Here is a 144,179-nt window from a genome sequence, read left to right on the forward strand (position 1 = left end):
AAGTATCGTGTTCTTGTCTTTTTGTTTGTTTTAGTGTTGTTTTATAATTGTTCCTTTTGAAGGGGGAACTATGTAACGATCAGATTTATCTTTATTGGTTTTTGTGTTATATTGATTAATTGCAGGCAATCTACTACGTAAAATAGATAATTAATATACGTAGTTTAGACTGCTTTGTACGTAACTCAGTTCTGCATAATTCTGTTTCAAATCAAATCTGAATCAAACTTTTAGATTAGTAAATTTACCACTTTATGACAGAAATACTTGTATTAGGTAATATCTTATTCCTCAAAATATATACAATTACTGTATTTTAATAATGATATGACATGGTATCTAAATCTGATTTGTAAGTATTTCTCAGCTATACGTATTATTTTCTCTTCACCTTGACACCTACGTTTAACTCAGGTTCAACTATATAATTTTATATGTAATTGCATGTACTTATTTGATTATGATTCACTGGACATTAGATTCCCCTATGCTTAGCTATCCAGTTGAAGAGCTTGATTTGATTGATTTGATTTAGTTTATTTTACTTCGCGTTTTGTGCCTCTTGGCTAATTTGCGAAGATGGGGATGAGTGATGAAATGATGAAATTGATGAATGGACATTCACAAACAACCAAGCCCGACCGGGATTCGAACCCGGGACCCTTGGCGTCGCAGCGCGATGTGCTAACAGTTGAAGAGCTGTCGTTCAAAAAGAGCCGTTGGAGTGGAAAATTCCGGGTCTGAAGGGAGAACTTCCCTTCCCTATAAAAGCGCCGTTTGAGTAACTACGAAGACTTAAAACTCACAATGGGCTACAGCCCCCTCCCGATTTTTCTAAAAATAAAATTAAAGCTGTAAACAAGTTCGAAAAAACCCTTGAAATTACCTCCGATAAGCATTTTTGTCTCTGAACAACTTTTAAAACGAAGGTTAAAAATGATAATTCCAGCTTATATCTAATGCAAAATAAAATAAACAACGGGGTATTACCGAAATGATCCAAGAATGGGCGTATTTAAGGGGAGGTTCAATGGGTACAACCCCCTTCCCCCCTTAGGTACAGTAAAATTACCAGATTACCTGTTCTATCAGCTATGCGCAGAGATTTGTTCATAAAAATTTCTTCAGACTTATTTTGTTCTCATAAATTACAAGCGTATAGAACGGGATACGGATGGGAAGGAAATTAATTCCACACACCAGATGGGACAGCAAAGCAAAAGTCTGCAATTTCCTCATAGTTTCGGAATTTCTCTGGAAAATACTCAGACAACTCCTTACATTTCACAAAATCTATAATGCCACATGTAATTTCTGCCCAAAGCAGCTGCTTGTGAACTTATAGTGCGAACATTATAATTTCATTAGAAGTTCCCGATGTGGTTTGTTACCATTCAAGTTTTAAGTATTCCCCAAGTTCTAATTTTTTGATAATTTGAAATTTCCTAACTGTTTGATAATCCCGAAAGTCGAGAAACCATTTTCCAAACTCTAGATCGGAATGGGAAACGTGTCCCTATTGGAGATTGTAACTGCATCTGGGTTAGCTTCAGCTATTACCTTTACTCTATCTAGGTTGTGTGAGGTAATGGGTGGTAGAATTAAGGTGTGAGATAGATAGATTTCTGCGATATTGAGACTGTCAAATCAGTTATATAATTTTTTGTACATTGTTCAGCTAATATTTAAACCCTGGCTATTGCCCATTTCTGTGGAATTTCTGCGATATTGAGACTGTGAAATCAGTTATATTTTCCCCCTCGAGTCTTCTCAAAGGAGCAGCCCCCCGTGGTTACCACATCGTGGGTCCCGGGTTTGAAACCCGGAATGGGCATGGCCGTTTGTGGGTGTCCATTCATCAATTTCATCATGTGGATTTTCTTTGTAAATGCGAAAATCTTCAGTGACGCACAGATGCTTTCACTTACATTAAAGTTCACCGGACATATCACCATAAAACACATGTTGACACTCATATATAAATGCCATATATGTGCATTTAATAGGACTACATGAGAAAAGAAACCTTAGTGTTCAAACCGGTTATTCATATTATCTACCAAAGATTGAAAAAATAGCTTCCGAACGTATGGTTTTTCTCCAACTCCTTAATACCGTCTTTCTGCAAGGTGAATTCAATGTTTCAAGAGAAGCCATGCAACTTTCTTGCTTTGCTCTAAGAACTGAAGGATTTCGATTTTGCACATGCAATGACAGTACTTCCAGTACTTGTAGAGCTTCGTAAAATATAGCAAATTTCATTATAAATAACTTTGTCAAATATTTTAACAATTCATTAAACTTGGGCATCTCACGAGTCGATCGGGGACCATCTCGATTTAATTTTTAAAACAAAACGCTATAGATCTCAATAAGCGCTCGAACCGACCCAGCATACATAAAACACAGCCCAGTTTTAGCATTCTATAGAAATGTACTGTGAAACACCAGAAGTCTGAGAAAATACGGAATACACGGCATCTGAAAGAGACTCATCAAGGGGAGCCAACTTTTAAAAAACATTGAGTAAGGTAAAACACTTGAATTATAACTTGACAAAAAATCTCATAAATCCTTACATGTATGCATCCTAACTTTTTTTTTTAAAAAAATCTGTTATTTATCAAACATTCCACCACGAATCACAACAAATATAATAATAATAATAGCATCACAAATTATTGGGTGGGTTTGGGCCCCGTGGGCACAGCCGCCATAAATTGCGTAACGAAATTTTTGTACATATATAGCTGTAAACTTCATTGAACTGAACTGTAACACTATAAGTACCACATATTGAATAATAGAGTTTATATATCCAGTGAGTGCGAAATAATTATCCCTCTTTCTCGTTGGGATGTGTCATTCGTAACCAGAGGCCTGATTGTTCGAGACAGGAGGAGGAAGGAATCCCTCATATCCCCACTCCTCTTCAATCGCTTCCTGCATTATCATGAATAGATGCATGTTTGTTCGCTACTTACATGTACCAAAGGTCTGATTTTCCGTTCCAGTGCATTAGAAATGATTGCAGAAAGATGTATAGGGCTTTATTTGTTTCGGAATTATTTGATTTTAAAATAACCATAAAATCTAATAATAATAATAATAATAATAATAATAATAATAAAATTTGTTTATGTAAACTTTCCATTAAAAAAACAGGAAATCCGTGTGTGATCTTCTAAAATCAAAGTACCCATGCACCTAGTATATGTGTGTGTATTGAGGTTGAATTTTGTACCCCAAATGAAAAACGTTCCTGCGTCACTGAACACAGCTATGCAGAATTCAGTATAAAAATAATAAAATCATGTGCGCGCCAGTGAGTGTTTGGCTAGATAAACCATGCCATAACCTAAGTTACACAACCTGAGGACGCCACCCCTGCTTCCAATGTATGTCTTCGTACTCGGACTGCAAAGGCCACGGAGAACAGCTAGCGAGAAAGGAGAAAGCGCGAGGTGATTGCGCAGAAAGAAATTTAAAAAAAAACGTTCCCTCCCAAGGAGTGAAACCTGCTCCTGCAAGTCAATTGTTCGCCCTCACGTGGCTCAGCTGTTAGCTTTTTTATTGCGGAGCAATTGTGATATCTGAACGAACACTGCTAGAGTGCAAGGAGTATTTTTTTCAGCTGTCTGCATAACGACGGCGGTGGTTTCTCTGGTGACACAGGTACGTTCAGAAATTCCATTTATAGATTGATCGTTCCATATGGTGCTGCAAAATATAGCGCCAATTCAGACTTGGGTAAGAATAAATCCAGATATAATAGCCTACGTGTGCACAATGCGAGGTGTTTCCATACAAATACAGTATCGAAGAATGTGAAAATGCAGTATTGTTTTCATTCTAAGATGTTTTTATTTGTGGTTAAGTGTAGAACATGATAGTGTTTTAAACTAATCGCCCATCGTTAATCGAGATTAATCCTGAGAAACTTGCTGTTCCAACACACGTGATCCTTTCTCAGGACACCCAAATGTCAACCTCGCTTCCACGTAGTACACTCTGGAAGGCTAACGAGGTTTTGGCGCCTGGACCTGCAGCCAGTAAAATCCTCTGTGGGAGTTGTGTCATCCATGTGTGTTCGTTACTGTTCGTCCCTTCATCCGTATCATCCTCAGCTTCGCAATTAACTAAAAGTGGCAGAAAAGCGAAGTAAAAATAAACTAAATCAATCAATGAACTACGACACGTTCAGGACTTTCTCGATAGGACAATGGCTAACCTTGTCGAAGCGTAATCAAGGGATCCCGGGCTTAATTCCCGGTGGCGGCATTACTGGTTCGCGTTCCACTCTCAATTGTAGGCACATTTCCAATTTGCCTGTATGTGAATAAAGTGGTCTTGAAACTATACAAGTAGTATATATATGTATATATATATATATATATATTATATATATATATATATATATATATATATATATATATATATATATATATACTAGGAGCACGAAACTGGCTAAGTAACAGGTCTAGGAGGACTGAAAACTCTTGATTTATGAGAAAGAAGAGGAGGAGGAGGGGGGGCTGCGGTCAAAGACCAGACACCAATGTTGTGACTATCATACTCGTGAGATGAAATTTGTTTAGGCGTTAAAATCTCGGAGTACTATCAGGACTTCTCGGCATTGCATAACAACAAATTTCAAGATGGTGAATGAAAAACTCACTTTTCTTACGTTACGTACGCTTTATATGCGGTAGGTAGTGCTCGATGTGAAGGAGGATGAGCTCCTCCAGCTAGCAACATTTTCACAAAGCATTCACCTAACTGTCTCAATGTCACCAAGTTAAACCATAGGAGCTCCCCCAGCTAGCAATTTGCACTTCAAGCGTTGGCGGTAAGTGGAGAGATTTTCAGCTAAAATCTCTGTAACTTCCCTGGACTATTGATTCAGACTTAAATTTGAACGAAATAGATACATTTGAATGTAGTGAACTTTCAACCAACCAGAACTACCTTTGGCACACTTCGTGCGGTTGATGCAAGGAGCGAGTTTCTTTGCTATCTTTATGTATAAATTGCTGGTTTGCAGGCCCTGTAACAAGTTGTTTTTTTAATAATAATAATAATAATAATATTATAATAATAATAATAAAGGGATATGGCAATAATCTACTCGTCAGTCGCACGTGCCTTGTAAGGGGTGTGCGCAGCCAAATAGCTGACGCGCCCATTACACTCTAAGTCCAATAAGAACAAGATGGAAATAAAAGTTCATATTCGGGTAATCGCTTATTCAGGATCTGTGACTGGCCTTCCGTTACTCAAAGTAGTGGAACATTTTTCGCGATTTCCGTTTATTCCTTTGGAGAGGAAATATTAAAAAGTGAAACTCTTGTTTTTACGGAAGAAATTCTTTTAGGTATGTAAAGAGTGCTCATGTGGCTTCTATTCAAGGCCGTAGGCACTTTATAGCTGTCAAGCTCGAATTATATAATATCGAAAGTAAAGGTTTGGTGTAACAATTACCAACTGTGGAAGGAAACTGAACACTCACTTGATTTGGTGTTTTGAGTCCACTTTATGCACAGTAAGGCTAATCGGGACCGGACATATAGTTTAAAGTGGAATCCGAACCACTGTGCCATATGCCTCCACCAGGTATCAAACTCGGGACCCCTTGATTACAGGCGACGACGCGACCACTGGGAAATAAGGTTCGGAAGTTGATAAAGAATCATGTTTTTATTTTCTGGGCTTTGTAAACAGTGCTAAACCTGATAGTAGTAGTTCGTTTCACTTCAGTTAGAACCAGAAAACACTGTTTTCATTTTGCATTTCTTTGCATTCTTCGCCTATTTTGGTTTTTAGGTAATTTTTCAGTATTGTTTTGCTGTTTTTGTTGCATTTTATAAGTTTCTTTTTGCTTCTTCCCTGTTCTTCAGTGAATTTTAAATACATTTGCTAACAGAACTTACATATTTAAATTCCCTAACACGGTGTATTTTACCAAGTACGTCGTTAATCGTAAATATGGTCAAGCAAAAGCGCAACATTATTTTAACTAAGATCTTTAGCAATGGATTAAATAGTTAATTGTGGTAAATTTACTTTTCCTCCAGCAAACTTAAAATACAAAGGAAGCCTACTGTGAGATTCCCTTGCTGGCCACTATTATTGCTCTGTGTTTTTTAAAGTGAAATTAACCACAATATTAAAAAAAAATATGATCTGATGCAGACGAAACACAACTGTATTTTCAGATGCTGACCGAGTACTGTATCTTCGAAGGCTCACTCTGAAAGGGGGTGAATGACTTATACAGAAAAACCTTGAGGTTTATCACTTAAATGCTATTTTCCGTTTTCTTCGGTAGTTTAAAACACCAAACAACAGATTTTATTCAATTATTGATGTAGTCTGTTGTAATTTATGAAAAAAATCAAGCTTTCATTTAAAGAGCAAAAATGATTTTTTGGATATTTTTTGAAATTTTTAGGTCATTTTTTCAATAATTTTAATGTTATTCAATGTGTAATTAAAGAAAATGTTTGGGTCATCAACTTCCGAACTTACTCATAACCAAGGTGCGAATTAATCAGGGAGAGGGGATTCCCCTACCAGACCCCAGTCACAGAGCACAGCCGACCCCCGTGACGGAGGGGTTAGCACATCGCGCTATGACGCCAGGGATCCTAGTGTGGCCATGGATGTTTGTGAGTGTCCATTCATCAATTTCATCATATCATCACTCATCCCCATCCTCGCAAATTAGCCAAAAGTGGCAGAAGAAGCGATGTTGATTGATTGATTGATTGATTTAGTTTATTTTACTTCGCGTTTTGTGCCTCTTGGCTAATTTGCGAAGATGGGGATGAGTGATGAAATGATGAAATTGATGAATGGACATTCACAAACAACCAAGCCCGACCGGGATTCGAACCCGGGACCCTTGGCGTCGCAGCGCGATGTGCTAACCACTCGGCCACAGGGTCGGGCAGAAGAAGCGATGTAAAATAAAGCAAATCAATCAATCAATCAATCGAGGAGCACATTTGGGAACCACTGCGGTAGAGAAATAGGAGGGCTAAAGACAGAAAGAGAGAGAGAGAGAGAGAGAGAGAGAGAGAGGGGAGGAGAGAAGAGGTAAGGTAGTGACTCTTTCTAAAGACATCCAAACGTCAGCCTCACTTCCACGTAGTACATACACCGTGGAAAGTGCAATGTTAGTCTGGTTATAACCCTTTTATCGGACTTCTCAAAGGCTTCTGTGGTGCAGGATTTATTTTTTCTTATCACCTACGTAGGTTTGAAATGAAAGATCATTAAGATCTTTTACTCGAAGATTTATTTATACTCGTACTTCCGATGATATACAAAACACTTTTCAAACAGACAATTCACCCGATACAACTTGTAGGCCTAAACCTATTAGTTTTACCGAAGTTTATAACCCTGGTCTTTTTGATGATGCAGTAGAACGCCTTATTCAGAGTTTGGTTTGTGGAATATCTGCCAAATGGAGTACAAGTACACCAGCCAATCCGAAGATTGAAGCAAGATATTACCCAACGTCCCCTGAACCATCAGCCTTTCGGCAACCAGGAGAATGTCCCCTAGGCTTACAAAAGTCTAGCTCTTTTATATCATAATTTTGTTTACAATTTACCAAGGTTACTACATAGTTGTTTTATATTTCCATAGTTTCAACATTTTTTCCTGATTTAAGTTAAACAATTGTAACATTAACAATAACACATTTTTAAAGAAAAGATTGCAACATAGGTTAATATAATACAGATTGAACAGTTTTGTGCTTGAAAAAGCATGTGTTGACAGGGGCGACACAACTAAAACCTTGAAATAAAACTAAATAAATTGTCGTTAATCGTTACGTTATGCACCAGATCAACATGTTTATCATTTTTTAAATAAAAATATGTGAAAGAGCGGTTTTATTTTTAAAAATCTGTTATTGATGGTGAGGGCGTGAGGTGGCTGTATAAACAATATTCAGAAAATAACGATTTTGTGCTGAAATATGTAAGAAAATTAAAGTTTAAAATGTAATGTAATTAGTGTTTATGTTAATAATTTACAAAAGATAATTAGTTTTTTACATGTGCGTAAGAAACTGGCTTTCTACGCCTTGTAACCGATTCATGATTTCTTTTTTCGTGAGCTAGAGATATTCAGAGATATTGACGAGGGAATGTCTGCGCGAAGCTGATCTAAGAAGCTTGTATTCGAATACACATATCTGGTTTATGTTGCACTGTAGGTAATAGTGCTAAGATAACAATATGAAAGTGTACTGTTGTGATAGTTTTTCGTAGTTATCCCGTAAAGATTCTACGTTCTAGTAACTACAGTGAAGCGAGAAAAACTCAATATGCTGACCAAGGTAGAAATTTATTTTATTATAAAACATAAACTAAACGTAACGTTTCAACCTTCTAGCAAGGTCTTCTTCAGACTCTGCACCAAGTACTGAAGAAGGTCTGAAGAAGACCTTGCTAGAAGGTTAAAACGTTACGTTTAGTTTATATTTTATAATAAAATAAATTTCTGCCTTGGTCAGCATATTGAGTTTTTCATATCATGGAAACAAGGCTTAAGGGTGTTATAAGTGAAGCGAGACCTAGCAAGGGAGCTGGACGCAAGTTGAATATTATCTACTGTTTAGTGTTATAGTTTTACGAGGAATTTTAAAAGGAATTCCTAACAGAAATGGCATATTACTAGGAAGACCGACAGTTGTAACGCCCAGTGTGCAGAATATTAAGGAAGCAAGGAGGAAGCTACTGCATTACTGGGATCCCCCCTATATTCCACCCCCTCAGTGTGTGTTAGTGCCTTAGCACTAAGTGCTTTAGTAGGTTGATCGAGTCTGCAGACGGTGCTATAGTTGCTAAAGTTTATTGCGAAATTAAATAACATATAATTAGACATAATAATACCAAAGAAAAGAAAGAGAAACAAACATTAAGCAAGGTTAAGTAGTTACTTACCAAGTGGTCAATGTATAAGTTGTTCTAAAAATAATTTGAGTGGTTTTATGAATCGTCACTATATTTTCTTTTATTTCTCATCAAATGTCAACCAGAAGCTGAGCACTCAACGTAACGTATTGTGGATGCACCTGTAAACCGTTGACGTCAGAAACCAGGACCTTTATGCTTTGCAATAGCAATCATTGCTATTTTTTAATGATACAGGCTTTGAAAACAAGCTTTGTGAATTAAGGTTAAGGACGGGATCTTACGTACTATGGGATTAAAGTAGTGTATAGACAGATATACATGCACGCTCTCTCTACCATACACATGAACACCGAGACAATATCCGAATATGAATTTACACACGCAAAAACTGTAAATATGACTGACTTGTCTCGTAACTCTCCTTAAATCCATTGCATTGGTGCTGGCTCTGGCGCAAGGAAAATAGGGTGTCACATTTTGAACTACAACCTTTCCTCGCAAGTGATAATGTTTTGAAACAAAATAAACAACAAATCGTATGAATTAGATCAAAAGTTATCGCTTTGCCACCGAGCTTAAAGTTAAATGGAAAATCACCTAACTACCAAGTAATTTCATGATGCGTCTTTGTTATTCTGTGCTCACAGTGTGGAAAACTGTTCCTTCCAGTGCTTCGACGAGCCAGGAGTGTTTCCGCGAATGTAGCATGCAAACAAGAAGAAGGAAATTGCATGGTGCGATGCACAGAGGACAACTCTATTTTCTGCTTTTGTGAGAATATTATTCAATTTATGGTAATACATTTTTTTTGCTTGTCATGTATGTCAAACTTGTTCGTATTATTCCAACCCTATTCCCAAATTAGGTCTATTGGAAGTCAGTGGCACTACTTCTTCCAATCTGAGACTGTATAGGTCTCACCTTCTTATGGACAAAATTGTGAAGTGAAAGTAGAAAACAATCGTTTTATATCAGGGTGGCCACTCACCGGGAATTCCTTGAATTCCGGAGTTATGCGTGCATTCTGCGTGGATTTTTCTCCGTAAACGTGAAAATTGCAACTTTTATTAATCCAAATCCCATTGAATTTATACATATTTATAAATGCGCTGAGGCACGTTTTTCACAGTTTAGCTTTTATTTTTATCAAATGAAAGAAAAGAAACCTTCGTGGAAAATTGAATAGAATTCTCTGAATCCGTTTACTTTGTTAGAGTCCTTTGCAGAACAATCTATCTGACAGACAGAAGATTATTGCAAGATAAGATATCTTAAAGTTGATAAGTTAAATTTGAGTTTGAAATTACAGTAAATCCTCGTTAACACGAATCCCAAGGGACCGAAAAATCAAGAGTTCGGGTTAAAAAAAAACGTGCTAACAGGGGACTCAAATTTTATTGTTGCAATACAGTTCTTTCTACACATTAACCATTTACAATACGTATTATGTATGTCATCATAGAAGACACTGCTACAGTACTATGGTAATTAACTTTTTAAAAAAAGTACTCACAGACCATTTTCTGGTGAAAAACAGTTCAGTATGTGTTGTGATGACACAGATTCTCAGGATGTGGCCATAGCTTTTACTGTACCAAGCACACTCCTACTTGGGGTTTCAGTCTTCTGCGTTTTAAAGAATCGAAAAACACATATGAACACACAGCTGAATTTGTTGGTTAAATACGTATAAGCTATTGTTGACGCAATGATGGCGATTGTCGAGCAATTGCACCCAAGTTTAAATCTTTATGTTACTCGTACTGGCTATGTTTTAAAGAATAAAAAAACACATTTGAACACATTGTGATCTGAATCTGTTGGTTAAAATACTGTATACGTTGATTATTGACAAGATGATAGAGATTGTTGAGCAATTTCTTACATACCTAGCAGAGGAACGACAGAGGAACAACAGAAAAAAAAATGAAAGCTTTGAAAGTTCGTGTTAAATGAGATCTAATGACACAACGGACTAAAAAACACTTCGTAATTCGTGGTAACCGAAATTCGCGTTAACTGATAAAACTTTCTATAAGATATAGTAATACTTCCCTGCCGGGACCAACATTTTGTTCATGTTAACCGAGTCTTAGTCTTAAGCGAGTTTGTGTTAAGGAGGGTTTACTGTATCATACAATTAACAATTTTTCGAATAGATTAGTATATCCCACAACATTTGTGACTTGAGTTTGCAGGTGCATTTCGAGCCTGAGTATACAAATGTAAACCCCGCAACCTAAATTAAATATTTTAAATATGTACCGTTTAATTGAATGGAATTAGAATTTTTGGATACATTGGAATCACACAGTCTCTTTATATTGTTAATATATTTGTGTGTGTAGCCTATGTGTGTGGGTGATGAATGGCGATAGTAATACGTAAGATTGAAATAAAGAAAACATTTCCATGTACCCTTCAATTTTTGGAAAATTCGCCTTGAAAACCGGGAATTATATTTGAATTTTATCATGGTCCTAGAGTAGCCACTCTGTATATGCATACGTGTTTGAATTGTATATAAGTAAGGGAGCCAATGGAACATTTAGAAATTTATTGATGCTCTTATTTGAATAAGGGCAAAGTATAGTTGAAGTTCTATTTGCCTTTACGACGATTTAAAATTAAACTAAACTTTTGATTCCTATGCTTGTTTTCGAGCAGCTTCATTGACGTTTTCCAACGAAAAACTGTTTCATTTTTTTTTAACAACTCCAGTTTTCAAACCGATGATGGTTCAGATTGAGAATCTGATTTTCCCAGACTTCATAAATTCATGTTATCAATTTTGACTCGCACTTCAACGACCAATTTTGTTCGCGATGTTTTCCCCGTATATTTGTAAGTAAAGGCAAAATAATACCCGGAAATATGCTGTTTGAATGTAAGGACGTATTATGCTGTGTGTTAGGTGCTTAGTAATTAGTCAGACAAAAGACTCGCATGTGTGAGGATAACGCGTTTAAGAGGTATTGAAGTTTATCTTCTTTATCTACCTATACAATAGTGTTTCCTTCTTCCCTCATTTGAGACCACAGTGAATTAACCAGTGCATGTTGCTCATTTTCCGCTGGAGACACAAATTTGTCCGGATGATATAATATTCACTGCATAAGTAATTTCAGGGCTACCGGTTTGTCCCAACATATACTGCAATTGATTTGAAAATATTTTTTCTTACCTATTACAATTCTTTTAAATTTTCTTTACTGTAGCACTTGGTTAACAAATATCGAATAGATATTGATGGCAATTCAAGAAATGGACACACACAATACTGAACATAAATTATAATTATGACTCTAAATTCCAAAGGGGCTAGTGGCATTTTTTGAACATTCTGGCTATGTCAGGTTCTCAAACTGTGGTACGTGTACCCCCAGGTGTACATGAATGACTTGAACGCGGTACGCGATCAGCTAGGAAGAGAAATGTCAGAATACCTACACGATTTCATACTTATGTGAGAGCAATTTTTCATCCATGGTGTACCTAAAAATCAAGTAGCGAAATAGAATAAATTTTGAGCCGAATGTCCGCTTCAAAGTTTCAAGTGCAAAACCACACGTTAAGGATCTGTGTCAGGCTATGCAGGCACATCCTTCTGACTAGAAACTCCGAGGATTTACAATAAAAACTGCAAAATTATGCTTGACAGTTTCTTTTACAAATTTATGTTTGTTCTTTATATTTTTCAATACCTTTGGAAAAAATATATGAAAATTAAAGTTTTTTTATATTCTTCTTAGCATACGTGTATTTCACATTTTTATTTTTCTAACTAATCATGAAGATTGTAAAATAATAAACAATAAACTCTAATGTTTATTTGTTTACCATCTTTCCACATACAGCCCTAATGCAATTTTGCTCTATTGCAGACACACGACGCCAACATATAACCCCACTAATCAGGCAAAAAAAAAAAAATCAAAAGAAAATCTCCAAAACCCACTATTCGAAGAAAACCTTAGTTACGACGAAAGGTTACAATGAGAAAAAAGTTTGAGGACCGCTGATCTATGTGATTCATGTAGCCGTGTCCTCCCGTTTCGCCTTATTGCGTTTTCATCTCCCCCAATACAATTTCAAATGATTTATATGACACGAACTTTCTATGGCGAAACGGGACATCCCATTTTGCCTTATCCTGTTTCGCCTTACACACAAACAATTTCCCAGCTGGGAATATTATCGACTTGAACGGTAATTCATAATGGGAGCGCAGAGCTTCTGATGTTGCCTACCTTGGCTCCCCACCACGATCCCCAGGAGCACCGACCTCGGCCAATCTCCCTCCGTGCGGTTCTCAGTCGGACCAAGGTTAGGTTAGGTTAGGTTAGTTTCATAGTATCAGTCCAAAAAACACGCGATAAATTCACGTTATATTAATGTAGCATGATGTTTTATTACATTAATAATAATGACCCTTGATGTCGATAATATTGCCTGGTGGGAAATTTTTTGTGTGTAAGGCGAAACAGCATAAGGCGAAATGGGATGTCCCATTTCGCCTTAGAAAGTTAGTGTCGCATGAAGCACGCGAAATTGTATTGGGGGGTGAAAACGCAATAAGGAGAAACGGGATAAGGCGAAACGGGCCGTAATCCATGTAGCAGACTAATCTCCTACTAAAGATTTCTCCTTCCTCCATTAGTACGTTGGGACTGTAAAGCACAGTCCCGGGTTCGATCTCCGCTTACGGTGAATTACACAGTCGTTCGGGTCAACATTCCACTGTACGGTCAATCCCGATAGTCCTATCCGAGCATAAAACAAATTTGACATTCGTACAGCATACTATGGGAGACAGGAAGCTCCTTTTTAATCTGACGAGCCTTGGGTATATGACTCATATATGCATCAAAATGTGATGTTTCACAAATATGACTTAGTTCCTTTTGACTTTCTAGTTTTCAATTGATAAATTACATCATTTATTTTATTATGCTTAGGACTGCGAAGCTCTCTTGAATTCATCTGAACTTTCTGATTATTGGTTCTACTCACATTATTTGCCCAAAGGCCCCGTCGTGAGGACAGGGAGCTCTCGTGCGATCCTGGAGCCTTAAGCCTGGTTTACATTGGTCGAGTAAACGGAAGAGTAGCTGGAACGAGTATAGAGTAAAGTGAGCTACTCTCCTCGTGTAAACAACTGGGAAGAGTACTGGAGCCAGCACTCACTGCAGTATCAGGACAGTCGAGTGGCTGTCCACGGAGGACAGCGACTGGACCGAGTAGCTTCCTCCCCCATCACACGACAGACCACTCGATCAATGTAAACGCCTTTTGAGGAGAGTTCAGAGTCTGTGCTGTCGTAGAGTGTTGTGAGTTTGCATATTGTTAATTGTAATTGTATTAAATAAAAGTCTACCGTGATCCAAGTCCGACAGGCGACAACATAAACTTTGCAGAACTGTACCGTGAATATGAATGTCCAAACAAAAGAAACTACGGGCGTATGAGGCCATAAGTGCAGGAGATGATACTTGATGTATTTGGCGTAGGAGAAGTAAAATTGAAAATAAAGAATTTACGTACTACGTAGAACCAAAAACAATTGAAAATAGAAGAACAAGGACATTAGTTTTCTTTCTAGACATGTCCTCGTGCATTATTGTACTCCCTCTGTCCCATAATTATAGTCCGGTATGCCAAAATGGTAACTTTTTATTTAGGTGTTTTTGGATACTTGATCGGCCAATTTGTACTGATCCTTGAGTAATAACGTTGTATGACACATTCCCGTGTTTCATTTACTTCTTCTGTATACACCAATGTCACAGTTTGAATATCGTACAATTATTATGGGACAACAAACAAAAGTGTACCGGACAATAATTATGGGACAGAGGGAGTATTCATTTCTCGTAAAAAAAAGAAGTGTGTAAACCGTTTCAGAGCTTTTTTAAATCGCCAACGACGTCGAAGGGTTCATTCTGTCAAAAGAGCACCAAACAGCTACAGCCACTTTGTTAGAGTCGAGTAGAAAGTGTGTAAACAGCTACTCGCCATAGAATACACGAGCAGACAGGCCAGTAACTCGTTCCAGTAACTCTCCCGCTCACTCGACCAATGTAAACCAGCCTTTATTCTGATTTCAGGACTGATTTAAGTACCGTGATAAATAAACTAAATAAGACGCGGGTCCAAATCCAAAATGCATAATTACCGAAATGAAAACGTCTTCATGACCAGTGTCGACGGTAAGGGAAGGTCAGGGGTATCGCTGCTCTCAGAAATCCGACTCCCTCTCAGTCTTAGAGACGAAATAATTTTAAACATTGCCACACCCGTGCTCTGTATTAACAGGTGAATTTCCATAATATATAAACATTTTTGCTTTGATTTATTTCTGACACTAGAAGCCGACTTAGTTTGTTCCCTTGACCTTTGGTACGTAGGGAGTGACGATAGCGAGGGAATTGCATTTACAGTACAAGGAGTAGAAGCAGATGCCGTGTTGGAATAAGTCGATATTGCCAGTGAAGAGTGACTCACCGATGGTGGAAAAAAACTTCAGGCTTCCTACGAATCAACATGTAGTGTCTGGCCACAAATCGCCGGGACTAAAACCCGGGAACTTCCATGGCGAGACTAGAAGTGGCCAATCTGAATCCGTTTTTGCAGGAACTGGATCCGGATTTGAAGTCACGATTTCCAAGCAAGTGTGCCAGTGCCGTGTCAAGATTGGAGCGGGAAGGAAGAAGAACAAAAAAGCCCACTAATTTGGAAAAAGGAAATTATACAGTTTCATGTGATATTTATGGATATTGTAAAAGTGACTGCACTCCAAAAGATACTCATCACATTCCAAACAGATTATTAATTGTTTCATTCCATATTGAAGGCACCAAGTTTTCGGACCATTGACGCCGCCAGAAATTTTGGCAGGAGGCGGGCAAACTCAGGTAAAAGCCGGCATGTTTCGTTTACGAAATACTAAATACAAATATATGAACACACATTGGCGGCGATTGGGTTCCAAAACAGGGTGGGGACAAGGATAGTTTATTTTCACGTGGTAGATAAGGTTTAACATAGCGTGAAGGTAAAAGTGTCAAAATGTAGGGGGCAGCTGCCCTCCCACACGCAATTGGGACTCTGATACTTTTTCGAACTGCCCGGTTTTTCTATGTTCCAGCTGCCAAAATATCAATCGCTCTTTATTTCTGGCTATTGTAGCCTAGCATATTTGTGTGTCGTTTAAAAATGAACGAACGTACTCGCCTCGGATTTGTCCCTATATATTGGTGCAATTATTGAATATCTTAGTAGATAAGTTTTTTGCCGCTCCTGCCCCCGGTACTTTGCCACCATTAAAATATTCTAGCGCATCCACTGTTCGTGATCGAAACTTCTGATACAAAAACTAGAAAGACGTTGCTGATAAACGTGCTTAGAGCACAGTCCAATCTAGCGACACAGCACGGCGAGCATTCACTCACGATCTTGCTCTACTTCCACGTTTGCGAACGTTTGGTCAGCACCGTGAAAGTATAGCAGTAAGCACGTGACGTCTCAAGGTCGAACACGAAGTAACGGGACGCGAGCGCAGGTGAGTTTTTCAACAGCTGTTCATGTTTTGACTTGTGCACATGTAAAGAGCAATGTTATTGTCAGTATTTGGTTTTGTATATTGATTAGTAGGGAACGGAACTTTAGGCAAATAAATGTTTTTTTCTGCGATAAGATAGAGACCCTCATTTTTACCAAAATTCTGATCATAGCCTTATATGTCAACACAGCAAATTTTATTTGACATAAAAACACATATTTTCCAGTTTTCCGTATGTAAATACATATTTTGCGAATTTTCATTTTAAATACATAAAATCGCTCATTTACTTCAGCTACCTCGAAATCCTCGAAGGAATAATGTTTATTCTCCGCACCTCTTTCATATCGAGAGTGCTAGGTTTGTTTTGTCTTTGAGCACGCTCGCTGGCAGACTTCTGGCGCCTCGCCTATTTGGGGGAAAATATTACCCCCACTGGATCTAATGCACAAGTGCCAATGTCTAAATGTACGGAAATTTTTGGGGAAAACGAAGGTTTTCAAACTTTGTGCCAAATTGCACGTGTTTTGGAAAGTGAAGTAGAGGAAGCTTTGGAAAACTTCAGCGTAAGTGACATTTCGTGCTTCAAATATGCAAGACTTGTTCCTTGTGACGTGCAGCGATTACAATATAAGATGCTTTTTTGAGATAATCGTCACAGATTTACAATGGAGAATTTGGGATAAACTATGGTGATCCACTGCAACTCTTCCAAAAAATAGCTCACTAAGAGGTAAATATTTAGAAACTCATTTCAGGTGTTTAAAATGCATGTAATATTTTGTTTTTGTTACCAAATGTTTTTTTATTTTTGTCACATATTGTCCTGTTTTTATCACATATTTTCAACATTTATGACACACAAAAAATAAATATTTCTGAGTTTCTTAGCACATAAAGTTCCGTTCCCTATTGATTATTAAACTTACCGCCTCCCAACGTGTAGTCTTGTTCTTAATTCAACGGTGCAGCTCGGAGAATGTATGTCGCAAGTTCTTGAATACGATAGCAAATTACAGCAATGTTTGGATTCGTAGATACCGAGCATGTTGATTGTTTGTCGCACAGGAGGGGGCTTAACAGTATTCGTACAGTTAGCTCTGCGGCTTGTTTCCTCTTTTTGTGGTGCTAAAATGGGTATCTGTAATTCACGTCGCGGACAGTTGGAAGGTGAGTGTCAAAACTGTTATGTCTTGTTTAATTCTAATCGGAAGCAGACATGTTCTCCTACCGGGAATCGAACCAGGGATCCCTTGATTAGAAATCCACAGCGATGACCCTTACGCGAACGGGGAGGTCCTCAAGAACTGTAAGCAATGTGTGTATTTCTAAACCAGTTGCCACGAAATGCAAATCTGAGCTTCCCTGCGCACGCTCTCTGCCTGCGCGGTGTTGTACTTAGTTCAAGGCACTGGGTGAGGTCAACAGCTCAAAGCTCCTTGCACTTTTTGACTGTTTGAACTCTCGTGTCTAGTTGCAACACCGAGTTATCTTTCATTATTTGGTGCCTGTACCGTTTGCACTAATTTTTGAAGTTATATGTACTTACAGTGTGGTGAGTTACACCCAAGGAAGAGCCACTTGGTACAACTTGGCCCTCAAAGGGGTTTAGAGGTCTGAGATGGCCAGTGGCGTGCCCAGGATTTTCGAAAGGGTGTGTGTGTGTTATTGAATTGTTTCGTTACCAAATTGAGTAAATAGCTCTGAGATATATAAAAATCCTGTTAAACCTAAAAAAAAATTATAAAAACCTAAATAAAAGGTTTAATTTAGACACACACATTTAAAATAGGTTCTAACAAGCAAAATAGGTTATTTTAGGCACTATAAAACTTCGTCAGTTGGTGCGTTTTTTAATGAAACACTGACTTGTTATTTCTTATTTACCTGCAAAGGAAAAAAATAGGTTAAGAACCTTAAATCCGAGGTCTACTTACAACACAGGTTAGTACTCGTTATGCAATATAAATATAATTGTCTGCACGCTAAAGATATGCGAGTAAGAATAAGCGGGATGTTACGGGATGAAAATGCTGGGCATCTGCACCATGCCTCGCCGTCTACAGTCAGGTGCTATCTCGGACCCGAGCCAAAATGAACGCGCTGTATATATTTTTAGATATACTGGGCCAAAGAGGGTTATGTTCCCCACCACGTTATTTTTTCCGAGGTGTTTAAGTGTCAAGCACAATAATTGAATCGAGTTCACGAGCGTATATAAGTTGGCGTTACTATAGAGCATGCCCTGACATTTCTCTACGAGACTCGGCAGCAAGCTGCCCGGCATCAGCGCTTGTCTTTCCCGGTGAACGGGTCAGCGTCAGTCGCTAGAGTCGGCTATTAAATTTACAGTTTTCATATTGTGTACTAACCTTGACTATAGAAGGTGTTGAAAATGATGTCCCTCTGCTGCTACACATTCCTGGCATCTCCGAAGGAAATTGGCATTTACACGTACTACAAGTTCGTCTACTGTAATTCTCCCGATTTTTCGTACAATACTCTCTTTTACTTCACGGATGGTGTGCGGATTGTCTTTGTATACTTTATTTCCACATTTTTCTTTCCACTTTTATTCAGAACTGATCCTGTTACTCTAAACTTCTTTACGAGGTTTAATATAGGTATAAGAGACTGTCGCGGACCCGTTCACCGGTATAGACAAGCGCTGATGCCGGGCCGCTTGCCACCGAGTCTCGTAGCGAATGTCAGGGAATGCTCTGTAGCAATGCTCCTTGCTTCTTGCTGAAGTTCAAGGCGGAAATCGTTGTTGAGGAAAACCTTGGGAAATAACAGCTTTCATAGGATTCCTGTACACAAGTTTATTGAGTGCTGTCATGCGCGGTGGAGTCCCTTTTAAGCACTGGGTCAAGTGAAGGTCTTCGTACACACGGGTCCCGGGTTAGAATCCCGATCTGGTGGATGGGTGTTATTTGTTAGTGTCCCGTCCGATTGGTGGCGCCAGTATCGTCCGTATTAATTACTCAGACGTAATTAATGTACTCTATTATAAAATCTAGCGTGTGTTCACGAAACGATTGATTACATTGACACTTAACCCAAGATATATTAAAGCGCATCGGATAAAATGTCAAAAGCTAGTTTGAGATGCAGCAACATAAACACGAAGATTAATCTGAAGCCACTGCGTTTCGAGGTCTGTTAGATTAGAGCAGCCTGATTGAGCAATGACACATTCAAGTAGCGAAACGACGCGGAAATAATTATTATGCAATTCTCAATCTTCCTGGGAATAAATCTCATTGCGAGTTGTCAAACGTAAGCATATTACATCCAATGACTACATACTATTTTTCTTCTAGGAATCCCTCTCAAATCTAGGATGAAGCACAATGGGTCCGTGGCGGTTGGCGTGGATGTAGCGCTGGCAAACAGACCGGAATCAGAAAGGTAAACCAAATAACTGACCATTATGAATGTTCAAAAATCTTATGAATAAATTCATCACACGCCTGGGTTTAACATTACCAAGACTTCGATAACGTAAGGTAAATTCGTAATAAAGATATGTTGATTGAAGATGGAAGGGTTACAGAACAAATCCTGTGAAACATAGTCACGAAGTTAAAGATTGATTGATTGATTGATTTTTTGTATTAAGTCCACTTTATGCACAGTATGGCTAATCGAGACTGGACCTACAGTTTAAAATGGGATCCGAACCACTATGTGCGTCTACCGGGAATCGAACCCGGGACCCCTTGATTACAAGGCGACGACGGGAGGCTCAAAGATTGATTGATTAATTAAGTTTGTTTATTTTACTTCGCTTTTCTGCCAATTTTTGTTGATCGCGAAGTTGAGGATGAGTGATGATATGATGAAATTGATGAAGAGACATTCGCAAGGAATACCCATGTAAAGGCCCAGGATTCGAACCCGGGACCGAAAGTTAGAGATAGTTATGGTCTTATTTGACTTCTTTCCTAATTTCCTTTGCGTTTACTTCTCAAAGTAAGTTTCTTTGGACAAAGCCTGCATTTTGAAAAAAGTAGAGACATGACAAATATTGCCACACACACACATTAATTTCAACGCTTAAGTAACTTTCAATAATTGCATCTAATTTTAAGCAATTGCCGCAGTGGTTTAGCTCATGGTCGACGCGTGGGGTCCTTTCAACCACTTCGTGATGCTCACAAATCCGTTCTCATCAGAGATGAGCCAAGGGGGAGAGAAAGTAAGGGAGAATCTAACATTTGTTCAACCGTTGTTTGTTACAGGCGTAAAGGATGCTGGTCGCCTCCACGCAGATACGTAGTGGCTTTCCTGGCCTTCCTTGGGTTCTGGAACGTTTACGCTTTGCGGGTGAACCTGAGCGTCGCCATCGTTGCCATGACGACTAACTACACCATCGTGGAGAATGGCACCGAGGTTTATGTAAGTAAATATATCCAACTTCTACTACTATTCGTAAATTAGAATTACGTATTTATTAATTAAACTTTGCTGATCGAGTAAGCCTGGTTGGATTCCCGGAGTAGGTGATCTCAGGAAATTACATCTGGAGCTCACGCAATCTCTCCTCATGTTATATATTTTTGGGTGAAGACTACAGGGGAAAAAGGAGGCAAGTCAGTAATGGTCGAAAATGAGTTAACAGCATATTCATGTAGCTTGAATGATGTAGTTTATGTGGACTCAATGTCAGAGCAATAGGGAGGTTAGTCACTGAGAAATTTAATCTTGAAGATTTCACCTGCAGGGGAAGAAGGAGGTAAGTCAGTTGAATACAGGGGAACAAGGAGGCAAGTTATTTTACGAAAGTAACTTCACCACTGTCGTAATCGCGCTGCATAAAGAAATGGGTAACGACATGCGAGGCAAGCATAGTAATGGACACAATAAATTGTCCTCAGAAACTGAAAAGCTTGTTATGGATCACATATCCTCATTTAAAGGCCGTGAAAGCCATTACAGTAGAAAGAGAACAGAGAAGATATATTTACCAGAAGAGCTAAACATTTCTAAAATGTTTAATATGTACGCAGAAAAGAATCCTCACAACATGGTGTAATATGAAACATACCGTACCATCTTTAATACAAAGTTTAACCACAGATAAGTGGTTCTGTGGTTTAACATTTCCTTTGGTTACCCAAGAAGCGATTCATGTAGTACCTGTGATGAATTTTCTGCACATAAGAAATCACTCACGGCCCAATTAGCTTCTGCAGACGAAGGGTTGAAGCATGACTTAGAGAAGATAATCAAATGTATGGAAACTCAGCATCAGGTTCATATTAGGAAAGCAGAAACTTTGTATGAGTGCAAAAGACAGGCAAGAATAAGAAGTATGAAGGTTGAAGGATCATCGGATGGAATCAATTTCCATGGATTTTCAAAAAATCTCCCTTGTCCAAACATTACTACCAACATCGTTTACTACAAACGACAATTAAGTGTTTTTTTTCTTTCAACATCCACCAATTGTCTGACAACAAGGCAATTTTCTACGTTTATCCTGAAAAAATTGGCAGAAAAGGGCCAACTGAGGTAACATCGTTTTTGAATGAGTAGCTACATTACAAACATTCTTAGCTCAGACGTTCAGCATTTTCATATTTTCTGTGATTCTGCAGGAGGCCAAAATAAAAATTACACTGTTCTCCGATATTTACAGTATGTTGTTTACGAGAAGAAACGTCTGGAGTCAGTTATAGTCACATTTCCATTACGAGGACAATCATACATGGAATGCAACAAGGATATGGGATTAATGAAAACAAAGACTGTAACTGAAGTCCCTGGGTTGCAGTGTTCCAAAGTGCACGAGTTAAACCAGAACCGTTCAGAGTTGTAGAAGTGGATAATTGGATGATCAGAGACTGGAGTGAATCAATTTCTTTCATATTTCATTTTCATACAAAGAAATATACACTTGCTTCATAATGCATGTGATAAAGAACATTCATCAATAAGAATAAATATTATTTGGTTTCAAACTTTAAATTTGCTATTCTGTCCAATTATGAATAACTGACTTGCCTCCCTTTTCCCCTGTAGTCTTCATGTGTCATGTATGGGTCATCAATGGGAAGGGATAGACAAAACTTAAAATAATTTAGGCGCCAGCACCTTTTTCTCAAGAGTCAGCCTACTTTTTTCAAAGGCGGTCTAAGAAACCCATGAATATAAGTTAAGCTACCACATGTGATCTTAAAACATTTAAGTTCTTAATTAATACAAGACTGGATTAAAAATAATGAATCCTTGCACCGGAGTGGAAGCCTAAAGAAGGCTCAACTGGTAACAGTACGAATAACTGTGCAACACATTCTAATATATGGCTGGCCATACCATATTTACGGCGGATTTTGAAATTCGGTCAGCAACATTGTGAAAATGAATAATGGCATGCTTATTATTCTTTTAATGATACGTGATACAGAAAACACCAAACATTAAAAACGCACACTGAACTCGTTGTTAAAAAAAGTAATTGGAATTTCTGTAAGCAAATTGGTCTGATTGGTCTGATTTGGTGTATTAAGTCCACTTTATGCACAGTAAGGCTAATCGGGACTGGGCCTAGAGCTTAAAGTGGGATCCGAACCACTATGTGCCTCCACCGGGTATCGAACCCGGGACCCCTTCATTACAAGGCGATGACGCTACCACTGCGCCATCGTGGAGGCCCCCTAAGCAAATTGTATATATATATAGGATAAAAGGAAGGAAGGCAACAAGGGCTAAATAAAAAGTGAAAGAAGAGAGAGGAAACATTCCCCGGACGCAGAAAAACTTCAAACTTTCACGGTAGCTACCGTATCATCAGGAGTATAAAGTTTGAAGTTTTTCTGCGTCTGGTGAGTGTTTACATACACACACACAATAGAATTTGATTTAAAAATTCAGTCGCTAAGTGAATATTTTTTGCGAACTGTATTTTTCTACCCCTGTCAGTGGTGCAGTCAAACATCCACACACCGCATGTTACTTCATGGTGTGGTGCAGAGCATAGGGACAGGTTAACCCCTTTTTAACCTAATCTTTATTAATTTATAAATGCATTTTTATACCTTTCTACCTTTGTTACTGATATTTGTCTCAGCGTAGGATTTCTCGTTCTATCAAGCACATGATGAACTCTTGGAGCCAAAAATACGACTCTTTTTTGCATTATTCATCTGCACTTTAAATTATGCAAGGAACATTCTGTCATGACGATTTAAGATCTAGCAGAAAAACCAAGCCATCTTCCCTTTCCAACAAACGTTCCATACACTTTTGGATGTTAAACCAAATCAGTATCGATATATTTAAATTTCATCGTCTCACATAGGCTAACTTAATGCAAGACGTAATTGCTTTGTGCTGCCTGTAGTCCTCTTGCGAGAGTTATAAGCATTTCATCCTAAAACTAGTCATGTCGACTGAGTGAATTGTCAATGTGGCCTAATGGTGCCATATGGGTAGGCATTTACTCCCGCCACCTCTCCTCCCAACTATCCTCAACATTCCCTAAAATTTTGCACAGAGGCTCAATTTTTTATCATTTGATGCTAAATTTAGTTTGCATTACTCCTTTAAGTTGTTTATACCAGCAGCTTCAAATTCTGGATGTACCTTCTTAAATCTAAGAAACTAAAAGTTAAAATATACAAAACAGTAATTTTGCCTGTAGTATTATATGGGTGTGAAACTTGGTCCCTTACATTGAAAGAGGAACATAAATTGAGAGTATTTGAAAATAAGATCCTTAGGAAAATACACTGGCTGACAAAAAAAGTGAAGCACCCAGAAGGAGTGGTCGAAGATTACCCCATTTCGGTATACCTGCATACCATTGATGTGTGAGTAAATGATTAGATGTACAAGGATCTGTAATGTGTAGAACGCCCACCAGAGGGCATTTGTGACGTCACCTCCTGTTGCTGATAAGGTGGGACCAGTCACCTGCTGTGAGTCAGACAGTGCAGCACGAAGTTCAGAGAGGAAAACGAAGCACCGGCGATGCCTCGCAGACGCGTTAGACAGCCGATCCAGCAATTGACAGCATTTGACAGAGGCCGCATTGTGGGACTGCATGAGGCGGGTTGGTCGTATCGGGCAATTGCCAGGCATGTGGGCCATTCAGATGTCACAGTGGCCCGATGTTGGAATCAATGGGTACATGAGGGCACCCATGCACGTCGTGCAGGTTCAGGTCGACCAAGAAACACCACCCCGAGGGAGGACCGTCGTATGGCGCTCCAAGCAGTGCGGGATACCACAACTTCGGCACCCGTCATCCGAGAACATGTACTGGACACTCTACAACATCCTGTGAGTTCCCGCACAGTGTCTCGACGACTCGCATCCGCGGATTCGGGTCCTACCGCCCCATGCGCCGGTTGCCGTTGACACCACATCACCGACACCTGAGGTTGGTGTGGTGCCGTGCTCGGGAGGCATGGACAGAAGATGAATGGCGTCGCATCATGTTCAGTGATGAGTCCCGCTTCTCCATGACCTCCGATGACCATCGTGTGCGGGTGTGGCGGCGTCGAGGGCAGAGGGCACATCCTGCCTACATTGTGGAGAGACACACAGGTGTGACTCCTGGCATCATGGTGTGGGGAGCCATTGGATATGCGTTCAGGTCACCTCTAATAGTGCTTCGGCAGACTTTGACGGCACAGCGATACGTCACAGACATTCTGCGTCCACACGTCCTACCCCTTATGGCACAGCACACTGGGACAGTGTTCCAACAAGATAATGCACGCCCACACACAGCCCATGTGTCTATGGACTGCCTAGAGCATGTTGAGGTCCTCCCGTGGCCAGCACGATCCCCGGACCTCTCCATCATTGAACATGTGTGGGAAGACATTGGACGGGGACTCCGTCCTAGTGCCAACCTGCGGGATCTGGAGGGACAGCTGCAACACCTGTGGACGAACGTACCTCAGGAGAGGATCCAAAGGCTGTTTGACACAATTCCGAACCGCATAAGGGCATGCATTGCGGCCAGAGGGGGTGCGACACCCTACTGACCTGGCGCCACCATTCCACCTGTAACTGCCAACGGGCTTGACTCTTGCATCCTATATTGTAATCAGTTCAATAAAGGTACATGGACTTTCAGCATATGTAGTTTCATTCACGTCCAACCACTCCTTCTGGGTGCTTAACTTTTTTTGTCAGGCAGTGTATTTGGACCTAAAATGGATGAGGAGACAGGTGAGTGGAGAAGGTTACATAATTAGAACTACATAATTTGTATTCATGTCCAGATATTATTAGAATAATTAAATCAAGAAGACTTATTTGGGGAGGCCATGTGGCACGAATGGGAGAGGAAAGAGGAGTTTACAGGATTCTTGTTGGGAAACCTGATGGTAAGAGACCTGTAGGAAGACCAAGACGAAGATGGAGGGACAACGTTGAGATGGACCTAAAGGAAATCGGTAGGGATGGAAAAGAGTATATGGATCTTGCTCAAGATAGGGACAGACGGAAGGCCTGTGTTGCTGCAGCCATGAACCTTCGGGTTTAAGAAGGCTAGAGAGTTAGTTAGTTAGTTAGATCTACAGAACGAGTCGGACACTTTTTGATCATACCTCCTTTGTATTAACAATATCTACTGTTACTAACATAAACAAAGACATGCATCAACTTGTGATTCTTTACTGTTGTGACCAAAGGTTCATAAAGAAAATAATTCTTTGCAGACGAGGTATAACTTTCTATAACTTCAGGGTACTCGAAACATGAAGAATGTTTACTCACGTAAAAAGGTAATATAAGGAACACTATTTCCTCACATGATAATGTTGAGAGCGGACAAAAGGTTGATGAGAACGACCGGTTCTGGTAAGTGGCTTTTGACTAGCTTATCGGCGAAAAATAAGCCAATTTAGATACCAGGTAGTGTTACTAAGCTGTTACTAAACACCGTGGCGCAACACCTCTTTGGGAGAAAAGGGCTCCCAAGTGGCTTGATTTTGCGTGACACGTGGTCAGCGCATCGAGTCCCATCGCCGCTGTTTTAAAACTCTTTGGGCCGGAGTAGCTTCCAATTTGTAGTTACGATGCTGGGACAACACAGACATTTTTGGAGCCCCATCAGGGATTGAACTCAGGACCGCTCGTACCAAAGGTAAAAGTGATGTCCATTCGGATACGCGGGGATTGCACCGGTTATTGCCAACCTATTATGTAGTAAAGCTGTGTACGGTGACACCTTGTTCTTGAACAAACCGGGTTTTAATCTCCATCCGGCCTGGCTCTGTGTGTTTGTAAGTGTCCCTTCATCAATCTCATCTAATCATATTTATCCTCATCTTCGTTATTAGCCAAAAGTTGCAGAAAAGCAAAGTAATACATTTAATGGGCGCGTCAAAGCGTGGATTGTTTGCTCCGTTAAAGTCGTACTTGGAAACGTTGCTTATCAACACGAAACATAGGGCATGACCCTCGAATCAAACCAAGAAATATGAGCCATGTGGAGATGGACTCCTTATCAAGGCCGAAAGCTACAAAAGTATCAAGACAAAAAATCTCAATATTTATAATGTATGTGAGGTGGTATAGTGGTTCTCAGCACACAGGATATAACAAAGGACAACACAGAGAATTATCCTGATAATGGGTCCAGACACCAGTGACGACCAGGAAGAATGCAGCTTCCAGATTTGTATTTCGGTTCCAACTTTTTTTTCTTCTTTTGTCTAAAGAAATGGAGACAGAGAATAATACAAAAAGAAGCAAGTAAGACCACAAAAGCTCTTCTTGGTGTTGGAACTTCGACAATGACTATGGGAAAACTTAGTGTTGTAGATAAACAAATAATAATAATAATCCGTGGCTCGACAGCCCTTGAAGGGCCTAGGCCGATCTCCCGACTGCCAGTCTCCCTCCCACAACCCTACCTAGAATCGTTTTCACGTTCAGAAGACACAACGGCGCTTATGGAGAAACCGCACAGTGTTGCCAATACAGCGCTAGCTCATGTCGCCGGGAAATGATGACCTTCCTTCACAATGAAGGTGTTACATATTTTGTATATATAATGATAATTATATGTAATTATTAATATTAATATTATACTGTGAACGTTACAGTTACCCTTTTTACTATGATCCATTGCGATCACTACACACGCGAGTGTAATGCACGAATATGACACTTCAGAAATCACTTAAAAAAGTAAAAATCACTGAGCGATCACACAACTGAAAACACTTTTTCGGGAGAGGGAAAAAGTCTAAACAGACCAAAGCAGATCTCTCACTCAAGTAAGGGGAACCTGGCACATGGGTTAGATTAAGTTGCAACCCAAACAAGCAAATGAGTTATGGCCCACGTGAACTGATAAGACGTGAATGACTCAAGCAAGGCATGTCATATTTCTATCTTGAAGCCCCATACTTTGTCACGTGTTGGAAAGCCTTTCAAGGGTTAATATTGTGTCTATGAATTTATGTGTACATTGGAAACTGAAAGGTGATCTTCATTTCAGTATTAATGTCGACAGTAATGTAAACGAAAACAACGTGTATTTGCGACAGCACTAATGTTGATCACAACAGCAGCATTGGAAATAATTGTCAATTATTAAATTTAAGTAATTTCAATTCTATTATAACAAACAGCATGGAGTTCATATTTTTACTGAATGGAAATAAAATAACTCGAAAACTTGGTGGTGATTAGCCGGAATGCTGCGGTGAGTCAGCTCAAGATGGCCAGACAACGTCTCCTTACTTCGCGCGCGGTTCGGATTAAAAAGAAACTCCAAATGCATGGAAGTAATATTTCTGGGAACCTTTGAGTGGTTATAAAAAATAATTTCATTATTTTCTCCACAACTTTGTCGCTGGAAGTTTTTACTTGGAATTACAGAACAAAAAATGGCCAGAGACGACATTTTCTACTGCACGAATATAAAAAATCTCCACATACTTTATTTGAATATTTTTTAATGCAAATATGCTTTAAAGTATTGATAAATTCTGAGTACCATCGTCACCTATGACAATTAAAAAACAGTGTCAATTTTTTTCATAATGAAAGCTTCAATTTTACGGCATGTTTCAACGTTAGGAATGAAAACAATGTAAAAATTGTGTTTTCACAGAAAATTTGCGTTTTTAATTTATCTAAAATTATGTAAGCAAGGTACCAGTTTTTTGTGTTCACCATCGTATTCTCTACAAAATTCCCTGCAAAACTGCAGGTACCGATTTTACTTAAGCTAAATTTGTAAATCCAGAAATTTGACAACAGCGCGCTAGTATTTCCCATAAGAAAAGCATTGCCCATAAGAGCCCATTGTGTCTTGTGGACGTCTTCAACCGATGAGGTAACGTGGAGTCAGAACGTCGAACCCGCAGCCATTATTGGAGATATCCGACACCGGGTTATGCTACTCACTCGTAGCTCCTCAATTTCCTCGGTTGCCACCGGCCCTTACACAAGCCGAAAACCCAGAGACTGAACCCACGCGGACTCGAACCCATGTCGTCCCGCAGTCGGATTCCAAAGCACAGCGCCTTAGACTGCACGGCAACGGAGGAGGACAGAAAAACGTATTTTACATTTGACATCATACTGTAATATACTGTTTTTTAGTTAGCATGTCCTGTTGTGAGACCAGATAGGGATGGTTGCCCAAATTTTTGCAACAACTGTTTGGTTATTATCTTATCGGCCTTGCGCGATAAGACCAAGAACGAAAGAACTAACATTCAAATTTTCAGTCGTATCGAACTTGTTACATAAGAATAGCAAACGTTATATTGAGAGAGGATTTGCGCATATCGCATTCCTGTAGAGTCGAACGGTTAGCTCATTCTCCCTTGGTGCGAGCAATGCTGGTTCAATCCCCTGTGGGAATCTCTTGAATTTGTTGTTGAACTAGCATAGTGAGGACAATTGGAAATCTATTTGAAAAGAAGAACTATGGAAAACGAGATAACAGCATCGATCGCACTATTGCACTGACCACACAATGAAACAAAACCATTTGGTAAGCTTTGACCCTCGAAGAGCTGTCACGCCACGAACAGAATATCATCGCCATCATAATGGCAATCTAGACAATGTTAAAAAAAAGTGAAGCACGAGTTGAATCTTTCCTGAAGGCGAATGGCCAAGACTAAAAGGTTCTCTCGCTGCTGACGTGGTGAGTTTGGAGAATATTTCAAGCTCTTTGAGATATAAAAAAAAAACCTGAAGATGAAAGTGAACCATGCTGCAGAGCTCACTGGCCTAGTCGGTAACTGGACAGAAATTCTTCAACAATATGAAAAGTGTGTTAATACAAGTTGTTTTTTTCCAGAAAACTTGTATTAACAAAACACTTGTAATATTATTACGGGGAAGGTGCATGTTTCTGTGCGTAATTAAAAGTGTGTGACATAAAGGTAACACATTACTTCGTTAGTGTGTTACCGTAACTAAAGATAAGTAACAATGACAAGTAACTTTTACTTCAGTGATTTAGCTAAGAAAAAGGAATTATAGAGAGGAAGGTTGAAGGAGGCCATGGCCGAAGGTGAGCTGTAGCGTCATGTATGATGATGAGATGATATATATATATATATATATATATATATATATATATATATATATATATATATATCCAAGAACGTTAGTGTCTATGTCCTCATTTCTTACCGTCAATTTCCTGACAAAATAGAATTCATAGCCTACCAGACAAGAAACCAATCGGTGTAGGCACATTGACCAGTGGTTCGGATCCCACTTTAAACTGTAGATCCAGTCCCGATTAGCCTATCTGTGCATAAGGTGGACTTAAAACAACAATTCAAATTCAACAAATGGCCAATCAGTTTTAGTTACTCATTGTTGACTATGAGGAGCTTTTCCTTGGGACTCTTCTTAATGGAGTGGAATCTTGGGTTTTATCTTGCGGACTATATGAATGAAATAAAAGTTCCAAATAATAACACACGAAGTGCTGGATATAAGCATAAATCGTCTTCTGACTACTTTTCCCCCTCGTCTCTATGCCTGCCACGACTTGAACATGTCGTTAACCTCAACAGTCAATTGTTGGCTCTTCCCCTTGACATTGCTATTGCAGAAAGAAAATACGGAAAGAAGAATTAAGTGGCGAAAGTCCTAGAGCAGAGTAAACACGGAAAGATTGCAGCGCGACTGATTCATTTACAGAAAGCAAACACGTTTTGCATTGCAGGTTGTTGGTGTGGTGCGGAGTCGAAAGCTTCAACCAAGGGGGAGAAGATGTTCGACCTAAAAGTGGATTTTTTCCATTCATCTTGCTTCATTTCCTTATGGAAAAACGTGATTTTGGATCAACTTTCAAACGATATATAAATCTCAGTATTTCCGAGTGCCTAAATTACTATTTTGCTAAGTCAATTCCACCCCTCTCCATCTCTCTATGGCCTTTTTCATCATCTTTATCTCTCTCGATCTACGTGGCGGAGTGGTTAGCATAGCGTGCTACGGCTCCAGGGATTCTGGATTCGAATCCCGACCTGGACATTGGTCTTCTTTATGAGTGTTCCTTCATCAGTTGCAGCAATCATCCTCATACGAGTCGCGCTTAGCCAAAATTGAAAGAAAAGAGAAATAAAATGAACCAAATCAATCAATCTCTCTATCTCGAATATTTTCTCGCTATCTCTTTTTCTCTCTTTGTTTGTTTGTATTTTTTTAAAAAAAATTGCGTGGTTTCTCTGCATCTTTAAGCTAAACACGACGATAATGATCGACGACAATTTAAAAAGGAAACACTTAATGTCGAGGCCGGAATAGACTTTTCTCTCTGTATCTCTATGTAGCAAGGCCGCCAGCATGTTTTTCCTCAGGGTGGGCAGCAGTGCTTAAATGGTGGAAAAGCATTCCTAGCACTAGGATAATTTGCATAGATACTAAATCTGCTGTCTTTCCCGGCACCCATCGTCCATGTTTTTACACTACAGTTTCAAAATTTGAATTATATGAAGTCTTTCTAAATATCTCGGGGGGGGGGCAAGTGTCCCTCCTCGTCTCCCTCTCTTCAGGCGCCCTTGCTATGTAGTGGGTAAAGCAAGCACTTAGGGAACATTGTTTGTCACATTCTGTCGACAGCCCCCCCCCCGATGGTGTAGTGGTAACGCTGTCGCCTTCTAAGCAAGGAGTTCTGGGTTCGATCCCCAGTGGAGACACATTGCAGAGTGGTTCGGATCCCACTTTAAATTGTAGGCTCAGCCCCGACTAACTTATCTCAACATACTCGTCAAGTGGACATAACATTCTGTCAACAGTTTCATGAACTAAATGAACTTCCACCACGGAACCTTGGGAACACCAAGTAACCGACAAATAGCAAGTAACTAGCTAACTAACTCTCTGGCCTTCTTAAACCCGAAGGTTAATGGCTGCAGCAACACAAGCCTTCCGTCTGTCCCTATCCTGGGCAAGATCAATCCAACCTTTTCCATCCTTATCGATTTCCTTTAGGTCCATCTCAACGATATCCCTCCATCTTCGTCTTAGCCTTCCTACAGGTCTCTTACCATCAGGTTTCCCAACAAGGATGCTGTAAACTGTTCTTTCCTCTCTCATTCGTGCCACATAGCCTGTCCATCTAAGTCTTCTTAATTTAATTATTCTAATATTATCTGACATGAATATAAATTAAATTATGGTCTAAATTATGTAACCTTCTCCACTGGCTTGTAAATAGCAAGTAACATACGATGAAACTCTTATATTACAGAAACAAGATTTCGACTGGGACTCTACAACGAAGGGATTGGTTCTCAGTTCCTTCTTCTACGGGTACATAGTGACGCAGATACCTGGAGGATGGCTGGGTGCTCGCTACGGCGGCAACTGGGTGTTTGCCTCTGGGATTGCTGCCACATCGGTCCTCACCCTCATCACTCCGCCCCTAGCCAACATCAGCATCTATCTGCTTCTGGCGCTCAGGATCGTCGAGGGACTGTTCGAGGTGAGTTTCTACGTCCTATATTGTATAACTTATATAAATAGTAGTTGGCCCATGCGCTGTCAACAATCTTAAAGGAGAGACTGCAGAGCAAAAAAAAAATTATCTTGCTGATAAAATGCACTTATACATACACTTCATTGTTTACAACAAATTTGAGCTCTGTTTACAATTGTAATTTATTTATTGGTGCAACCCGGAATTTTAAGCAGTGAAGTGTTCTCAAATAGGTAGGCAAAAACAGGCAGTACAAATTTGAAGAAAAGGTCAAATCATCAATAGCAAAAATCTTGCAACATTATGGATAAATTAACTCAAACCAGGTTGTTGAAGATTCCAGGAATCTATACATTCTAATGAGTTTTATTGGGTTCCGCAATTTTTCTAGCACAATTTAAATTCGGTCCAAGTTGTGTATTGTTTCGTTTCAATACGGAACTTGGACCCTATTTAAACTGATCCGGCAAAAGGCTCCTGAACCATATTTAAATTCATCCGAAAAAAAGAAAAAAACAGTTTCCTGGCCACTATTTAAATTGATGAGGAAAAAAAGGTTCCTGGACCGAATTGAAATGCTTTACAGATAAAAAGTTCTTTACGGTCCAGAACCCATTTACGCGTGCTGATTTTCTTCCTGAACCGGAATTGAATTTATTTGAGCAGAGTAAAAGCTCAAAGCAAGTCATTGCCTAGTTGAATGGACATTTCCACTAATTTTTTTTATAGCAATTGAAAAAAACTACACCCTGGAAAAATGACCCCTGCAATTGCTCGCGTTCCTCTGCGTTCAGTTAAAGGCAAAAACGAGACTTCCAACGTTGCGAGGCTAGCGTTGCGCTCAAAGCACGCCCCGCCATGTTGATACGTCACTACTTAGAGCTCGTTCGTCGTCTGCTCTTCGAACGTAGCGCACGGAGAGCCAACGTGTGCAGCAGTTTTACAGATCTGTACCGAATTAAATAATGGAAGAAGGAGCGATAGTTTCGAAACCATACCACTAGGAATCCTAATCCTATCGAGATGAGATGAGGTGGCAGTCTTGGTGTCCTTATCGTTGAGAGTTGTAAATGCCTGTCTCCTATTTATTTGTAAATGTCTCGTTGGCGGTCTCGATTTATAAACACCCGTCTCCTTCTCATCTCGGTTTCGGAGGGAAATTCTCGTTCTCGTCTCAAGTTTCGAAAAATATAGAATTAACAACGTATGCAAATGCTTGTCGTACAAACTTTCACAGTGCATAGAGATTACAAAGTCAAAAGACTTTCCATAATGATGTTTTTATTTTTTTTATTGTTTGACTCCTCGTTTCAACGATACGAGCCCTCGAAACCTGGATATTATCCTAATTATAAATGCAAACTATACCGTCGATTTAGAATTTTCACGAAGGAACTGCTGTAATTTTTATACAGAAAATTCATGATTATCTGACGATGTCACATGTTCCAGGTTTGACTCTCGACCTGGGAATGACTGTTCCTTTGTGAATGTTCTTACATTGAAGTGGAAATTGTTACGTGGGGGGATGTTTGCTCGAGACTTTGGGGAACAACTACGGGGATGCTTGTATTGTTGTCGTTAGTGTTGGTCCCGTCTGACCTCTTAAAAGGAGACAGGACAAGCTAATATTTTCGAAATGAGACCAAAGTTTCGTCTCGTTTCATGGGTAGGTTGGGTGATATTTAGATTGTGCTGGTTGGTGGTGGTGATAGTGGGGGGGGGATTCTTCTGCACCCCAACTTCGAATACTGCTTGTAGTCATTTATCTTCATTGTCACGATTAGCCAAAAGTGGAAAGAAATGCGACGTCTGAGAAGATACATACTAAATTAACCATGCGTTCTCATCATTGCTGTTCGACAAAGTGACGGAAAAGCGACATAAAAGTAGAATAAATACATAAATTTGTAATATATATATTAACTGAAGAAAACTGTTGTTTACTGCAGGAAATTAAAAAAACTCCGTGTATCTTTTTTGTACCATATCGTTCCTTATATTGAAGAAATTTGCGTGTAATCCCGAGTGTTCTAAACGTATTGTTATTTTTAAATTTGCGAAGAAAATATTATGACGAAAATAATTGCAATTCCAGAAAAGGAATTCTTGTAACATTTAATTTCTTGCCAGTCAGAAACTATGTATTGGCAATGAACAAGGCTGTTCACGTGTTCAGCCATTGACTGTTACCAGTATTGCTTTGTCAGCCTAATGGAAACACCCTCTACAGAGTGGCTGAATTATAGTAAATATTGCTATACTGTTAGGGCGTAATTAATCTCCCAAGAAATGGAGCACACATTTTTGCACTGGAAGTTATAAGATACTTGTTTTACACGGTAACAAATCGCTTTTTGCTATCGCTTTCACTGCCCATGCTAAGTTTACGAGACGAGCAGAGGCCCTGCCTGCACGCATTTCTTCTAAGTGATGACGTCAGGTCAATCAGAGAACGTTTTCAAATCTGTGAAGTAGGAGGTGAATTTCAGCAGTGTTTGAAAGCGTGTTTCTCGAGAACCAAAACAAATATCGCCAAGATATCTTGCACGTCTCAATTTTGTGTCATTATTCGTAATATGAATGGATTTAAAACGTTTTTCATGTCATAGTGGAAATGTCTAATACCCAAAGTTTACCTAACCTTTTACGTAGCCGAACGCGTTTTGTGATCGACTCATTATGTTGCTATCGAAGGTCCGTGGTTCGAGCCCTTCTTTGTGAATGTCCCTCTCCTAATCAAATTTATCTAATGATCACTTAACCTCATCGTCTTGAGTAACAAATACAAAATCATCAGCATGTATTTACGGGTGAGATTGCAGCAGCCTATTATACTTAGTTCAATAAGAACTGTTGGTATAAGTCACATAATGGAAAGTAGGGTTTTATGCAGTACATGTTTCTCCCCCTTACACCTTACTGCTTTTCTTGTGTTCTCCAACAACTGATATAAAAGGACTGGCCAGTGTACACAAGAAATGCACCAAACACTTTTCCTTAATTTGCCTGCAACTGATTACACTGTGTTTCAGGGCGTTACCTACCCATGCATCCATGCAGTATGGGCGCGATGGGCTCCCCCTCTGGAACGCAGCAAGTTGGCAACCCTGGCATTTTCCGGAAGCTATGTCGGAACAGTGGTGTCGATGCCTTTGTCTGGAATTTTGGCAAAGTACTTAGGATGGCCGTCCATATTTTACATATTTGGTAAGCTGTCACGAACAAGTTATATGCGCAGTACGAAACGATAGTTAAGGTTAGCATATGTATAATTGCAAGTAATTATTTCATTTCTAAGAAATGTTTCCATTTTAGCTATTTTACGTCGCATAGGGATGTAGAAATTGATTTGAAAGTAACGAACATTTCATCAAACACGTCTACTTCAGAAGCAGATGATTTGCATGTGCGATTCCCTGTTAATAATAACAACCAATCTGTGTTAGACGATTACGCCAAATGTCTGCAATAAAAATTGACCGATCACGTCCATTGGTCTGCAACAATTACGTCATCTATTACACTGGTGATCAAGAAGAAAACGCGGGACGATGCTATCGCCGCAGTTAAGAAAATTTTCGTAACGATCGCCCCAGGTAAGATAATTTGTGTAAGCATAAACTCACCGGGTTTGCTGTCTCCACGTTGAATCATACATGTACATATCCCCATCCCCCCTCATCTGCCTCTAAACTCAATCAAGCATCCCCCACATCCTCACATTGTGTAAAATATGACATATTATCTTATATTTCGAACAAAACAAAGGCTATACTCAATATTATAATTTTGATATTCGAGAAAAAAATTAATGAAAAATACAATATATAAAATTCAATTAAACATAATTGCTGCAAGCGTCTCCTTAATTATTTTCCTGTGGTCTCCATCTGATGTTCTGCACAATGTTCAACAGTAATCTTCAATCATAGTTACACTCGTATGCCCCTGCCATAATTGTTTCATGTTAAACATTTCTCCTTCCCAAAGGTTTTCAAGGAAGTAAACAAGGTAAGAATGTTGAAACTGTAATTTAAGATTCATAGAATATTCTATGGTCTATATGTTGGGTGGAGGGAAAGGAAGAAGAGAATAATCGCTTTCGTAATGGTCAATTTTATATCGCACCTCTCTGACACTGTTTTCACCGTCAAATTACTTAACTCAGGATTTCTACACGTATAATTACATTCATACATATGTTTTGTATATACCTTTGTTAAACTCTAATAAAGACAAAGAACCTTTATATAAAAGAGCGTTTTTAAAAGTTATGGCTAAACCAGAATAGATTAATCTTGGACTCACAGAAAACCAGTATCGACGCCAGAAAAAAAATCAAAGAAGGGGAGTAACAGATGTAAGGACACAAAAATTCTAATAAGTTCTAAAGTTAATACAGGATATTGTACATGGTAATAATGATACCACAGTTAGATAATATTTTTTTAAAAAAAAGAAAAAAGAACACAGAAGGGCAGGAGGAGGACGAGGGGGGGGGGTGGAACTCTATCGCAGACAACTGTGGCAAGGACAAAGAGACCGTGAATAGCAAATTAGAATAACTGGCTATTTCAGTACTACACCACTACATACATGCATCATTTCATTAAGTCTCATCAATTTTCTTTCTTGTAGGTGTCATCGGTATTTTGTGGAGCATTGCGTGGTTCGTGATTGTGAAAGAATCTCCTGACAAAGATCCACACATTTCCCCTGAAGAGCTTAAGTATATCCAGGATTCTCTAGGCTCATCCGATCAGAAGTGTGTAAGTACAATAGTGTTTAAACATGTTGCTATTTTCCACAGACGCAGAATCCATCCCAATATACAGATTTCATATAAACTAACTATTTAGTTTTGCTTTTCGTTTATTAATCTCATGCACGAATACATCTCAGCGAATATATGTCAATACATATGCATCAATATAGAGCTGTAGAAACCTTTTCAGCTTATTGCTTATTATCATATCACAGTTACATGGATGGCGGCGACAAGGGGGCAGGAAGGTACCCCGGGCGCCGAGGCAAATGGGGCGCCGAACAAATAAAAATAGAAAAGGTTGGAAAATAATAAACGTAGCGGTGTCCTGTGTGTATTGGCGCCATTAAATGAATGTTATTGCCAATTTGAAAATGAATCGATAGGAATTTTTTTTCTAGGGTAAACTAAAGAAAAGCAACATTTACCTCAAACAGAGTAGGTGACGTGTTCGTTGTAGGGAGCGTGAACTCGCCCCGGGTGCGGGAAATCTCTAACTACGGCATGTTCTCTGAATCAAAGTTACCAATATTACATGTTTTTGTATGGAAATCAAGACCTAAATTTTGTGCTATAAAATTATTGCCTACACTGTCCCAGGAGTTTGTAGAGTAAGCTAACAAAAACAAGTTCTCTGCGCAAGTATTGACTCGAGGGTGCTCGACCGATGAAGGCATGAGAGGGAAGGGGATTGCATGGAGAGGGCAGTTTGCAGCAGAGCGCACTGCATTGATCCGTCCACTCGCTTTCTCTCCTTTTCTACTGTTATATGTGCCGTTACTCGGCAGACTCCCGAGACAGGCTGTTGGCGAATTAAGTGTTTTCTGGAGACATTATTTCAGAATATTATGTTGCAATGAAACATGAAAAAGTAGTATTCATGGTTTTACTTTTCCAATTGCAGAGCGGCAAGCAACCATGGAAGAAGTTTCTGACATCACTTCCTGTTTGGGCAATAGTGATGGCACATTTTAGCGAAAACTGGGGATTTTATACTCTGCTCACACAACTTCCAACATTCATGAAAGGTAAGTGCTGGGAATATGGCAAGCGACGAGTCAAAAACAGATTGTAACTCAAGCGTGGAGATGAAGTTTTGGAATCAGATGGACAGACCTTGATTGAAATTTCTTTTTCAGACATCCTCCATTTCCAACTGGACAAAACGGGATTCATGTCAGCTCTGCCTTACTTGGCGATGGCCATTATCCTTCAGTTTTCTGGCCACTTGGCAGACTGGCTGCGAGCTAAAGAGATCCTCACAACAACTTTGGTAAGTAGCACAATAAAACAACAGTGCGTGTACAGCATTGAAGAAAAAATCGATACAATATAGTGCTTCTTAGCAACAAAGTATATGGCATTGAGTGGAAGAATCTCACTTACGGAAGATTACGCTTGTTGTCTGACAAAAGTATATAGTAGAACTGAGCCGATACCACTATTTGCCGATACCCATACCGATACCATGACCGATTCCTACCGATACTTGTATAATTCCAGTATAAAATAACAAAGGCTAGTTACCGAGTCATACTAACTCGTCACATCACTAAGCACACATCTAGAAATATATATGTGGAGCCAGTCCGAGCCAAGTGTGTCAGAAATATTGTAACACAAGTGTTTCTATTTAATACGTTAATTATAGGTCGATTCGTAATAATACGTAAATTAATTAATTAGTACTTAATTTCTCTGATGCATATGGAGTATTGTTATATGTAACCACAGACTAAGAAACGGAGGAAAGACAACGTTAATACCTATTTTGTTCTTTGTTTCTGGACTAAAAAATATTGCTATTACATAAATAGTAAAAAGACGCTATAAAATCATAAGACAGTAAATATTCATCGTCTAGCTTACGCTAAAATATGTGTAAAAACAACTGTCATGACAAGGAAATTAATGTCCAAGAAGTAAAAAATTGAATAACAAAATGAATGATGGTACGTCCATTTGATGAAAAGTAAAGTTCCTGATAAATATTTTATGTAAATTATTGTAAGTAGTGGTGTACATAAATCATTAGAGGGGCCTCGCCGATGGTGTAGTGGTACCGCCGTCGCCTTGTAATCAATAGATCCCGGGTTCGATACTCAGTGGACGCATATAGTGGTTCGGGTCCCACTTTAAAATGTAGATCCAGTCCCGATTAACCTATCTGTGCACAAAGTGGACTTGAAACAAAAACTCTATCTTCCTTAGTAGTGTCATTCAAAGCCGTATGTTCCCAATCTAATCTCGGCGGAAATAAATAAACCTTATTGGCCGATACCGGCAGTCACACAAAAGACTGACACAGAAGGAAAAAGGACAAGAAGAAATTGCTGAATCCCCTTTCCGCTTCAATGTAGATAAAACAAAGCTAATTTCACAGTAACCTTCATCTCTCTTTTCCAAGAACTCCGAACCGGCATTAGCGCGGCGGGTGGTTTAAAAACATGCACGTATCTTACCACCAGGAGCTTCAAGCAAGTATTGGCAATGAATTTCCCACGGAAGCAGTGACATGTAGTTATGGGCATTAGTCGATTATTAAAACCATCGAAAAAAACATCGACTAATGAAAATTAGTCGACTGAAAAAAATAGTCGACTAATATTAGTCAAATTAGTTGAACGACTAATATTAGTCGAATTAGTCGTTTGACTAATATCAGTCGAAGTAATCTTACGACTAATTTCAGTCGAACCATCAGTTGACTACATTTCCGACTGATTCAGTCGAAACCGAACAAGACTAATTCAGATTCCACACGAACCATCGGCCAGAGAGCTTATTGTTAAGAAGTGAGCAGGAGAGCATTTCGTGGAAAGGTCAGCTTGTGAAAAATTCCATCACATGGTACCGCGCCACAGAAAAGGACATCTCCTCCTACCTCAAGGAGGTGATGGCTGTTGTCATTCATGTCGCTATTTTTGTTTGGTGTACTTTCTCAAGGAATATGCAGACTTCGAGAGTTTCTTGGAACTTACAGGCAAGTGACCTTCCCTATGGTGGTTGGTGCAAGATAGACATCACAAAGCTCTCATTTCTGACCTTCAGATTGTGTAATGTTAAAGGCATTGTACTGTATTCAAAGATATTCTTAGAAAAAACGGTCAAATGTAAGAACATAGTATAAAATGCATTAAATAAAAATAAACACTCTTTATGTTTATGGCATAAATACTAAAATTTAAGCTGTGCAGTACGATCTCACACTTGATCAGTCGCTCTATTATGTTGATTTTCACTCGGTGGCTGAATCCATTCACATTCTTGCCGCTGACGACTCCGGTTCGAATCCTGGCGTGCACATGGGTGTTCCTTTGTAAGTTTTCACTCATCAATTTTCTCTAATCTCCATTTATTCTCATTGCCCTGGTTAGTCTAAAGAGGCAGGAAAGCGACGTAAAATGAGGGCATATTTACATTATGATGTTGCATATAACCCTTGTTTTCGCACCTCGAAAAGGCTATCTTGAAGCCCCCGTTAATTGAATTTGTATTTTTACTATTTAGCGTCTCTTTTTTGACGCTTTTAGATAATCAATAGGATGAGGATAATCGTCGATTATGAAATTGGTGAATAGACACTCAGAAGGAACACCCACATCCAGTCACGGACTCAAGGGCTGGGCATGGCCCATTTCCTCCCTTCGAACTATGAAATGTTTTAATGTGAAGCTATAAAAAACTACGAAAGGTTTTGCAAGAAATTTGATTTTGAACTTGCGTAAATGAGTGGGTTGTTCGCGGAGAGAGACAAGCTCCAGGACTCTGCAGTCTGTAATATTTGGTAATTTTAGTTTTATCACTATTGATGCAAGTTTACCTAAGGTCCCGATTTAGCTGGGACAGTCTTCTCTTTTTAGTGCCTGGTTAACTCACATTCAGACATGTTCACTATAAGAATCATTGCTAATATATAGTATTTGTACCTTTGAGCACAGCTTTGATTTCTTGACCAAACGACCACAAAAAGTTGAAAAACTCACTTTCTCTCCACGTTCCGCGCCTTATTTATTGCGCTGAGGATGTTTCACGGGCGCAGAAAAGCAGTGATGAGTGAAAGATGAGCTCTCATCCTCTCATCTTCTCATCTTCTCATCTTCTCATCTTCTCATCTTCTCATCCTCCAAAATGTTTGTAGATCGTGACCTTTGTAAACCTCTCTCTCGAGAACGATGTGCCACACACACACACACACACACACACACACACACACACACACACACATACATACATACATACACACATACACTCATTTTCTCTCCACGTTCCGTGCCTTATTTATTACGCTGGCGATGTTTCAGGGCGCAGAAAAGCAGTGATGAGTGAAAGATGAGCTCTCATCTTCTCATCTTCTTATTCTCTTATTTTTGAAGGACCAAATGTTTGTAGATCGTGACCTTTGTAAACCTCTCTCTCGGGAACGATGTGGCACACACATACACACGCGCGCGCGTGTATCATTTTCTCTCCCTGTTCCGCGCCTCATTTATTGCGCTGACGATGTTTCACGGGCGCAGAAAAGCAGTGATGAGTGAAAGATGAGCTCTCATCCTCTCATCCTCTCATCCTCTCATCTTCTCATCCTCTCATCCTCTCATCTTCTTATTCTCTCCACCTTCAGAACATTGTCGTCAACATTAGAGATGAAGTTGGAGTGCTGGAATCAACGGGAACAAATATTTATATATCGTGACCTTCGTAAACCTCTCTCTTGGGGGAAGGATGTGGCATATACACACGCGCGCGCGTGCGCGTATGCCTTTTATTATTTCCGTATTGTAACACAAACAAACAAACAAAATAATAATTGTTGTTTTTTAGGATACCTGGCCCCTATAACCTCGCCAGGGTGCGTGGTGCCCAACCAAAAAGTAAAAAAGGTTCTCTAACGGCTGCGGTTATAGATTACCGCACCTCTGTAGAGTTTCACGTGTTTTTTTTTTTCCCCAAACTTCCATGAAACCCTACAGAGGACCTCCGTAATGCATGCAACGTGTACTAACGACTCTAGTGTTATTTGATATAGAGTTTTATTGTGAGATATAGATAAAAATAATTATGTTTATTATTAATATTTTCTTGATGAAGATGGAGAATGTATGTGTCTGTGTTACAAATAAAGTTGCATGCTTTTTTCTAGTGTGTGTGTATGTGTTTTTCATGTTTCGACAGCATCTGAAACGATAAAAAAAGAAATTTTATTGTTAATTTTCACGTGTAAAAACAACAACAAATTTTGTGCAAATTCTGATTGTCTCGTGCTATAGTGCAAAAAAGATATTGTAACTGATAACTAATGAAATTGACATTTGTAACTGATCTGAACTAGTGAAATTCGTATTGTGCCATTGTAACTGATTGTGCTAGTACAAAAAATTTCTTATTGTGCAAGAAAAGATGTTAAAAAACTTGTTAAAACTGCTCTGTGACCCTCTCGTTCTTCAGGTCGTAGGCGAAGGACTTCTCTGCAATCAGGATGACACTGCATAGGGTATCCTCGGGCAAGGCATCGTGGAACTCGCAGACGACCTTGATGTTGGTTCGATCGTTGACCACAACCTTCTTCCTCTTAGATGTGTTGATGACGGTCATGGGTCTCCGTGCTTTGAACTCGCTGGGCGTGTAGTACATGTCCACGCTCCCCTCGGTCACGCGTTTGTAAGCCGAAAACGCTTCGTAAAGTTTGAGGTAATCGTTTTTGGTCACGTCGAGGTTGTAATTCTCGCGCGGGAACACTTCGTTGCGTCCATTCTTCAGATAAACGTTCTTGATCTTGCAGTCGTCGAACTTGCTGGAATCTTTTTCCTGATTCTTGTCCCTCCCGGTCTGAAAGAGCACTACGACGAAATCTGGCATGTCGAACTGTATGTTGTTGAACTGCGTCGTCACGTCGAATTCCATGTGACTTCCGGACGCTATTTTTTGCACGCACTGGTAACCGTGAAAGTGAATCGGTACCTGCGGACTTTTCAAGATCTCCGCTTTGTACTTGAGGGCGTAGTTCGTTTCGTATTCCACCACCGGCATTCTCAATTCCATGCTCCGGATGACGCACTTGGCTGCTTCGGGTAGAGTGTTGGCTATCGGCGTGGTGCCGTCCGGACCCAAAGTAGCGTATCGCATCAGTGCGTCGTTGTCGTTGGCCGCTCTTCGAAACGTGACCCTCAGTCCTCCCTTCCACATGATCTCCTTGTAGTCCGAGAAGAAACCCGGCAGCAGACGCATGGGAAAAAGCACCGTGTGACTTCTCGTCGATATTTTGGTCCCGGCTTCGAATCCCCCGGCCTGGTAGTACGCTGCGTCCGTTTTGGATAATTTCAACGTTCCCACTGCCGTCGACGTGATGCCTGGATAATCTATTCTGTCGATGACGGTGTTGTGTTTCCTCACCTCCACCTGCGAGAACAGGTGAGGCACGAAGTTGTCCACGAGTATCAAGTTTGCTGCTGCGGGAAACGCGTCTCCGCTTTCCTTCTTCACCACCTCGAATTGAAGGTAGAGGTCCGCTCTGTGAGGATGAACGAACCCGTCGCCTACGTCCACGTCGTATTCGATCTCCCTGTTCGCTTCGTTCAGATTGGCGAACGTGCGACGGTTGGGAGGGAAAGATTGCAATTCGTAACTCTCGATTTGCTCCATTTTACATGTATGGTTATTTATTATACGTTGATCTCCACGATGGCCGTCGTAGTGGCACCTGCGAAATCCACCACGTCTCCTTTCTCGTTCGTCACCACCAACTCTATGTCGTCTATGCGGTTGCGACATACTGGAAAATAGATCGGCGAAGAGGGCGTGTAGATGATCGGTTCCATGAACTCGGAACTTGGTTTGAAAGTGGCTATGATTCCCGTCTGCTTGTGACTTCCTAACAATCCGTCCGAAGATTTCGTGATCATGCCTTCCGCCACGTTACAGTGTACGTTCAGAGTCTCTATGGCCAAGAATTTAGGAATGTTGGTTGCCACGTGCTTGATGCCAGCTTCGAGTTTGGTGTCGTTCTCGAAACCTAAAAGTTCTCCCATGGTGCCCAGGTCCACGGTCTCCGTCGCGGATAGGATTTCCACTCTGTGCGTGACCGAATTTTGAGAAAGGTACGTGCCTTTGGGTAACTGAGCTTGCAAAGTGGAAAGATTGTATTGTCCTGGCGTGACGACGATGTGTTCGCTTCCGACGCTAATTTTGTTGTTGTGATGCGTAACATTGGGTATGAGGTACATGCTGTAGAATGCACGCAGAGCCACGGATTTAGGATAGACGATGTCGTCGTGCAGCGTGAGTTTCAAGATTGAAGATTCGCTCGTGAGATGGAACACACCCATCCTAGTGATGCTGTTTGAGGTTCCACAATGCTTTCTGGAAATCCTCGATCGTAGGGTTATTTATTTTAGAGAGAAACGCGAGCACGGAGAGGCAGAGATGACCGCAGTTCACGTCTCCGAAATTTTGAATGCGTTCGTCGTTGTAGTATATGGAGGTTTTGTTCGTTTTCAGATAATAGACTAAATTTGTAGGTGGAACGCCTCCGAAAGAATCGAAAACGAACGCTTTATCATCGTTTTTGTGGTAACATATCCAATGCGTGCCTGGATTTTCTTGACCGTCCAAGTTGACTACGCCGCATTCTTCTTTTTTAACGCTTGAAGGTAACGAGTCGGACATGAAAACTCCTCTGAAGTGTTTGATTTGTAACGGTTCGATCAGAGATTCAATGTCTCGGTTGGTGAGTGCTTCTGTTTCTTTTTTTTAAACTTTTTCATCACGCCCTTCCCCTTCTTCTCCATGGCCAGGTTGTGACGTTTCTGTTCTTCCAATTCCGCCTTGTTCTTCTTCGAGTCGATGACGGTTTTCGCGATGGCGGCACTTCCGCCGGCCAAACTTCCAACGGCCCCCAATGCTGCCAGGATGGCCGGGATGCTGAATATGAAACCTCCGATCTTTTGCTGTTTCCGCGAACGCTGCAATCTTTTCAATTGAGGTGTGCTGAGCAGCAATTTCATTCCGTGTCCTTTCGACAAGCAAGAACGTTTCTTCTCGCGTTGTTTCTTGGTGAGTAACCCATCGAGGGTACCTAGATTTTTTAGATTCGAATATGGTATCTGGTACACGACACCCTTGGGCTTCATGTTGATGCTCTATGTGTTATTTTCAGGGTATGTTATTTATATATATATTCTGAGATTTTTTCTTGTGTAGTTTTTTACGGTATGTTATTTATATATTTTCAAGGCCTCGCAGTCGTTACACAAATTCTATTACGTGCTTTGTTTTCTTGCCAAGAAGTTCCTTTGTCCCCTTGTACACGATTCGAGTTTTGTTCTCGATTAAAATAGATAGCTTCTCGTCGGATAACATGTTAGCGTATAGATCTGGTAAAAATAGACTGTATTGTGCGTTGAGCAACAGGCGTACCTTGGGACCATACTGGGTAGAAACGATTGAACCGGAAGTTATCGTGTAAGGTTTGTCGACTTCCAATTCCTGAATTTTTACATACTCAACTGACAAATTTAGCATTTGTTTTAATGCTTGGAGATCACTTATTTTTTCAGTAGTCATATCAAAAAAAATTCAGTGTTAGAGAGAAATTTAATTGTTTTTCACGATGTGTGTTATTTATATATACCGAAGATTATTTTTTTCACGATGTGTGTTATTTATATATCAAGTTTTTTTGACACGTATATATATTATTATTTTTTAACAGAGGAAGAAAGTCCGTGCTTCGGAAAACGCAATGATGTGCGTAATGATATCTTCCGTCTCCTGCATAGACTTATACCAATCTACCGTGTACCATCTTCTTCCCTGCCTCGCCTCGTCCAGTTCGTCCAACCTCTCGTTCAATTTTTCCCCTGCAGCCGAAAGCAGAATGTTGAGATCACCGCACCTCAGGCCGCTGATCTCCCGAAGACGGTCCTTGAGAACTATTTCACAAGGGATGCGAAATGCCGGCGTTGTTTTAGCTATGATCACAAGTTTATTAACATCTCCGTTAACTACCTTTTTGAATATTTTATATAGTAGTTCGTGCGGCAAATCAGTTATGCAAGCCATGTTGTTTTTTTTACTGTATGTTATTTATATACCCCACCCCAATTTTTGTTTCGTGTTCATGGCGATGGTGGTACCCAGTGCGGCGACCCGTTCACCCAGCGATGCGTCTCTGCTCACGAACCTTTCGAAAGCTGCGTGCTCTAACTTTCTGTCTGCTTCGTGACGTGCATCCAGATCCGTCTGCGTGGTGTTGTAGGCGATGTCGTGATCTTTGCATGCGGCGTCCAACGGATTCACATCCTTGTCTCCTCTCTCCAATCTTTTCTCGAGTTTGGTACCCGGTCCGCAGTACTGGTAGCCAGGTAAATGCATCTCGAAAGGTAACTTGTTGATGATGTCGTTCACGAGTCCCTTTCCTTCGGCCACGTTCCAGAATTTCGGAGGCAGCGTGTTGATGATTTTGATCAGGTAACCTATGCCCTTGTCGTCGTTCACGATGAAGTTGGAAAGTTTCGTGCTGATCATGTCCACGATGCCAACCTTCTCGTTGTAGAAATTACGGTTGCCTGCATTCTCTTCGCCGGCTATCACCAACAATCGGTCCACGAGCTTCCTCACGTCGTCCACCCAAACGAATTCTTTGGGTAACGTATTGTAGCGTTTGACGCCGCTGCCTGTTTTGACCTGGTTCCAAATCGGTTTGATGAGATTCCTGTACTTCTCGCCGCTGCTTGATTTCACCCTATTCTGCGAGGCGTCGTTGTTCTGGTACAAGGCATCCGTCATGATTAGAATTTCCTTGTAACTTTGGTAATCTTCGTCGGTGTAATCTTTCGGCTGCTTTTTGGCAACGAGTTCCCACAGTCCCACCGTACCCGGATACCTGTTCCAACTATCCTTGTCGCCTAAATTGACTTTAATGTCGTTGCCTTCGAAGGTCACCTTCGATTTCCCAATCTTCCACACCACACCGCCGCCTTCGCTGGTTTCCATGCTGGGATACAATCCGAACACTTCATCCTTGTCGAATTTCCCTGTACTTAGGTAGTCTCGTGCCAAAGGTCCCAACTCGATTTTATCCGAAGACGACGACGTGCTGCCTATGGCTCGACGTCGTGCCGGTGCATCTTTCAGTTCGAACGGCGTCGAAGGAATGCTCGAAATAGGCGTGGGTACAGCGTAACTTTTAGCTGCGAGCGGTACGAGTTCATTAATCAAATTTTTATTTTGTTCCGTGACACTTTTAATTTCTTTACCTAGACCGCTGATGGCATCGATCACAGGTTGATCCTGACGTTTCTTCTCTTCGTAGAATCCACGATTCTCGGATTTCCAACCTTTAAAGCGTTTCGCGAGGTAATCGCGAAGCTTGAGATTTTCGTCTTCAATTTTTCGTTTCGTCATGACGTTATTTATACACGTCGTTTCTCACAACGTTGCAACGTTTAGAAAGTCGTTGATTTTGTTTCTGTATTTTCCGTTGTTGGGTTTCCTCGTCATGTCGATCGTCGCGAATCCGAAATCGTCACCGTTCCAGCAAGTAGAGCAGCAGCATTCCAAAATTGATTGTAGTTCATGTCTCCGCCTACGTAGTCATCGTACGCGTGCTTGAGGTTGGTGTGATCTTGACGAAACAAACATATGAAATTAGCGTTGTCGCGTACTAACTGTTTTGGAATTTTGGAAAACGTTTGAGCTAGGTAAAAGCAATCCATTCCTTTGTGACGACCTTGCGTGAAAAAGTTGCGAATTTCATTTTGATTTTCCAGGATGACATCGTCGAACACAACGACCGAATTTTCACGACAATCGTCGAGTGGTTTTATTTCCGAGGCGAACGTTGCAATGTCCAGACCATCGTACAGTTTCATCAGTTGCTGGTATTTGGATTGCTCCAAACTTTTCGAGAACACGTACAGGTGCCTGTTCTTCCAATCTAGCCAATTTGGTGCGAGGAGAAAATTGTCCACGAGCAGTGTCGTTTTCCCACACCCCGAAGGACCTACGATCAGACAGCGGATGTTGTCGGGGAGCAACTCGCCGTTCTTTTTTTTTTCTCGTTTGACTTTCCGAATCAGGTAAACGTTTCACCACGTTCCACGTACTCATAGAATCACTTCGTTCGCGTCGATCCAACTTGTTTCCGGAAGTCCCAGCCATTTCACCAAAAGTTTGTTGCCTCTCTTGCGCAAAACTTTTTCGATAAGGTACGTGTCGGGGTATTTAGTTTTAGAGAGTTCCTCCTCGTAGAAGCGCCCCAATAAAATTTCACCGCCACTGTCCTTTATTATATACGTGTGACGGTTCCCGGGTAGAACTCGAACCACGGTAAAAAGTTCAGTGCTCCAGTTTCGTGTGAAACCCCTGTCGAACGTTCGCTTCAATTTACTAACCCTCACTTGTTCTCCAATTTTGTATTTAGCTTTTTTTGTCGTGGGCGTGTACTTTGGACAGTAAACGCTAGAAATTAAACGTTGCTCGTCAGACTTGGTAACGTCAGCTGGCTTCATGCCTATCGTTCCGTGCCGTGTGTGATTATAGTCGTTAACAAGTTCCGGAAGAATAGTGACCCACTTGTAGCTTCCCTGAAGCGTGAAGCGTGACCACATGCGCGATTTCAGAGTGCGATTGAATCTTTCCACAATGCTGGCCTTGACGTCACTGAAGGTCGAGTAATGTTGAACGTTGTGTTTCCGAATAAACTTTTGGAATACGGCATTGTAAAATTCCTTCCCTTTGTCCGTGTGCAGAAACCGAGGTCGTCTACCGCCGCTTTCGCAAAAAATTGTCTTGAATGCTTCCGTGACGCACGTCCCCGTTTTCGCCTTCAAAGGTAGAGCCCATGCGAATTTCGAAAATGTGTCTATGACGGTGAGGAGGTACTTGTTGCCCTTGTTCAATTTATGTACGTTTTTTAACTTGCCGCTACTCATCTCCACGAGGTCACTTTCCCAGAGGTCGTCGATTCCCTTGGTTACCACAGCCAAACGTTTGTAGTTGCGGCGTGCAGGTTTATGCAATTCTTGGACGATGGCTTGCCTAGACATTTTTATTATTTTTAGAGATTACGTTTGAAGAGAAGCACCAGCGTGATGGGATTCAAAGAGGGTGGCACTTCGCTCGTGTTTTGAATGATCAGCTTATCGCCGGCACTCACGTCGAAAACGGTGAGATCTTCGTCTTCGTGTATTTCATATATGTTGCGCGTTTCGTTCCAACGTGCCAGAGGAATGTTTCCTGCTTTCTGGACGCCACGATTCGATATCAAAGTCATGGTGGGAACGCTAGCTTTTCTGCCGTGAGACCAGTACGAAAATTCGTTTATCTGAATTGTGCCATTGAGGAGAAACTTGTAGTACGGATGATAAGGATGTAGCATGTACAGTTTGTTACCTTCGACGAATGTGGAGATTCTCTGTTGATTGGGTACGCTGTTGATTTCGATGGCTTGCAGAGAATGCAGTTTAGCGAATTTAGTATCGACGCTAACGAGGTTGCTGTGAAGCTGACCCAGTGTGTTTTGTACGGGCAACAAATGTTCGACTATGGTATCCGTTACGGTAGAAAATGACGGTTTGATTTTCACTTCCACGTTCAACTGCTTGTAGCTTTCGTTGAGTTCTTGCAACTTGGCACCGAAAGAGGTTAGCGTCGATTCCTGCGTTGATTCCAGCACTCCAACTTGATCTCTGATGTTGACGACAATGTTCTGAAGGTTCTCGATTTGATTCAATTTCGAGCTCTTCTCGGTAAGATCGTTCACGATGATTCGCATCTCTGTAAACTGCGTGTGAAGGTCGGCGACGCTCTGCGAAGTGGGCAGCGTCGACACCAGCGAAGCAAGTTCGTCTCGAATCTGTTCCACGTTCGCTGTTTCCGTTTCTAGTCGTTTCAGCATACGTGATATGTTCCTTTTCAAAGCGTGTAATTCTTTGGAGGTGGGGAGATTGGCCACTTTACTCTCGAGATCGCTCAACGAACTTTTGATGTCACTCGAATCGGATAGTGCCGTCACCGCCGTTTTCAATTTTTCCAAATCTTCGCTTGAAGGCACGCTCGTTCGTAACGATTCCAAGTCACCCTGTATGTTGTCCAGTACGTGATGAAAATGAGTAAGATTGGATTCGACGTTCAAATTTTCCAAATATTGGATCTTCTGCTGAACCGTGCTTAACGTGTCCTGAATACTCGTCAACACACTTGCTTCAGCGTGAATATTTTTAATTTCTTCGTTGATCAACTCCAGAGACGCCTGAAGCGTAGCGATGGTGGTTTGAATGTGTTCGAAATCTTGATAAGCCTCCAGTTGAATTTTTATGTTCGCGACGCTTTTACCGATGACCTGCAGTTCGTCCGACGATGGTAGGTTCGTCATTGTATCTTCCAAAGTCTGCAACTTGGATTTGATTTCTTCCAACGTGCCGGTGAATTCTTCTTGTAATTTAGAAACAACGACCTGCAAGCGTTCTACATCAATATCATTCACGACGGTTTGAAGTTCAGAGAAATTCTTTTCTATTGCGGAAGTTCGCTCTTCGATTTCGAGTTTCAATTTTTCCAAATCTTCATTTTTCGCTTGAAATTGCTGTAATTTGGCCAAATCATTTTGAAGCGAATCCATGCTCAACTGTATATTTTGAATGCTGTCGTAAGAAGGTACGTCGACATAATTTTTTATCAGCGTCTTCAGTTCGGAATCGATTTTCAGAATGGGGTCGAGACATTGCGTTTGGAGCGTAGCGATTTCCGACTCTAAACTTTTGTTTAAGGTTTCCTGCAAAGCGATCAAATCGGTCCTCAACTTCTTAACACGAATATCCAACATGAGAATCTCTTCTGCATGGTCTACACGCTTGGTGTTGCCGAAAATGTCGTTAGGCATTTTTGGTTAACGGTTATTTATAATAGAATAGACGATTCGTAATTCTACGAAGAGAGGAATAAGTTTGTCGTAATCTCCGAGGAGTTCCACGTACAGGTAATCTCCTGCAGACACATCGTACGTAATATTAGAAAGCATCTCGTCGTGCTTGATTCGAAAAATGTTCTTACCGGTAGAAATTTTGATTTCGCCTGCGTTTTCCGGATTCACGGTGATTTGAAGTTTCCCGTCGATCGGAATCTCGTAGAAATATAAATTGTTATTGAAGACGTAAAACATCTTGCCCACATCGTCATTTAGTTTCGTCCATATACTATTAAGATGTACAATTAGTAGACCATTGAGTTTAGATAACACGGAAGGTAAGAGGTTATTGAAATTTGGTGATGTAGTGTCCATGATGCCTTGTTTACGGAAACCAAAAAGATTCATTGTCCCTGTTATTTAAATTAAATTTCTACATGAGGTGTTTTTTGTCATTCTTCAAAAAGCAGACGGAGGAAAAGACACAGCGGACTTCATGGCTATGGGGTTACAGTTAACACACGTCACATTTATCGCTTCCATTGCAGTGGCCCCACTCTCTCGTGTGGATTTTACAATCGAGAACACGTAACTTATTGTCCGTTGCATCCAATGCTACTTTGGTTACGCGCGTCGTGTACAAATCATGCAATTTACTTGCAATGCGATGATCGGTGCTGAGTTGCCTTTTACTATGAAAAAGGCATTCCTTGTAGTCTTGCATGCTAAATTTGCTGGTACTTATTTTTCCCACCCCCTTCGCTTTCTTGATCTCTTTTTCTTCTGCAATCTTTACACAGTACATTTTGGCACGAAGCCCCGCAAATTCGCTGATGTAATTACCAGCCGCTTCATCTTTGAACTTTCCTATGGTCATTTTGTTTTCTGCCGAATGTAAGTGATGGCCTGATGGTAAGTTGCTAAAATCAAACAGATACTTCATCTTAGTCAGATCACGTTCGAGGTTTGGTGTGTTTTGGATTAGAAAAATGAAGCTATCCGTGTCAATGTAACATATTTGGATGTTATCTCCATAAAAAGGTTGAAACTGATCGTAGTACGATTGGTACATGTGCAATTTTGATAGTTCAAGGACGGTGGCACCTATGGCAATCGGCTTGTTGAGCATCACTTGCTTCTTGTTCTTCTCGACGAATACTAGATTCTCGTCGAAAATAGTGAAGTTTTTGAAGTAGGGGGACGCGACGATCTTCTCAAATTTCTTTTCGTCCGTGACCAACGTTGCGTCGATGTAATTACGCACGTTTTCCATCGTCTTGCCGTAGATGGCGTTGTTAAACAGTTTGTACAGATCCTTGTCTGCAGGCGATGTCGATTGCGCTCTGCGGCGCGTGTTCTCGGTTATGTAGGGTTCCAGCCACTTGCTCTGTCGGAACTTCAATCCTCTATGAACTTTCTTCAACTGCAAGCCGTGACTTATGTAAAATTGGAGGAGTCGATAGTGCAGAATATAATTCCGCTTGTTCTCCATACTTAGTATTAGTTTTGGCTCCGATGATCCTCCAGGTGGCTTCTTTTTGGTGGGGGCCAGGGCCAATCCGTGATGTTTCTCGTGAAGCCTTTCGGGATAATCGAGATCGACTTCCAAGAAACAGCCCCATTCATTATCTTCGCTCCAGTTGAGAAAATCTTCGCAGGAGAGTTCCTCTTCGGTCATCCACGCGTAGTCGCTGATGGGAAGACACTGGGACATGGAGTGGCCGTACAGGTTGTTGACATCCCAGTAGACAATATAGGTGTTGGGCTTCGATGCATCGTAACCAGGCGTATGAGGATTGTTTGCCTGAGCATGGCGTCGGGGACATTGGACGATGCCACCGCGTATCGCACTCTCCATGAAAGCATACTGTTCCTTCTCTGCGATGAGTCCCAGTTCCACGTTGGTGTATTTCATCATCGAAGCCCAAGTCAACCCCGGCGTCGTGAAGAAATACGCAGGATCCAACTTGTATATCGCGATGCATCTCTTACGAAACGATTCGAAAATGTCCATGAGGAGAGTCACGTCCAATTTCAGATAGAGATCGTGATAATCGCGAAAAGTTTGGCAATTAAATGCCGTCCATACACTACGAGCGTGTTCGTAGTCCTCTTCGGAACAGACGTCCTCCGTGAGATGAGAATAAAATGTCTCCCGGGGTGGAAGTTCCGTCTCGTCAAATTTCTCGAAATCGTTGACGTACTCGTAGGGGTAGACGCCCTTGCGACGCAACAGATTCAAATTCTCATCTCTCCCCGAAAAACATTTTTGCTTGGTGGCCACAAGATCTTCGTCGCCAAGTTGAGATGCAAGGCTTGCGAGGCTGGAGGACAGGAAATTGTAAGAGTCCAGGATTCGCACTTCCACACTTCCTCCTTCTTGGAGAGGGATCCACACTCTCACCGCGATGTACTTCTCACTCGTTCTCGGAATGATGCTGATTCGAGAAGTTATGTTGTAGAGCTCTTTAACGAAGAGATGCGTATCGTACTTCTCCGTGTAGTGCAGAAACACGGCAACAAAATGCGACTCCTTAATCTTGAGATTGCACAAATTACAGATGGTGCTCAGAAATAATCCATTCTGGTGGTTATGGTGGACAACCTTGTAATTTTCGGCGGTGAAAACCTGGTTACACTCCGCGCATCTTGTTGCCGCGTCATGTCCCCGTTGTTGTTCCGTCGTGAGAGCAGGTGGAGAAACGTAAGAGCCTTTCAGGCTGGGTGCAAGTTCTCTCGCGCATTCCGCCATCTTCTTAACAAAATGTTTTGCCGCATCGGGTCCGCAATACAGGATGACATCATTCAATTTTTCTCCGTAGATGGAGAAACTGCAAGGCTCGTGGTGAAAAATTTGGATTGTGCTTGAGGTAGAGGGATCAGGGTTGCAAGACGTCATGGGAACTTGGAAGCTTTCAAAGTCGGCATAAAGAACAGCGGGATGGTGGAGAAGAGCCTGGTGTTTCTGAAATTTCATCTTGGTTCCGGGTTCCGGCATGACATCTTCGGGTTCTGCATTCACGGAGCCAAAACACTTATGCTGTTTTTTCATCTTCTTTCCCTCGCGAAAAATTCTCAAGCATCGATCGCAAATTTCGATCTTATCGTGATGCTTGCTGATCTGTCTTCCTACTAATCGTGAGAAATTCCGTATCAAACTGTAACGGCCATCTACAAGCAAGAGTCGAATTACATTATTCCGGCTTCTAGCAGGTCTTAACACACGAATGTTGTCGCAATCGTCAACCCCAAACACAGAAATATTGATATCTTCTCTTTTTTCCTCTCTATAGTTTTTTTCAAATTGATTGATCTTATTCAGAGGCACAGGATAGGAAATTCCTCTCATCATATTCTCGTATCTTCCCTCATATCCTCTGTAATTGGACAGGCGTTGGGGGTTATTATTTGCTGGGTGTAATGCGGCGATGACAGACCACAGGAAACTCTTCGCATCGTTACTTTGTATGTTCAACACTGCATTTTGCTTTTTTTTTTGCTTGTTTTTTTGAGCGCTGCGTAATGGTTTGAAATTGCAGACTCGAAGTTCTAACGCGTGATTCTCACCGCAAAGAGTCCACCCACTTCCTCTACCTTCAAAGTCTTCTTGTTTTTCTCCCAAGTGCTCGAATAGCCGTGTCACAATTTCCTCCAGATCCTCGTTATTGTCATCGTGTAAGCATTCGCACCCTACGTAAAAACTAAAAGTGCTTGACTCGGACGAGACAACTTTCTCATACAGCAGGGTCAAGACGAGATGAATTTTAATTGCAACATTGACGAGGCAATCACGTAATTGATCAACTACCCGCGATTTCACTTTGTCGAGGAAGATGCTCGAGTCACACTTTTCACTTCCAGATTTATAGGTCATGATGCGTGCACTTTTATTCAAAGCACCGCCTTCATGCCCATCAATGCGAGATTTCTTTGCCGGCGGGACTACGACATCATGATCCAGTAGACGACATTTTTTCAAATGCCTAGCAATGTTAGGTTTAGAAATTAATGTTCCACAGTTGCGACATGCCACTTTTTCGCAAAGACCGGAGGGACCTGGTTGCGATTCCATTTTTTCCCTCTGTTATTTATATATATATATACAGAGAAATTTTTTGGGGGGTTGTGGTGATGGTGGTGGTGGTAGGGGAAAGCGCACTGAAACAGAAGGAAAAAAGTTGAAAAATATTAAACATTTTTTTTCCTTCCACAAGTACATATATATATGAGACGCGAACAGTGCACACACTGTTGTAGGAGGTGTGTGTGTCAATTTTTATGATTCCTCTGAATATGTGTGTGTGTGTGTGTGTCAGACGCAAAACAAAATAAATATATATATATCATGAAAAAAAACTTACCTTTCAAGAGAGATAGAGAGACTTCAAAAACTTGTAGCTCACTAAAACTTCCACGATGATATATATGTATACTACCAGACAAACAATTAAGAAATACTGAACTGCCACAATTGACGTTCACCTTTCAAGAAAAATAGAGAGACTTCAAAATAAAACTTGTAGCTCACTAAAACTTCCACGATGATATATATGTATACTATCAGACAAACAATTAAGAATACTAAACTGCCACGATTGAGGTTCACTATGATAATGATGTACAAAAAGAGAAACTGGTGCGTTATATAGGAACCGCGACCCCCTTGGTGAAAACACAATGAGGGCTATAGTCAATGTCCTAGCAATGAACCCCGTTGACACTTCCACCTCATGCGTGTTTATCATGGTATTCGATCGGAAAGTTTGTTGCCGTTTGTGGTTGCCGAGGGTGGAGTCGTCCACTGCGGAAGCGGATGGCAATGAACCCCGTTGACACTTCCACCTCATGCGTGTTTATCATGGTATTCGATCATTTTTTTCCTCGCATCCTCTTACAGATTCGCTTCGGGCAGAAGCGGATGCGAGATAATTAGGTTCGGGGAGTTTGTTGCCGTTTGTGGTTGCCGAGGGTGGAGTCGTCCACTGCGGAAGCGGATAGCAATGAACCCGTTGACACTTCCACCTCATGCGTGTTTATCATGGTATTCGATCATTTTTTTCCTCGCATCCTCTTACAGATTCGCTTCGAGCAGAAGCGCGTGCGAGATAATTAGGTTCGGGGAGTTTGTTGCCGTTTGTGGTTGCCGAGGGTGGAGTCGTCCACTGCGGAAGCGGATAGCAATGAACCCGTTGACAGTTCCACCTCATGCGTGTTTATGTGTGTGCACCACATTGTTCCCGAAAAAGAGAGGTTTACAAAGGTCACGATATACAAACATTTTGACCGGGATTTGGAAAATTACAATAAGGTGCATTCATCCTTCAAGAATGAGAGGATGAGAGGATGAGAGGATGAGAGCTCATCTTTCACTCATCACTGCTTTTCTGCGCCCGTGAAACATCGTCAGCGCAATAAATGAGGCGCGGAACAGGGAGAGAAAATGATACACGCGCGCGCGTGTGTATGTGTGTGCCACATCGTTCCCGAGAGAGAGGTTTACAAAGGTCACGATCTACAAACATTTGGTCCTTCAAAAATAAGAGAATAAGAAGATGAGAAGATGAGAGCTCATCTTTCACTCATCACTGCTTTTCTGCGCCCTGAAACATCGCCAGCGTAATAAATAAGGCACGGAACGTGGAGAGAAAATGAGTGTATGTGTGTATGTGTGTATGTATGTATGTGTGTGTGTGTGTGTGTGTGTGTGTGGCACATCGTTCTCGAGAGAGAGGTTTACAAAGGTCACGATCTACAAACATTTTGGAGGATGAGAAGATGAGAAGATGAGAAGATGAGAAGATGAGAAGATGAGAAGATGAGAGGATGAGAGGATGAGAGGATGAGAGCTCATCTTTCACTCATCACTGCTTTTCTGCGCCCGTGAAACATCCTCAGCGCAATAAATAAGGCGCGGAACGTGGAGAGAAAGTGAGTTTTTCAACTTTTTGTGGTCGTTTGGTCAAGAAATCAAAGCTGTGCTCAAAGGTACAAATACTATCTACTCATATAATTTATTTTTAAAAAATATATTATTTTCCATTCATAGAATTATCATTGTTGGTTAGTGATATTGGTACACAGTAGCGGCGATTGGCTGCCAAAATGGTGGGGGAGGAGCGTAAAGACAGTTTCCTTTTTTTGGTGTTGAAGGATTAGCATTAAGAAAACATATCGTATTTAATCGCATGATCATAACACCCTGTTTTTTCAGTCCAAAAATTGGTTTATAACCATACATCTCGCATTGGCGCGTCAGATAACGAAACCAATTATGGCAGCGCATGATCTTTGGATCAGAGCATTAAATACTTTTGAGTCGCTATTTCGCAACACTCTAGTAAATTTTCTCAGGTGAAAACATTGTTAATTTACGGAATCAGTAATGTTAGAATATTTCTAAAAATTGATGGTAAACAGTAAGCACCAAGTGTGTACGGCGTGTGTAAGCGACTGTTTTGCGTATTCTTTGGGTGTATATCGGCGAGTTGAATTTCTTCCTATATTTTGAATCATAATATAGCAATTCTATAATTATACCTCTAGCTGCAATAACACCATAACGTTGGCGGCCACATCTAATACTTAAACAGCATTCAGCATCTTCTCTTGTTTCTACATTTTCCGATTTTTCTCCGCCCCCACTAAATACACATGCTTAAAAATCCTGTGTATGGGCCTGCCATGTCTAGTCTGGTATTTGAAGTCGGAACCTTTAATGGTCCACAACTCAACGTGTCGGCCCTTTGAGACGTCTTTCATGCATTAACTATAATATAGTTGACTTTATACATGAATGGCTTATTGCAGAAAGGGACCTGAGTCACTTTTGCACAATTCTGAGAAAAACAAGAAAAATCGTATAATATTGATAGTGTAAGAAAGAAACGTGCCGTTGTTGGCTCAAATATTCAGCACAATGAATAGTTAATTTTGCAACCCTCAATGCACTCCCTTGCAGTATGCTGCTAGAGACAGTGGAGATGAAAAAGTTGTGACTCCGGTACCTTTCTGCAATGAAAGTGGAAACTTTGAGAAATAGGACGAGAAATATCCTACAAACGTCCGTTTGTCGTTGCCACATAAGCTAGGTTAGGTTAAGTTATGTTATATATGCAACAGAAAATTATAGATTCGGAAAAAAATTACAGTGCATTGCACTTTCTGGACTTTATTGTCGGTGTTTGAAGTACAATAATGTACGAGCTCATACATGCGTGTGTTATTCTACATCTGGGTCTGTTTTATTGCCATGTGTAGTAGGCCACTGAAGAATATCTTCATAAAATCCTTTGACGTCGTCTGTACATACGACAAGGCAGTTCATATGTCCTTCAATTTAGTAAGCTTGATCGTCATACGTGCAACTGGGAAAGTACGTGGCTTAGGAATTACAATTCTTGCACCTTTGGACAGATAGAAGATGTAAGACGTGAAAGCTTTAATGAATTTGGAAACCTTGACAGTATCCTTATGTTTAACGCAGTATTCAAAGTAATGATAGTTGGAAATCTGAAAAAAAATGCCTATTCTTGTAGGAACACATGGTAGTTTTCACAGTTGCCACATTTTTTTGTAGACATGAGGCCGCCACGTTGCGAAATCAATAATGTTACTGGTGTCAATAAGTTTGACAGTATTTTTACCGCCCCGAGCTGCATTACAGATTACCGTACACAGCTCGTACAACGTATAAATATGGGTAAGTTTATTGCAGAAAAGGACCTGAGTCAGTGACTCAGGTACCTTTCTGCATTAAAGTACACTTTTCACTGTGCATTTTCTTGGCTACAGTCTCGTGTGACTGACGTCTTTTCTGCACTAAAAGATGTGTCTGTAACTGGGAAAATAAAAAATACCATTAACTCCGATACCTCAAAAATGTGACTCAGGTCCCTTTCTGCAATAAGCCATTCACATATATTCTAGAGTAGTTTGTATCTTAGAACTTTAGATTCAGTCCCATTTAGCCTACCTCAGTATAATTTCAAAATAATAAAAAAAGTAAATATTTCGACTTACATTAGTCTCAAAAAAAGTAAATTAAAAGTTCCACTAATATTAGTCAAACGACTAATTAGACTAATATTAGTCGTTTCCGATTATTGGACTAATATTAGTCGAATGACTAATTCGACTAATATTAGTCGAACGACTAATACGACTAATTTTAGTCGAAAAAGTAGTCGACTAATTTCTTGACTAATTTGTCGATATTTTGTTTCGACTAACGACTAATTAGTCGATGGTGCCCATCACTAGTTACATGCCTTCATGGTTACGTTTGGGTTCAGTTTTCACTTACCCATGCCTTTGATCTTGCAATCTGACTCCAAGGAGGATGGAGTTTTATCCAGTTTCTAGGAAAGTCTATGGAACTTCCTGTGCTGGTCTCCCAATCTGTCACAAGGAAGGGTGAATGAACTTTTAAAAAGGACAAATGTTGAGACGAGCTGTTGCGTTTGCTTTTCTAGCCACTGAAAATCTTTGGTATAGGATGGTGTAGGTAAAAGAAAATCAACCGATACTCACCGATGCCGCCGGTATCGGCCGATATCAATACATCGGAATCGGTATCGGCTCAGCCCTAGTATAGTCTATATAACATCCAAATTTTAAAATGTAGTTACTAATTCCACATGGCACAATTGAGTTAACTTCAATAAATATTCGAGATCTTACTTCCATTATACGTGATACACCATTTACCATCTTCATTTCTTTAAGCAACATTATGTTGATAATATATTTTAAGGTGTTCTCAACAGCAAAATGTTCTCCATTGGCTTCTATCTTTTATTTTTCATTCTAAATTATGCCCAAGCCATCTTAGTTACAAACATTCACAAATTTTCTAATTTAGTTCCTCTTTGAATGCAAATAAGCATTTTTTGCACTTATACTACATAATTTCCAGAATTAATGCATTCAGTATTGTAATTTTCAAATATCCTAATACTAAATGAGAGGTGTAGATTTTCAGGAGAGAAATATGCTTTTTATCTCAATTTCTTACACTCTATGACTTCTTTATTAACGTTATTTTCTATGCTTTTATTCTGATTATTTCACGGTGAAGATGAGTAATGTGAGTGAATAAATATCTTAGGCTTCGTAACATGTTTACACGCCTTTCATATGAGAGCTATTGATATTTGCTAAAATATCTTGAGATCAGTTACCATTCCTAATTTATTATTATGTCAATAATTTGCTAACAGCAATTATTCAATGGATTTGTTGCAAGAATCAAATCTTTTATATCCACTTTTATATGTACTTTTACTATCCTACAGTACTCCAAGCACCATTATATTAGAGGAGCAAAATTAAAGTCATGAAAGAAGATAACTGTTATATTTCTTCGCGGGTCAATGAGGAACTGAAATAAAAAAAAAACATATTCAGGCTTGAACTCTGGGACCTTCGTTTGTATCCAATGTTGCGTGGATGTTGTATAACGCGTCCTTGAACGAAATTTTCATATCTCTTCTTCCGCCCTACTAGCAAGAAATAAACAAATCATGGTTTCAACAGTTATGAAATTATTTACACTTACACTTGACCTTCTCTCGTTTCATTCATCTGAGTTGATTTGACCTATTGGCTTCAGTACGTTACAAATGTTCCATCTGTTAAAGGAGTTCTCTGAATATACTTTATCTTTCACTGTAAATCATACGTTCTTTGACCACGGTTCCGTGTACAGTGCGAACGTGGAATTTGCGCAGAAGAAATGGCGGACTTCACCAACACTGGGAAATCATGAGCGGTGGGGATAAAGTATGCCTTTCTGAGAAATTCAAGCACTGTCCGAATTAAGCTCTTTGCTTTGGTGGAGGATGCCCAGTCAATGGCGTATTTGTGATTTCATTTTGGGGGTAGGTTAATTTGGTGTTAAACTTTGTGTATGTTACCAGTGCAAACTAAAGTACTGTCTGCGGTTCTACTCAGTGAGCACCTTAGAACATTGGTTCTAACCGAGTTCAATAAATCTTATGATAACATTTACACGTAGTTTTGAAACACAGTACATTCTAAGATAACCAACCCAGACTTATACAGAAAAAAGAGCTATCGAACTATCAACTCCGAAATCGTGACCAAATTTCTATTGCCAAGCTCAAACTTATCGTCAATCTAACCTCCATACAAGTTTCTTGTGAACACTTTAATACATGAAAAATATGAGCAGTATGCCATGAAAACGTAAGTGGAAAAAGTGTTGTCTCGGCTTGGTGAGGTTGTTCAGCTGCAGAAAGGTGTCTTTTTCAATCCACAAGGCTGCATACTTTTCGCTATGGAAATCTTTGATGACTGAACCATTAATGGACAAGAATAATTTTTCAATTGTGTTTGGTACATAGTTACGAGATGGTATACTATATACTTTCAACTCCATTTTTATCGAGGGGGATAAAAGCATTCCTGGCAGAAATAAAAGTAATTATCTTTTGCCGGTGATAATTTTTTCTGTTTGGGGGGGAATACCCGGCATCCCCTCCTCCCGTTAATTCACACACTGGGTGCAGGTTGTCCCAAATCCACTCCATAACACTGCAGTTATTTGTCGGATTTTTGTACTCGTGAACAGGAAGATGCAAGAGGACCTAATGAAAAGATCCTCTAACACAAGTAGACATCGAGACGAGACGAGGCTTGACAGAGTCTTGTATCATATCGTTCCTGAGCAGATATCATGAGTGTTGAAATACATAGTGTGAGTTTATTGTGTTATTTCACAAACTTTCACAGCGCATGGAGGTCATTAAAGTAAAAAACTTTTCTCTATAACGTTTTTTGTTTGACTGTTTGTATCTCAGCATGTCGTAGACAGTCACGAAAACAGTATGGCGGTTAATAAACCATAGAGACGAAAGGTATGGATACTTAGAATTTATTTTTCAGTTTCCATTGTATCTTTGACTTGCGTCTTTTACATTTAATTACGAAGCCCATGTTGATATCAAACTTTATAATTTTATCTATGTAAGTGGACATCGTAAATCATATCTCTAACTTACTTTTAGGACCTTACACAGCACTCTTAAATATTTTCTGTAATTTTTTCGTATGCTGCTTTTCGTATGCTACGGGTGAGTGCATCTGTAAAACTGTAACCTCCTCCCCTTTCCCTAGGGCCTGCTTTTTTAAGAGGTGAGAAATTGCTGATAAATGTGATACATGAAGATCAAACCAAACTAATTTTCATGTTCTTCTCGCTAATTAATAAAAGTTACTGCGAGCATTTGAGTATAAATTTTATTAAAAATTATGAAACGAAATAAAAGTTTTGCGTAGCAACGTTCCAACTTTACTTATGATTTTACAATGATGCGATTTATACTCACGATAATAGTGCTTAAGTAGTTATAATTAGTTATTTTTAGTGATAGTAACAAGCACTGTGCACCATCGAGATGAATTAATGTAGTGAACATGTAAATACGTCTACGAGATGGGAAAGTCACAGGTGATGATTGAAATATGGAAGAGTATATAAATTTGCAATGAATTTGAACTTTTAAAGACTTTAAATTACCGTAACAACATTTGTAAATAACAACAGAAAGATTAAAAAACCGCTTTCCAGCGAGTTAAACCTGTTTCAAAATTAATAATAACTTTCTATTTGAATGAAATCACGTAAGCTTAATATTGTATGAGAATATAATGAGAGAAGCTACAGTTACTATAATCATCTATAGTGTTTCAAATTTTCCAAATTAGCATTACCCTATACTTTTCAACTTACGTTCTTTTACATAATTTTGAAATTTTCAGTGTCTATAGTTGCATATGAATTTAATATTCACCAAGACTTACATTTATTTGTTATTTTTAAATGCTAATTCCTCTGGCACTAGCACATTTTGACATTATGTTTATTACTAATGCCCTGTAATAGGTAGTTGTGAAAACATTGCAAGCACTACGCAAAGGCAATAATACAAGAACTAAATAAAAAATATATATATCTACTCACCGAAGTTGTCCTCTCTTGCACATACTTCTCAATTCTCTTCCACGAATCCTGTATGTTCTTCACAACAGTATTTCTGAAATGTTGAGATTCCATCCATTATGCACATATTTTATTCGTAAAGCTTACAGAGCAAAGTGCCTAAGCAGTTTGATATCCTTAAATCTCAACACTGAGTTTTACAAGTGAAAACAACAAGCAAAAAAATAAAATGCGACGTGAAATTTCACTGGTGCCAAATTATCAGGTTATTTTATTTAGGTATATATTGACTAAGTTTCTTTTGAAAAGTGTCTACTTCAATTCCTGATTATGAGAGTGAGTTTAATTCTGGAGAGATAGGAAATTTTTCCAGAACTCACCTTGTAGATATCTCGAGAAAATCTCTTCCAGCACAAAATAATTACGACCTTCCTTAATTTTTAATAAATCAATCACAAATGAAGAGCTGGAATTTTCCAAACAAAAACTTTTTATTTAAACCCAAAGTTTACCAGTAACAATATTATATATTGTTACTATAATATATAACATTATACAGTATTATAATCTAGGTCAATTGCAATTTTCTAATTATTTCCAAAGCGATATTTAACATAATTTTTCTTTAAAAAACTGTGCTATTGTTCAGAATAACCACGATATGTAAGCATTATCGCATGTGGAAGCAAATGATTTTACGTGCAAGTCGGAATCAAATTATAAACATATTAACAGAAAATTTTAATCATTTGAAGCATATAACCAAAAAATATGTACAAATGATGAAATTTTGTTTATTAAGAGATTGTTCGGCAGTACAATTTTTTAAGCAACTGTAACCAAATCAGGCAAGTTTGATCAGAATTACAAGCTATTCAATAAAAATTACCACTGATCTTAGTGGCAGAGTAGTTAGCACAGCGTGCTAACAACTGACCTTCTTGGCGTAGTAGTTTGCACAGCGTGCTACGACACCAGTGGTCTCAATGTGGTGCGACCCCAGGGGTCACGGCTTGGGCACGGGTGTTCTTTGCCAGTGTCCCTTCATCAATTTCATCCTCATCTTCGTGATTAACCAAAAGTATTAGAAATGTGAATTAAAGAATCAATCAAAGTAAAAATTACCAAATTCATTACAGGCTACCTACCACACATTTTTTTAAAAAGTTACCAAAATTCTCGAGAAAAATGCTTTTACTTGATGCAAACAAATCGGACCCTCCCCTATACCTGAGTACACTGTCTTCTGAGTGTAAGAATGAAATAGGTTTCATATAGAAACATAATCTTACATAATATAATGCAAGAATAAAAAGCTACAAAAACATTATCATGTATAAACTTTGCATAGTTAGTTTCTTATAAGAAGTGCTTGTACGTATAGTATATAGTAGCATATTCAGTTACAAACACCACATTCATCGTGTTTGCCCTAATACATAAGTTGTGCCAAGCAATTCAATGGTTGAGCTGTCTTGATTAAATTAACAAAATGATAAGTCATTGCTAGAAGAGTGTTAGACACTGACCTCGTGGCTATAACATATACATAAAAACTGGGCAAAAGAAAGAACCGAGGTTACAATTCAATAATATATATTTCTGAAAACGTAAATTTCTATATATTGGATTGATATGTATCATTGTAATACTAACTAACTAACTAACTCTCTAGCCTTCTTAAACCCGAAGGTTCATGGCTGCAGCAACACAGGCCTTCCATGTTTCCCTACCTTGAGCAAGATCTATATACTCTTTTCCATCCCTACCGATTTCCTTTAGGTCCATCTCAACTTTGTCCCTCCATCTTCGTCTTGGCATTCCTACAGGTCTCTTACCATCAGGTTTCCCAACAAGAATCCTGTAAACTCCTCTTTCCTCTCCCATTCGTGCCACATGGCCTGCCCACCTAAGTCTTCTTGATTTAATTATTCTAATAATATCTGGACATGAATACAAATTATGTAGTTCTAAATTATGTAACCTTCTCCACTCACCTGTCTCCTCATCCCTTTTAGGTCCAAAGATTTTCCTAAGGATCTTATTTTCAAATACTCTCAATTTATGTTCCTCTTTCAATGTAAGGGACCAAGTTTCACATCCATATAATACTACAGGCAAAATTACTGTTTTGTAGATTTTAACTTTTAGTTTCTTAGATATTAAACGAGAAGATAAAAGTTTATGAAGAGAGAAGTAACATGCATTTCCTGAATTAAGCCTACTTTTTATTTCCTCTTTAATATAATTTTCATTTGTTAATATTACTCCTAAGTATTTGAATTTGGAAACTGGTTCAAACGAGTTGTTATCAATAATTAGATTTTAATTATTACCTGACACTTGGTTTCGGCCTGTAAGCATATATTTAGTTTTCTCTTTGTTAACTTCCAAACCTATCTCTTTAGCAGTTTTGAAAAATATTTTAGCATTATTCTTAATTGTATTCACATCATCCCCCAGTAAGTCTACATCATCTGCATATGCTAATAACTGTGTCACACCATTTAATTTTAGTCCTTCTTTAGTTTCCTTTACCTTCCTAACAGCATATTCTAAGGCAAAATTAAAGAGCAATGGAGATAATGCATCTCCTTGTTTTAACCCATCATGAATTGTAAATTTGTCAGACATATTAATACCCACACGAATTTTACTTTCTGTTTCACTGGTGCATACTTTTATCATACTAACAAGCTTCTTAGGTATTCCAAACTCTACTAATATATTATATAGTTTATCTCTTTTGACAGAATCATATGCTTTTTTGAAATCAATGAATAGCTGATGGACATTTTGATTATATTCCCACTTTTTTTCAAGTGTCTGTCTGATGTGAAAAATTTGATCTGTAGTTGATCTGTTACGTTTAAATCCACATTGATAATCACCTATAATTTCATTAACATATGGGGTTAGTCTTGTTAAAAGAATGTTAGATAATATTTTATATGTTGTTGAGAGTAGAGAAATTCCACGGTAATTATTGCAGTTCATTTTATCACCTTTTTTAAACACAGGAACAATTATGGATTCTTTCCATTATTAAAGTAGTTCTTCCATCTATTTAGAATATCACTTGGGTCAGCTAGAAAATCACCGTCTTTATCTTTTATCAAGTTTACTTTAGGTTGCCACCCCTTTCTAAACTCATTTACACCTTTATATAAATCTCTGATATTTTTATTTTTGCTGTTTGTTTCAATTTCGTTAATTTTGGTTTTCAAGTAATCTCTTTTTTTACTTCTAAATGTGCGGTTAACTTCTCGCTTTATTATATTATAATTGTTTAGATTTGTATCATCAGAGTTATTTAACCACCTAAGTCTAGCCTGATTTCTTATTTCTATTAGATTATGACATTCATTATCAAACCATGGCTTACTTTTTCTCGGTTTATGGTATCCTATACTTTCTTTAGCTGCTGATTCTATTGCATTACGTATGTGCTCCCAATTCTTATTTACGTCTGTTTCATTTATATTTTCATCATCACTTAAATCCTGCAAAACATCAAATCTATTTGACAGTTTAATTTGGTAATCTTTCTTAATTCTTTCATCAGTAAACTTTCCTGTATCAAATTTTAGAACTTTTAAATTTTGTTGCTTATGATTTATCACTGAGAGTCTTTCTCTTAATTTAGCAATTACTAAATAATGGTCACTGGCACAGTCAGCACCTCTATGCGTACGAACGTCAATTATACTAGTATGCCTTCTCTTATCAATGAGAATATGATCTATCTGATTATGAGTTTTACCATCTGGAGAAGACCAGGTATATTTATGGATATCTTTATGTTTAAAAGTGGTACTTTTCACAATTAAATTCTTTGAGGTTGCAAAAGTAATCAATCTTATACCATTATCGTTACTTAATTCATGAAGACTTTCTTTACCAATCGTGGGTTTAAATGTCTCTTCTTTGCCAATCTGTCCATTACAGTCACCTAACAGAATTTTCATATCATACTGAGAAAATTTATCAAAGACCTGTTCTAACTCTGTATAAAAATCATCTTTAGTATCATTGTAATGTCTATAATAATATTATTTTTATATCAAATATTTATTTGTTCGATTTTTTATTTATAAAAATTATCTATCACTGATCTATATAAAATACATGTATATATAAATATATGTTTGTAAGACTGTGAAGAACTTTATATTACCGAAGTTAAAGAAGCTACAATCTTTTTCTAAAATGTTAATCTTCGGAGTTGCAAATGTATATTCGCCATCAAAATTATTACATATTAACTACAAGTAGAAGAAGCTAAGTTCACCGTGTATACGTGTAATTCATATCCTAAACCATACATACATACAACCTTTCAGATCCCCTTCAAACACTTCGCAGTGTTTCTCCAGTTTCTGTGCTAGTGATTGTTTTATTGTAAAATTAATGTATAATGTTTACTAAATCAACAGAAATGGGTTGAGTCCCTTAAACCGTCCCGTTATATGTATGTATGTCCTCTACCTAAGGCGACGTGTCCAGAGAGACAGACATTCGGGAGGGGTTTTGACCGAGTCATAATAGTGATACAAACATGATACTCGCGGCTCGATCTGTGTGTATGTGTATAAATGTATGTGTGTGTGTGGAGAGAGAGACAGAAAGAGACAGGTGGCGGGGGGGAGATAAAGAGAAATGTACACAGAAAGCTAATTGTTATGCTGTTAAGTAAGTAGCATTCTTGTTTCGAATATTTTCCGGGAGGGTTGAATTCCCAAACTTCCATTTCGACACGTCCTTAGCTTCTACCTAGTTTCCTGTTTATGTTAATTTGTTCCGTTTCAGGTTAGGAAAGTGTTCACCTGCGGTGCTTTCCTGTCTCAAACTGTGTTCATGATGCTCGCAGCATACCTCTTGACTCCCGCAGCTGCAGTCACCTGCCTAACCATCGCCGTTGGACTTGGGGGATTCGCTTGGTCAGGATTCAGGTAATCGTTTTGGATCCGTTTGGGTTTATTCAACAATGCAGAGCTTATTCAGTATTTAATGCACAATAATCGGAATTGCATGTTATGAGAAAATGTTATCTAGTCAAGAAAAGGATCAAGTAATAAGAATGAAATAAGCACACAGTTGTGTCTGACAGCAGTCGATGAAAAGAAAATTGTTTATAATTGTGTGTTCCTTTTATGCACGGTCACGGGTAAAAAAAGGGATACTTTGACACTTCGCTTCTATGCAAGGCGTTATGTGTGTTGTCTAACTCAGTTGCCATTGAAAATTTGTTATTAGAATCCACTTATCGCCGTAGAATTAGGCAACATACATAACGCTTTGCAAGGAAGCGAGAATTTCATGATAAAGGTGTTTCATTTTTATTGCTGATGACTGTACAGACAGACAAGTTAATCAAGAAGAATCCGAAACAGTATGCTGTATTGAAGCTACGACAGTTTTTGTTTTTGTCTTAAATCTGATGATTATTATTTGTTTATTCATATCTAAATCAATAACAGCGACCCCAATATTTCACAGAAAAATGTAGTTACCATACTCCATGGCTATATTCAAATAAAAAAGTACAAGAACCTGACGCTGTAAGATCTAAAGACCTAGTTCATTACACATTGAATCTGCAGAGACTAATCCAAGACTACATTTTCTCTTCGGTATCTCGTTTAAACAGTTAACTTTCTAATTTATGATGTTATTATTCCTGTACGATTTCAACTTAATGCTATAGGATATTGTTCACACTGCCTTTTTCTCAGCGAGGAGACTGTACATTACAAACAGACTTGATAAATATAGAAAAGAGAATAGTTTGGAATTTCTTTTAAAAAATCCTGATTTAACGTCGCTTTTCTGCCATTTCTGGGCCAATTGCGGCATTGTCGATGAATGGAACGCCTATGCCCAATCCAGAACTCGAACCTGAGAACCTTCGGCATCGAATTTATGAGTCGATCATACAACGCCACGGAGGCGGCAGTATTTTTGTTCATGATATAAAATGTTATTAACGACTATAAAGGGTGGTAGAATTTCTGTATTTGTTATATCGCTCTTGCCTAGCCTTACGATGGGCGGCCCTCATGCTGGCAAGGAAGTGGGGAGCGGGGAATACGCAGCAGACCAACCAGACAACAGCGGTGGCTCCGAGAGTTACGACGTCGCGGAAGGAGGTGCTGTACGCACCTCGTTCTACAGGCTGCTACGTTTCTTATCGCGCTGTATTGGTCGCTTCCCCGCTCTCCACTTCCCTTGCCAGCATGTAGAGCACCCACCGTAAGACTGGACAAGAGATATAACAGTTCTTGCTTGAGTTAATTTTTCTAAAGTCAACTTTATGCACAGAAAGGCTAATCGGTACTGGACCTATAGTTTAATTGATTACAAGGCAATGACTTTAGTAACAGTTCTTGCGAAGTATCCGATGACATACATAGTGAACTAACCAAGCCAGAAAAGCTGAAGGGCGCTGCTTTGTTGGCTCCTCAACCTTTTAGAATAGAAATAAATAAAACCACTTCAAACTTTTATCTTAAGTTGTTCTTATGTTAATGTTGAAGAAAATTTATAAATTCTGCATTAAAAAAATATTACGAACTTTTATGGGAATGTCCAAACGTGGGACAGAGTGGATTGATATGTGATAGTAATACTTCCCCCCTCCTTCCCTTTGTATATCTACGTCTAAATGTCAGTGACACTTTCCAAAGCAATTTTGTAGGCTTCCGAGCCCAAATTAAATCCTGGTAGTGTAGCTTCCTTCGCTCTTGACTGAGAGTGACTGAAACATGAAATTTCATATCTACCCTGCTATGATGAATTTGTTTGGTGCTCCTAATATAACCTCACAGTTATTATATAACTAATACAGTATTCATCTTGTTTTTAGTGTGAACCATCTAGACATCGCCCCTCAGTATGCAAGCGTTTTGATGGGTTTGTCGAACACCGTGGCAACACTGCCTGGAATAATCAGCCCCGTAATCACGGGGTACATTGTTCAAAATGAAGTAAGTACTCTTATTTAATTTTTACGATCTATTTCTATTCCAGCCGGCACCCCGCGGCGGAGCAGTTAGCACATCACGATACGACGTCGGGGATACTGGGTTCGATTCCCGGCCTGGGCATGGATGTTTGTGAGTGTCCATTCGTCAATTTCATCATATCATCACTCATCCCCATCTTCGCTAATTAGCCAAAAGTTGCACAAGATGCGAAGTAAAATAAAGGAAATCAATCAAACAACCAATCTATTCCTCTTTTTGTAAAATATAATATTTAATACAGAATCAATTTGAAAATGATATGTACTAGTTAAGTAGTAGATGTTGAATATGACATTGATGGATTGATTGATTTGGTTTATTTTTCTTTGCTTTTCTGTCACTTTTGGCCAATCGCGAAGATGAGGATGATTAATGATATGATAAAAGTTATGAAGGGACATTCACAATGAACACCCATTCCCAGGCCGGAGTCGAACCCGGGTCCCCTGGCGGCGTAGCGCGATGTGCTAACCACTCCGCCTCTGAGGTCGGCGTTTGGGTATGACGCTTTTCTGTGTTACGTATTAAACGCACGTGGCAGAAGTACGCGCTGTTGCCACGTCTGAGCACAACCCCATGTGTTCGGGGTTTAAGAGAATGAAAGATCTCGTTGTAGAGTTGGTCTTTGTAATCCATGTCGTTACCGGCCATACCTGGAAAATCTTATGCTAAGCACGGAGAATCGACTACAGGGCCGCCCATAAACCGAGGGACCCAAGCCGGGACCTGTCCAGAGGCGAGACGCTTCAGGACAGCCAGCATCGAGATAAGTACCTGCCCTTTATGGTGCTATTCCTTTTCCCCCTAACTTCTCCCTTTAGTCAACTGCCATTAGCACAATAAAAGCTCAGTCAGTTAGCCATTTACTTGTGTTTCTTTAATACAGTCCACTTCGGGTATGGCTGCAGTTATGCGCTCACGCAATTCCACCAATGTTGTAGCAAGTAGTGGCACAAAAACTCGATCTTTCATGAAAGCCCATAGGAAAAAACTACATGGGGTGAGATCTGGGGATCGTGGTGGCCATTTCATTAAGTTTTGACGTGGACCCTGACATGCTAGGAAGAGCGTGGCAGGAACTTGGATATAGACTAGATGTGTGTCGTGTAACACGTGGATCGCACATAGAACATTTATAATATGCCAGGAAAAACTTTTTGAGTTTTTCAATCTGTGTGTGTGTAATCTCATTCATTTACATATCATTACAATGAAATAATAGACACTGAAATCGGGAACATCATTTTGACTTACGCTGTATAACTACCCTACCTCTGACTCGTCGCCCGTTGGTCAACGGGTCCTACCCTCCACTACAGAGGGTGAAATCCGGAACGGCTAAGGTTTTAACGCCCCAATTGTGTCTCCAGGGACCAGCCCTCGGACAGAACCTTAGCTCGTAACGGATTTCACCCTCTGTAGTCGAGTGTAGTACCCGTTGACCAATGAGTCAGAGGTAGGGCAGTTATGTTAAAGAAACACATGACCGCGCATTTAGGCATTACTATATACTAAGTTAGAATTCTGATGTTTTGCAGACCTTTGAAATTATAACTACGTGCCTATGAATGACGTATTTGCTGTGAACAAAAGTGTGGAAGTGAGGCAGTCGATGTTTAGGCCTAGGCTCTCAAGGGCTGTTGCGCCACTTGTTATTGATATGAATAACATTGAAGCATGCGTAGTATTGACACGTATTCATAGCAAAATTGTGTGATTATTCTGTGTGCCCTCCTTTTTATTTTGAATATAGCTTGGTCTAAATATGGGCTACCATTTTTTGTTTGCACATATATCACACCTACATTTACATAACAGAATAGTAACTGTGATATGGAAATCTGAGATATGTTTGCTTTATAACGCATGTGCGAAGTATAGTAAAAAATAACATTTCACCTTTTTATTCGCCTTTGTCTAAAAGTATGCAAAATCGATGTTTGTGAAGTTGTGGTCCAAATATAGGCTAGGCTACCTTTAAAATTTCCATTTAGAAAGTAAAAAAAAATTGCACACAGCAAGAGAAAAAAACTTCTAAAAATATCAACAAATAATCATTTAATAGCATCCACACAAAATATGCACAAAATTGAAATGTTTTGAATTTATTTATTTTTGTAAAATTTAGTTCCTTGTAAATAAGGTCCAAATATGGGCTAGTAGCCTATATTAGACCACCTACGGTAGCCCATATTACCACCATCACGCTATGGAGACTTTCAATGTTATGTTGTAAAACATACCGTGTTTAATACTTAAATTAATGTCAACTAAAAGTTTATTTCTTAAACTAAGCACGGATCGGGAATGAAACTTTTTATGCATCTGGAGATTAAGAAATACCAATAAAATACACATACTTTGCAAAAACTTTCTGCACACGACAACTGTAAACACTGACGCTCTCAAGTAACCGCTATGAACAATCACTCTCAACTGACCCATGCGATATTTTATGGCATTAGACAATCAGTGTATGCAACTACCATCAACCTGAAGCGCCAGATAAAGCCAGAACCTTCGTTGCCCGTATTTGTGCCCTAGCTCATATTTCCACCAGTTCCTCTATATATGTGTGTAAAATTATATTGTGTGCTTCTTTTCGCAGACTGCTGAAGAATGGAAGATTGTTTTTTACATAGCCAGTGCCATTTATCTGCTTGGAGCTGTGGTTTACGGAACTTTCGCATCCGGTGAAAGGCAAAGCTGGGCTTCTGAAACGGAAACAACAGAAGCGATAGACAACAAGAACTTTGAAATGAAGAGGAGAGACTATTCTTATTCGAACTGTGCGATGGACCACTAAAACATCGACAATGCAAATCGGTAAGAGTGACGACATCGCCAAAAAGTTGAGGCCTCCCATGTGACATTACAGAGGGTGTCGATGAAATTTTATTTTCGCGGTGACTGCAAATTGTGCATGATATTCGAACTCTGTAATTTTCAGAAATTTGTGGATTTCTACGTGACTTTACAAGCATGTTCCAAAGAGTCAAATTGTGCAAGTGTTCGTTATCTATGAGAATATCTTATTACCTTCCAAGCTTGAATATCACTTTACTCGACGGCCAATTAAGGTTTTCTTCGAATTGTGCAACTTGAATTGTCAAAATTACACTAGGAATGAAATACACATGCTTTCAGCTTATCGTGTTGATGTTAAAATCTTCCTGATGCAGCTTTGTCGCAACTACTACGTTTGTTTCAGTTGCGAGTTTCTCATCATTTACGTAAGCAACATGAAGAATTTAAGCATAAATGCAATGTAAGAATATCTGTAGCCAACAGGTTTGACGATACATAAGCTACTGTTTTCAGTTACATACAATTTGTACGCATATTTTAAACCTGTTTTTGATGTTAATAACAGCTAAATTAGTGTATAATACATGCAGGAGAGTGTAAACTAAGGTAAAGTACACTAACTTGTAAACATCTTAAAGAATTGTTCAAATGTACAAAATAAGAAGAATATACTAAAAGGTTTAAACTTTAAAAAAGTTACTGCATGCTCATTGCGTGTAAAATAAGGAAGTTCTCAGATACAATAAGTCAGATGATATATATCAAACTCTAAACTCATTAATGAAAGATGAAGGAATAAAAATTACGAATTAGGTTCTCGCGCCAATACTCTGCTTATAAATGCTTTTCCTGAGTTAAATGTCAGCATGTGGTTAAGCGAGGCTGTTTTATGTTATCAAAGAATGCCATAAATCAGATCCAAGCACTGTCTACAATATACAATATTTTGATATATGGTATATCGTTCGAGGAATCTATTAGGAAAATCTGTGTTAACTGTGTTCACGCAGTGTATGATATTATTTTCTTGGGATGAGAACAAGAATCTCCCTTTCCATGATAAAATGTAATATTCGAAAATTTGTTCGATTGACATACTATATATAAATTGTATAAGAATTACATTATTCTAAAAAATGGAAACAAATACTGTTACAAATGTCATAATATTTGTATACATCCGTGACATCACAGTTGTAAATTATTTTATAAGTAGACGAACGAATAAAGACATTTTATTTTGTACGTATTGTTTATAAATAATTTGACACTTGAACCTTCCATTCCGCTTGCATTTACAAGATATTGATTCTAAACACACACACACACACATACTTACTATATTTTAATAATATAAAAATTAATCGAACTACTGAACACAATTATTTTTAAAACCATATGAACCTTGCGAATACATTTTGTGCGTTAAATAAATATTAATAACATTTCAGTTTTAGAAATATGTTGGCTACGCATAAATTGTTTTCTGAATACAGCAAATGGTTTTCGCCGACGGACTGGTTAGCACAGCTCGCTACAACGCCAGGGGCCCCGGGTTGGAATCCCGGAATGTATATGGGTGTTTTTTTTGTGTCTCTTCCTTCAACAATTTAATCATATCTTCACTGATCCTCATCTAGATTAGCCAAAAGTGGAAAAAAAGCGAAGTAAAATATATAAATCAATAAATTAATCAATGAATGAAATGGTTCGTGTAGAAAATATTTCACGCACACACGCAAAAGAAAATTAAACTGTGTACCATGAGATAACTGAAAACTGAATAATTGTCACAGAAAAATTAAAAGATATTTGAATCACGAATATGTAGAAAGGCTCTTCTATTATACATTTTGATGATACACAATGTGGAATTAATAGATTTGCTCCAGGACTATTGGAATAAATATTTTGCTCGGTTTGTTGTGCAAAAGTGAGACAAATATCACAAGCATTCTGTAAAGTGCAGATCTCAGTTATTACAAGATAGGAACTATATCCAAAACTCATGGACAGTTCTTAAAACATTTATCTTTCAAATGTTTGAGAAACTGCTCGTTATAGTGGCAAGCCGATCACAACGACCAACGCTGTATGTTGTCACGAAAAATGTTAACATTTTCCCCTTGTGTCTTGTTTCGGCGAGATCCACAACCGAGTGACAAACGACAGTTGCAGTTGTTTTTCCTGCTAGAAATCTCATTTCACAATTGCCCTTGCACACATTCCTTCTGGCCTTGCACACAAACCAACATAATTTTTCAAAGTCCAAAAATGGATTAAGATTCATTTCCTGTATTGTGCACATGAGCATTCTTTTCTAAACTTGTCCATTGTGTACAAAATTTGTCCTTACGGCAATGACCAGCATTTCTACTTAAGATCAGAAAGAGAAAGAATGCATGTTACCTTGAAAAACTAATTGTAGAGCCGTTGATCAAATTTCCAGAAATCAAAACTAAAACTTATTTTGCGTTTGTCATTATTACTTCTATTGAACTAAAGTTACATGCAGAGGAATATCAAGTAACTAAATTTTCACTAACCTGAACAATAGTAAAGTTTTGGTTAATAGCAACCATAGTTTTGTGTTCTTCTGCCTGTATAAGCAATTGCATTCACGAACAAATCAGCCAGCTTGTAGTGTGGAATAAAGATTTAAATACTGTATGTAGGTGATTGACACCGTGCAGTGTTGGTGAATCAGCTAAGAGTTATTATACGAAGGTTATTAATAAATTAATAACATTACTTGTGAAGGTACAGTGAGATGCAGAAATATTACCAGGTAAAATGTCCATTACTATTTCCAAATGTTATTTAATGAATGGAATTGCAGTGATCCTTGTACTGAATGGTCTGCTTTGCTTGCCTATTGTTTCAATTCTTGAATAAATTTATTGCAATGTGTGCTTTCGTATATATTCGTTTATTATTTTTGTCATTATTACTATCAGGATGAAAATTGGGAGCGCGGGAGGGAGTATTGACGTGTAAGTGTGACAAGTATTATGCAAACACCCCTTCGCACTGTCATGTTGCTCCGAATGCTCCTAAAACAGAAAACTTTGTTGGAACACCGTACAGACACATAAACATTTACGAAAAGTAAAGTTTGCAACACTTGCCAAAGTACGTTCGTTTACAATGCACTATACTGTGCCACTCACGCACATGCGGGGGACACAAATCCAGCCGGAATTCAATGTTTTTCTGTCTCCAGGAGAGATGCGATTTTTTCCTTGTTGGCCCCTCTCCCCCTTTCAGAGTTGGCGAAACCGAAAGCAACAAAACCCAGGCGGAGATCAACAAAGGACGCCGCTGCTTGGTCAAAGGCGAACCGCGATCTGCAGATTGATGGAGATCGGGTTGAGAGAGAATCGTCACAACAGCACAAATTGAATCATTTCCCCCAACTCTGGCGAAATGTATTTGTATAAGAGAGAAACAATGGGACGAACATTTCTTTCCACGGGAGGAATTTTAATGAAGATAAAAATTTCTTTTCTTGAGGGAAATTTATATACACGGCGCTGCTACTGACAATGTTCTTATCCCGAGATGTTCCTCTTTTTATTTTCACTTGCAGGAACAGAGGGATTGGTATTTTGTTGCGAGAAGCCAGTGGCGGATTAACGACCTTTTTCCTTGGGGAGGGAGGAGAAGAAAGATCTTCTCCTAGGTTTATTCAAGGTTTAAGGTCCCTTCGTACGGGAACAAAGCGGAAACAAAGTGGAAACTGGGGGCTGTCACTGCGAGTCAGAACAAGCAGTGTTGCCACGTTCCACTAACATCTTTACTGACAATGATAACGGATTTTAAAAACATATTCAAAGGGTTTAAAAAGAAGAAGACCAAGGTCATATTCGTAGGACTACCCAATCCTAAGAAAAAGTTGGTTCACAAATTGAGAAGAACGGTATTTTGACCAATTTTTAAAAACTGAAAATTAAGAATTGTGTTTAAAACCTTTCTGCCCGCATCGTATTAAAATTTCATCACGCTCGGACCACCCGCTTTTTATTTATAAAATTTTAAAAAGGACATTTTTGTTTTCACGACAAAAGAAAATTGAGAAAAAATGTGGTTAGAATAGATAAAGCACAATTGAATAGTCGGATTCCACTTTCAACGTGCAGTCTCGATTAGCCTGTCTTTGCATGAAGTATAATGGAATTGAACATAGAATATTTTATAATAGAAAATGCAGAAGTGACAATTCAAAAGATACCATCTAAAAAAATCCACTTCAAAATTTTATTTCATTTTGTTCCGTTTTCTCCATTAGACCCATATTTGTAACTGAAAGGAGTGAGGCGTTTGTAGAGCGTGAGTGAGCCTCCACAAAAGCTTCACAAGCTTGTCGCTAGGTGGATCTACGAATCGGTGTAAAGAACATAAATTGCTATATTGCTCGTATTATCAAGTTCACCATCACGCGCTTGGCGTCACTTCGGTCCTTCGATCTCTCCCTGAAATTTGGCATCTTTTATTTTCAGTTACCAAAAAAGGAAGAAAGGTTGTTATTTTTATAATTAGTAACATAAATACAGTTCAGTCATAGGCGGAGTTCTGGAGGGGCCAGGAGGGGTCTGGCGCCCCAACTTAAAAAAGACTAAAAAAATAACACATGATTAAGTTCAGGTACTACATTTTTGTTATGAAGCCATACAGCAAATCTTGACGTTTGACATGTTGGCATGTGCGGTAATTGCGCCGCAATAGCGGGACTTAGACGATTTGATTGATGTGTACAGTTTGAAGAAAGAAAAACGTAAAATGACTTTGTGTTACTGCTAAGGCATCAAAAGAACTTTTCAATTTAATTTTTCTAAAATTTCTGAAGCTTACTGTTGTACCGTTGCCTTTTTAAAGTAATACGTATATTGTATCAATAAAAAATTAATGAAATGCAAAATGCAATAGTCGTACTGTTTTGCTTCTTTCAAAACTGACAACCAATATACTAATTAATATTTGTTTACTTAAGCGAGGAAATTTAACATTTTGAAATCTAAAAGGCCTAGATCTCAGTGTTTTTAAGTTGTTGTTTTTTTAATTTCAGAGGGAAGGTCTCCAGACCCCTTATAAGCTAGGTTATATTCAACAACCCTCAGATACATCATATGCTTCTCCCAGAGTCTGCCCCCCCCAAACCAAAAGCTCAAACTCCGCCCATGAGTTCAGTTATTTAATATTCTAATAGAATAAGCAAAAACTGCGTTACAACGAGTGTAAAATGGCGGCATCACATCAGAACTTAATGCATTTAAAAAAAAACAACAAAGAATAAATGCTTCCACAGTTTTAGAATTTCAAAAATAAAAGAGTGTTATGCGAGAAGTCAAACCATATAAACTATATGACTAAGATTTCTCCATAACTTTTAAAGTTTTTCTCAAACGATGTATTTAAAAATTTAATAACAAAATAGAGTTTGAGTTTGTGATTTTAAGTTCACTTTATGCACAGTTTGGCTAACTAGGGCTGGATCTACAGTTTAAAGTGTAATCCGAACCACTATATGCCTCAGCTGGTATCGAACCCGGGACTCATTGATTACAAGGTGACGAGTTTATCACTACGGCATCGGGAGGTCCCAATAACAAAATGGAATATGCCTTTCAGTACACTAACTGTATGGAATGTAAAATGAAAAAAGAGAAACAGTTGTACTGGATAATGACTCAACTGGTGGATCGAGTAGGAAAGTCTCCTCTAGGATATAGCTAATAATAATAATAATAATAATAACAAAAAACAATTAGGAATTATTATTATTATTATTATAAATTGATTTGGAATAAAATATATTTTTTTTAGTTCACAATAATTGTTACTGCATAGAATCATAACCATAATTATTATTATTATTATTGTTTGTCTCTTCTGTCTGCCGTAAAATGTTCATTTGGTCAAGAGGAAGTTGAGCGAAAGTTCTGAGAGAGTATGATGGATGCTCCGGGGGTCAGATGTAGGGATAATTTGCCACCAAAATATATTTAATATTGTAACAATGCAAAATACGTATTTGGAATAAAACTTCATATATTCAACAGATTGTTGATGTTATTATTGCGATGTGAGGCTAGAATGTGAGGTTGCAGATCCATAGAAAGTTGTCAGTCCTTATGCCCTCCGCTAGCCCTGCCATTGTAGCGAAGAAAAACAATCTAAATAAAAACAGGAAAAATAATGTTCATCAATAGTGATTAATATTTGTTTACTTAAGCGAGGAAATTTAACATTTTGAAATCTAAAAGGCCTAGATCTCAGTGTTTTTAAGTTGTTGTTTTTTTTATTTCAGGGGGAAGGTCTCCAGACCCCTTATAAGCTAGGTTATATTCAACAACCCTCAGATACATATGAGTAATTGTAAAGGAAAGAAAGTTGACGGATTCATTCATTCATTCCTTTATTTGGAACCTAACAGCTTTTATGCCGTTTTTTGTCCATAACAATACACATATAAAATGCACACAATTGTTTTACATTAATATTATCAGTCCATCCCCCCTATTTTACAGATATTAGATTTTTTGATTTTTTTTTTTTTAAGAACACTTTGCCTTTTAAAATTGTATGTTACACTTCCTTAAAAATGATAACAAACTATACCCAATTCTCACATCTGGATTAACAACTAAACTTAACAAATTTGTTGGAAATTGAACCTTTAGATTATTTAAAGTTTTATACAAGATATTTCTCTCTCTATTATATTTTGAGCATTCCAGTATTATATGTTGTGCATCTGCACTTTCCCAGCCACATTCACATTTCTTACTGTTCGTTATTCCAATTTTGGATAAATGTTGCCTAGTACACAAATGGCCCGTTCTCAGTCTATTAATTAATACAATTACATTTCTTGTAGCACTTACATGATGAAACCATGGTTTTTGTGTTTTGAATTCAGCAAATGGTCTGTATGATTCTCCAACTGTTGTAAGTTCATTTCGACACCAATCAAACCATTCATTCAGAATTTTCTTCTTTACTCTAGGGAGAAGATCCGTATAGTATAATGATAAGTTCGTAATATTCGGAAGACGCACTGCTTTCTTTGCACATTCATCTACATGAGAATTACCTGTAATATTACTATGAGCTTTAACCCAAGAAAACTCAATGGTTTTTCCAGATTTTTGTATTGTTTGAACTAATTGTATGCAATTTATAATATAAGGGGATAATTTGTAAAGACTCTTGTAAGAAGATTTAAGAGCCTGTAATACACTTTGCGAGTCAGTAAGTATTAAGAACTTTTGTAAATTTAATTTTTGGACATATATTAAAGCTTGGTAAATTGCATAAGATTCTGCTGTAAATATTGAACAGTCTTGTGGAAGACGAAATAATAGGTCTGTTTTATGTTGTGGATCGTACACTGCACATCCAACTCCTGACTCACTTTTAGATCCATCTGTGTATATGAAATAAAAACTTGGCCATTGTGTAAAATATTCCGATATGTGCGAATAACGAGGGAAATGAATATTATCCAGAGACTGTTGAGGATAATCTAATGAAAAAACAGGCCGTGAACGCATCTGTAGAACATCCTGGTATTCTTGACAAAACGAATTATACAATTCTATCCACATAGCAGATTTTCTGTTTGTTATTTTTCCCGTCATATTTGTTAGTACATTGTTGAAAGGATGCTCACAATATGATTTCACTTTGAAGAGCATATTTGCTGCTAACATCTTCTGTCTACATGAAATGGAACATTCACCCGCTTCCATGTATACTACTACGTTTGGAGTGCTGTTCATAACGCCTAAACATCTTCTCAAGAATTTCCTCTGTATGACATCAATGGAATTCAACTTTCCTTCTGTCAAGTTACACATTGCCAGTAGAGAATAATCTATCATAGGCCGAAAATAATTCTTGTAAAATAAAAGCATAACTCGAGGATGACATCCCCACTGAGTATTTGCTATTGCTTTGAACAAATTAAACACTTTTTCTGATTTGACTTGTATTGCTTTAATTTGGTCCTTCCAAGTTAGTTTTTCATCCAAGATGACACCTAAATATTTTACTCTGGATGTAATGGGAATTCTTGTTTTTCGGGACATTGAGTGAACTATTGGAGGTGTTCCCTTTTTACTAAAAATTGTAATATTTGATTTTTCCATTGAAATGGAGAGTTTTTTACTTTCAAGCCACTTTTGCACTTCCAATATTTGTTCCTCTAAAACAGGAAAATCAGTATGAATTTGTGTCGTGGACATATAGATACAGATATCATCTGCATATTGAAGATAATTGACTGTTGGAATTAATTTCCTTTTCATCCCAATCATATATATGTTGAATAACAAAGGACTTAAAGGACTTCCTTGAGGTAACCCTTTGCAGGCTGAATACGGTCCTCTACTTTCACTGAAAAAGTGGAAATATACAGATCTTTTAGTGAGTAACTTCCATAATATCAAAACATAGTTGTGAGGTATTTTTAGCTGTTGTATTGTTTGGATTAGGATATTAATATCTACATTATCATAAGCTGCGCTTACATTTAAGAATGCAGCTAGTACAATTCTGTTTCTTTTCAGTGAGTCGAAAATATACGAGGAAAGAGTGATTAATCCGTCTTGGCATCCTAATCCCTTTCGAAATCCTATTTGTTCGAACTGAAATATATTTTGGCTTTCTAAAAACCATTCTATTCTTTTTTGTATCAGTTTCTCAAATATCTTTCCTATAACTGACGTCAAAGCTATAGGTCTATATGATTTACCTACTTGAGGGTCCTTGCCTGTTTTTAAAATTGGAATAATCAACTGTTTGGACCAATCTTCTGGTACTTTTCCATTATTTAAGAATTTATTAAAAATTGTGCACATCGCCGTTAACGCTACATCTGGAAGGTGATTAATCATCGAATAAGTAATTCCATCCATCCCTGGAGCAGATTCTTTACTGTTGCCGATGATTTCATAGATTTCCTCTTTTGAAATTGGAGTTGCAAAACCTTTCGCCGAACGTAGATTTGATGTGTAACTACATAATTCATTTGGTGTTTCAATTACTCCGTCTGACACTGTAGGTATGAGTTTCTGAATAAATTCAGTCTTCCAATGTGATTTTAAAGGGACCACATTTGCTGTACGAGGATTTTTGAGCGACCTAAACTTATTCCACACATATCCTAATTTCATGCTTGGGTGTAAATTTTCACAAAATAATTTCCATGATTTTCTTTTTGCTTTTATGCATAATCTCTTTGATTTGGCCACAGAGTGCCTGAATGCTATCCAGTTCTCCGGATTTGGTTGACGTGAGTATATTCTTGCTAATTCGACTATATGTAGTTTTGCTTCAGCACACTCCTCTGTCCACCAGTATATCTTTGGGAAGTGTTGCTGACTACTTTTTATCACCCTGGGACAACTCAAGTCCATCGCAGCCGAAATGATTTTTACAAACTCCTCATATGTAATATTATCAGGTTTTAATCCATCATTCTCTGAGAAATAAATATTTAAAAGTTTAGTATAATTAGACCAATTAGCTTTGAATACTTTCCATTTCCGAATAGTTAATATTCTTTCATTTGTTGCATGGCAATAAGCCAGATAAAAATAACATGGATAATGATCGCTTGTTCTCAAGTCCACATCGGCCTCCCATGTAAAGTCTGCACAATACTTTTCTGAAATTAATGTTAAGTCTATAGATGACGGATTACTTCCATTTCTAGGCATATGAGTAGGTGAACCATCATTTATTATAGTTAACTCTTCCGCCTCCATCCATTCAACAAGAGTTCGACCCAATTTATCTGCTGCTTGTCGACCCCACAATGGGTGGTGGCAATTGAAATCTCCAGTTATGATTAATGGAGTCTTGAATGAACTAATCATAGACCTTAAATGTTTCACTGCAATTTTTTGCGATGTATAGGAAGATGGTATATAGATCGAGATAACGGTAAATATTTTATTCAAAATTTGCACTTGTATTCCCACTACTTCCACCCGGTATTCTCGAAGAATCACTAAATTGGGATTAAATGATATGGGTTTGAATGCCAGACTTTCATGTACAAATATACCCACTCCTTTTCCGCGTTTTTCATTAATTACTGCGTGATAATTTTTTATTTCAATTGAAACTCTTCCATCCCCCCATACTTCACATACACATATAATGAGAGGATGATGCTCTTCTATCAGTTTCATGAGTTCAAGTTTTCTTGAAGGAAACGAGCATAAATTCCATTGCACAAACAAAAACATATTTTGCATGTAATAACTTACTGATTATTATATTTAATGTTGAGCATCTTCATATGATTCAAGCTCTTCAATAAGTTTCAATAACTGTGAAGTTATATTTGCACAATCGACTAGAATATTTTTAATTCTCTGAAGATTATCATCCACAGTTATGTTCGACGTTAGTTTTGCCATAACTTGTAACAAACTAATCATTATTTGCTTTTGAGAGTCATATTGTGGGATGCTAGTCCGTAATTTTCGTTTTTCCGTTGTTGTCACTGACGTTGGACTGCTTTGGGAATTTAGTAAAATATAATCTGGTCTTTCTTGTTCGTTTTGGGTTTGAGGATTGTCACACGACTTTAGATTTTGCATACTTTTATTTTTCATAACTTCTTTACTTTTAAATATCTTCCCAAGTCTTCGATCAGCATAACTATTGTTCATGTTGTAAAGATGAGGTTGAGAAGATTTCCACGAATATAAGTTTCTTGATGTCCCTGATTCCTCATCTCTTAGAGTGGCCAGCACCTCATATCTGTTACCTGTTGTAATTGCTGAACTTGGAGCTTGTACAAAGGAAGACTCTGCTTTAGTTGTTTTTAACTCTGGGAAATCTTGTAGTATGTTTGCATAAGAATAATCGTCTCTGTCTGTCATAAATGAACTACTAGAACTAACTTTTCTCTTTGCTTCTTGATATGAACAGCCCTCATATGCTATCACCTTCTGAATTTCTCTTTCCTCTTCCCACTTACTGCACGACCTCTCGGTTGCAAGATGATTTCCTGAGCAATTTATGCATTTAGGTACTGCAGCACATATATCATCATGTTCATAATCATCGCACCTTGGACATATCGCTTTGGACTTACAAACATCCTTTGTGTGAGAGAAACGGAAACAATTCCTGCACTGCATCACAGATTTTATTTTAGGTTGTACCTGAAATATGTTACTGAGTAGCTTTACATGCGAGGGCAACCTTTGTGATTGAAACGTTACGCTGATCAATTTGGTCGGTTTGAACTCAAATTCCCCATTTTCTTGATAAATCTTTTTTTTCATTCTTTCCATTTTGATTATTGGAATATTTCTCTCAGCCTCTGCTTCATCTTGTACTTCTTCTAAGTTTATATGTAACGGTAACCCATATATTAGTCCCATTCTGTGTAAAAGACTCTTCGGGATTTTGACATTTACCTTATATTTCTTCTGAAACTCTTTGTTCAAGTAAAAGTCATTTGCATCATTGGATGTTAAAAAGTAAACCTTTGCACGATTAGGACCCGATGCCTTAACAAAATTCACCTTAATTCTAGCTTCTCTTAAGTGACTACCTAACATAATAGCACTAAAGCTACCAACATTGTGTTCCACGCCTTCAACAAGAACAATATATGGGCCATCGTGCCCAGGATAGAATAAGTCATTTTTATTCACATTGTCCTTTGATTGCATTGTACGCTCTAATACGTTTGCTTTGAAAATTTTTGGAGCATTTATAGATTCCTCCTTTCCACTAACTTTTGCTCGATTTCGTTTTGAGTTCTGACTTTTTGGTTGCTTAGCAACCAATTCAACATCCATATTTTCTCCGTCTTTATTTGAAGACGTATCATTTTTTACTTCCACTACTTCATTCATCTCCATTTGGACGTCCCCTCTGCTTTGATTAATAATTTCCGCGCTAGACATTTTCCCTCACTTGAATGAAATTTGTTGAATTTCTTACAAGCAGGAAACTTTATCTGGATGGCTCAGAGCCTTCCATGCTATCCAGATTTAACACTGATTTATCTTCTAAATCACAAGATTATTTAATATTAACTTACGTTTCAATAAATATACTGTCTTGTAATAACACAGAACACTTTTACAATAAAAACGATGATTAAATCCACAATTTAAGCTTGAATTTGTCTGTAACTATATATATTACGCAACTAGCTAATATTTCACCACAGACTCACGTCAAGTTGACGGAAACAGCCTTTTTCGTTCGTTCTCGGCACTCCCAGCTTTAGAGACATCTATTGGTTGAAGTTTTAACTCCCAAAGAACGTTCCATCTTTGTGCGCCTCTGGTGGAGAATTGAGGAACTATTTGAACGCCTAGCTGATATGGGATTTTAAACGTATTTCCACGTAGTCAAAATACGTAGTAAACTCATGGAATTTTTGGCCATCTGCGAAACTAATTGCATGCAACAGAAATGAAACAAACTGTTTCCGTAGTAGCGTAGCCAGGCATTCTTGGTAAGGGGGGGGGGGCAAAGTCAATCCCAGAAGAGGGCAAATTTTTAATATTGTACTGTGTCGCATTGGCAGATATAGCAAGGTGCACAGAGGCACCCCCCCCCCCAAAAGCTATAAGTAACAGAAAAGGGCTGATATCTTGAAACTCCAAAGAACAAACAAAGTTCGAGCAACATCAAATAACAATATTTCGATAATGACCTTTCCGGACTACCAAAAAACACAAAGATAAAGTATAACTAACCCAAACAGTCTAATGAGGACTGTATCTACTTGATATTTACAGGTCGATATTGTTAATAGACGATTAATATGTACCATCAGCTTTGAGTTTCTCTGCAGAGCTGATTAAGGGAGCCTTTTATAAATCGTGCTTCATAATGTTTCCCTCTATTTTTCAGTACGCACAAAGGAATCTAATGAGAATCCAACAACACCATTGTGTTGTGTTATGCAAGGAAAATTGCATTAATTAAATAATAATGGTTACATATTATCTACATTTTGATGAATTGTGTAAAAAATTGTATTTTTTTTTAACTTGCTAAAACATTGAAACATGGGTCCCTTAGTCCACCACGGATTCTATTTGCTTCAAAGGGGAGACTCTTGAATCACTACAGACAATGTTTACCTACTGGTTACTATTTTGGAAAATATTGTGTGAATTGTATTATTTTATTGTTGAAATACAGTACATGTTCGACACCCGACAAACAAATAGGAATCCCTTAATTGATCAATGATTTCTTGGATGACATTGTCATCATTAATATTTCATATTAAGTTTCATAGAGATAAATTATGTATCCTCTTTACATTATGAATAGTATGGTACGAAACCAAACGATATAAGGGACCTCCTTCGCCATACCCCCATCCCCGCGGCACGAGGTCTGTGGGCCGCTTATCGCAACCATTTTTTGAGCAGAAGCGTACAAACCCCAAATAGCTTAATAAAATTAGGGGAAGCTACTCCACAGCAGGAGAGTTGACAGAATTATTTGTCAAAAAAATAGGTTGTGCCTGAGGTATTTTAACAAACGTCTGTTACAGACACAGTGTAATATTAAAAATATAAGAAAATAATTTGAGAGATTTTCAACCGTATTTATTTCACTGCAGATTATTTTTACTTGTCATTTTCTTGAACCTATATTCATAGGGGGCTGCCTGATAACCCCGCCAACTTTCACAGTGTGTACAGGGCATGAAGGCAAACAACTTTTCTCAGTAACTATTTGCTCGTCAAATTCTTCTTTCGATGTAACAAGCAATCGAAATATGGCGTCGTTAGTTCTGAATGTATGCAATCCCATTGATAGCTTCGCAGTTGCAAATGGCATCTATTTTTACTGCCGTTTAAATTCTAAGAACAATATAGATATAACATGGTATGGAAACGATATCATGCCAACAGTCAAGGTTATCACTCACCTTTTCCTTTACAAAATGCATATCATAAGACACACCTATGTTGTTTATCATATTTAATGTGTTTGCATATGATAAATGTTTTGAAATTGATATTTCCACTCCACAAGATGCCCAGTGTAACCCGTATCAAACTGAAAATTTTGTCGCTTTTTAACCAAAATAATAAATATGAAACACTATCACATTTTCATCATGTTTGATAATATTTTGACCCACTAAGCTGTCCTACATCTTTCACCAGTCGACCTCTACGTAGGGATGGTTACACAACGCACTACGAAGTCAAGGGTCCTAGTTTCGACCCTGGGCATGAGGGTTCTTTGTGAGCAGAGGCGGAACCACAATTATTGTCTGGAGGGGGAGGAGCAGTACCAGGACAACCGTGCGAATAATAATAATAATAATAGTAATAATAGTAGCATCAAATACGTTATTAAAAATCACGCAAGAAAGGGGTAGAAGTTCGGTGCTAAAGCAATTGTGTTGGAACAAAGGATTTGAAAATATTTTCCCATCACGTTCAATTTCACATTCGCTAATAATGGAAAACAAGCACACAAACTGTATTTTTGAAAGTCACAAAATACATGACGAATATAATTCTATTCGTACATATGGCATGTATTACTTTCATGTACAACATATATTTTATTTATACAACATGGAACTAACTAACTAACTCTCTAGCCTTCTTAAACCAGAAGGTTCATGGCTGCAGCAACACAGGCCTTCCATCCGTCCCTATCTTGAGCAAGATAGTAGTATGATTGACTGTACGGACAGCGCCGGAAAGGAAGAGCTCCCCTCATGCAGAATTGGCCACACTTAAAACAAGCTCAACATGCCCATATGAGCTTTTTGCTCAAGTGTAGCACCCTGCCTAACCCAAGGATTTTGGAAAAATTCCCCTCGGGCATTTTTCGGAAAGGAAGAGCCCCCCTCAGATTGATTTGTTTATACTTAAAAAAGTTGCATCAGCCAGATTTTTGTCCATAAACTTGTCAAAAATTGATATTTTTTTGGCTACACCTGAAATTAAGCAAAACACCCACACACACACATATACACCCACACATACCCCCCCCTCCCCCTCTCACACACACACATATATACCCACACACACATACATGTAATGCAAGAGCTCTTGCATCATGCTGTGCAACAAATTATTATCCAATATTATGATGCAAGAGCTATTGCATCATGCTGTGCAACAAATTATTATCCAATGCAACAAATTATTAACCATATATTGTTTTTTAATTGTTTAATTATGACATAATATGATGATGTGTTATATTCTGATTGGTTTATTGTTTCAGAAGTTTTAATCCGTGCTTAGGGTATATAAAGAGATTCTGCATTGCATCAGCCAGTATTGTGAGAGTGGTTGAGGAGAGTAGATGTGTTTTTACAGTGCTTCTCATACTTACAGGCCTGTTTGTTTTAATTTATATTTCTGGTATATTGAACAATATTTTGCCTGACATCCAGCTTGTTTTTTGTAATCCACACATATTTAGAGTCGAGCTTATATCTGTCCTAGCCTGTTATACAAAAAATCAATACATTGCTATTCTAGATATGCATGTCTGTGCAGGTATTTGCGGACGGTCAGTGTGAATCAATATTTATTCTTTTTTTCCACTTGTGGGCTATTGGCCTTACAACCTGTCATAAGATAGGCATAGAGTTTTGATTTAAAACCCAAAAAATTATATAATAAAACCGAGGATAAAAATTAATAATAATATTAATATTATTAATATTAAGTATATACACTAAATATACAAATCACACAGCTGAACCTAACTGTTAAGCACAGGCACGTATCCAGAGGGGGGGCTTAGGGGGCTCGAGCCCCCCCCGAAAGTTTTAGATTTACACTAGATAAAATGAGGTTTTTTGTTTCTTGTGTGAAATAAAATAATGTTACAATCATTTAAGGAGAGAAATTATTATCGAGGCAAGACAGAGAATATTCCGTAACCCTGTTATTGATAATAGCACGTATCCAAGATGGGGCACAGGGGGCTCGACCCTCTCCCAAGGAAATTTTTCAGTTTACGTTAGATAAAATTAGGTTTTTGGCTTCTTAAATAATGTGAAAATAATGTAAGGAGAGAAATAATTATCGAGGCAAGACGGAGCATGTTTTATACCCTTGTTATTGTTAATACCACATATCCAAGGTGGGGATGAGGTGCCTCGAGCCCCCCCCCCCCTCGGGAAATGTTTCAATTTACACTAGATAAAATTAGATTTTTGGCGTCTTGAATAATGTGAAGATAATACATTTATAAATCTGAGAGAAATAATTATCGAGACAAGACGGAGAGTGTTCTATAACACTGTTATTGTCAATAGCATGTATCCAAGGTGGGAATCAGAAGGCTCGAGCCCCCCTTCAGGAATTTTTTTCTGTTTACACTAACTAGATAAAATTAGGATTTTGGCTTCTTGAATAACGTGATGATAATTTGGGAGAAATAATTATCGAGACAAGACGGAGAATGTTCTATAACCCTGTTATTGTTAATAGCACGTATCCAAGCTGGGGTTGAGGTGGCTCGAGCCCCCCTAGGAATTTTTTTTATTTTACACTAGATAAAATTAGGTTTTTGGCTTTTTGAATAATGTGACGATGATTTAAGGAGATATACAATTATCGAGGCAAGACGAAGAATGTTCTATAACCCTGTTGTTGATAATATTGCACATAAACTTTTCTTGCGCTTTCGGTGTTGTCGCAGCGCACTTGAGCACTATGTAGAGACTTGTCAGCATTTGGAAGCTACACAAGAAAGATAGCACCACACGTAGGGCGATTCAATTTCTAATCTCTGGAAGGCGGGAGAGGGTACGTTCTTGAATGAGAGAAGGAGTCAACTACTGGCAATATTAACGAATCGTTTTATCTGTGGAACGTTCTAGAATATAATGAGGATATCAATACCCGGATTCAATTTTTCGGTTGATCTGTACAAAGAATCGGTTAATGAGATTTCAGAGGTAAGTGTGACAATTCATACAGTCGATTGGTGATCAGATCAGTCAGCGTCCTCTGGTTGCTTTATAAGATATAGTGATTCGAAAATGAAGACATTGACGACAGCAGAACTTCCGGGGCCTCAGTGTAATGCTAGTTCGGTTCGAGGGCCGAAGAGATCAAGGCCTCTCTCTCTCTCTCTCTCTCTAAAGTGATTATTTCAGCAATACCGGATATTGGGGTGGTTTATTAAAACAGAAATAAACTGCATAGATCAACTGAAAATCAAAGTTTTGAGTGATGATTTAGTTTTGCCAGAACAAAATTTCGTATATGCAGTCCGAGAATTTCATGGTATAAAGAAATACTTTTGTTTAAGCCTACTGGGTTCGAAACACATTCAAACACTTAACTACCATAAAGAGATTGCCGAAATTTTTATGAATGACGAGAAGAGAAAGCAAGAAGATGTTGCATATGTAGACATTTTAGGTGGAAATTGAAGGCTCTACCAGGACCCAAATCAGGGCTCTACCAACTGAGCCATCCTTGACTTCAACAGATTTTTCGATAAAATGTCTACATAGTACATGTCATGTGTATATCAAATCGTAAGGTGTTGCCTGTATAGTGAACAAGCACATAAAATATAGGAGAGAGAAGAACACTGAGGAGCATTATCACCGGTTGAGGATATTTTTTTCTGTGGTCAACAAGAGCTACTACTTCGAGGTGACCATGACAGTGGCCTAATAAGGGAGATTTCACACCGTGTCGCCTGAAGATTAGGTTTGTGCGGCCTTTTGTGTAGCTATGGTGTGAAATGTTCCTGTTGGTTGGCCCATTCAAATCGACATGTATCACGTGTCCCTTCGGTTTGAAACCTTAAGTCTTGAAAATCCAAGTCACAAGGATGGAAAATTAGGGCCTTGTTAAGGTTAGGTGTGAAGGCAGGGAGACGACAGCATTCTAAAGGATCATATCCAAACCTGCAGGAAGAACGCATCTTACTTCAATCTCCAATACGATGATAAAAACTTCTGGTGAGTTGATTTTAAAAAATGTGTCGATAAAGAGAGGCGTGCCCAGGATTTTCGGAAGGAAGAGGGGTTACGCATACTATTTTTGGTGGTCAGTCCTGATTTTGCCATTTTTTTCCTGACTTCGACGTTCCATTTTTTTTTCTTTTTTTTAAAAAAAAGGAATACTGGGTCAGATGGGGTTATTACCTCACCAACCCTCCCTTGGGCACGTCACTGGAGATAAATGAGGAAGCATTTGATCATACTGGGAGACGAAACATTAGATGTGTTGGGAACGGAAGGGTTTTCACTGTGCATTAATTGTTTCGTGATCCACCTGTATTCGAGAAGACTTCCTTTGTTTCGTGCAGATATATGACAAGACAGCGGAAGCTGTGACAGGCATTATTGAACACATGTGAGTGCTAAGGTCTGAATCTGCACAATTTGGTGGGTTTCGGCTTTTATAAGAGCTGAAAACATGGGAGGACAAGACACGTTAGTGGTGTTCAGGCTCGAATCAGAGAGAAATATTCGAGAGCTGTCTGCGTCCAGTTCGCAGCCCACAATTGGAATCTCGCGTTGTCGAGTGGATTGTCCATCCCATGCATGTGTAACAGCTTCGTAAAAACACTCAAAGACACCATAGATGTTTTTATGCCTGATGAGAAGAAATGGACAAACACACATACTGAGATGGTTCCGGCACACAATGTTAATGCATGGAAACAGAGGAGTCGAGTGGTAAAAAATGTTCCGATTTCACGTTCTGATTAAAATGATAGCCTTACAGTGGCAACGATTTAAGGGATAGTTGCTCCCCATTTTTTATTTTTTTTCCCTCACTCAACATTATGGCCTCTTAATGTTAAGCCTTGGCTACCAAGAGAAAGTAAACTTTCCTTGAAACGCCTTCCGCACCCCCCCCCCCATCGTTTTGGAACACAATTGCCACCACTGGTCTTGAACATACAATTGTGAGGTTCTTACTTTACCCCTTAAAAAAATGGTGTTGAGCCCCCCCCGAAAGGAATTCCTGGATACGTGCCTGGTTAAGCATAAAGTTTTGAATTGAAGCCCAGAAAATCTTATATAATAAACAACAAGAAAAAATGCCAAAGCAAAAATATTGTGACCAATGCAATAAAAATATATTTAGCTCTAATTGGGCCAGACACCAAAAGATTTGTAACCCAGACAAATACAGAACTCCCACAAAAATATGCCCCAAATGCCATAAAAAATATAGCATGCAATACTTCACATATACACATAAAGATACTTGCTCTGCACAGTCATCAACACAACCATCCACATCTGGTCTGAAAAGAAAGCATGAAGCACCTGTTAATGCTGGACCGGCAAAGCAGCCACGCTATGCACCTATCCATAGCAGTTTTAATGCCCAACTTAGGGATTATCGCTTTGTATCAGAGCCAAGATGTGGTATTGAGAATTTTTTGAACAATATAAATCCTGATCTGCAGGCAATTCTTAATGCACAAAATGGCTCTTATAAGCTGTCCCTCAAATTGTTTGCACAATATAAGAAACCAAATGGCACAAAATTTACACAGCCCCACATAACAGAAACTGTACCGGTATATTCAAATGCAAATTCGGACAGAATAATAAGCAGGTTGATAGAACAATTGAATATTAAACACTCTGAATTTGCAGCAAAAGAGTCTGGATGGAGCCTATGCGGCTCTCCACACAAGTTATATGTTAATATTTCTGAATTCAGCCCATTACAAGGTTCCACTTATGTGCCATTACCTGCCAATATCAAAAACAAAAGAGCCGTGGTTAATATAAAAAATAATGATGAGAAATGCTTTTTGTGGTGTATTTTAGCTGCTTTGTATCCAGTTTCAAGGGATCCTCAGAGAATAACTTATTACAAGCAACATGAACATGATTTTGATGAGGCAATGGAGGGTTTAGAATATCCAATGTCTGTTCAGAATATTGATAAATTTGAAAAAAAGGCCAGGCACATCAATGGCAAACAATTATCTATTAATGTATTTATTTGTTCCACTGGCAATTGCCCGATAGAACCTCTCAGAATCAGTACACTTGATGATGAATCTGCTATTCCGATTGATTTGCTCTTAATTGAAGGGGATGGCACACATCATTACATTCTGATACATAATCTTCAAGCTTTAGTGAGAACACAACTAGACAAAACTCATACAATATTCAAGTTGTGCAGAAGATGTTTATCTGTATTTTATGGTCAAAAAATGGTGAAGGGGGTTCGGGAAGAGAGTGCAGAAATTGCTAAAAACAAGTTAATTGAGCATCTGAAATACTGTGGCAATCATAAACCTGTTCATATGGTGATGCCCAATCCAAGTGAAAATTGCAAATTCAAAAAATTTGAAGCCTTGTTGGAACACCCAGCATATATTGTCTGTGATTTTGAATCAAAACTCAAATCTCTTGCATTCTGCAATCCAGATCCTGAAGAATCTTCAATTACACCATACCAGCTACATGAACCTTCCAGTTTTTGTTATATAGTTATACGGGATGGTGTAGCTAGTGAGCCGCGCTTATACTTGGGACCAGATGCCATCAAAATATTTGCACATAGAATAGAAAATTAGTGCCGTGACATAGCATCTAACATCTTATTAAAATCAAAACCCATGTTGCCTTTAACAGAGAAACAGATTGAAGATTTCAACAAAGCAGAAAAATGCCCGGTATGTGATTCTGAATTTTCAGATACAAATATCAAGGTGAAACACTATTCTCATACAGATGGAAAATTCTTAATGGCCCTGTGTAATAGCTGCAATATTAAGATCAAGAGACCAAAATTTGTCCCCATATTTTGCCATGGAGCATCCAATTATGATTTCCATCATCTGATCAGATATGAGGGGTTTGACAAGCAGAATTTAAATATTTTAGCTGAAAATGATGAGAAATATATTGCTATTAGCAAAATAATTAAAGTTAATGGTGTTCCTATTCAATTAAGATTTCTTGATTCCTACAGAATTTTATCAGCTAGCCTGGCTACACTGGCCACTCAATTATCTGATGATCAATTCAAAATCACACGTGCCTTGTTTCCAAATCAAGACCTGAAATTAATTAGGCGGAAGGGTGTATATCCATATGACTATGTTACAGATTTTTCTAAATTTGATGAGTGTTCTCTGCCACCACAAGAAGAGTTTTACAGCAAAATCAGAGGATCTGGAATCACTGATGATGATTATCGCCATGCCCAATTGATGTGGAACAATTTAAAATGCCAGACATTTGGTGATTATCACATGGCATATTTGAAACTTGATGTGACCCTCTTAGCTGATATAATACAGGCATTCAGAAAATCTTCCATGCAAAATTATAGACTGGATCCAATATATTTTTTCAGTGCCCCGGGCCTAGCATGGTCTGCAACGTTTTTGAACACTAACATGCATTTGGATCTGATCCACGATCAAGATAAGTACTTGATTATGGAGAAAGGTATAAGAGGGGGGATGGTGCAATGTTCTCAGAGATATGCCAGAGCAAATAACAAATATATGCGTGATTATGATCCAGCACTGCCATCAAATTATATAGTGTATGTAGATGCAAACAGCCTCTATGGTCATGCCATGATGCAGAAACTGCCATATGCAGGGCTTGAATGGGTTGAAGATTTCAATATTGAAGATCTTCAGGACTTTGATGACAGTGACTATGGCCTCTTCTTAGAAGTTGATCTGACAATTCCTGATGATTTGCACAATAAATTTTCTGATCTGCCCCCAATTCCCGAGGTTCAGTGCTCACCTGGCTCTAAACAGAAGAAGCTCATGATGACACTGGAGCCAAAACAAGGCTATGTCATATATTACAAAAACCTCCAGTTCCTGATGAAACATGGTGTTCAAGTGACCAAAATTGGCAAAGTTTTGAGGTTCAGGCACTCAGAATGGTTGAAACCATATATTGATACAAATACAGAGCTTCGAACATCTGCAAAGAGCCAATTTGATAAGGGCTTGTTTAAATTGATGGTTAATTCTGTATATGGCAAAACTATTGAAAATGTCAGAAAACATACCGATGTTAAAATAATTACTGACCCCAGCCTGAGCAAAAAATTGGTTGCAAAGCCTAATTTCAATTATAGAAGAATTTATGATGAAAATATGGCACTTTTCAACATGAAAAAAACAAAGATTAAGTTTGATAAACCTATTTATGTAGGGGCTGTGATATTGGAATTGGCAAAATTACATATGTTAAAATTGTATTATGATGTGCTGAAACCTTTTTATGGTGATAGTGTAAAACTGATGTACATGGACACGGATAGTTTTATTCTTGATATTAAAACAGAAGATGTTTATAAAGATATGACCCAGCCTGAATTGTTTAAATATTTTGATACCAGTGAACATACATGGATTCAACCCCACAACAAAAAGGTTCCTGGCAAGTTAAAAGATGAGACACTTGGTGATGTTATTGTGGAATTTGCTGGGTTAAGTGCCAAACTGTACAGTTTTGAGACATGTAGTGGCGCTGTTGCCAAAAAGGCCAAGGGCATTGGCAGAGTTACTGTTGAAAAAGAGCTTGAATTTGAGGATTATAAAAATTGTCTCAAATTATGTAGCACAATCAAAACATCAGAATCCAGAATTCAGAGTGTGGATCACTTATTGACTTCAAATGCTGTAAGAAAAGTGGCTCTGGACCCACATGATGATAAGAGATGCATTTTATCATGTGGCATACATACTTTACCTTGGGGGCATTGTGATTTGAAAAGTGGTAATCAATGCCCAATTACAGAGCATGATTTGAAATAAATAAACATGCCTATGAACTTATTTGGGTTCAAAAAACAGGCTATTATGGAGCTGCCAACACCACAACCCTCTTCTGATATGATATCTAAACTGAGTGGCTTGTTAATTATTCATCTGAACAGCATACTTACAGAAGTTGATGATGAAACAGGCAAAACATTGTACATATTTAACAATAATTTAAATTATTACCAATTACCTGTAGGTGGGCAATTGCAATTTATTACAACTCCTGAGGGTGATGTCAATATTTCAGTAGGGAGAAATATTTATAGAATTAAGCACTCAAACATGATTTCTGGCACTGTATATACTGTTTCTGCTGGTGACTGCTTATATATTGAGGTCCCGGGATCATATGACAAGCTTATACCTTTTTTTATAGAATTAAGAATCAGATACTCTATAATAAATAACCACTAAAACAAAAATGCCTAATGATATATTTGGCCATACAAGACATGAAGATCACAGTGACGAGATTTTGATGCTTGATGTCAGAGTCAAGAAATTAAGAAGTGATTTACAAGCTTTACAAACCACACTCAATGCCAGTCTTCAATTAGAAATTACAAATTTACAATCACAATGCATGGACCCTCTTCTTAAAATTGACTCTGAACTCAAATTATTGCTTCAAAAATATACTGATTTGGCCACATTGGATAATTTTCAAAGTTTGGAAGAAGCTGTAGCAGCTCTTCAAGCCAAATTTAAGACTCAGGCCACCAACTCCGAGCAATTGAAACAACAATTGGAAGAGCAGATAAATAATGTCCAGGCACAGCTCCAAACAATTGTCAAAAGCATAAAATCACAAGAAGATTTTGATCTAGTGATTTCCACTCTAAAGGAACAGATTCAATCACTCCAAATACCTAATCTGGACCCTCTGAACAATGCCATAGCCGAGGTTAAAGAAAAAATTGAGACACTTGAAAATTTTATGAACAATTTGCCATCTTCTGATGCTTTGAATGCAATAACTCGGAGTGTTGCAAATATCAAGCTGCAACTTGAAACATATGAAGATTTTGGAAAAATTCAAAGTTCCATAACCCATCTTGAAGGTACAATAGCAGCAGTGCAAAGTGATTTGGCAAATGTACTAGAATCCAGATTGCCTGGGATTGTAGATACACTTGTCAGTGTCCAGCAACAGATCACAAAGCTTGAAAACCTCAACACTGAATCTGAACTATCTCATTTTCATCACTTGATCGATGATATCCAAACAAAACTTGAAATTTTACAACAATCCACACCCACTCAGGCAGATATAGCCCTGCTCCAAGATGCTATGCAAAATGTGGCTGATGCTTCTGAATTAAATAATGTGAAATTGGCACTTGAATTTTTGCAAAATACAGTATCAAATCTGCCTACATCACAGGAACTTAAAAATATTAAGAGAGCTGTGAATAGGATATTGAAATCAGAAGATATCAAGAATATCCAAGCAGAGATCAAACATCTCACACAGACAGTGGCCACTCTACCAACCAATCAACATATTAATGAACTGCATGCCCTGTTTGAGGATATCAGAAGACAGGTCCATGATCTTACTGCTCAAAATTCAAAATTGGCAGTTATTGAAAATTTGCAACAAATTGTAGCTAATATCAAGCAACAGCTAGGGACCATGGAATCCAATCAAGCAAATGCCCTGTCTGTTTTTGCCACCCAGCTACAAGAAATTGTGCAACAATACAAGAAACTTATTGTGGACATAAAAATCAAGCCAGGCCATGACGATGTTGTTAGGACCATCAATGAGCACCTTGAATCTGTTACAAGCAGATTGCTCACAGCAGAAAAGGAAATAACAGGCATAATCGAGAATCCAAAACATTCAGTAATTCTTGAATTGTACAGCATCCCCAACAAAGAATATGATTCTCCATTTACACCAGGTGGCAAAATATATATGCTGTCCCCTGCACAATTTTATTACCAGTTTTTTGTTGGGGCACACTGAGACCAATCAAGATCAAATATTGGCTTCAGCCACAGGCACACCACTACCCTACCTTATCAATAACAAATGCTGATAACAAAGTAAAAATCACCAGTGTAGAGTTAGAGGATTTTACAGATCCCAATACATTAGAAACAGCCTATGCTGAAGATGATGGCTCTCTGGAATTTCATATACAAATAGGAGACAAATTATATTTAGAAAATCCTGCAGTCTCAGCTGCTGAACACCCATTAGTTGCAATATTCTTGTTTTCATATTATGTCTAGACAAATTATTGTTGATGAATTACACAGACAAGCCAGACATAATTATAAGAGACTCCCAGTAGTCACAAAGGGCATAGATGATTTATGGCAAAGCGACTTGATTGAGTTGTCAAGTGGACAGTTGAAAAACTTAGACAAAATCAACAAGGGCTACAAGTATCTACTCACTGTAATAGACACATTTTCAAAATTTGCCTGGGCTGTGCCACTCAAATCCAAGACTGGAAAATGTGTTACAGAAGCCATCAGGACAATCATCAATCAGAGTGGAAGATCCCCGCGCTATTTGCAAACAGATAATGGCAAAGAATTTTATAATTCAGTGTTTCAACAATTTATTAAAAGCCAGTCAATACAACATTATTCGAGTTACAGTGACCTCAAAGCCTCAATTGTAGAGAGATTCAACAGAACCTTAAAAAATCTTATGTATAAACAATTTACCCTCCAAGGTAATTATAAATGGATTAATATTCTTCCAGAACTTCTACATAAATATAACAACTCTGTCCATTCCACAATCAACATGAAACCCTCTGAAGTAACTCCATCTGATGAGCAAAAATTGATCAGGACTGTTTATTATCCTAGATACCAGCCAACAACAAGAAAGGCCAAATACAGGGTGGGTGATCAAGTAAGAATCAGCAAATATAAGCACTTATTCAAAAGAGGCTTTACAAGAAACTGGAGCACTGAATTATTTACAGTGGTTCAAGTTAAACCCGGGACCCTTAACACATATATAATAAAAGATCACCGAGGAGAAATTCTCAAAGGCAGGTTCTATGAACAAGAGCTCAGCAAAACTAAACAGCCTGACACATATCTCATAGAAAAAATCATCCGCAGAAAAGGCAACAAGTTACTTGTCAAATGGCTGGGACTTCCAGAACACAGCTGGATCGATGCAAACAAAGTGATAATATGAGCATCTGGGATGTTATAAAAAGGCTGCCAGAACCTGAACAACAAAATAAGAGAAATGGAAAATTGCTGCCTGAAAATATTAGGTGTCTTATTGTTGGGCCATCGGCTTGTGGTAAAACTACACTAATGGTTGATAATTTTTTATTGGCACCCAACTGGTTAGACTGGAAAAACAGGCACTTGTATGTCTTCTCTAAGAGCTTGGAACAATTAAAATATCAGCAGCTGATGAAGCTATATGATGGATTGGATATTGCCACTTTTGAACCAGATGTTAAGCCACTCCATGAATGTCTCGATAATTCTGTTGTTGTGTTTGATGACATTATACTGGATAATCAAAACAAGGTTAGAAATTTTTTTACACAGGGCCGACACAAAAACATTGATTGCTTCTACCTGGCACAGACTTTTTCTAAAATACCGAAGCAGCTGATCCGAGACAACAGCAATTTTATATGTGTCTTTCATCAAGACCATACCAACCTCAAACACATACATGATGAATATGTAGGTGGGGACTTGAGCTACAATGATTTTTCTAAATTTTGCAGTAGGTGCTGGAACCAGGACAGTTATGGGTTTGTCACAATTGATATGACAAGAACACCTAATACTGGAAAATACAGAAATAAAATCAACAATTTTCTAGACATTGAAATATAAATAAATAAACATGAAAAGGCCAATTATTGATGATCTTAAATTAAGAGATTATCTTGTAAAAAGATTTAAGGGATGGAAATCAGAGAACCGGGGAATTTATGAAAAACACAAACAAACAGAACAGCCTGTAATTGATGCTATTAATAATTTAGGTAAGAATATCAAAACTGTTACAGAGCAAAATCAAAATTTGATCACAGAGCTTGTACCTGTAGCTGCAAGGAACATATTAGATTATCCATTCACCCCACTTTCCAGTATTCATACACCTAGTCCTATTGCTCCTAGAAGAATTGAAGCTACTCAGGATCCTATTGAATTGGGTCTTCTTGCTCAAAAATATTTAAGCACACCTAAAGACAACAAAGATGAGGTATTTGGCTTATATGCTGACACAGAGCGTGATGGTAGCATCATACATAGAATTGGCAATTTCAGAGTAACATTTATGGGAGATGATCTGATTGTATATTCAGAATCTCGTCTCGGAGAAAAAGGTGCTTTTGTTAAGTACCCCGGCACACCTGGATTGTGGGAACTGATGACTAGGAAAAGGCCTGGCAGCTATACAGATCAAGATTATGAACATTACAAAGAAATATTAATAAAATCAGATGCTCTATACCAGAACAATGATCCCACACAAAAAAGAGTCAAGTCTAGCAGTGGAGCAAAATACAACAATTTAATCAAGCCCATATGGTCACAAATCAAGACTGGCAGTGGAATCAAACAATACAACACCCTGCCTAAAGAATTTGTGTGGGTTGATGATGTCAGGAAACTTGTAGATAGGTTATTGGTGATAGCTGGGGAGGAAAATGCTGGGAACCACAATTTTTACAATGAAAAGGTTGGAATTATGGACATGATAAGCACCAAATTGTCTAATTTTATAGTGAATGACACTAAGGGGATTGGATATCTCATAAAAATTATTAATACTCTACCCCCCAAATTTTGGAATATTTCTGAGGGTCGGGGCCTTGTTAATGACATTATAAACAAGTTGCCATTTGAACTACATATTCCAGGTTATCAGTATTGTGGTCCAGGCACAAAACTAGATCATAGATTAAACAGAGGTGATCCTGGTGTAAATCCCCTAGATGCTGCTTGTAGAGACCATGACATAGCATACAACACACATTCTGATCTTGACAAGAGACATGTTGCAGACAAGAAATTAGAAGAGGCTGCATTTGGCAGATTTGTAAGCAAAGATGCTTCTTTGAGTGAAAAAATAGCAGCATTGGGAACCACCATAGCTATGAGCACCAAACAAAAACTGGGGTGGGGGCTGTGAATATGTATATAATAAACCTACAATGAAGGCCAAGGGTGTTATGTATCAAATACCTTATGCAGGTCTCAAATCTCTTGGGCCTATTGACAGTCTTTTGACCAAAAAGCAGCGCAAGAAAAAAAGCTCTTGTATTGCAAAGGGCCATGGTATGAAATTGTTGCTTAGTACCCCCCAATTAAAAAAATTACAGCAATCAAGAAAAAAATCACATGTGGGGGGATTCATATTTACCATCCCTGCCATCTTAGCTGCTCTCGGGGCTGTTGGGAGCTTGGCTGGGGGATCAGCCGCCATAGCAAAAACAGTAATAGATGCCAAGAAAAATAGGGCAGAATTAGATGAGCAGAGGCGCCATAACCTGGCCATGGAGAAACAAGGCAAAGGTGTTAAGAGAGCCATGAATAAGTTTAAAAAAAACAAGAGCCGCTTACAAACCAAGATATTGAAGCTTTAATCAAGCCACTGGGCATCAAACATTTTAGAGGTGTGTACATGTCTGATTCTTTACCAGAACAACCACTCAACAAAGAGTGTGGCATTGTTAATTTGGATAAGTACAAAAATCAGGGCACTCACTGGATTTGTTATCTTAAATATTTAAAAGATGAGGCATTTGTGTTTGATTCATTTGGAGGTGTTCCGCCTGAAAATTTAATAAAATATCTAAATTCAGCTAATCTTTATTACAATAATGCCCGTGTTCAAAACTTCAAAGATGTTAATTGTGGACATTTGTGTTTATCAGTTCTTAGATATATGTCTCAAATAAATAAACCATCAATTGAAAATTTTCAAAAAGCCTTGTGGTATCTGAAACATCATGGGGGTATTTCATCTCACCAGCCAAAATTCAATATTGAAACTCAAATTGCATGATGACATAGTGTATCCCAAAACAATAGCTCTCAGAGCATTTTATGGCATGTACTTAATCCCTAATATTACACACCACAACAACAAAATTGCAGTAGGGGATCAAAAAATTGTCATCACTCCAGGGCAATATAATCTATCCACTCTAAATGCTCAATTACCCAGAGGTGTAGTGTTAAGTCAAAATTCTGTCACTCACAGAGTAGAGATTGTATCTGCTACAGAAACAGTGGATCTGGGTACTATAGGAGAGCTGTTAGGCTTTGAGAACAACACAAAACTTGAAGCGGCCATCAAACACACTGCTATGAATATACCTAAATTCTTAGCCATAGAAACTCTGAATATTCACTGTAATGTGGCTGAGGGTATGATCACCAAATCAAATGGCATAGGCACTCACAAACAAACTGGCATCATTGCAACATTTAAACCTAATTCTGAATTCATGGAGCCAATCATCTACAATCCATCCCCAACATTATATTTTCCTGTATGCCATAATAGAATAGATTATATTGAATTGATGGTCACTAATGAAAAAGAAGAATTAGTTGATTTTGCTGGAGCCACAACAACTGCAATCATAGAGATTAACATTTAAATAAAAATACATACAATGGAAAATATTGAGAGTTATGAGCTACAATCATTCCCCCCAAACAGGAGGACATTTGCAAATTTAAATCAACCCAACACAGAAATTGAGGTTGATCTTGATGTAGGGGACGGCTTTATACACCCCCACAGAGCAGATCTATACATCAAATTTGATGTTGTAAAGCTCGATGGTACAGATTACCCGGCAAATTCAAATATAAGATTGGTAGATAATTTTGTGCCGCATCTGTTCTCTGAAATTGAGATCAGAAAGCATGGCGTTGTTATAAACAGAGTGGATTATCCCGGCATTACCTCCACAGCTTTGGCCACACTAAAATTATCCAAAAGAGAGGCTTCTTACTACAGAATCGGTGGATTTGAGGCTGGTGATAAGATTTTATCTAAGAACCACACAGTGCTGTTCCCCATGCGCCTGTTGCCAGGATTCTTCTCAGATTACAAAGATATTATGTGGAAGGGTGGTTTAAGAATCACATTTAGAAGAGCTGCAAATGATAACAATGCTTTGATGAGGTACAGTGCATTAAACTCTACAGGAGAAGCTCTGCCTAATACCCTACCAGATGCAGGCAAGTGTATTATTCAGACTATGGAGTTAAGAATCCCTGTTGTTGAATATGAGGCCAGTTATGCTCTTAAATACAAAGCTGATATAATAAAAAATCCACAGATTCCTCTGCAATTTTATACATATCAATGCGTACAGAAGCCCGCATCTGGTACATATTATGAATTTGATGCTACAAATTCATTCTCCAGCATACAATATGACATGCCTGATTTTGTGGTGGTACTGTTTCAGACTGGAAGACACAACAATCAGGAAAAAAATTCAAGCAAATTTGATAACTGCAACATCAAGAACATATATCTTAAAAATGGCAGAAATGAGGTCTTTCCTAGAGAAAATTATAATTTAGACATGTCCAAGAATGATTTCCTCAAATTATATGAGGCATTTTCGGCATTCAAACGTGTCACTACAGGCAATACTGACATGTATTACACACCAGATGAATTCAAAGCACAGAGACCCATGTTTGTAATCAACACTTCAAAAAGGAAACAAGTTGTGGTGAATGACAGGACAAACATTAAAATTATCTGTGAATTCCATGAGGCATTACCTGATGACACCATATGTAGTGTTATTCTCATAGGAGAAAAATCATATGTTTATGATGTAAGAAATGAGAGAGTCACGGAGCAATTCTAGAAGATATTATGCTGTTGCACAACACATTTTGCTGTCAGGGAGGCCTATGCACTCTGCCAGGTTTGAAATCTTGATTATAGGCCATAAAATTATGTCTACAACACTTCTGCTTGCAGCAAGAAAACTTTATTACTTACCTAAATTTTATACCACATCTGCCTGTGGCAGGAAAGCTGAAATACAGAAATATATTCTGTAAGTTACAGACTCGGGGCTTATATTATTGCGTCAAGACCAAACCTAAAATACAATTCAGTTTGCATGACTATATGCAAGAAGCCAATATAATTATTACTAGGAATTTCCTCAATATGATGGATAGCAAGTAATTTTCCCTGAAAAGGTGCACAGTGTAGATAAGAATTTTCTCTTTGAGTCCCATGATAAATGACATGTAATTTCCCTCTGAAAAAGCATAGTGCAGGTTATGCCAGCAGATAAAATCTCCCAGGCATACAGAAAGAAGGCAATTACTCTTTGATGATGAATAATATGTTATTTCTCTCTGAAAAGACGCAGTGTAGATTATATCTGTTGGCATAAAAGAAATATAATTTTCCCGGGCAAACATAATTAACTGCTGGCGGAAACATGGGACTGATCAAAAGATTGGAAAAAACATGGAAACAATTAATTATGTTTGTTCGCTTCTATTGTATTGATCAGGCAATTTTGCCCATATTGCTGAGCTGATATTTTCATACCCAGACAACAGCAATAACAAAACTCTGGTGATTCCCAATAGAGAATAATTTTGTTTTGTTGTACAACATTTTTTACCAGGTTTAAGATCTGGGGGCTATCAACAAAACAAAATTATTCTCAAAATCTCACATATGGAATGCCACATATATTTCAATCTCTCAGGACTCAAACCCAAAAGCCTCCTGATTACAAGACAACAATATTAACATTTTGCCATCAGGGGAGGCTTCATATTTTATGAGGACTCAAACCCAAAAACCTCCTGATTACAAGGCAATAAAAACCATGCACCACACTCCACTGGGTCTCAGAACCCAATAGATATCAATTCAAGATTCCTGGGATTTTGACAGAAAAACATACTATAAACAATAAGATGATAAGAGAACTTGGCATAGTTTTAAGTATAGACAAATCAATCTGAGGAGGCTCTTCTTTTCTGAAAAATTCCCGAGGGCATTTTTACAAAAATCTTGGGTTAGGCAGGGTGCTACACTTGAGCAAAAAGCTCATATGGGCATGTTGAGCTTGTTTTAAGTGTGGCCAATTCTGCATGAGGGGAGCTCTTCCTTTCCGGCGCTGTCCGTACAGTCAATCATACTACTCAAGATCTATATACTCTTTTCCATCTCTACCGATTTCCTTTAGGTCTATCTCAACGCTGTCCCTCCATCTTCGTCTTGGCCTACCTACAGGTCTCTTACCATCAGGTTTCCCAACAAGAATCCTGTAAACTCCTCTTTCCTCTCCCATTCGTGCCACATGGTCTGCCCACCTAAGTCTTCTTGATTTAATTATTCTAATAATATCTGGACATGAATACAAATTATGTAGTTCTAAATTATGTAACCTTCTCCACTGACCTGTCTCCTCATCCCTTTTAGGTTCAAATATTTACCTAAGGATTTTATTTTCAAATACTCTCAATTTATGTTCCTCTTTCAATGTAAGGGACAAAGTTTCACACCCATATAATACTACAGGCAAAATTACTGTTTCGTATATTTTAACATTTAGTTTCTTAGATATTAAACGAGAAGACAAAAGTTTATGAAGAGAGAAGTAACATGCATTTCCTGAATTAAGCCTACTTTTTATTTCCTCTTTAATATAATTTTCATTTGTTAATATTACTCCTATGCAACATGGAGCGATGTAAAATAAGAAAATACATATGCAACATATTAACGCTAAATTGTGTATGCATTCAAAGTTTTTTTTATATATAAACGTATAATATTTATGAGAATATATTAAATACATTACATAATCAATTTATCCTCCTCATAAGAAATCAACAGTAAAAATAATACAAATGTTGTCTCTTTTTCTTCAAAAGAATTGTTCGTGCATTTAAGACAAAACTTTTTAGCAGCAACAGTCTGAAGTAGCTACATATTTGGTCTTACTTCTCTCTCTGGTAATTTAGAATGCATTACAGAAAACAATCATACTGGGATCGAAGCGAGCAAGAAAATGTTTAGATCCAAATTTTTGCAAACTTAAAACTTATTGACTTAATAGGGTGCAAATAATTTCACCGTTTTGGCCCCATAGCTATGGATCTGAACGTGGACTATATGAAGAGCAGACATTGCGAACGTAACGAGCAAGAAAAGTTTAGGAAAATTTGAAATCAAGGGGGACAATTGACCCTCTGTGCCCGCCCCTGTAAGTTCCCTTGGCCGTCTGTAAGAAAAATGCAAGAAACACTTGAAAACTAATTTCATCTTTTGTATCCATTTGTCCTACTATTCTTAGATTCTGCTAGTCTTGTTTTTTTTTTACTTAAATGTTTGCCCTCCCCTAGAATGGACTTCCGTTCAAGATTGGGGGGAAAGGAACAATACCCCTAGCTAGCCGCCCTGTGGTTGCGGCACTGTGTGTGAGTGCCTCTTCATCAATTTCACGGCATCACTCATTGTCGCGATTAGCTAGAAGTGGCAGAAAAGCAACGCTAAGTAATATATATATATATATATATATATATATATATATATATATATATATATATATATATATCCATTCCCTCTCTCTACTGCATGAATCACTATTACCAAATGGTAGACTTGGGAAACAAAAGATTAAGCAGTTCAAACTTCATAGCAACACATCCAAGAAAAACATCCAAACACATTAGGCACCTTTAATACAAGACTTCTCCAAATGTCACAACTATTCTAGATACTGTAAATTACAAAATCATTTCCCGAAGTCTGAATCTGGAAGGGATTTTCCCTCCTAATCCTATTACGACATTATTCGGAATCCCACACACCTCAATAAATCACAAAATCAATAAGTGTCTTTGTTATGTTGCTAGAGTAATGAAGGATGTAATTGTAAAGATTAGTGAGAATGCCAGGTAGAAATGTGTTCTGTATTTTTCACGGGGGGGGGGGGGGGGGGCAAAGCAGGCTCTAGCTACGGTCCTCAAAAATGTGAGGAATACTATTTTTGAAGAGTATACAACTCTCTGGCCTGTAGGTTCGACACCATCTTGTATAAATGGCGCCAAAAACTCATCTTGAAAATTAAAAAAATATATATATCATCTCGAAAATGGTGCATTGTACGCAAAAAGTGAAGATAACAAAATGAAAGCAGAAAATTTGCAAAATTATGTTTTTCGTTTGATATGGGTACCGTAAGTCTTAATTGCATTAGAAAGCTTCAAATATAATTAAATAATCTTACTTTATTTTTTCGAATTAGCATAAACATTGGTTTTCGACACAAGTAACAGCAAATATGTAACAAACTATGTAACTTCAATAGAGAGAGAGAAACAATGTATGTTTTTTTATGCAAGCAATGCACGGTTTTGTGTTACCGTATTTTGCTGCAGGAGACCATAGTAACAATATGTCGTTCAGTATACTGGAGCAGGCATTCTGTGTTCTTGAGTTTGCAAGAGGTTCGTCCGCTGTAGCTGTGCAAAGGCTGTTTCGAGTAGAGTTCTAGAAGACCACCTGTCTAGAACAGTATCATGTATGCGAAATTGAAGAATGATGGTTGTCTTTGCACAGTTCCTCGCACAAGCTCTTACCAACAGCGGTACGCTAACTCTTGTCTGGAATTAGATGGCGCGTAGACATTTGCCGCATCACTAAAGGTGAACACAAACGTCATTTGTGACTTCTGTAATTTTAGAAACAAAACTTCGAGAGTTTATATTTATTTTGAATATAAAATGTTTGTTTTTTGTTAAATAGTTCGTGTCTTATGAATTTAATGCTTCACGGACTTATGAGTAACTCTGTATTTTCTATCCTGTATGTGTACAGCGATTCCTCAGAGAGTCATTGTTGCAACCGGCATTTATTTCTCTTTCAAAACATACTAAAAGCGACAACATGCCAAGGAGGCAACATAATGAAGACGCGCCGGTGAATTCATGCCGTTTAACCCCTCCCCTTTAAACTAGTATGTATGCATTATGTTGTACTTTCTATTGGAAGCTGTTGCATTAGAGAAAAATTTCATGCGCTATGTCTACAAGTTTTCAAACTCCATAGATCGGCAATTGACATGTTCGGGCACACAGTTTCTCAGTAGTGTTCCAAAAATTTTCTCGTTTTCACCCAGAGAAAATACACATCAGTGGCTACCATGACTCTGAGCGGCATGGTTGCATACATACAGGAAAGGAAATGCTCTTTTATAGGGGTTGGATCTTTGTAACGAGGAAAACATTACGAAGAAAAGTTGTTCATCCTGATATCTATGACACAATGTGAAATTTGTCTGTGTTGTGCTGCGACACCCTGTATATAGGGTGTCTCATAAGTAATAGTCCAAACTGACACAGGCGAAAGTACACGATAATAGAAGCAAAAAAAAGTTCCAGTAAACATGGGTCTGCAAACGAGCCGTTTTCGAGAAAATCGTGAATGTGTGATTACAATCCGCCACTGAATTCATTGTTTGTAAACATCGTCCTAATTGGTAAAATGCTAATAATGTGTGCGAATGTGTGGATACAAGCCGTCATTGATTGCATTTTGTAAACACCGAGTGCTTTACTCCTTGCGCGATCCGAGGTTTGCTCTTTGTTTACAAAACAGAACATTTCCGAGAGGTGGCGTTGTAATCAAACAGAACATTTCCGAGAGGTGGCGTTGTAATCAAACAGAACATTTCCGAGAGGTGGCGTTGTAATCAAACAGAACATTTCCGAGAGGTGGCGTTGTAATCAAACAGAACATTTCCGAGAGGTGGCGTTGTAATCAAAAAGAACATTTCCGAGAGGTGGCGTTGCAATCAAACAGAACATTCGCACATATTATTAGCATTTTACCAACTAGGACGACGTTTACAAACAATGAAGTCAGTGCCGGCTTGTAATCACACATTCGCGATTATCTCGAAAACGGTTCGTTTGCAGACCCATATTTACTGAGACTTTTTTGCTTCTATTATCGTGTACTTTCAACTGTGTCAGTTTGCGCTATTACGTTTGAGACACCCTGTATATGTAGCGCATTGTTTACCGACAGAGATGAAGTGCAATGTTTAAAATTTTTCCTTGCAAATTTGTGCAACATTTTTAAAGAATAGCTTATATTTTTAAAATACTTCTCTGGAATATGAGTGAATTACCTAGGTAATACTGTTTTGTATTTTTCTTCCACGTTTGGCTAATCGCGACGATGAGGATGTGTGCTGATTAGATGAGACTTATGAATGGACAAAGACACACCCATGGTCAGAGCAGGACCACGTTGAACCGTGTCTCTGAAAGTTATCGATCCGAAAAATAATAATTATTGCTATTTTATGTTGGCTGCAGTGACATCGATTAGGGGGACATGAAGGGCCAGTTCCCCCCCCCCCCTCCAACTATTTGCAACTGTTCTATAGCATCTTAATGTTAAGCCTTGTCTACGAAAAGAAAGTCAACTATCTTTGCCACTCTCCTCTTTCCCAGTTTTGGTACCAAATCGCCACTACTAGTTGACGGTGTTGAGGTTGAGAGTCCCTCCGAAATTTTGAGAAAAATCAACATATTCAAATAAAAAGACCCAGGAAAACCCTGAGTGATAAATGCAAACCCCCCTTAAATGACCCCGGATTGCCATTTTTGAGGGTAGGGAGTTCTAAAAATGCGAACTATTTATAGAACACAACTATGTATTAGCCCCTCCCGAAAAAAAATCCTGCGTACACCAGTGGTTGACTGCAAATCATATCCTGAAACTTGCGACATTTACAAAATAAGAAGTCGAGTTGAACCATTGTATATTTGGGTTTATGTGCTGGTCTTCGTTTATGCTAACCGGAGCTGAAAATTATGCATATGATTTTGTTTCCTTCATTTGCAAAAATTTATCCGCAAAACCTATTACTGCGAATCTAGTGACTCGGTTGCAAAGTGATCCGCGTGGATAGAAGCATGCATCAGCCATTTAGATCCAGAATTAAAAATTTGTCACGCACCAGGAGAATAAGAGCATATAGAGGGGGACATTGTGTAATTAAAACAGAAAGGGAAGGAGGGGGGAGAGCGCAACGGATTATAGAGGACGCCATCATCGACAATGAAACCAGAGAGCGCGCGCGTTGCACAACGTTCCTCTCATCCGTGGCAGTGATCCTGAAAATTACCATCAGGTGGCAGTAGTTTACGGCACATGTGCTTCCATTCGGGTGATCCTTTGTGTCCCGAAAGATTAACGACAGTTTCTGGTGTCGCATCGCACAATCGGAGGGCTCCATGACATTCCGCCCCCTTCCCTCGGTCTTCTTGTACCAGCGATCCGTCCCCCACCTAGCGGCCACCCACCGAAACTTCAGTGGAATGCTCCAAATTGCCGCTGCCCCCGAAATTAACCCCCTCTGCATTAAAACGCCTCTGCCACGCTGCACTGCATTATTATTCGGGATCCGGCGGAACAGCTAATGCATGTCGACGTCAATCGCGTCATATATCATATGGGCCTCAATGGAAATATGAGCACGGTGAGTTGTGGCGGAAGTTATTGCCCCTGGTATCATCGGAACCGCGGTCGGAAAGGAGGGGCGATAAAATTCAGTTCACAGTACCGAACAGCGTGTTCGATGCTGGCAGGAAATATATTGTCTGGTCATGGACGTATGTGCCTTCCCGACCATATGAAATCCCTAGATGGCCCGTGCATCATTCCCTCTAACATGTTATTAAACAATAAACCGGACGTTTCATTTACTGACAGCGATATGGCAGAGGTTTGGGGTGGAAAGAGATATGAGCCGTTTAATCATGGGAAATCACCTCAGTATTCAATAAACCTATTGACCATTCTGTGAATTATGGACTCTGTAAACTAATGAAACGGAATTGTCTTGTTTTGTGCACACATCGCTCACACACACACACACATGTACAGTATAGTTTGTATGGCTCAAAATTATATATTGACTTCTATCTAGGTACATATATAATAATAATAAATACATAATATTCATTACATAATAATATTAACTACACACAAATACAATTTCATGCCATATTACGTTTTCATTAACATAGAGCAGTCGTTTCTTATTATCATCATTATATCTATATCCCAACAAGTACGGCTTTTAAAAGGATGAAACTTACTTGCGATCTCCATGCAAAGTTTCCTAAAATATAAAATATAATTTGGAGAGTTTCCTTTTTAAAATTTCAAGCGAAATTTATTTTAAGTTACGGAAATTTATCCGAGGCCACGGAGATGATTCGGGGAAGGGGAGCCATTGCCCCCCATTTAACGACGTCCCTGCGTGAGTGAGTGCCATAGAGCAGTTCGACCGACGTGATACGATTTTTAAGTAGCATTTTCTATTACTTTGTGTAATTAGTCCGTAATTCTTCTCAGCGAAAGTGAAAACTTTTCTAATTGAATTCACAAGAAGCGTTAAAGTGTGTGATTGACAATTGCACTGTATAACTTTCACAGTACGATGACTGTACAATCAATTGTGTTCGGAAACGGTAGTGTCAGGGAGAGGCCCTGCCCCCCATAAAAAGTGCGTGTCAAGAGAAAATTGTATATTTCATACGATCAATTTTATTTCAATATTAGCACAACAATTGGAAGTAAATCCAATGACATCCCTTTGAGGACAAGACAATCAAATGATTTCTTCACTGGGTGACACGTGGTCAGGGCATGAAGTCCCATCGCCGCTGTTATCTGTCTTTCCAGCCTGGATCTCGCCACTACTTCTTTTCACGTTAGCACCCGATGTGTCCTCATGGTGCTGGGTCAACACTGACATTTTGGAGCACTGTCCGGAGATCGAACCCGAGATTGTGCGCATTGTTTAGATTTACAGTCGCCTTTCTGCAACGTTTGGCTAATCGCGACGATGAGGATGAGTGTAGACGAAACTGATCATAAAGAACATCCATACCTAGGCCGGAACTTCGGTGGCCAGATCTAGACTCGATCACTATGCTCTCAGTCACCGAGCCGACGAGAGTAAAAGGAAGGAGACAAAATTGAGAAGAAAAAAAAAGAGAGACATTTTATGAACGTCTCTGGAAGTTCAGCGTTCACTAGACAACTACGTATACACATAGACATGGATATGAGCATAAATACAGGTATCTCAGACCAACGAAATGTTGGAGAAACATGTGACAAAATTGCACATTCTCTTCTACGCTTTTATTATAAGCAGAACTGACTATTTTTTGACATCCACAAGTAAGAGCATTGGAGATGCCATGTACTTTTAACTTATTTACTTATTTACTTATATCTCCCTTGTTCATAAAGGCTATTGTTAACTTGGACTAACGAATATCGCGATTGAGAAGGTGCACACGAGATCTCCTTCCTTAAACTCTATAATGCCTCTCAACCCATTAAGAATTTAATAAAGTGGTGGAATGGACAGCTGCCAATATATTGAGATTTTTCTGAAATAGGACAGGGATGTCTTTAGTTGTGGACATTATACATCCACCAAGCTTTCTGAAACCTCGGAAAATATGCGAACTAACCGGCCTCCCCCACCCCCTACTTTCAACCCCGGTGTTTGCTCTGGCGCTGGTCAGGCAAGAACCTTCGCACTTCCGCTGACACAGTGTTGCTAATTTTACTCTCTTCAAGAATTCGAGGAGTGTTGTTGATGTGCGTAGACGTGTTTTTGAGTAAGTGTAAAGTGTCGAAAGTTGTGCACAGCAGTGAGCGAAATTTGCTACTACGAATCATCGAGAAATGTGAAGACGAGAAAAGAGAAGGGTGGAATTATCCTCGCGATCAACCCCTAAAGAGAGCAGTATATCTAACGGGCGCTGCGACGCCAAGGGTCCCGGGTTCGAATCCCGGTCGGGCTTGGTTGTTTGTGAATGTTCTTTCATCAATTTCATCACTCATCCCAATCTTCGCAAATTAGCCAAGAAGCACAAAACACGAAGTAAAATAAACTAAATCAAATCAAATCAAAATATCTAACGGGACGGTCGGAGTCATTGCTTAAAAAACTGAAAAGAGAGAAAAAAGATTTGCAAACCCCTGACCAGAAATTGTCCATGAAATGTACGTAGTGAAAAGAGAAGTTCCTACAATATTGAAACTTTTAGCTATTGCTAAGGAAGAAATTAATTATCATGGGGGGCGAGAAACATTACGGAAAATTATGAAACAAATAGGCTTTAAATTTAAAAAAATTAGAAACTCTCGCTTAGCTCTGGTTGAACGAAGCAACATTGTGGTTTGGAGAGCAAGATATCTTCGTGCGATCAACAGATTCCGCAACGAAGGGAGGCCTGTTGTTTACATTGATGAAACTTGGATTCATGCTTTTTTCTTTTTTTTTACATATTTTTTTTTATAGTTTACATAATTTAGAATATTAATCTTATGTGTTTAAATTGTTGATATCCTTCTGCGAGACAGCAGGCGTTTTTAACTTTAGTGTCCCCCCTCCCTCCTGTCTCTTATGCTATGTTATTTGAATTACCACGTCTAGAAACGTATTTGTTTACTTGCAAACCTTTCACGGCACACGCCCACTTCTAGATTTGGCAACACAGGAGGGAAAACACGTGTTTCTGCCATCCCTTCCCTTGCTCCAGAGTTACCGAGCTCCCCTCCTAAACATTCGACACTAGCGCCACTTGTTTCTGGCCAGGGTTTCAAATAAGTTGGTGGATCTATAATATGAATACCTCATATATATTTGTTCCCAATCTTAATAATAGCATCATTTTATTTCTTCAACTGATTTTTCCATTCCATATAATTCTAAATGTGCCCAGAAGGAGCTTTACAAGTTTTCATAGTGCCTCCCCGATGGCGCAGTGGTACCTTCTGCGCCTTGTAATCAAGGGGGTCACGGGTTCGATTCCCGGTGGAGGCGTATAGTGGTTCGGATCCTACTTTAAACTATAGGTCCAGTCCCGATTAGCCTTGCTGTGCATAAAGTGGACTTAAAACACAAACTCAAACAAGTTTTCATGTTCCGAAATTGCTATTAGTGTTGCTCACGGGACGGGACATGTCCCGTCTCGTCTCGTGTCTCGTCTCGAAAACGAGACGAGACACGAGACGGGACAAAGCTTTTGAAATTCGAGACGGGACGAGACGGAATGCCTGTCTCGTCTCGTTTTCGAGACGAGACACGGGACGGGACGGCACGGCTTTTGAAAAGTCTCGTCTCGTCTCGAATGTCTCGAAAAAATAAAAGCAAAATATTTAATCAGTTGCAAATACTTGTTTGCTTGGAATAAAGTATTTAAATTAGAAACGTTAATAAGCGTGTATTAAGTCAAAAGAAAACTATTCTAGAGAGAGTAATGAATGAATTGAATACCTAAACTTATTTTCAATACTCTTTCGAAACAGCAATACTACCCATTTTTTTAAAAAAATATTCCAGATTAATAATTTTATTATGTTACGATGGCACTCCAGATACTAAAACAATTGTGAATAACATCAAGTAAAAGGGCAGGTAGAGAAGGTGGATGGAGGGGCCAAAACATCGTGGAGTATCTGAGTCCGAGATTTATCTTGTAAACATAGTCTCAGCTCTATAAGTTGGAAAGATAAACGGACCGACAGATAGGGTTTATTATTATTATTATTATTATTTAATTTTTACATCAAAGGTTGTACAGAAGTGAATGTTTTTAGGAAGTAGGAAAAACATTGTATAAGTATTTATTGCTCCTCTCGTGTGCGAGCCATAGGCTGTGCGCACTACATCTATTCTTATTACATAACTATGATTCCCTACAGACTACACTATCCGTTAGGGTAAAATCGGGTAGCCCCGGACATCGGGTACCATCGGACAGTGTGAGTTCCGAAACTGCGGTATGAGCTAGCAATACTGTATCAGCAGAAAAAGAAAGGACTTTGTTCTACCCTGCACGTGCAAGTAGTAGGAGTTGGTCGGTGAATAATAGCGGACGTACTGCAAGCCGCTCTGTTTCTGCGTATGCGGTGTTCGTCCCGAAGTAACTTAAGGAAGGTCATTGCTATTATAAAGGTAAGTAAATGAAACACAAATAGTTGTCAGTGTACTGGTTACGGTTTGAACAAATCGTGTGTGAAACCGCAAGTATATATTTGACTGTGTGATAGTATGAGGCATGTTATTGTCGAATGGTACGTGTCGGGTAGCGCCGGACAGGCAATTGGAGGGTAACACCGGACAAAATGTAGCAGTTCTTGAAACTGTGTGATAGCGTTCCAGTTCTGCTACTTGTTGACGGACATTGCAGTCATAAGGATTTGAAAGTGTTCCAATATGGGAGGGATCACAGTATTCATATGCTCAGTACTCCTCCACATATCACGCACAAGACTCAGCCCCTTGACAGGTCTTTTATGAAACCGTTTAAAGGAGCATACAATGAAGCTTGTTCGATGTGGATGCGCAAGAATGCTGGAGTAAAGATAACCGTTTAAGATGTAGCACACCCTGTTGCAGAGGCATACCGTAAGGTGTGTCGCATGGACATTGCTCTCAATGGATTTTCGTGCACTGGAATATATCCATTCAACCGTAATATATTCACAGACATTGACTACCTGCCCGCAAACGTGACTCGCGTTGAAAGATGTTACACTCCGCAAACCTGTGACATCAACTTCAGCAGCGGTGGAGACAACGAGGGCTGCTTCTTCTCCGTCGTCTGCAGTGGATGCACGTTCTCTACATGTCACCGAGGAACCTGAATCTCCTCGTCCATCAACTAGCAAAGGGCTCTCCATTATTGAAAAGTGATCACCATTACCAGAAAATCGTAAGGGACGTTTAGCGTCACGAGTGAGATACTAACATCTTCACCATATAAGAAGCAACTTGAAAGAAAGGAGACCTCAACACATGTACTAGCAAAGAAAGGACGCAAGAAGCTAATGGGCCACGATCAGCTTGCTTGTGACAATAACAAAGAGGACATACGACCAGACGAACAGGATAGCACAACTGAATGCATCATTTGCGGTGAAACGTTCAATGAAGGCTGGATTCAGTGTCAATCCTGCGATGGCTGGGCCCATGACAACTGCACCGATATCGAATCAACTGATATCCATTACACATGTGATCACTGTAAACTTCCTGGGTAGGTGTTCTTATTGTTTCTTCCAAGTGTAGAATATGATTTTTTTCAATTATCTTAAGTGTCCGGTGGTACCCGCCAATATGTGAAAATATGTAAAATGTAGCGATCTGTATTGTCATTTGTTTATGTACTTCTTTTTGAATTTCTTTCGATAACTTTGCTTTGTCAATAAAGATCACATTCCAAATAAATATTTCAGGCTTGTTTTAAAACAATTTTGCATCTTCTTACCAAGAAGCACATCACTGTGTGAACATGTCCGGGGCTACCCCATTTTCCCCTACATTCCGTATAGATGTTAACATAGCAGTTCTGGTAAATTAACACTTATTCCTCTTCCTTATCCCTTCTCTTTACAGCACTTCTTTCCTCCTAAATGTTTGTAAACACATCCCCACTTTTTCCAATAGTTCCATGCTCCTTTGCACTACAATTGATTCGAACACTCTCTCCAAGCTTATGTTGTGTAGCTTCTCCTCCTGCAGAACGCGCGTCCTGACATAAGAATAAATGTTCTGTCCCATCATCACCATTGCATAATGCGCATTTATGTCTCCCTTCCTCGTTTTTTACTGTATTGTATCTCCATCCCCCCGCCTCATCCATGTCAACCACTTTCTTGCCACCATGCTCACCTTCTTGATGTACGCTACTTGTCCACATTCCCGCGGTCCCCTTCTTTGGAGTTCGAGAGATCTCTTAGTTTCACATTCCGCTATTATTTCCTGCCTATCTATATCCTCTAATCTTTGTTTCACTAATTGCAATGTCCCCTGGTCGACGTGCCCCCCCCCCCATATCCATCCCAGTCCAATTTCGTATAGTTTGCCTCTGATCTCTTTCGCCCATCTTCCCATTTCCTCCCCTTGTACCCGTTGCATCAGCTCTTGCCATTTTACCGAGTTCTCCCTTCTCGATATTATGTCGCCCAGTATTTAACCCTTCTCAACATATCCCACGTATGCTCCCTGACCAGTCCAAGTTCCCGTAGTACGCCGCAGTTTGCAGTGCCCATGCTGATATGCAAAGCCCTCTTGTAAAATGTGCATTGGATTCTGTTTAGTACATGGCCCCCCTTTGCTCCCCATATCTCGTTCCCGTACCCTATTGACCCTATTAATAATGTACGATACAGTTTTCCACAAAATGTATATCGTCCCTGCCATAAAGAGAACTAGTCCCAAGTATGTTATTATTTTTACCTTTTCTAATTCTTGCCCTCTGAAAGTCCACCTTTCGTCTTTTCCATATACATATCCGTTTTTGAACACCATAATTTTTGTTTTTTGAGATTTACTTGCAGTTTGGATTCTCTGCTGTACGTATTTTTTCAACCCGTCCAGAACCCTTTGTAGGCCGGCATTTGTCTATGAGATCAGAACCATATCATCTGCGAACAGAAGCACCGGTACCCTTGTCGTCCCCACCTTGTGGGTGTCTGCTTGTTCACTCTCTATATACGCCACTATATAATATATATATAGAGTGAATAGCAGGGGTGACAGAACACATCCTTGCTTTACCTCCGCTTCCGATTTTCGTTTCTCTGTCACGGTATCCAGAATTCTACCTTCGAGTATTGTAGCAAACATGCCAGTACAAATTGATGAGGAGTTGTTGGGAAAGTTATTAGGGAGTCCAAGATATTGGCATGACAAAGAGAAGGAGATAATTAGGGACAAATAATCTTGCAATATCCCACTCCGAGCAGCTGAGAGCTAAAGAGGACGAGAAAATACGGGAAATTTGGAAAGAACTAATTTGGTGATTTTAGTGTTTACAGAGAACCATGACAAGATTTTAACACATGATTATTTGCACGGGTTGCGAAATTATTAGAATGTTATGGAAATTTCGGAAATGTCTTTGTTGAGAAAATTCTTGTTGTTTCCCTCAGGCATTCCACAGGTGGTTGGATTCGATTATTTTACGTCCGTTTAAATATTATTTCCAATGCTTTTATTTTTATTTAAGGAGAATACTATTCCTTGGATTGTAATAACGAAATACTGAGGCTGAAATACAATAGAATAGATTTCAAGTGAAGGAAGGTAACTAAGTTCTGTATAATTGTCGTAGGAGGAAACTTTGTTCTATGAGGGGACTCCCCGATGGTACAGTGATAGCGTCGTCGCCTTGTAATCAAGGGGTCCCGGATATGATACCCGGTGAAGGCACATAGTGATTTGGATCCCACTTTAAACTGTGGGTCCAGTCAAGATTAGCCTTTCTGTAAATCAGATGAACGAATGTTGTATCTGTTCTTTTTATCTGTGAAGTTAGCCAAGTTTTTGAGCAAAATACATGTAGTATCTACTGTCTACATTTTCACTCGTTACCAAACAAATTTCACAAAGTAGTTTTTTTATCAAACTTCAGAAGGAAGCTGACAGCAATGCCAGGAAAGGGGGGGAGCTCAGCGCACCCCCTACCTGGTTACGGCCAGGGTTTATTCCGAGACTATTTTTCGCCGCTCACCACTGACAGAGGTTTCGCTTTGAACAATGGACACCGTTGCTTCAGGGGTGAGGTTGACCTGCAGTAGCGGGTAAGTGCCATAAATCCAGACCTAGGAATGAACTTTGACGCAAGGGAGGGGCAATAAAAATTCTGTAATTTCCTTTGCTTGTAGACAGGACGTTTTGCAGGACCAATAATACGAGGGACACTTAGGATTCTTTTCAGCTGCTAGGAAAAGCTGAGATAAATGGAAAACGGCAGACTTTGAATGAAAGAAAGACAGTGAACTCCTTGTAAGATAAACAAGTCCTTTGTATTATTCGCCGACACGCAAGCTTCCATTTCGAAGCTGAGGCTATCAGCAGTGAAGTTATTAGAGGGTTGGAAGCAGTGACGACGCCAAAGGGCGGTGGCAGGGGGGCGCCCCAAGTCAGACACTTCGCCCCCCCCCGTGCCCCCAACTGAAGATAATTAAATATCGAGTAATAAGAGAGTTCATGTATAAGAGTATGACGATTTTCACCTTTTCAAAGTGGTGTATTCTGCATGATATCACTTTCCTGCTTATAATACCAACTTGACTAAATTTGTTTTAGTATATATTCGAATGTGTGTGTGCGACTTTCGTTCAAGATTCCAGCGCTGACCTGGGCATACGTGATTTCTCATTAATTTACTTCCTGTAATCGTCGCGATTAACCTAAGTTTTAAACAGTTTTAAGAACTGGGAGAAAGCGTTGAATGTGGATGGTTTTAAAACATCACGGATATTTTCAGGACCACAAAACATCATCTGTAGTACGGGCAGATTATCCTGTAAATGTGTAGCACAGACATACGTTGGAGTGGTAGAGTAAGAGTAAGTAATGCCAGGGTCAGAATATTGCTTTTTTAGATTTCTTATCCTGTGATAACATTTCCCTGAAATGTGAAACACAAATTTTGCCCAAAACTCTTCTGCGTTACGAAGATGGCACTGAAACACTCCACTTAATGGATTTCTTTGAAATCCTAGGAAAATACAAATTGGCATTTCACAAGGTTCACACTCTAGTTGTATTCTCTGTAACAATTCCAGTTTCCAATGCAGCGTGTGAATGTGAAAGAACCTTTTCGTCCTTAATATCTTTGAAAAGGCTTGCTCGAAACAGGATGCTGGATGCAAACTGCCTCATTTGGCTGTCCTTGGCATTGAGAAGAAATGTCAAGTCCTGGACGTACCAAAGGTGGGCAATGTGTTCTCCAAAGCACATTCAGCAGAATTATCCTACAGGAGAATTGCATTTCACTAATTGACTTTCATTGTTTCTAATACTTAAGAAGATTAATTTCTTCCAACGTCACGTTCATTTTCAAGAAAATTAAACTCTTCGAAGCACATTTTTTCGTCATTTATATTATTATCTTTATAACTTGAATATTTATATCAGTAGTTTCATCTCATGAAAGACGATGAATTATTAAATTATGAATGTCTTCCAATACTGAAATAGGCCACTCGAGACAACGCAACTTACGAATAAAAAATAATTAATGCCTTTATTAAATAGAATCATATGGAGATAAACTCGTAATCAAGAAAATTTAGGCAGTAAACGTCCACTCTAAACAAGGGACAAACACAAAACATCATACATGCATATACTAATAATTATTATGATTATAACTATTATTATATATGTAGTGTTTTCGGGCGTTGAGACTGCCACCCCCCTCAACAATATTTTGTTGCCCCCTTCCGCCCCCCCCCCCCGTTCACATTTCCCTGGTTGGAAGTAAATTTATTAGGACGAGTAAAGTAACATTAGCTGTTGACAGTGTTGCACCAAAGGACATGATATGTGCTACTTTCGTATAAATTATAGGAAATTTAAGCATAAATTTATAATTGTTGAGACTTGAGTGTTGTTTCCGACATTTGATCGTAGGAAGAGGTTTTCTGAGACAGAGTGGGATTATTTTACACATACACGAGAAAGGGTGGTTGTATTTTGCACGTTTTTTAAAAGTTCAGATAAAACGAGAATTTAGCCTTACTGTTATAAAAAGAGATAACGCAGTACAGGGAAAGAATAACTCTTCACATTTCCCGCACCTGGTGGGATGCAACACACATGCAAAAGAGTATTGCAGGAAGTCTATGAACAAGGATGAAGAGGGATATGTGAAATTTGACTTACCTGCGGGTGAATTAGTGGATTCTAATATTCTTAACGTTGATATTGTATTTTTTTGAGTCCACTTGATTCACAAATAGGCTAAATTGCGAACCGACCTTCAGTTTAAAGTGCGATCCGGTCCACTTTGTGCTTCCATTGGGTATCGAACGCGAGGACCCTTAATTACAAGACCTCGGCGTTATGCCATCGGGGAGGCATCCAATTTACACAAATAGATTGATTCCAATAACACGTTATATGCATAATCTGATAATTATGCACTTTTGGTGCATCTAAAAAATTTTTTCAACTATAGCATGTCTAAAAAGTCATTGAAGTTTGGATTTTTATAACTTCAGGAGACACGGATCTGAAAATGTGCGATATAAAATAAATGCAGGTTTGCCTTCCATGCGTGGTGGTTTTGTCACGTTTCTTCGCTTCGTGAAACAGACACTTTTGCAGGAACAGCTTCTGGCATCCGCCTGGGGTCTTGCTCTAGCTTATCAAAAAATATATTTGTTTAGCATAATCCAGGGTTACTTATTCCTGCCGAACAAGGATTCTATTGCGACCATACGGCTTTGCATATCAATAAAGATTTATGTACAGAAATATTAATTAGGAACTTTTTTTTTTTCGTAATTTGGATTTAACATCCTTTTTTGTTATTCAACAAATATTCAATTAATCACCTTTTTTGTCATTAATTTCCTTGCCAGCACAGCTGTTTTTATGCAAATTTTGGCGTACTTAACTACACGTAAGCTAGATATTAGCTAATATTCGTGCTGTTATATTACTATTCTTGTACCGTCTTTGTAACATTTCATGTAATAATAATAATACTTTAGAATTTAAAGAAAAAAGGTAAATTTTCATAGTGCACGAAAGTTCAACATTGAGATAGAAAGATAGTCTAGGGAAAAACATTTCAAAAGGATAGACAGTTGTATGGAAGCGAGAAAAAACACAAGGTAGATTTCATAAGATACCTAGCAATCAGTAACCAAGAAACTGCATTTTTAATATTAATGTCCTCATGATTAACGAACCTTATTTATTCTAACCATGCAATGGGTAAAATATTTGAAGCTTTATCCCACTTTCCGGAAAAATATTGTGTTTCTGCTACTTTTGACTTTTCTTGGCATGATATCCCGGATCACTTTTACGAGACGAGACGAGACAAAACGAGACGGGACAGAACCCTTCGAGACGGGACACGAGACGGAACAAACGAATATTTTCGAGACGAGACACGAGACGGGACAGCATTTTCACGAGACGGGACGAGACAGACCAAAGTCTCGTCTCGTCTCGTCTCGTGGGCAACACTAATTGCTATGCTATATCTTCATAAGTCTATTTTATGGATATTATCCGTTTTCCTATTGGAAGCCCAATGTTTCCGCAAATTTTGCTCTAAAAGCAGGGAAATATGAGAAATAGAAATATAAGCACAAACACGTGCGCGCGCGCGTGCGCACACACGCCTTGACGATGAATTTTACACCCACATGAAAATCAGAAACGTGCATGTACCAAGAATTATGCTTGGTGGCGAACAAAACGGAAATAGGGACGTGCAGCTCCAACCCTCACTTTGTTTCATTTCCATTCCTTACTTATTTTGTTTCCTCATCTGATGCCCGCCCAAACAACGGCCAGCCAGTCTACAACCGACCCGTCATTTTCCTATTACACGTTAGTTCAGCTAGAACTTCTTAAAGAGAAAATAGAATAGGGAAGATGGAAATAAATAGGAAACGAGAGAAAGAGAACGAGGGAGATACAAAATTAAGAGAAGAAGGAAGAAGAAACACAAGATGAGGATGAAGAAGGGGATAGAGAAGCATACTGAAAATAAGACAATAGAATGAAAAGGACGAAACAAAGAATAGTGAATACAGTGAAAACAGCAGTGATACAGTGAAAACAGCAGAACAATGAGGAAAAATAAGATAGGAAGAGAATGATGGAGAAAGAATAAGGAAAGGAAATGAGGAAGAGGAGAAACAACCTTTTAAAAAAGGAAAAATAAGTCAAAAACATAAGAAGGAGAGGAAGAAATAGAATGAGAAGAAAGGAAAGAAAAATACGAGAAAGATGAAATAGAAGATGAAGAAGAAGAGAGTAGAGAAGTTAAAAACTAGGAAAGGAATGAAAAATACAAGGAAGACGAAACAGAAGATGAAGAAGAAGAGAAAAAAGAAGAGAGTTGAGAAGTTAAAGATTGATGATGACGAAAGAGAATGAGAAGAAAGGAAAGGAAAATACAAGGAAGAAGAAACAGATGATGAAGGAAAACAGAAAGAAGAAGAGAGTTGAGAAATGAAAGACTGACGAGGAGGAAAGAGAATGAGAAGAAAGGAAAACAAGATAATGAGGAAAAAGACGAAAAAGAGAATGAAGGAGAAAATGAATTATTAATAGGAAAAGAGAACAAGGAACAGTGGAAATAACTGACATTTTTTTAAGTGTAAGTTTGGCCCGGCATATCATCGCTCTGGCCCTAAGTGTAAATACGATCAGGCGCCTCTGACGTAGAATTTTTATCATTTACTAAATCTGTAAAAGAAGCAGAAATATCCCTCGTTGCTTATTGCTGAGAAGGATGGGGGAGATTTGACTGGGTAATCAATATAGAAAACTTCTCGGGTTTCTTTAAACGTAATTTCAAAGTACCTCACGTTTAGAAAGAGGGCCAGCGACAGGGGGGAGGGACTGAAGAGGATAAAACAAAAGCATGTGTGCTCGTGTGGAAAGTCTCAAAGCAACACCCGTCTTTGTGAAATTGAAGAGTCAAAGGGAGGGGTTGGAGGTGCCACGGCCGATTCAAAGAAAACATATCTAATGAACAAATAAAGAGTGGTTAGCCTAGGAGATGGTCCTTGAAGCAGCAACTGATACCTTTGCTGGAGACGGTGGAGCCATCTGACGGAGTTCAGACGTATTATTTCCCCTCTTCGCAACGGACATCAGAATGCTGGATGAATTTTTTTTCCGTAGGCTTTTGAGGAAAACAATTTGGGACAACTCAAAGAAAGAATTTTGTTTTAAATTTACAGTAGAAGTAGTTTCATGCTTAACGTCACGCATTTGTAATTCAAGCTGACCGTAGAGAAGATAAACAGAGGATTTTGCACCCAACAGTAACTCTTCTAAATAATTCTTGACAGAAATCTAAATACTTTGTATCACTTCCGTACGCAGTTTTTTTTTCGGAGGGGATTGTAAAGGCGGATATCATTTATTAGTGCGTTCTAGGCAGGGATGGAATTGGCTTTAATATACTCGTAATTACGGTAATTTTTTAACCCTCGCTTTAAAAGTTATTCAAAGACAAAAATGGAAATCCGGGCCATTTTCAGGTGCGCCTGCATTTACCACTTTCTACCGCTTTCATTTGAAAATTTTCATTTTTTGAAATTTTTGGGAGGGTCTGTAGCTCCATCAGCTCCACCCTGTGTACGCCAGTGCTTTGTATAAAATATTTCATTTCAAATTTGAAATTACACATATGATAATTTTGTTCTATCCATGCAGCACACAGAAACAACATTTTTTTAAAAATATATTACAGTCTCTCATTTGCGTCTCTCATTTGCGTCTCTCATTTATTTTGCTTATTTAATAATAATTAAGAAGCGAAACAACCACAGGCTGAACTTCGCACGTTAATAAAGCATTAAAAATATTAATCTCTTGCCTTCGAACTTTTCGCCACCTTTTTCTTCACGAGTTTTTCCCATTCATTAATGCATTTTCCTTTGTACACACTTGATCATACAAAGTTTCACATTTCTTTGCTCTTTGATTTTACCTGAACAGGTGTGTATTGACGATTTTTTTTTATTCAAGATCAGTTTTCTTTTCATTCAATATGTATTTTTCTATTCGCGAATTATTTTTCCTTCTTATTAAATTATTCCTATTTTCTTTGGAGATTTAGCATTCTTTGGATTCCCACCTAGTTAGGTAGTTCACTTAACTTCTCGTGCCCCTTCATCAATTTCATATAGTCATAATTCAAATTCAGTGAAATGTAGCAGAAAATCGATGTAAAATATGAAAACAGATTTAAATGCATAGATAACAGGTGGCTCAAAATTCATCATCCTATTTGAACTGACCTTTATTTTAACCTCTTGTTGTTTATATCAGTAGTGTTTTGGCAGTTATATAGAAGATACTCACGAAATTTATTGTGTGCGAAAATGAATAAGTATACCGCACAAGAACGTGGAAAAATTGTGACAGTATTTTTAAGGAATAATCTATCTGTAATCTTGACACAAAGAGAATTTAGACGACATTTTCCCAATGGTCCAGCGCCTACACCGCAAACCATTCGACGTCTTGCTTCCTTTGGGCATATTTGAAGTCATTGGTTTATGTGAATAAGCCAGAGACGTTACAGCAACTAAAGGACAATATTCATGAAATTGAAAACATTTTCCCGGAGATTCTTTCCAACAACATGGAAAACACAAAAAGAGCCCAAATTTGCATCAATTCGAATGGTGGTCATTTATTGGATGTTATCTTTAAAAATTGAAGACATAAAAAAACCTACTTTGTTTAATTTAGAACACAAGCTAATAGGCTAAGAAAATCAGGTGATGACTTTTGCGGCATCTTGTACATATGAATATTATTCAAGCATTTTAATCTAAATTGTTCCCGAATTAAGGTCGTTTGACGCAGAAAAATTGCCAAGCCTCTATGTTTTATCACGATACAAGGATATAACGGATTTGCCAATTGCGTAGTGGTAACGATGCCACGTTGCAATCAAGACGGCAGGCAGGGTTCGATCCTCGGTGGAGGTACAGTCACCGCCAATAGAAATGGAACATCTAGATCCTGAAATACTCGCTTCCCTGCAAGGCTTTGTGTGCGTTGCCATTCAAAATTTGCTATAAAAATTCACTTATCGCCCTAGACTTAAGCAGCACACATAACGACTTACAGGAGAGCGAGTATTTCCATTTATATTGCCGGTGACTGTACATTTCACAATATTTCGGAGCCCACATTAAACTGTAGGTCCAGTCCCGATTAGCAAAGGACGTATTTAGGGGGTCCGGACCCCACTCCCTACCCGAAAGACTTATTAAGTAGCCTATGAATATAAAATGGTGAAAATATACTCGTTTAGCATTTGTTGTAATTTCCTCTGAACTTATAGGAAGGCAAGAATTATATTGGGATCATACGGCTTTGAAGGACAGGAATAACGTATTTAAGGGGGGTCCAGGGGTCCGGACCCCCCGAATGACTCACCCATTACTAAAATTATATAATGTACACTACTACTCAAAAAAATATGCATAAAATATTAATCAGAACTTACTTTTCTCCAACTACATGTAACATAATTTTTGTTATTCGATAAATATTCAATTATTCATCTATTTGGCATTAGTTCCATTTGCCAGGGCACTTGTTTTTATGTAAATTATTCAGATCTTAACTACAGGTAAGCTACGTAATGAATATGCGGTGTTATATCTCTATTCTTATCAGTGACGTGCGGTGACGTCGACACTTGGGGTAGCAGTCAGTGGCGTGCTCAAGGGGGGGGGGGGTTGGTGTGAGTCACACCCCTCCTCCCTTTAGGGCCAGTATTCCTTCAAAAAGAAGAATGTCAGTAACAGGAAAAGATTGCAAAATTATGAATGAGTATTAGAAAAAAGTACACGTAACCCCCACCCACATTCGAAAATAAAAAACTATTTGATTTGACTCTAATCCAGAGATCCTGGGTTCGAATCTCGGATTGGCCATTTGTGTTCTTTGTGTGTGTTCCTTCATCTATTTTGTTGTACCAAAGGTGGCGGAAAAGCGAAGTAAAATAAACCAATTTGAGCAATCAATCAATGATTTGATTTCATTTTTGTTACTTAGCGTCGCTTTTTGTCACATTTGGTTAATTGTGAAGATGATACGATGAAACTGATGAAGGGACGAGCACAGGGAACGCCCATGCCCGGGTCGGGGTTCGAACCCGGAACGCCTGGTGCCGTAGCGCGCTGTGATAACCACTCCCCCACGCTTGGTTGATTTGGTGACAGGAAACAAAACACAACACACTTTTTTGTAGTTTCTTCAATGATATTCATTTGACTTTTTGAGTTCTGAGATACATTTTTCATTCCAAATTATTTCATTATTCACTGCAACACATAGGACAAGAATGCGCACTCATCACGGGTTCGAATCCTGGCCTGGATTGTTCATATGAGGTCCCTTCATCAATTTCATCATATCATCACTCAATCCTCATTTTCGCGATAACCAAATGTGGCAGAAAAGCGAAGTAAAATAAACCAAACCAACAACAATATGAACACGCGTTCTCTTGCCCAAATAAATACATCCGTATTTATGACTGTTACAGGCCAATATATTAGTATATTTAAATAAAACACTACTAAAACGAGAGTCAGAGAGAGCCTGAGCACATATTTGTAATTTAATCATTATATATTCCATATTTGAAAAAGAAAAAAAGAAAGAAAGCATAACATTATTGTCTGCACATAACACGTTCCCATTTTATAAATAATAAAACTACATCCCATATTATACATACACACATATTGTACAACGTGTAAAAGGTTGTGTAAATACAGAGAACATAGTACTGCAGAAAATTTTACCCTGTGTTCTTTAGAGGATTTACAAAAAAATTATGAGAAACCAATCCCCTATCTGTCCTATAGGAGATAGACTGGGGGGCCTGAAAGCCTGGGCTTTCAACCATTGCAGCGGGGGGTGTGGGGGCAAGGGAAGTAGAGGTAGAAATCTTCCTTTTCCTTGGGCCGGCCGTTTCTACCTGGAAACTGGCCTGGCTGAAGAAGAGCGAGCTAGGGTATCCAGCCTGCTTTGCCCGCGGAGAACACCCATGGACGAGAAGTGCGTGGAAAAGAAGGTGTTGCATATGAGCTGTGGTGGCTTTAACAAGACAATAAATATTGTGATTTGAATATAATTCGAGATGTGAGATTGATTGATCTATCTCTGCTAGACTAGCTACTCCTCAGTGCACGTCACTGATTCTTATACAGTCTTTTTACCTAATCGTGTAATAATAACATGATATTAATTTATGTATTGTAATTAGTATTAATTTGATTTATAATTATTTTAATATAAACAATATTATTATTATTAATATTAATATTATTACTCCTGAGACACTTGGTTTGGACCCCCATCCCCCACCGAAACATATTTCTAAATACGTGCCTGTGAATAGCCTAGTCTGTGGCGATGGACGAGTGAAGTGAAGTGGCTTTGGTGCTCCGACATTTTGTGTGAATTTATCTGGTTTGAGGTGAGTGATGGCAGCAAGAGTGAGACACGGAGAACGGTAAGTGTTACTAATGACAACTGAATATGAATTGTTCATTGTAATGATGAGTTGAGCCAGCGATTCAGTTAATATTTGCCTTGCCTTGTGGTAAGATGCGCAGAGTGTAAACAAACAGTATTGCCAGTCACAGAGGAAAAAAAGGAGAGATTTATGTGGAGCGTAGTCACTAGTCGTTCGACATGAGTATGAGTGTGTGCGTGGAATGTTCTAAAGCCGTACCAAGACAAGACATTACATCAAAAATACAGTGTTGTGACTGTTACAATTGGTTTCACATAAAATGTGTTGGTCTAAAGGAAACTGATGTAGAATATATGAAGTCCGTAAATCAAACATGGCGGTGCAAAAAATGCTCAAATACGAGGAGGAGTAGCTTGCAAGATAATAACATGCCACTACCTTCGCATTCATCAACTCCATCAATATCAGATGTTTACAACATGTTACGGGATTTAAAGACAGAAATGGAGAATTTGAGGAAGGGTAATGAGGAGACTGAGCGTGAGCTGGGAAAATCCCTAAACCTGGCACATGAGAAACTGGACGAGAATGCGAACTTTATGAAGAAACAATCTGAGAGTATCAGTGCTTGTCTAGCACAAATTCAGGAACTGAAGGAGGAGAATCTTCTCTTGAAAAAACAACTGAAGGATACTCAGCAACAACTCGATGATCTCGATCAATATGGAAGAAGAAACACGCTTGAAATCTATGGTATTCCAGAGAAGAAAAATGAAGACTCGTACGAAATTGTAAAATGTGTGGGAAGGGCATTGGATATTGAGATGACAAATGATATGATAGATGTGTGTCATAGGTTAAGAAAACTACCGAATCAAAAAGCAGGAGGTATAATTGTTAAATTTGTAAGGCGTGCAGACAGGGATAGGTTTCTGGAAAGGCGAAAGGTGAAGAGAAATTTAAATTGTATTCATTTAGGTTATGAAAGCAATGAGATGGTATATGTTAATCAGAATCTTACCCCATATAGGAGGAATATTTATAGTGAAGCTAGGAAACTTAAACGCGAAAGAAATTACGCCTACCTATGGGTGGATAATTCAGGCACTATTAAACTGCGAAAGAATGAGGGAGAGAAAAATGTATATATATTGAGAACACTTCAAGATGTATCTAACTTAAATTGATGTCATTACCACTAATTACTTCTAGATGACGACTATTGATAACATAACAGTTTATTATCAAAATGTAAGGGGGCTTAATACAAAGACTCAAGAATTCTATGTAAACAATGTTGAAAATGGCTATGACATAGTTATTATTACAGAAACCTGGTTACATGAAGGTGTCTTTAGTAGTGAGTTGTTTAGTGATAATTATAAAATATATCGTCACGATAAGAAAAACCGAAATAGAGGAGGTGGAGTAATAATAGCAGTGAGGCAAAACATAACATCTAGGAATGTTATTTTAGATGATAATTTCGATGTGTTATGTGTGAGAATGAATTTAAGAAATAAGGTATACTATATAGTAGCTGTGTATTTTACTCCTTCCTCAACGATTGATAATTATATGCATTTTTATAATTTGTTTGAGAATTATAATGAATTTCATAATGCCAACATTATTATTGTTGGTGATTTTAATCTGCCAAAAATCTCTGATACGAGTTACAATCTGCAACTAGGTGGACCGTGTTACAGAGCCCTAGATAACTTTTTGAGTCTATATGGCTTACGCTCATTAAACAACATACAAAATCATAATGATAGAACACTGGACTTAATCTTAGCTAACGTGTATGATGATGTTACTATTAACAGAGAAGAACTCCCTCTTGTTAAGGAAGATGCACACCACCCAGCATTAGTAATAATTCTACATTTCGCAAAATCAACAAATATTATAGAAAATAACACAGTCAGATCGTTGAATTTTAGAAAGGCAGACTTTCTTGGAATTTACGAAATGTTACGTGATGTAAACTGGGCACCTATTAGTAGCATGGATAATGTAGATGATGCTGTAAAGTTCTTTAATGACAATATTAACTCAATATTTAATCTTAAAGTACCAACAAAGAAAATCTATGCAAATAATAAATATCCTTGTTGGTTTACGCGAGAGATCATTGAAACACTTAAACTTAAAGAACGACATAGAAGGCGCATGAAATACGATAGCGACAGTAGAATTAAGTATAAAAATACTCGTAAAAAAGTCAAAACACTCATAGATAAGGCATATAATATGTACCTAAGCGAAACAGAAGAAAGTATTGAGAATAATAGTAAATTATTCTGGAGTTACGTAAAAACCAGAAAAGGTAGAAATACTTATTCAAACCAAAGTATGACATATATGGATAATGTAATAGAAACAAATCAAGGTATAGTCGATAACTTTGCTTGTTACTTTAAATCTGTCTATTCTGAGTTTCCAAGCACGTATGATGTAACAGAGCAAACGGAATTATGCGTATCTAATTCACTCTCAAGCAACAAAATTACTGAACCGGAATACTGGGAGGCAATAAAAAAATTAAAACCCAAAAAATCTAGTGGGCCTGATGGAATCCCTCCATATTTACTTAAAGGGTGCGCTGAAGTGCTTAAAACGCCTCTATGTTTAATATTTAATCTAATTATGAGGACGCAAACTTTTCCTACAATCTGGAAGTTAACAAGAATATGTCCTATCTTTAAATCAGGTGAAAATGCAAAAATTGAAAACTACAGACCGATTGCCATTCTGTGTGCTCCAGCAAAAGTGTGGGAACAAATTTTGTATTCAAGGATTTTTAAACATGTTAGAAGCTATATATGTAGCAATCAACATGGCTTTTATCCATGCCGATCCACTATAACTAACCTAGTAAATTTTGTCCAAGATGTCCACAATGCCTTTTATAATAGATCAAGTGTGCATTCAATTTATATTGATTTTGCTAAAGCATTTGATAGAATTAAACATAATCTTCTTTTAAATAAGTTATCAACTTTTGGGTTCACAATCAATTTAATAAACTTATTCAAATCATATCTTCAGGGAAGAAAGCAATATGTAACATATAAACAATCAATATCTCGTGAGTATTATGTAAACTCTGGTGTGCCCCAAGGATCAAACCTCGGGCCTCTATTATATATGTTGTTTATAAATGATTTGCCAACTTATGTTAAGTATTCAAAATGCCTTATTTACGCTGATGATGTAAAATTATATAAAGAGATTACTAGTGTAGAAGATACATTAAAACTTCAAGAAGATCTAAATGCATTATATGAGTGGAGTTGTATAAATGATCTTAGTTTTAACATAAAGAAGTGTTGCTTTATGCAGTTAACAAATAAGAGAAATACTATTCATTATACATACTCTGTAAATAGTCAATTGCTTCCTCAGGTGTTCATAGTAAAAGACCTTGGTGTTCTTATTGATTCTTCCTTAACGTTCAAACAGCATATCTCACATGCTGTTAATAACGCATACAAAATACTAGGCTTTGTTATTAGAAATACTAAGAATTTCAGAAGTATAAACTGTATAACAACCATATACAACAGTATTGTGAGAAGTAGACTGGAATATGCTTCTATTATCTGGTCACCAATCTACAAATCACATGAAAATACCGTAGAGAGAACACAGAAGAAATTTTTGAGGTATTTATATTATATAAAACATAAAAAGCCAGTACAATATAATGTGCCATATCAAAATTTGCTGTATGAATTTAATTTTAAAAGCCTTTGTAATAGGCGGAATATTCTGTATCACTTATACTTACATAAAACTGTAAACGGTATGTTAGACAATAGTTATTTCCTCAGTCAACTACAATTCAATACCAGAAAAAGTAATTTACGTGGGCGAAACTTACTGATTCCGAAAATTCCCAAAACTGAGAAATATAAAAGCAGCCCATTAAGTAGAATGTGTGATTTGTATAATACGCTTTCAATGAATAACCACGCCCTAGATTTATCATTGCCATTCACACTATATAAACTAATGATTGAAACAGAATTGTGACAAATACACTGTAATTCATTCCGGTATCACTATTCTCCCATTATTTTCCATTGTATTCTACAATTATATACCTATAGGTATTTTATGTATGTAATTATTGCACAAGTCTTTGTTCTTGTATGGTGAAAGACAAGAGAAAGCTTCAGATTGTTTAATTTAATTATTGACTATGTTATTGATTAATTGTATTATCGGTGGATGTATGTTTATATATTTGCTAATTGTATTGTTTTCTTTGTATTTTTTTTTCCTGCCGTCTGTAATTGGAGGTTTACCTCTGTTGAGGGCAGTAAATAAATAAATAAATAAATAAATAAATCTGATTATAAAGTGAACGAAAAATAAACTTTTGAAAAGTTTTGAGAATAAAACAATTACCGGAAGTCAAAATTCGCCGTTCGGTACAATCCATAAATCTCCTTTCACACACTCGCCATCCACCTGATCGTCGGTAGACTCCTCTCGACGACATTACACCCCTCTGTCCCCTTCCCTCCTCTCGAGAGCTCATCTGCACCTCATAATCCGGTTTCCGCCACGTGTCCTTCCCTTGCTCGGAGATACTCGATTTTCCGGCCCATCTCACGCTGATGTCGGTCCTCTCCGCGATGCTGGGATATGAGGAACAACCTCCCTCTCCCCCCACTTCAACCTAAGCATGCCACTTAACCCGCCCCACCCCAACCTGTAGATTAATGACATTTCCACCCATTGTTGCTCGCCTTCTTCCCTTTGCCTTCTCTACTAATATTGGACTCCCCCCGAATGTAGGGACAAAGACCGCTCAGGGCCCGGCTATCATTTGTTTTGCAACACCCTTGAAAGCCCAAAAGCGGATGAATAACAAGGGAGCGTCTTCCGTTTTTCAAACGACACCTCCTCTGCAATCTATAGGCTAATACTTGCCCTATTTGTCACAGCTTAGAGTTTGGGGGAGGGGTACGCTGTGCGCGCGTGTGTGTGGAGAGGAAGAATGTCGATAGCATCAGTTGCAGTTACGCTCAGTACATATGCACACGGGTAAAGTGTGTAATGCAAATGAATGTTCGAAGCTTATGTGTGAAATTCATGGAGCGAGAGTTGTTGGACAATAACTTCATGAAGAAAATCGAAATAGATGTATATAATACTGACGTGAAACTTTTTGATATTTGTATTTTGTGAAACTTTTTGATATTTGTATTTTGTGAAACTTTTTAATATTTGTATTTTGTGAAACTTTTGATAGTTGTATTTTGTGAAACTTTTTGATATTTGTGTTTTGTGAAACTTTTTGATATTTGTGTTTTGTGAAACTTTTTGATATTTGTATTTTGTAAAACTGTTTGATAATGTATTTTGTGAAGCTTTTTGATATTTATATTTTCTGAAACTTTTTGATATTTGTATTTTGTACTGACCTTCAGTTGCGTCACTATTCTGCCACTATTAGCTAAGTTGAGGATGGATGGTGATAGGTGCATCTCATGAAAGGATACATTCATACTGTAACCAGGGTTTGAACCTAAGACCTCTGACTTTGTTGCGCGTTACGATGATCACGGAGGCCGGTGAAATTCCTTTTGAACAAGTTTTATGTATGTATGTATGTCAAATATTATGAGCCTTTATTTAAGGGTCATTTCCTTGTCAAATCATCCAGAATTTTGTGAAAATATCATCCACCATCTTCGATGTTCATGAAATTCGGTATACGTATAGAACCTTTGATGCTGACTACAAAAATGACAACTTTTGTTTAGATTGTTCAAGTGGTTCAGAAGTTACACACTTTTTAATCGGAAATGGTGGGTGACATGACCTGGATAATTTGACCTGGAGTGACCCTTAAATTCATTCTTGCAGTGATCAGTGGCATGGTTAGAAGATTTTCATAAAGGGGGTTATTCCTTCTGTTTATAGACGTCAGTCCTACATTTTGCCATTCCTCCTTGTTTTAGGGAGGTACAAACCCCACACCACTATCTTGGGCACGCTACAGAGGCTGTGATTAGCACTTAAACTAGAAGAAACCTTTGAAGACAAAAGTAATGCAAAAATTCCGAAAACAATAATGTGAACGAAATTAGATGGAAATAAACTAATACCTGAAACATAAATACACAAAACTCTTATACCACCCCACCATGTCGTGCCATTGATAGAGCCAATCACAATTGAATCAAAAAATATTTTCTCGGGAAAAGAACAAAGTTACAGTTCGTTCACTATAATTTCCTTCCATCAAGAAGAATTAGTCACTTAGAGCCAAGGTGGATCTCTCTAGGAAACTAATTGTTCTTAAAAAAGTATACATAGTTTCGAAAATCAACATCGATCAATCATCGATAATTTGAAGAATCAAATTCGAAATATATGTAACTGAATTATTCTAAAAACAACCGTATGGATTACAATCGTATGCCCTGTTCTCTCTGTGTACCTATATGTGTGCATTAGATTTTTTTTAATGATCCTCGTAAAATATGGACAATATTTTTAATGACACTCATGGAAAAATAAATTAATTTCCTAGTCTTCATAGTTTTGAACATGTTTTGAAACTGCCGCAAATATTTTACGTTGGCCTTCTACCTATTTTCATTATCTTTCGAACCTGAAAATGTGTGAAAGATTCAATGTTAAAGTACACTAAATCCTTTCTCAGAATTTGACTTCAGTAATACGGGTGTCCCACGAACGGCGCAACTGGGAATTAAGAGTGACGTTACTTTGTAACTGAAACCTGTACATACATAAGTCATACACCAAATGTTAGCCCTGTCCAAGTAGATATTTTTAAACATAGAAACAACAAACGGGGTGCAGTGTTGTTCTTGCAGTGTTGCCAAATGTAAGTGAAAGTGTAAATGTATTTTTCCACAAAGCATGGAAAATTGCATGTCAAACATTCGTACGGAAATTTGGACCTCAATTTCCACCTTGGGTAGGTGGACTATTTCGCCATCTATAGTTCAGAGAAGAAAACCGATCGTTTTCGCGTATAGCCAATCCTGAAATGCCTCGTAAAGGCGTACCGGTCCAAATGGGTGTTTTAAAACAATTATGAGGTACAGTGGCAACACTGTTGATGTTTGAAGGCAACAAAAGGTGTGTTTAGTGATGGTCTATGACATGGAAATACTGGAAACAGGAAAAAAAGAAAATGAAAATTATGGTGAAAAAAGTGTTACTTACCTACTCCTGACACTTTTTCCATGCTTTGTGGAAAAATACATAATTTTCATTTTCTTTTTTTCCTGTTTCCAGTATTTCCATGTCATAGACCATCACTAAACACACCTCTTGTTGCCTTCAAACATCAACAGTGTTGCCACTGTACCTCATAATTGTTTTAAAACACCCATTTGGACCGGTACGCCTTTACGAGGCATTTCAGGATTGGCTATACGCGAAAACGATCGGTTTTCTTCTCTGAACTATAGATGGCGAAATAGTCCACCTACCCAAGGTGGAAATTGAGGTCCAAATTTCCGTACGAATGTTTGACATGCAATTTTCCATGCTTTGTGGAAAAATACATTTACGCTTTCACTTACATTTGGCAACACTGCAAGAACAACACTGCACCCCGTTTGTTGTTTCTATGTTTAAAAATATATACTTGGACAGGGCTAACATTTGGTGTATGACTTATGTATGTACAGGTTTCAGTTACAAAGTAACGCCACTCTTAATTCCCAGTTGCCCCGTTCGTGGGACACCCTTAGAACCACCTCTGCTATGTTTATTGCGCTAACTTCAACGCCACTGAACTAGTTAGACGGTGTTGTTAGAATACACCTTACATTTAGGTATTGAACGAACCTTGTCGGCTTGTCAATCACTTAACTCCTTTTTGAACAACCCTCGTCAAAGTCACCTTACTTTCCGAACGACCCTTGGAACCGAGCGCTGGGGAGAGCCACACAATTCCAATCTGGATGTTAATAACAGCAATAACGGGAGACTCCTAGAAGAATTATAAAGCGGAGAATCCAGGGAAAAAAATCAATCCGGAGGAGGCGAGCTGTTGTGGTCCTTGGGAGTAATTTTTCTCCTGTTCAATGCCTTGTTTCAGATATTTTCAGGGCACGTGTCTCCCCAGGAATTCCAATAAAGCTGGTCTTCTCCTTTATGAAGTGGGGGGAAGTGGGGAGTTAACCAAGGTACGATCGAAGTTTCGTCACTCAAGGAAGAAAAATACAGCTATAGTCCCTATCTATAGGCCGCTTCCTCTGCTGATGAAGTTGTATGTTAATACAATTAATTAAGCAGGAATGCAACAATCGTTGCAATGAAAGAATGCTTCTTCACTGGATCGAGAAACCGCTGATTTCTTTTCACTATTATGTGAAGGTTTTATCTCTACATCTCGGGCAATCACTGAATTTTTTTCCAGTTTCTACAAGGTCCACGACAAAAAATAGTTCATATTGCCCTATACTTCGCCCTCTTTTCAGACATATGTTATTCTTTTCAACTCACAATTTTGAACATTCCAAATTTTCGGGAGGCTACTGGCTTCGTCTTCACTCTCCAGGACAAATTTATTATCGTGTTATGTGGATTTTTTTGTCGAAAATCGTGATGACGTCAAAAGTTTCCGACCTCCCTTAAGTTGATAACCTTGGAAGCTTCCCTAATTTAATGGACTGAGATGATTGAACAATGTTACATCTCAGTTAATAACACTGATGGACAAATTAATATAATTTAATGAAGTTTGTTTTCTTTTGTTGAGTTTTTGGACCAACGCCTATTAACCAATCTTACAAAACAACTTTGTGTAGGACGAACTGTGTAATTTTCGACAAAAAATTCATAACGTATTAATATTTTGTCGTTGTCAGATGTTAGTGGCAAAAACACATGAATGTGATGCATGACAGAAATCATACAGGATAGAAATGCTGTTTTTCGAGGGTCCAGAGCATTGAAATAAGACCTGAACGAGCAAAATGTTATGTACATACACGTACATGAATGTGTTCGCATGTACGTATGGACATTTCAGAGAATATGGTATGATAGAAGGAAATTTCTTTAGAGAACATGTAAATACAAATGGTTACCTGTCATATAAAATGTATCTCTTGCTTTGACGCCACATCACTTCCTATCTTTAATGTTGCGAGCTAGGCAATTTTTAAAGATACATTTAGTTCTCATACATGTCCTGATAAATTTCAAATTAGAACTGCTCCTTTCGGCGCTTGTAATTTTTATCGCCCTGTCAGCTGATATATATATATATATATAAACTCCACATATGATACTTGGATGACAGATGGATGCACCACTATTTCAAACGATGATGACTTGACTTCAAACGTCTCTTCTCGTTTTGAAGAAGCAATGTAAGAGTGTTTCAGCTGAGGATTTGTTTCACACCCAAGGGAAAATGCCGACGGAGACAATTTTGCCTTCCACAGTCTATCTTATCGTAAATCCCACCAGCGCGGGGGATGAAACGCCTTCAAATTTAGCATCTCTAAGCTTCAACACAGGCTGACTCTCGAACAACAGTTTATGAAAGGAAATCTGTAGAAGGTTTGGGCCACAAACAAAACGTTTAGTTTTGTTCCGGCGAAAATGTTCTTTTCGCAACACCTTCACACAACAGGCTTTAGATCCCCGTTTGAAATTTCGTTTCCTTGTTTCTGAAAGTTGATTACAAATGGAGCTGCATCGTTGCTAAGGTAGGTTCTGTTTCCTTCCTTTCTTCTGTTCTAATGTGATCGTGTTTGCACAAGAAAGGAATATGAATAAAAGATTCAATACTACTTCTTAACCAAATCTCGTCTATTAGGTATTTCTTTAATTAATATCAACCAATTATGTGTTGATTAATTTTGGAATAGTGTCACTGGATTTATTAATTGAAAACCCTACTCACACCGAAAATTTCGGTCCTTATGAAATAATGTATGACAGAGTTTTGTTTTAAGGCCACTTCATCCCAATTTAAAGTGGGATCCCACACACTATATGCCTCCACCGGCTATCGAACTCGCGACCTTTGATTACAAGGCGACGATGATAATACCACACCAGAGAGGAGGCCTTTTAAATAATGTCGAAAATGTGACGTGCGTACATAATGGCCGTCCGTAAAAAAAACTCAGAAGGCAAAAAGGAAAAAATAAATATGATGAACTGTTGATACAGAAGATAGGACATGTCCGTACCTTACCCAGTGATCGAACGCAGAACCACTTTCTTTGCAGCGCGGTACGATCAGGCCTCCGCCACAGAGGCCTGATCGATGGCCTTGAGGCGAAGAGTGGTAGTTTCGTACCTGGTATGCATTTATTTCAATACCGTCGGAATGGGCACTTGTACTGAAAACAAAAAGCACAAGAGAGTATGAATTTCTCCCCATGCTGCAAGGGGAAATTTTTTAACAAAGTTTATTATTAAGTTACACACGATCTGAAAAGAATATAATGAATAAGTCCCATGTATTCCTGATGGACAAAGAACTTCAACTTCAAGTTACGGCTAATCAAATGGAAGTCTCTACTTTTCCTACACAAACAAAATCTTCAACCTGCCATCTTTCCGTTCAAGTGTATTTCTACACCATCGGAAGTTTGATATTCCCATGAGAACAAGTAAAACGATGCTTCCATAAGAGTAATGCTAAGTTTTCTCCCTTCCTACAATTATCCAGCTCGCCGCGCGTAAAGGTCGGTGGGGGAGGAGCAGTTTGGAGCGTCTGGCTAAACATGGAAACTGTTCCTCGTCCCCTTACCCGTTCATTAATCTTCTTTGGAAACATTGTTTCGCACGTTAAAGCCCATCTGTAATAAAGCAAGTTTGAACAAACTTAGCATTGACCGCCCACAATGTCGCCATTAGCCAGCACAGGAAGGAAAAGCAAATAAGAAAGGCTCTTGAACTCCTGCGCGTTATGCAACACGGCAACACACCAGCGGAAACCAAACAGTAGCACCGGAAAAAACATGCAGCCTCCCTCAACCCTCTCCCACACACACAGACGAGCGCATAATCCTATTGAACCAAACCCCATCCCCCACTTCGATATCCATCCCGTGCAGAGCGCCGTCTTGTCCAGCGGTCCCCCATGAATTAGATTACGCCTAATGTCGGACAACAGGAGACGGGTATGCGCGCGAGGAGAGGAGGATGAAATGAGCCGGTACCCTCTCTTCCTCTTCATATAAGCCCCCCCCCCCTCTCCCCCGGCAGCCGACCCCAGCGCTGGAAACCCTTACTCTTTATTGCCAGCCTTTATTTGTTGCTCGCTATGCAGACAATAAGCGCTCGCAGTATTGTGTTCAAATTGGACGATGATCTCTACAATATGATGTTTAATTAAATCCAGAAGTTTGCTGCCATCTCCCGGGAATGATGGGAAACTTTGAGGACTTCTGTGGGAGGGGGGGAGAGGCCATCGAGATGGAAGGAGGTGGTGTTACTGTGTAGTTCTGCGTCACGACTCAAGTGGAGGGGGCTTCCTGAACTCCCCACCCCCTTCCCCGCTTCTACATTTCTCGTGTGACGCTGTACTGGTCGGCACCCTCTTTGCGAGGACAATCACGACAGGAATTCTTCCTGCTTCAAAGTCTTGGGTTGTCTCTTTGAAGATGCGTTCTGTCAAAGGCGAGCGATCCTTGCGTGCGTTACGCATTTTTTAAATGCGAAATGTGGCACTCCTGTAGCGATTTCACGCATGGCATGTCCACGTGAGAGTCAAGCGACGGGAAGGATGGGTTAAACTGGCAGAAGGAAACGGTTCGCCTGGCCGAAAAGTTTTAACTGGTAAGAGGGAAAGTTTAACGGACGAGGAAGAGAAAACTCTAAATCGCATAGGTTTAACTCACAGAAGGAAATCTTTAACTGGCGAGAAAATTGTTAAAATGGCAAATGGTATAACTGGTTGTTTGACAATAAGAAATGAAGAGTTCTGGAAAAGATGAATAGCAGAATCATGCACGAAAGAAAGCATGTCTGGATTGAACATAGTCTCAGAGGATGGAAATCAAGACCAGCAAATAGAATCTACAGTGCAAGAGGAAAGAGGGTTGATAAAGGATCACCTGAAGAAGGAATATCAAAGCTAAACTGAAGAAATGGAAAAAACAGGATGAGATCAAGAAGATGATAGTACAGAACCGAGTACGCTGGAGATCCTTTTTTTGTTGTTTTTGTCCTTGACTCCTACAGGATTGAAGGTAGTCCAGTAACTTGTAGCAAGCGAAGGCGCGGGAGTGTCTTTGTCCCATCACTAACTTCATCTAATCAAAATAGAACCTTGGAAAGAGCAAAAAGTAATAATACCAAAAGTAATAGCAATTGAGAGAAAGAGTAGCTGAAGATTCGGAAGGAAGAGCTTTGAAAGATATAAAATCAAACTACACCTAATATATATATATATATATATATATATATATATATATATATATATATATAAAAAGTATTTATGTAATAGAAGGACAAGCTTAAAACATCAACATACCGGTAAGGTTTAGAAAGCAAAAGTGTACTACTAAACAAGGGTAGTTTAACTAAGTATATGGTGAGTATAGAGCAGGCGAAAATAGTGTAACTTAAAAGAAACGGTTTATCGAAGAGAACAACTGACAAAATGATATGTTTATTTTACAAATTAAAGTATAACTGACAAAAAAATAAAAGTTCGAAGTATGAATATGAACCATACAAAGGAGACGCAAGGATGATTGAACAAGGAAAAATCTAGTGAGAAATTTAAGCACAAGGGGCAGAAGCAGAGAAACTTCAGATAAGAATAAATATGTTTAGATTAAAATAGTGTGCACATATAAACAGAGGAATGTAGAAATACTACCTAAGAAAAGGATGAAATTAAAACTAAACGCGAAAAGGTCAAGAGAGTAGCAGATAAAAACAATGAAGGAAGACGTTAAAAGAAAATATAGAGGCTGGCCCCAAGCGAAGATGCAAGGGACAGAAGAGGAGTATGGTGGGGAGACTTGATTCAATGACAGTACAAGATCCACTAAACGATAATTCATAACGATGATTTTAGCAACAAAGGAATGGGGTAAATATTTAAGTGACAAAAAATAGAATGATGACGATGATGATTGTGAGAGACAAGTTGACTGTGAAAAGTAATAGGCAACCGATGGCAGAAAAAGAGAATTTTCGAGAGAAGACAATTATTTTTGGAAAACACAAAACAAGTTTGAACACAGAAATGAAACATCAGTCCGCTACAGACAATTGGAACTGAGCACGAAAAACTCAGATTGGGAACTAGGTTGGCCAAACTCAATTTAGGTTCCTTTTGGAACCGTTTTTTCATAAATTCGAGCCGAGACCCAAAAACCTCTTCAAGAAAATAAGAACTTATAAAATGTAACCTTCCAGATTAAGTTATAATGTTGAGGTACCATTATAAGGGCGCCATAACTATTTCGTTTCTGTCCAAAAATTCGCCATGCCATTTATTAAAGCCATCTGCGACTATGTGGAGTTTTGGAATCCGGCATTCGAACCGGAATCTTCTCGCTCCTGCTCGACTCGTTTTTCTTGTCCGCAGGGAATCAATCATCCCTTTGAACCCTGAATCCGCCAGAAGCCAGCTCACCTGCAATTTGGCGCATTCTCCAGCCAGATGAGGAAATTAATGCCCAACTGTAGCACCACATATATTACGCAGATGCGGCTAACTGTGAGCGCGGAAATGATGCCAAATGTAATTAATTTCTCATCATGGAGGCTCCCGGGTCCCTTATCAATCCTCTCTCGCTTTCATCCGATGTCCAATCAGGTACCGGGACCGCCGAGAGGAATTTCAGCAGCGCCTGCTATGTTTTCCTACTCATTTGTAACCTTCGTAGTTTTCTTAATGAGTAACGCTTAGAGGCCCGCGTGGACGCGGCTCGGTAACAGCGTCTTGGTATTCCTTGGTGGTGTGGGGAGGCGCTTTGCCGTGCGGAAGGAATTCTGCTTTGACATCCTTGATCTCTGCGGCCGATCTTCGCCGCATTTTGACCATCTTTCTTCTCAATGCGTTATGCTTTTGTTTCTGCTTTATGAAGGAATGTTACACATCCACTCCCCAAAAATGATGACATATAATGTTAAAAGCTGCTAGTGGGTACATATTTCAAAATTTCATATTTTATGAGTATGGTATTGCGAGCTGCACTATTTCTTTAAAAATAAGCCAGGGCTCGAAATGGAAATTTTCACGAAAGGGAACGCTTTACTTTTGTTAACTTGATGATCTAATTTTTGTATCTGATTTCTACAGCGACGAGATTAACGATTAGTTAAATGGCGTGCTCTATTAAAATTAAGAATATCTAATACAAAAGTATTTACATAAACATCAAATATGTAAAATACATTGGATTGATTGATTGATTGATTGATTGATTTGTTGTTTTATGTCCACTTTATGCACAGTAAGGCTAATCGGGACTGGACCTACAGTTTAAAGTGGGATCCGAACCACTTGTGCCTCCACCGGGTATCGAACCCGGGACCCCTTGATTACAAGGCGACGACGCTACCACTGCGCCATCGGGGAGGCCTAAAATACATTGGACAAGGGGTTTCTGGAATCTTCTTTTATTTAAAATTCAAACAGGCTGAAATCGTGAATGGTAGTCAGCTTGCTCAAAAGGAGAAAAAAATGTGAATTAAATGTATATATCCTCAATAATTGTGTTAATAATACTTATTAAAAAATTAATTTGTGCAAGTGAACGATATTTCTATATTGCTAATTTATTGTGTATGATCAGGGATTGCATTCATTGTTTGACTGGCTTGAAATTTTACTGTTGGCAAAGAAGGAAAGACAACAGAAGAGCTCCGAAAAAGGGAAATTCAAGAAAAAAAATGAAATACTACAATGCTCCGTACTTGTCTCTAACTTAGGCAACAACTCTGCTAAGCGGCGTAGGTGTATTACAAGATGGCGACTCTCGTGTAGAAGTCCTTTTGTGTCATTGAATTTGCAAGGTGTGGTTCTGCTGTTTCCGTTCAGCGAGCTTTTCGACGGCCATTTGGGATTCATCCTCCGTCCGATAACAACATTCGTGGATGGTTTAATAAGTTTCAAAGAACTGGATGTGTCTGCAAAGGGAATACTTCTGGACGTCCAATTGTGTGGAACGAAAGCGTCGAGAAGCATTGGACTACCTGCCGCAAAATTAGTTTGGTATTGACGCTTGGGAAGCACGTGTTGAAATCGGGTCTACGACACTGCGGGAGGGTGGGTTGCTGCCATGCGAGCCAATCAAAATCTTCCCAGTGCTTCACCCAAGCCCTGGTTACCTAGCAACATAAAACGTTTATCTCGGTGTTGCCGCTTATCGGGCGATCAGATTTCATGTTGTTGGGAGAGGACGTGTTGTTTGTTTGTTGCGTTGCTGTGATATTTTAACCGGTCCGTTGTTTAGTGTTTATTGAATTTAGAGTATTCTTTGTTGTATATAGCGTGTTGTTTTAGTTGTTATTTTTTGTACATAATTTTCTGTGTTCTTGAGTGTGTCGTGAGCTTGTGTGAAGAAAGTCAAGCACAGGAGGCAATACTCGAGATGACAATATACCAAAGAGGCCATGCACTAAAAGAAAAAGGAATTCTTCTCAAAGGACAAACGCGGGAGATGGTTTGTTCTGAGCGCAAATAATTTGAGAAAGAGAAAAACAATGGGTGTCCAATCATTTCTGTAAATAAAGTTCTGGTCAGGACTGCTGCTGCTTTCGGCCTGTCTAAGAACACTATTGTTACCATAGGGAAAGAAAAATATAATGTGGTAGAAATAAATAAATAAATAAATAAATGCGAGGCTTCAAAATTGGAAACCCCAGGAAAGAAGAGGAATATCAATAAACGCGTGACAAATTTAGATACCTTTCAGCAAGATGCTATTCGTCGCCATATTTACTCTTATTATAGGAGGAAAGATTATCCCACTGTTGGGAAACTGCGAGTTTCGTTGAAAGATTCGGCATTTTTTCAAGGTGGGTAAACATCTTTAAGGACAGTCATAAAATATCTGGGATTCTCATACAAAAAAAAAAATAATGGACGCAAAATAAAGCAAAGTATGTAGGCATATGGGGATGTGGAGGTAAAGCTCCACACATTCTCGACCTCGACCTAGGCCATATTATGGAGGTGATGTGGTTCACCAACCGCCTTTACCGCAGGTTTGCCCCAGGTACTCACTTGGGCTGAGTCGACCCCGGAGCCGTCGGGATATTTGAAAAAGTTCCACAAACCACCGTGGGTCTCACACGTGAAAGTCAGACACCCCACCAACTCAGTTGCGGTATAATTGAAAGACGGGCAGACTTTAACGGGGACTTCGGAAAGAAATAATTATTGAAAGTGTATATACAGAATGGATTGAAAAGGTAACCTG

At 38.6% G+C, this 144,179-nt stretch overlaps 1 protein-coding gene across 4 annotated transcripts; it reads left to right on the forward strand.

The window, feature by feature from the left end:
- The first annotated feature begins 3,540 nt into the window (after nt 1-3,540).
- LOC145978818 (vesicular glutamate transporter 1-like) lies at nt 3,541-74,146 on the forward strand. 4 transcript variants are annotated; one of them, XM_083111686.1, is made up of 11 exons: nt 3,541-3,675; nt 19,821-19,908; nt 20,742-20,898; nt 32,201-32,434; nt 35,464-35,638; nt 37,070-37,200; nt 38,101-38,224; nt 38,336-38,469; nt 67,874-68,016; nt 69,930-70,050; nt 72,698-74,146. In XM_083111686.1, exons 2-11 carry the CDS (start codon nt 19,841-19,843, stop codon nt 72,893-72,895), a joined length of 1,485 nt encoding a protein of 494 aa, XP_082967812.1. In that variant the 5' UTR covers nt 3,541-3,675; nt 19,821-19,840; the 3' UTR covers nt 72,896-74,146. The 4 variants fall into 4 exon arrangements, with proteins under 4 accessions (XP_082967812.1, XP_082967836.1, XP_082967827.1 ...); XM_083111710.1 differs by lacking the exon at nt 3,541-3,675 and adding an exon at nt 9,710-9,730; XM_083111701.1 differs by lacking the exon at nt 3,541-3,675 and adding an exon at nt 15,798-15,850.
- Nucleotides 74,147-144,179: the final 70,033 nt, after the last annotated feature.

This window comes from Lepisma saccharinum, chromosome 1, assembly GCF_977018435.1.
Source record: "Lepisma saccharinum chromosome 1, izLepSacc3.1, whole genome shotgun sequence".
Classification (NCBI taxonomy): Eukaryota; Metazoa; Arthropoda; class Insecta; order Zygentoma; family Lepismatidae; genus Lepisma; species Lepisma saccharinum.

What these genes read in the sequence shown, in the direction of transcription:
- LOC145978818 (XM_083111686.1), top strand. Translation starts at nt 19,841, where the DNA reads ATGAAGCACAATGGGTCCGTGGCGGTTGGCGTGGATGTAGCGCTGGCA. An exon ending in ACTTCCAACATTCATGAAAG is followed by an intron (nt 38,225 to 38,335) that starts GTAAGTGCTGGG and finishes TTTCTTTTTCAG; the next exon opens with ACATCCTCCATTTCCAACTG. An exon ending in TTCGCTTGGTCAGGATTCAG is followed by an intron (nt 68,017 to 69,929) that starts GTAATCGTTTTG and finishes TCTTGTTTTTAG; the next exon opens with TGTGAACCATCTAGACATCG.